The sequence below is a fragment of the Pinus tabuliformis genome, chromosome 8 (genome assembly GCF_031772625.1).
Source record: "Pinus tabuliformis cultivar Carrire ecotype Pingquan chromosome 8, CPIR1, whole genome shotgun sequence".
NCBI classification, from domain to species: domain Eukaryota; kingdom Viridiplantae; phylum Streptophyta; class Pinopsida; order Pinales; family Pinaceae; genus Pinus; species Pinus tabuliformis.
In genome coordinates, this window is record NC_142294.1 from 1,579,585,605 (window position 1) to 1,579,729,783 (window position 144,179).

The 144,179-nt window shown below is 39.3% G+C and overlaps 1 protein-coding gene across 1 annotated transcript; it reads left to right on the plus strand.

Moving 5' to 3' along the window:
• Nucleotides 1-35,540: 35,540 nt before the first annotated feature.
• LOC149242074 (Low temperature viability protein) lies at nucleotides 35,541-102,335 on the plus strand. Its single transcript, XM_089374163.1, has 4 exons — nucleotides 35,541-36,238; nucleotides 88,097-88,510; nucleotides 101,279-101,935; nucleotides 102,039-102,335. Exons 1-4 carry the CDS (start codon nucleotides 35,750-35,752, stop codon nucleotides 102,168-102,170), a joined length of 1,692 nt encoding a protein of 563 aa, XP_089230289.1. The 5' UTR covers nucleotides 35,541-35,749; the 3' UTR covers nucleotides 102,171-102,335.
• The last annotated feature ends 41,844 nt before the right edge of the window (nucleotides 102,336-144,179 follow it).

A 144,179-nucleotide genomic window follows, 5' to 3' on the forward strand; every position in this document is an offset into this window, starting at 1 on the left:
CCTTTTGGTTTGAAAAATGATCCATCAGAATTTCAGAAAAGGATGGAAGACATTTTCGGTGGAGAATAGTACATAATAGTCTACATAGATGATTTGCTTGTTTTTAGCAGAGATGTAAATAGTCACAAGGTCCATTTAGAAAAGTTTTATGAGCTGGTTTATAAGCATGGTCTCGTTCTTTCAGATTCAGAAGAAAAATTTCAGATTGGTAAAGTCAGGATAGATTATTTGGGACTGCATATAGAACAAGGACATGTAAATCTGCAACCTCATGTTCTAACCCATTTATTGAAATTTCCTGATGTTATTTCAGATATTAAAACATTGCAGAGATTTCTTGGTTGCCTAAATTATATAAGACAGTTTTATGAGAAATAAGCAGATGACACAAAAATTCTTCAGAAAGGATTGAAGAAGCAAGCAGCAGGATGGACAGAAGAAATGACCAATGCAGTTAGAAGCATAAAAAGAAAAATCACAGATTTGCCAAAGCTTAAGCTGCCAGATACTAATCTTCCATTTATTCTTGAGACAGATGCTTCGGATCATACTTGGGCTGCAGTATTGTTGCAGAAGCATGGGAGAAAAGAACTGGTGTGTGCCTATTCCTCAGGTACATTTGATGATACTGAAAGAAAGTATCCTTCTTCACATAAGGAGGTACTAGCTGTCAAGAGAGGAATAAAACGGTTTCATTTGTTCCTAAAATGTGTCAGAATAGATTTGAAGCATATGAAGAGCATTTTGGCAAACAAAAGACTGCTTGAACAAGGAAGTACCAGACTATTGAGATGGGCATTATGGCTTGATGGTTTTGATTTTGACATAGTCTATAAATCTGGTGCTAAAAATTATCTTGCTGATATGCTCACAAGAGAAGGTTCACAAGAAATTAAAGAAATCAAAATGTTCAGGACATTGCGACAGGATGAAGCATCAAGTTCAGTTCAGTCTAGAAGAGTCAGTCAAGTAATAGTCTATATTCAATGCCATTACCATTTCTGTTGGGATTGTTTTGTAAAAAAGTTTGAGTCATTCCCATTAAGTCTTAGGGAATTAGTTCTGCAAAAATGGTTTGAGTCTGAGGATAGCATGTGGTCATATGCTAGAGAGCTACCATATAGAGAGAGACCTTGGAGAGTTTATTATACTTTGTCCAGAGAAGTGGAGCCTTCTTATCTTGCATTCATCCAAAACACTGACTGGACTTGGCATGATTATTTTACCATTCATCAAAAATCCAATGGGTCTGTCAAAGTCATTTTCTTTGCAATAAATATAGATAGTGTTGTCAATTGGTGGAGTCCTTGGTTCAAAATCTTTCTGGTCAAGTATATGCCGAGAGTCAATTGGATGTTAGAACATGATACTAAGTGTACTCTTAGTACTCTAATGTGGGAATTGCATATAGCCGCTCAGAATGATCATGTCATAGAATTCACATTAGTTCATCAGGATTCCTTGGTAGTTGCAAATGAAGAGGACCAGTCTTTCAGTCTCCTTGTAAGTTTCCAGGGTAGGATTTCTGTCGATGAACAATACAGACCCCAAAATTTGTATTCATTCCCATTTTATTGTTGTTTCAGAGAATATGATCCCCCATGGCTACATATCCCTAATGAAGTTTTCGCTCCAGAGTTAAATGGCTTAGAAAATCATGCGGAAAGAGAAAACAGTGACTGATTGCAGAAGATCACTCTAATGAAATCTTTGCATGTCACTTCAATTGATATAGAATAATTGCTTTTGGTTTCCGTGGGATTTGGTCTAGTTAAAAAATCTCCACTGTGTAAATACTTTTGTCACTTCAATTGATATAAAATAATTGCTTTTGGTTTCCGTGGGATTTGGTCCAGTTAAAAAATCTCCACTGTGTAAATACTTTTGTGAAAGAGCCGATGTCCTAGATTCCGGCCAAATTTGTTTTCCGTATGTCAAGATTCGGTCCCCATATGGCTTAGCCTTTAAGGGATGAGATAACAAGTGGTTGTCCCCACTTGCCCGAATCTTTGCTTTTACTACATTTCTTTAGTTAGTACTTGTTTCATGTACACCTCATTATTGTACTCCTACATTCGGACTATGATATCTTACATGATAATCTAGCCGAAAGCAGATTCTTCTAGTTTCGAGTTTCCAGTAAAAGTTATGACCGGGTTACCGGTTCAAAGGCTATATATTACTGGGCCTTGCATTGTAAATTCCATTCGGAAATTTATGAAGGATTGTTCTGGCTAAGTGTTATCGTTATATGAGTTTCGTTGGTATCTGAGTTTCATTCTTGTTTTCTGGTTTTGGTATTAAGTTCTATAGCTCCCTGCTCTGCATCTGTGAGATTTATTCTTGATCTGCTTGCATCACGAAGTCAATGGCATGCCTACATCAACTAACCTTAATTTGCTTCCTTTGGGTGCTTATAACATGTTATTGGGTATGGACTAGTTGTTTATTCATGGGACCAAAGTAGATTGTTATGAGAAGGCCATCGAATGCCTAGATGATACTAGAGAAAAGAGATTCTTGCATGGAAAGCAAAAGCCTACATCAGTGAGGAGGATTACATGCATGCAAGATAAGCACATCTGCAGAAAAGAATGTTTATTGTACATATCTCTAGTGAAAAAGGGTTATATGATGAGGATGGTGAAGTCCTGAGGAGGTATCCTATCTTACAACAATTTTAGTATGTGTTTGTTGCGGAGATTCCATTGCTTCCCCCTCATAGGGAGGTGGATTTCTCAATTGAGTTGGCACCTGGAGCAACACCAACATCGAAGGCACCATAGAGTATGAACACTCATGAGTTGGTGGAATTGAAGTTGCAACTTAAAGAGATGCTTGACAAGGGATACATAAGGCCAAGTGTATATCTCTATGGCGCACCAGTGTTGTTTGTAAATAAGAAGGACAATAATCTCAGATTGTGCGTTGATTACAGGCAGCTGAACAAGGTGACCATCAAGAACAGATATCCATCACCTCAAATTGATGATTTGTTTGATCAATTGAAGGGAGATACAATATTTTCAAAGATTTATATGAGATCAGGATATCATCAGGTGCACATCAAAGAAGAAGACATTTATAAGATTACATTTCATACAAGGTATGGGCACTATGAGTTTGTGAGGGTTCTTTTTGGTCATATCAATTCTTCGACCACCTTCATGTGTATGATGAACAATGTGTTTCACCCTTACCTGGATAAGTTTGTGATAGTCTTTGTTGATGATATATTGGTATATTCAAAGAAAGAGGAAGAGCATGCAAAGCATCAAGTTGTATGCCAAGCTCAGCAAATGTAGATTTTTCAGTGTGAGATTCATTACTTGGGACATGTTGTTTCCAAGGAGGGGATAAAAGTGGATCCAAAAAAGATTAAGGCTATCATGGAATGGCCAACTCCAAAGAATGTGAATGAGGTCAAATCATTTATGGGACTAGTAGGTTATTACAGGAGGTTCATCAGGAACTTATCCAATATTGGCCATCATATCACATCTTTACAGGGGAAAGGAAAGAAATTTGAATGGACTGATGAGTGTGCAACCAACTTTGATCAGTTGAAGCAAATGCTTACCAATGCTCCAATTTTGAGTATTGCAGATCCTGACAAGGACTCTGTGGTTTGTATAAATGCTTGGAAGGAAGGACTTGGTGGAGTCTTGATGCAGGAAGGACAAGTGGTTTGCTATGAATCACGAAAATTGAATGCACATGAGAAGAATTATGTGACTCACTATCTTGAGTTGGAATCTATCATTCATGCAATGAAGATGTGGAGACATTATCTCCTTGGCAAGAAGTTCATTTTGATGAGTGATCACAATGGACTGAGGTACTTGTTTGACCTACCCAATTTGAATGTAAGGAAAGCTAGATGGTTGGCTAATCTCAGTGAGTTTAACTTTGCAATCCAGTACATCAAAGAAAAGGAGAATTGAGTTGCAGATGCACTCAATAGAAGAGTACAAGTGAATCATATTTAAGTTGTGAGCTCTTATGGGACAAATTTGAAAGAGAAGATATTACGTGCAAGGCAGCATGATGTGGGGTACCAACGGCTGAAGCAAATATTGCAGCAACAAGGTGACGGTGATAAGGATGAGGAGTATCACCTCGCAACATATGACTTGGTTAGATTCAAGAGTTGGATCTATGTGTCGGATAATAGTGAATTGAAGAAGCTCGTTTTGAAAGAGTTTCATGTAAAGCCATATCCAGGCCATCTAGGATACTGAAAGACTTTGATAGCCATTAAGAAGTTCTACTATTGGTCTAATTTGAAGAAAGAGGTGACCAAGTTTGTTGCTAAGTGATTGGAATGTTAATAGGTGAAAGCTGAATGCAAGCGTCCAATTGGTTTGTTGCAACCTATTTCGTTTCTAGAATGGAAATGGGAGGTTATTTCCATGGATTTCATTACAGGTTTTCCAAGGACATCAAGGCAGCATGATTCCACCATGATTGTGGTTGATAGGTTAAGCAAGGTAGCTCACTCCATTGCAGTAAAATATACTAATTTAGCTTCTGACATGGCTCAAATATTCATTAAGGAGATAGTGAGGTTGCACAGAGTTCCCAACAAGATATATAAGATAGAGATGCCAAGTTCAATTCCAAGTTTTGGAAGGAAATGTTTGTAGGCTTGGGGACAAAGCTAACCTTCAGTACAACTTATCACCTGCAAACAGATGGGAAAACAAAGAGAACCTGTGAAAATTTATGAATCGAACAAACTAGAAATCTTACTGTAGTAAACTAATTTGCATTACCTACTTGTGTTCTTCAGTTTAACAAGTTATTTTTCATAATGCTTCAGAAAATATTAATGTAAATACATTGCAACCTACGCCACTATACGGATCAAGTACTGAAAAATAAATGAGACAACCATACAAAGGACACACTTATTTTGTGATTAAACGTTCCTGGAAAAAGCTCAATGCGGGAAAATTGGTGCAACAGAGGTTTTATTATTAAGCATATTTCTGAATACAACTATGGTGCCAAATCCGTCTCACCTAACAGAGAATAAACCCGACAAAATTACCTCTATCCAGAGACAGATATTTTGGCGAATCCAACAACTTGATGAACAAACCCCACGAGGGACTATGTTGTCCTCTATGCTGGAACTGCATCACCTCCTCTAAGAGTTGTGTCACCCTCCCAGTGAGCCTTCCTGGCAAAGAATTTCAATATGATAAATTGTTGCTCTCTTTGCCTCACATAAACCCCAACGTTGCCTCTAAGTGACTGCGTCAGCTCCTCTAGCCTCTGCGTCACCCTTTCTAGAGTTGCAATGTCTCTCCTGGTGTTACTCTGCCTCTCTGTTATGTATTCTCGGCCTTGAACTAAAGTCCCTCTACTGAACTACCCCTCTCTACTAGAGATCTCCTCAATCGATTTCCCTCCTAAGAACTTCTCACCTCAGAAAATCGATTTCTTCAATCTCTTTGTGTGTCTCCTCCAACTGTCCCCAATCATCCATTTATACTTTTCTTGTTGAGAAATTAACGACCGAGATTAAGTCTCTAATCGACGACTAAGATTAAATTAGACTTGATCCTCATATCTTAGAACCTTCTTACCCATATTTTAATTAAATACCCATTAATATTTTAATTTTCCTAAGTTTAGACTTAGAAACCCCATTAAAAATATTAATTATTTTAATAAAATACAATCCTAGAGGAATATCTCCAAACGATTTCTAGGTCTTCGAGATCTCATGTGTTCTAGCCCCTCCACAAAATTTCGGAGCAAAAGCACATCTGATGCTACCCAAAAATCAACACTCCCTCTTAGTGAGGAATGTGCTCTAGCAATACCTCCCATTAGCAGTATCACAATGATCCATGACATCGATCCTCTGTGCTGCTGATGCTTAGCCTGTTGCCCCTCATCCACTGCGCCGCTGCAATCTGTACTACTGCCCATGACACTGCTACATCTGTACTGCAGCTCCCTCTCAATATGTTACATCATGCTGCCCATAGCACTGCCACTTCTAATTGTTGCACTGCAACTCAGTTGCTGAGAAATAAGCAACTAAAAAGCCACCCAAAATTTGACATGTTGGTAAGTCTGGATGCCCCTTGATGCTGAAGCTACCTTTGCTGCTACTCTGTGTTGACCCTCTGATGCTATTGCGCTATTGTTGTATCTGCGTTGTGCCTCCCGCACTGCTGCAACACTCCACTATGTTGCTTCAGACTTTGAACACTCTAGCCCTGCCACTGTTGCTCCATCATCCCTCACACCAACTGACTCCTGTCGTTCTTCTACTGTCATTTAGGGCTCCCGTAGTTGTATGTGATCCAAGAGTTTGGTAACCTCAATGATCCTGCCCCTTTATGTAGTCCTCTCAACTACAACTCAATATCACCCCACCTCTTCTCTAGAGGTGCATGAGCACTCATGGCACAATATTCATTGTCCTCTTTGTCAGCTTGCACTGGAGCAGAATTTGAGTCAAACTTCTCTTCTTTGCCCTTCTTTCGAGGGCACTGCTTGGTGAAATGATCCATTTCTCCACATCTGAAGCATCTAAATTTTGATATGTACTTCTTCTTTCTCTTCTATTGCCCTTATTGTCTCGCTGATGTGAGAGCCACATCCTCGTACTCCTCCTTCTTGACTCTGACTTTACTGGTGCTTCCTACCTTGGTCAACCATCTGATCTCTTCCTGTCGAAGACCTGCCCACATCTCCTCCCAACTGGGAATAGAAGCCCTGCCAAAGATGCTTTGGACAAAGGTTTCCCAGTCTTAAGTGACTACATTCAGGGCAGTCCTAACCATAAATTCAAGATCTGGTGTAGCCCCTACGGAAGTTACCTAGTCACAGATCGTTTGCAACCTTAGAAGGAAGGGATCGATTGCTTCTCCCTTCTGCATATGAAACTGTCTTAGCTGACTCTCAAGCAACATCTTCCGTTGAACGAAAGTTCCCTCGTAAAATGTGGTCAAGGCCTCCCAAATTTCCCTTGTTGTGTCCTTCTCAGCAATAGGTGGGATCACATGATCCTTGACCCCGTCTAAGATCATGCACTTTGCTTTTGCCTGAGCCTCCTCGTACTTCTTGAGAGGATCAACATTAACCAAAACAACAACTATCTTCAAGGCATAATCCTTGATGCGATTTTTATCCAAAATTGTCGGGATCTTTGCCTTTCAAATGACGAAGTTGGATGCTCCATCCAACCTATCCTGATCCCTCAGTCCATTAACAACCATATCTGTTCAAATGAATGTTGAATTGGTTCTCTTCTCCCTCTTTCGCTGCTGCCCCAACAAAATTCAGATATGGATTTCTTTGGCGCTAGAAATCCTATAAGAAACAAGCTCCCTCTAAATTTCGATTTCCTTCACGAAAATCCTTTTGCAAATCATGGTCAACGACCCCTCTATGATCTCTCTTTGTTGTTGCTCAGCTCTGGATCTAGATCCCTTGGCAAGAAATCTTCTAAGGAACTGATTCCCTCTACTTTGCTTATGCCCCGCTAGGTACTGTTTTACACCAACAAAATCAACACCCCACCAGCAACTCCATACAAAATTTGCGCTACACCTCTAGCCACGACAACTAGAAAAACGACGTTCAACAGTCTCTGCGCTGGCCCAGTAACCACTTTTTTTCCCTCTGCAGCAACAACATCACCCAAACAAGCTAACGGAGGCTTTGCATGAGCTTCCCCTGGTGATTATGTCACCCCTCCTCTGCTCTTTTAGCCATAAATTGTGTTATATCTCAGGATAGCCGCCTTCATACACAGATTCCTCTGTCCTTTTGCTAATGGCTTCAGTTCTCCTTGATCTGCAACTGCTCTGATACCATGTGAAAATTTTTGAATCGAATAAACCATAAATCTTACTGTAATAAACTGATTTGCATGACCTACTTGTGTTCTTCAGTTTAACAAGTTATTTTCAGAATGATTCAGAAAGTATCAATGTAAATATATTGTAGCCTACACCACTATACATAACAATACTAAAAATAAATGAGACAGCCATACAAAGGACACACTTATTTTTGGATTAAACATCCCCGGAAAAAACCCAATGCGAGAAAACTGGTGTAGCAGATATGAGGGTTTTATTATTAAGCAGATGTTTTAATACAACTAGGGCGCCAAATACGGCTCACCCAACAAAGAATAAACCTAGTAGAAGTACCTCTTTCGGGAGACAGATATTTTGGCGAATCCAGTATCTCAATGAACAAATCCCACAGGTGATTGTGTTGTCCCTAGTGATAGGCAGCGATGTGCTCCAAGATCTGCATTGGAACTGCATCACCTCCTCTAGGAGATGTGTCACCCTCCCAGTGAACCTTCCCAGCTCAGAAATTCGATATGTTGAATTGCTGCTCTCTGCCTCACAGAAACCCCACCGCTGCCTCTAAGTGACTGTGTCAACTCCTCTAGCCTTTGCGTCACCCTTTCTGGAGCTGCGCTATCTCCCCTGGTGTTGCTTTACCTCTCTGCTATGTATTCTCGACCTTGGATTGAAGTCCCTCTTCCGAACTTCCCCTTTCTTCTAGAGATCTCCTCAATCGATTTCCCTCCTGAGAACTTCTCACCTTATAAAATCGATTTCTTCAATCTCTCTGTTTGTCTCCTCCAACTGACCCTAAGCCTTAATTTATACTTTTCCCGTTGAGAAATTAATGGCTGAGATTAAGTCTCTAATCAACCACTAAGATTAAATTAGACTTGATCCTCGTCTCTTAGAAGCTTCTCACCCATATTTTCATTAATACCCATTAATATTTTAATTTTCCTAAGTTTAGACTTAGGAAACCCATTAAAAATATTAATTATTTTAATAAAATACAATCTAGGTGGAATTTCTCTAAATGATTTGTGGGTCTTGGAGATCTCGTGTGTTTTAGCCCCTCCACAAAATTTCGGAGCTAGAGCACATCTGATGCTACCAAAAAATCAATAGAACCAACATGATCCTTGAGGATATGTGGAGGGTGTATACCATGTAAAGTGGGAGGAGTATATTCCATTGGTGGAGTTCGCTTGTAATAATGGGTACTAGGAATCATCGAAGATGAGTCCATTTGAGGATCTCTATATTAGGAGGAGTTGTAATACTCCTATCAGCTGGAGTGATATAATGAGTAAGGTGTTGATTAGACCTGTTATGTTGAGAGAGATGGAGCTTATAAAAAATAATTTGAATGCAGCTCAGGATAGGCAGAAGAGTTATGCAGATCAACATAGAGTATTCAAGGAGTTTTAGGTTGGAGAGCATGTGTACTTGTGTCTCAAGCCCAAGAAGAGCTCCTTAAAGATTGGATAGTGTGCCAAGTTGGAACCTTGCTATTGTGGAAATCTTTGAAATCCTTAAAAGGATTGGACCAGTAGCATATAGGCTTGCTTTGCCTCCATTAGTGAAAATACATGATGTTTTTTCATGTTTCTCTGCTTAAAAGATATGTATGGGATGTTGATCATGTGATTGATTGGTCGGTATTGCAGGTGGAACTAGAGGGAGAGTTCTAGCCATATCCTCAATGCATCATGCAACAGAGGAAGATCATGCTCCAAAACTGAGCAATAGAGCAAGTTAAAGTGTAATGGAATCACTTTGGGCCCGAGGAAGCTACATGGGAGATGGCTAATTATGTAGGCATTATATCCTTTTTCATTTGTTGGTTGAAGCAAATGTGCATATATATATATATATATATATATATATAGATATATATATATATCGAGTCGTGTTTATAAAGCTCCAATAAGAAGTATGTTTGTCATGTTTTTAGTCTTGTCATAAGAGTCATAAAACACTAAGGATGGTGCTCCCTCAAAGGGGAGGGGTTTGTAACAACCCCAGGTTAAATTTCCATGTAATAAATAATGTATGGACATTATATAAGGGAAAAATCAAACCAAGGTCACGCAACACGTATTCCAAGTTGAATGAAGGAAAAAAACATTACATCAAGATCCACTTGTATTTAATTATTTATTAGCTATGAAATTGGCAAGGGAAACAGGCAAAAGGCAATAAATGACAATTAATTATTACAGGGAAGAAAGTACATGAGGCAAAAATGCCATAGAAATAAAGGAAAATGAAAGAAATTCCACTTCAGAAGGTGGGGAAGAGAAAGAGACCAAAAAAAGAGAAAAATAGTAAAAGAATATGCATGTAAGGGAAAATGAAGAAAACGAGAAAAGAAAAGAAAAGAAAATTGGAGAGAGAAAATTCTAGCATTCTTTTGGGAGATAGAGAGGAAAGAAGGAGAGAAGCTACAACACTTAGACACAAGTAAGATAAAAGCAAGGAAAACAAGGAGTGCAAGGGTAATTCATATGACAACCAAGAAGAAGGTTTCAATAATAGATAACAAGGGTAGAAAAGAACAGAGAAAAGAGCAGCCAACAGGAGGATTTTTGCAGGTAACGTTGATTGGGGTAGCATCGGATATGCTATAGCCTCAAATTTTGCAGGGATGCTTGAGCACATGCATTCCAAAGAACCCAAAAACAGTTTTGGAAAACTCCACCAAAAAATGATTATATTAAAATAATTAATGTTTTTAATGGGGTTCCTAAGTCTAAACTTAGGAAAATTAAAATATTAATATCTATTAATCTAGTTGTGGGTGAATCTTCTAGATAAAGACGAAGATCAAGTCAAAACAATTTTAGCCTTTGATTAGGATTTAATCTAGGCCATTGGTTGTCCAACAAGAAGATATAAGAAGGGGCTTGAGGGTCATATGGAAAATACACCAAGAGAGATCAAGAAATCGATTTTCTGAAGTGAGAAGTTCTCAGGAGGAAAAATTGATTGAGGATATATTTTGCAGTAGAGGGGTAGTGAGAATCCAGAAGAAGGAATTTTCGGAGAGTAAGAGGTAGAGGGAGGACAGAAAGATGTCCAGAGGGACACTAAAGCTAGCCCGCGTAGAGGCAGCGCAGTCCTTAAAGGGAAGTCGAGTTTCCTGCTAAGGGAAGTTGAGTTTCAGTTCCTGGGAGCCGGGGTGTGAGTCCAGGAGGCAAAATATCGATTTTCTCAGCTGACAGAGGATCCGAAAGAGGGGCAGCGTAATACCCAGTAGGGGTGACGCAAAAATTGTCGGGAGTGACGTAGTTCTGCGCAGAGGCCACGCAGAGGGTGACGCAGAGCCTCCAGTTCAGCAGGACCAGTCACTGATTCTCTCAGTGACAAGGTGAGATAATTCCACCAATATTTTGTCTAGTATTCTCTCTATATTGGATTTCTAGTTGAGCATCCTATAATTGTAGTCATATTTTCTCCTACGTAATAATAAAACCCTCAGACCTGTTGCACTGGTTTTCCTGCATTTAGTTTTTCCGGGGACATTTGTCCAAAAATAATGGTGTCCCATGTGTTTGTATTTCCTTCTCAGTTTCTATTTTTCATAAACATATTTAATTTGGCGTAGGTTGCTTTAGTAATTTACTTCAATCTTTCAAGAAGAAATCTGAAATAAGTTTGTAATGTAATTTACGATCTAGGTGAAGTAGATTTAGCTGGTTGCATTAGGATTCCAGAGATTGTTAGATCTAGGAATTTCACAGGTAACAATGTGCATGTTTGATTATCTTGTTGGGATTTGAATGCATGATTCATGCATTGGTTTACTGGTCATTTTTGTTTTCATTGGTATGGATTTTTACTTGGATTGAAAATCATGTACAACCTTGCCTTGTGCCATTACCTAGTTAACCATGATGTAGTGGGTTCCCTGTTTGGTTGAGCTTTGGATGCCAATAGATTTTGGGTCCTAGTTGAGGTGGTCTTAGGAAAATCCGAAGGGTTGAGGGTGTAGATGGTTTTCTCCCAGTAAGCTCTTGACAAGTGGGTGGAGAGACTAAAATTCCTCTAGGCGTGGTGAAGAAACTTTGAGGCATCCAAGCTTGTATTGGTTTTGGTGATTTTTGGACCTAGTGTTAGGTGAAATCACTGTGGCTTGAGGGTCGAGGTGGTTTTCCTCTGGATTCCTTATGTTGGGCCTAAGAATTATCCTTAAAATACATCCACTTTCACTCCATTCATACATTTTCTCACCTCTATTTCACCACCATGTCACCACATCAGCTTCACTTTCATCACTAAATGGGTTACCATTGTGTTTTCCAAAACATTATTAATTCTTAGTATTTTTAAGTGAATTTGTGGTTAAACTTTAGAAAATAATATCCATATACTTATACCTAACAATTAGAATGAGTTTGTTGACATGTGTAGGTACAAAGGAAGCTTCCAAGGCATCTTTATGTGGCACTCTATGTTCAAATTCGAATTTGAGGAGATCATGGACCTCATGGAGAAGATCATGGACCTCATGGAGGAGATCATGGAGGATAGGGTTATGTGTCACCATTGGTTGAGAAATATGTGGATCAAAGGAGGGAATAATGGATCTACATTTATGAGTTTGTTATCATAGCTTTTGTATAAATATGAGTGTTATATCCTTCATTTGTAATCTTAATATTTTTAGAATCTTAGAACCTAGTCCTTCATTGTAACCTAGTAATGTTAATCTAGATAGAATTTAGAATAGTTTTGGTTAGGATCATATGAGCTTTTAGCCATTGTACTTTGAAGATTATGATGAATAAAATGGAGCTTCTTTGATCCTCTACATTTGACTTCTCTTTTGGTGTGCTTGTGAATCCTTGGAAGGATACCCATTGCCTAACAAGTACACTTTCGTTTTGGTAAGCTTTTATTTTATGTTTGTGAATTTCATTAGATTAAATTATTAGGTTCATATGTTTGAAATATAATGAATGACCTTTCTTAAGAAAGTATTAGTGTTTCCTTCAATGAATCTGATTTGTTATTTAATGTTTGATTTCATTAGTTTAAGTTTCTGATTTATATGCTTGAGATATAAACAAATAGCCTCTTGTAAGAGAGCTTTAATATTTCATGCAATCAATCAGAATTATGTTTAAGAGCTTTAATTTCATTAGTTTAAATAGTCGATTAGAAATATTAATGAACAGTCTCCTGTAAGGGAGCTTTAATATTTCTTCACCTAAATTAGTTTAGTTTGTCTCTAATCCATATATATTGGATGATCCTCGGAGTTTTACTTACTTGGGTTGACAGTGAATGAAACTCTAATTTGCATTCGCATTTTAGACCCAACATTTTGGCGTCGTTGCCAGGGATGATGATTTGGAGATAGACTTAGGAAGTCATTTTTATTGCAATTTCTTTTTATGGACTAATTTGTGAAACCTTGTGACAACATGATCTTCACAAAGGAGTTCAAGTTTGAGCTTTTTGATTTGTTCGTACTTACTTAGTTTCAAATTCAATTTTTAAAAACCCCCCATTTCTTACTAATCCATCTACGGATGAGAAAATTGAACATGTTGAACAGGTACTTCTTGGAGAGCAAGGACAATATTAAGGACTGGTTTCAAAAGAACCTTGCGCCAGCTCCAAGAATGAGACAAGTTACTCACATGTTTGCAAATCATAAGGTAAAAATTTTAAATCTTGATGTGAGCATTTTTGAATTTTTAGTCTGTAGGTGGCTTCACTGGAAGCATTCTTTTACTTAGGAAAAAATAAAAATTCTTTCAAGTTAAAGGTAGAATATATTACATAAATAAATAAATAAAATGAGATCTCATAGAGTTTTCCTTTAGTTTTGTTTTCAAAAGCTAAAAATAAAAATAAAAAAATAAAAATAAAAATCATCCACATTTCTCATGAATAAATTTAGGTAAGAGTCACTTCATCCACGCTAACCTACAAAAAAAAAAAACAAATCAATAGGTTAGTATGCTCTCTTCCTGCGCTTCGAGCGATCAGGAAGATCAGAAAATCTCTTGATTTATTTTCAAAATCAAATAAAAATCTCTTGCTAGGAATTTGCACAAATCAACATTATAAGAAATTGAAATCATTTTTTTTAAAGAAATTCTTTATTTTCGATTTCAAATTTAAAAATTAAATTTGTAAACCAAGATTGGTGTTAGGGAGATCAATTAAAATCAAGACAAATGGATCTCTCACAATCGGATTATGATGAGAAGCTTGTGGGGTATTTGCTTGATTGGATCTGCTACCAAACTCAAACAGGCTCAAGACATATAACAGGAAGGAAGCTATTAGACAGACAGCACAAGCACTAAGAATTAAATAGAGAAGAGCAAAAAGGAAATACCCATCCAAAATTATGAGTTGTTGCGTGTTGATAAATGTTTCAGTCACTGGCATGTTTCTTCTAGTAATGAGGAACACTGATAACAGAAATTTTCATTGTAACAACTTTGCTTTGCTTTGCTTGGCCTGGCCAGCCTTGTCTTGGATTGAGAGAAGTCAAGAGAAGAATTTAAGTTTGAAAAAATATCAGACGTCCATGGCATCGAATCATATGGAGCATTGAATGGATCTGGATTCGAATCTGGTTGATGAAAAACTCATTTTAATTTAACGAGGATTTCAAGCCCCATTCGATGAACTCAACACCTTCGAGCTCGTAACCGTCCCAACTTGTTCCAGCTCGACTCTTTCACATCGTTCTTTCCTCGATGCACTCTCTCCATCGCGCCATCCCAGCTTGCACAATCACTCTTACATGAATCAATCTAACCTACAACACTCGATTTGAGCGATTTGAGCATGCAGATTTTGGGGCACAATTTGAGTGATTTGCATCGAACCAGTAGGACTAGGCTTTATCTTCTTGAAGCCTCAAAGGCCACGTGTTGCACTAGTACCTATCTGTAAGGGAAGGCATTAGAGCGAATGAAAGGTTGAGTGTAACTCATTGTGATATATTCTATGCCGAAAAGAAAAAATGTTTCGATTTCATAATTCAGAGAATGACCATCATGGGGCGCCATGTTCTGTAACTAGGCTATGTGTTTACGTTCAAGGACTGAGAGTTAAATGGACGACTATTACTGTCATGAAACTCCTTATTCAGTATTTATTCATCATTGCTTATTTTGATCAATGTTTATTGCTACAAGTACGAGATGGGATACAATTGGAAGCAGTTTGAGGACTTGTTTTCTACGTGAAAATTATTAACACGATTCGTCATTGTTATTGCTTGTGCTAAATTGCATTTTCTGTTGGCAAAAAACATGTGAAATCACTTATTCTGAATGAAGAGAAATAGAATGTTCCACGCTTGTGAGGAGAACAACACTTTAATAAGAGGGATTCTTTAAAAAAAAAGGATTTGGATAAAACCATATCACATAGGCTCCATAAGGAATCAGATAGATGACAAGGAGATAAAAATAGGTGTGATGACCTCTCAGCAAATAGAAAAATGATATTACTGGCAATAATGAATAATTTTAATTTTCTGACATTATTGGAAGTTTCGATAAGCACAACAAAACAACGTTCTTCTTTCAGTTAAGTCAGCATTTCAGTTTGACTGTGTCAACAGAAAGTGGTATTATCAGGTTTCTTCTAACATTTTTCTCTTCAAATGACACTGTCGTCGCCTCTCCCTGTTCCATTAATGAACCACTAACAGGCTTTACATAGACAGTAGAGTGCTTGGCAGAATCCACTACTTTGTCCACGGATTTGTCAAATCTGATGACATAGATCGATGAAGAGGTGTCATTGTCTTCCTGGCTGGTTTTTATTGCAGATTTTGGGGATTTTTGGAATTACATAGATAAGAAACGAAGTAAAATGATTATTTGAACTTGCATTATCTGTAATATTTCGAAACATTCCCAAAATCTATTATAAAAAAAAAAAAAAAACAAATAGCAATAAAAATGAGATGAAAAATAAAGAAACAAGTACTGCGAGTTGTTGAAACATTGCAGGAAGAAGAACACAGCTTCTATATGCTCAGTCTTGTCAACTCCTCATTCAACTGTCTCTTGTTTCAACAAGTCGGTTCATATTGGACAACACTCATTGCGGGAAAACTGGAACCAAAGACTCACAATCATAGGCACTGGTATGTCAGTTTTACTCTTAAGTGATGGATTTCATAATCATATAATTGCACCACCTATGCAAGGCTCAGAGAAAGCGAAGACCAACAATGAGCAACGAGTTTATATCTAAATCGAAATCAAGCATAAGGGTTGAAACATTTGCTATTGTTCCTTATTCCTATCCAACTGCTATTGGCTTCAAGGATAGAATAGTATTCCACATTTACACTAGGATTTAATTACTTGGCTGCTATATGTAACATACTAATCTGCAGGACACAAAAAAAATCTATAATGCCAAGCTTTTACATGCACATGAGTCATCGGACATAAACAGGGAGTTGATTTACATTTCATGGTTATTTTTATTAAAAATAGATTGTTATTAACATCATGAACTGAACTAAAATTACGCTTTTGATATTCCTTAATCTTTTTCATTTTGGCATACAATTTTTGTGTAAGAATCAAGAAGGGAATGGGCATCTCTTCTTGAACAAACTTATGTTCTTTATGTCAAGTTTTTTTTTAACAGGTTTGGGATGATCAACCGATCATTGAGGAGATTAAATTGTGACGACAATTGGTCTTCAAAAGACTATTTTCATGAGAAATTCTAAAGAACAAGACCATGATAATAAGAACGACATTCCAAAAAATTACAAGTTCTTGTAACTTCCTGTAAGGGTTTAATGGTTTGATATGTTGCATGACAGATTAGTAAATTCGAAGACTTGGGTGTTGTTCCTAAATGTACAAGGATGGTGAAATACCTATCCACACTTAAATTCGACGTCTACAAGTGGCTGGTCAATGCTGGTCAAACTCAACTATTTTAGTAGAAAGTCCAGAATTAAGGAGCAGATTTACTATTTTTGAGATTTTGCATGCCATAATTCACTTTTTCCCAGCAAGAGTCATTATCCACATACACTTCATTACATTTTCTTCAATCCTAATCCACCAATAAAAGCAACGAAGCTCATTTACAAGCTTTTTTTTTCCACTTTAAATATTCATTGTTAGTTTCCTTTTACCTACCCTTGCAAATAAAACCTTGCTTCCATACACCATTGAGTCCATAATCCTTGACTCTAAATATTTTTCTAAAAACGCCTTGAAGCTTGCATGCCTTAAGGGCAAGCTCTCATGCCGATAAACAAAGGGAATATATCAATGTCCCTGGTTCATTGGATCTTCTAAGTATTCGACAACAACAAATTCATTCATACTTAGAAATATGTGTTAGGGGCATCTTGACTCTCATCCACACCAAAGATGGGAGCTCTCGTGTTGACTAGTGGCATCCATTAATGGCCACTAAGTTAACAATTTCTTGTTATGTTCGACACCGAAACATTTATTCACATGACAAGAATTGTGCCAACGAGGGTTGAAGACTCGAAGATCCATCATTTTGTAGTATAGGAAGCTTTTTAGTTTTTGATGTAAATGAATTGAGGACAAGTCAATCAATAAGGCTGGGGGGAAGTGTAAATTATAAATTTTGTATACCTTCCAAGCCTTATACATTTTCAGCTGCATTCAGCAGCAGATTCCGAACATTCAACAGAAGATCCAGCAACAGATTTAGCAGCAGATGCAACAACAATAAAAGATTCACTTTTCGACTTCATCCACCATTTTCACAGCCAAGTGAAGAAGACTATGATCAAAATTTTGCAGCCACACATGCACAACTCTCATCCATTTTTGAAAGGGTAAGTTGAGGTATGATATTTTCTAACTTTTAACCATTTAATTCCTTGAAAGCTAGAATGATAATTTTTTGGAAAAACTTCCTTTCCTCATTTCATAAAATTGCCAAAACCATAACTTTGGGGGGGGGGCTACATTTACATTCATACTTTGTCACGTTCATATTTTTCCATATTCATATATCACATTCTAAAACCCACATACCTTCAAAATATATTCACCATTACATGAGCATATAAATGGCTTTGTAAAAAGTACTTAAAAGCTAATTGGATGCAACACAATCATGGTTGTTACACAAGAACCAATCATGATGCATTCCAACAAAAATACTTTGCAATAAAAATCAAAATATCATTATGCAAAGTTCATACATTAAAATTGAAGGCAACAAACAAAATATGGTTGAAACACAAGAATCAACCAAGTTGCAATTCATCAAAAACACTTTGCAAAAGTTAAGTAAATGATATCATGCGAAGTTTAAGCCAAAGCTCAAGTGTCAAAAAGTAATGTAATAGATTGCATGAAGACATGCAATACCTTCAGTTTGGGGTTTGTTGGGCCTAAGAATTATCCTTAAAATACATCCACTTTCACTCAATTCACACATTTTCTCACCTCTATTCCACCACCATGTCACCACATCAGTTTCACTTTCATCATTAAATGGGTTACCATCGTGTTTTCCAAAATATGATTAATTCTTAGTAATTTTAAGTGAATTTATGGTTAAACTTTAGAAAATAATGCCCATATACTTATACTTAACAATTAGAATGAGTTTGTTGACATGTGTAGGTACAAAGGAAGCTTCCAAGGCATATTTATGTGGCACTCTATGTTCAACTTCGAATTTGAGGAGATCATAGACCTCATGGAGGAGATCATGGAGGATAAGGTATGTGTCACCATTGGTTGAGAAATATGTCGATCAAAGGAGGGAATAGTGGATCTACATTTATGAGTTTGTTATCATAACTTTTGTATAAATATGAGTGTTATCTCCTTCATTTTTAATCTTAATCTTAATTTTTAGAATCTTAGAAACTAGTCCTTCATTTTAACCTAGTAATGTTATTCTAGATAGAATTTAGAATAGTTTTGGTTAGGATCATATGAGATTTTAGCCATTGTACTTCGAACATTATGATGAATAAAATGGAGCTTCTTTGATCCTCTACATTTGACTTCTCTTTTGGTGTGCTTGTGAATCCTTGGAAGGATCCCCATTGCCTAGCAAGTACACTTTTGTTTTGGTAAGCTTTTATTTTATGTTTGTGAATTTCATTAGATTAAATTATTAGGTTCATATGTTTGAAATATTAGTGAATGACCTTTCATAAGAAAGTATTAATGTTTCCTTCAATGAATCTGATTTGTTATTTAATGTTTGATTTCATTAGTTTAAGTTTTGGATTTATATGGTTGAGATATAAATGAATAGTCGCTTGTAAGAGATCTTTAATATTTCGTGCAATCAATCAGAATTATGTTTAAGAGCTTTAATTTCATTAGTTTAAATAGTTGACTAGAAATATTAATGAACAATCTCCCGTAAGGGAGCTTTAATATTTATTCACCTAGCTTAGTTTAGTTTGTCTCTGAGCCCATTTATATTGGATGATCCTCGAAGTTTTACTTACCTGGGTTGATAGTAAATGAAACTCTAATTTGCATTCGCATTTTAGACCCAACACCCTATTTGGTTATGTCCTAGTTTATCCCATGTAATCCCACATTCAGGCTTGGAATATGGCACGGGGGTGATTGGGCTGGAAGAAAGAATTGGTTTAGTCCGAATCTATGGTCGGGTGGAACGTGGAAGTCCCCGACTTAGTTGGTACTATGTATATGTTAACATGTGTTAATCTTTAATGAAGATCAACGAGCATAAGGTTTGATTTAATGTGTTGATTATGTGACTGGTTTGTCATGGCTCCATCTATGGTTAAATGTATGTCACATGCATTGTGTATTTCTTGTTATATGATGTGCTCTTATTATTGATTTGTTTCATGGTTTGACAGGTTCTTGGATAATTTATATGTATGCATGAGCTAATCTGTGTTTATTGCAGCTAGTATCAGAGGGCAACAAGCCTTCTTGATGAATATCTTATGAAGCTAATGAAGACAATGAACAAACTATGCATTATTGACCTATAAGTACCATAGTCACAAAGTGTTTATGTAAATGAATAATATATGTTGGGCAAGCATGAGCCACAAGTGAGCCTAAGAATGGAGCATGAAGTATTATACATATTGTTGACAATGTTCTAGAAAATTTTGGGCAATTGGCTTGAATGCTAGCCCTTAAATTCTAGAACGAAGTTCGTGGCCACATGCACAGATCCAGGAAATTTCGGCCACAACTGCACGAAGGATGGGCTATGCATGTGGCTGAAGGTCTCTGGACACACTGACAACCTTACATGCATGTGGTTGAAGGTCTCTGGACACACTGACAACCCTGCATGCATGTGGCTGGGAATTAACATAGGTCAAGAAGTGGTCTAATCTCAAGGAAAATGATCACTGGGAAAGATATTGTAATGACAGTGTGATCATGTTTCTCTAGGTGTTTGCAGTCATTTTTGGACAAGTGGACCCCATTTCCATAACGAAATCTTGGAAGTTGGGTCATGCATAGTAACTCTCAACTCATGTTTACTCTGGTAAGCATGTAAAATTGAGTAAGTATGGGGTGGGGTGTTACACCCTATAGGATGCAATGCTACCTTAGGAATATGAAAAATTTCAAATTGATAAAGTTTCTTTGTAGTAGCTCCAGGTGGTGCAACGGGAAGACTCTGAAGGTAGTGAGCATAAAATATCTTCTACAAACTTGGCTCAATTTTCCCTATCCGAACTACTTGATCTTAATCGAGTAGCTATTGATGAAAATTTGATCATAGTGTTGGGTAGCACATGCCTCGCGGAACGAGTATGGGGTGCGAAACCCGAAATTGTGGGTAATATTAGGGTAAAAGACTCCGCGGAAAGCACGAACTATAGTAGGTTGAGTCAAAGGGTAGTCCGCCCAAAAATAATGTAAATAAATAGTAATAGAGTCGACCCGCGGAGGGATTGCGGGCCAAGGGAAAGTATAAATAGAGCGGGGCTCTATGAGGGAAAGTAGTTATTGGAAAAGATGGAAGGTAGTGGATTCTGAAAGGCAATAGCTTGAAAACATCTGCAAGTCCGATTCAGGGGAGTACGGTAGAAGGTAGAGGCTTTACAGCTGTGTGCGCAGAGGCCTGGAAAGTCCGCAGCTGTGTGCGCGGACCCCTGCAGCTGAGTGCGCAGGGTGGATCTAGATGTATTGGTGAAAATTAATAATAAAGATGAGTTTCTTTTGAATTCTGTGATAATTACGTCTTCACTGTTTTATGATAAATGAACTATTGTGATTTCTGCATTTTCTATGATTAAATACATGTGAACTAGGTTAATCTTGATGCACGAAGTAATCAAAAGTAATAAATGTTTGCTTAAATACCGCTTTGACTAGATCAAACCAGTAATAAGTGACTCAATCTATTCTAAGTGCGATTAGGATGGTCTAATCTGCGCGGATCTGGCGTAGCGCGAGGCTGCAGAATAGCGCGCGAGCCCCAACCCATGTCCAAGACATCCCCAAGGTGCGGAAACCTGGTTCCAGCACCCTCCCCTGCTACCTCGGGTGAGACCTCAGTCCGCGCTTTGCGGGCTATTACCGAAAGAGCCGGTAGTTGTGGGATTTGTTCAACTAAATAATTCTTCTGAACCTGGGTCAAGCCCATATAAGCCAACAAATGGTTCTATTGCCGAGACCGAGATCTGCCTAAGGGGTGTCTGGTGTGAAAGGCGGGGATGCTAGAGAAAAGAGCGACGAAAGATCAGGACGATAGTAATGGCGAGCGCCATCCAGTTACCAATATTCAAAGGAGCAGGCAGTGAAGATCTGGAAAAGTTTTGGTTTGTATTGAATTCAAAATGGATGCAGCAGATCACAGATGATAATATCAAGAAAGTCGTCTTAGTCAGCACACTGTAGGACCAAGCGCTAACATGGTATATGAAGTATTCAGGCATCAACCCAACGGCAGGGATAGCGGACATCCACACAGAATTAAAAAAGGAGTTCAGCCGGCCAAAATCGGAATCGCAGTCGGTCGTGGGATTCAAAGAGATCACAATGATGCCTGGTGAGACCCCATGGGATCTGGATCAAAGGTTAAAAAGCACTATTTGCGAGGCTAACATGACCCTGAAGGATGCACAACATCGCACTTGGTTCATAGCATCACAAACGCCATATCTGAAATCAGCTTTTTCACAGCAGAAGATCTCAACCCAAGCAGAAGCTGGAGGCAGCAATGTGGCTGCATGAAACCTCGGTACAAGACCCAGGGTTGGGAGTTCAGCAAATCCAAGTGCAGGTCAAAAATTTGTGTTTGGAAATATAGAAGCTAAAACAAGACTAGGCACCGAAAGTTCGGGAAGAAGTCTGGTGCATCAAGTGTAGGGGCTAGGGACATGATAAAGACCATTGTCCAATCGCGGTGAATCTTGTGGTCACAGGGGGACCAACACCGTTGCGACCAGAGGCACAGGTAGGGCTGGGCGTGATCGCCCCGCTCTGGTGCACAATCTGTCAAGTAGGAGGAAAACACAACAGGATAATTGCCACCTGTTGCCGAAATATAATCAGACCCCCCAGCAGCTCTTTTGCAACTTTTGTAGATTGGTGGGTCACGAGGAAAGGGATTGCCAGATGTTGGTAGATCAGGCATCTACCTATCGAATGCAGACTGAGGGGCGAGGTCAAAACCCAAGTGCAACGTTTGCGCATGGTGGATTCCAAGGACGAGGTCGAGGATGGGGCGGAATGGGACCAGGAAGGGGTCGAGGATAGCTAATTTGTTACAATTGTGGAGGACTAGGACATTACGTGCAGGATTGCACAAATCCAACTCAAATATCATGTCCCTATTGCGAGCAATTCGACCATGAACTGCTAGATTGCCCTATGCTGCTAGCACAGATTCGTGAAAAAAGGACAGCACCTCCTACGACGACACAAAATGTGCAGATGATAAGGGCCGAACCGCGCGATGAAGAATCTAAAGTAAATATGGTACTAAGGGGTGATGCAACCTTAGAAGGGGATCAGTCTGAGCCGTACAAAGGTCCCTCGATGTTGACAACTTTTCTAGAAACCTGCATGAAGTTACTTCGCGATAATAGGGTAGTGAAAGGACTACAGGAGGTAATTAACAGATACACAGGGTGGGGAGAACCTCGCATAGTCCGACGAATGGGGAGCCATACGTTGCGGACCAGACAAGAAATGCGATTAACAGTGCAAATTGGCGACTATGAGATGGATCAGGTCATTCTAGACCTCGGCTCGGATGCAAACGTCTTGCCTAAGCAGACGTGGGAGCGTATCGGCAAGCCCCCACTCCAATGGTCTCCAATCCAATTATGGATGGAAAATCAGTAGAAGATCTTGCCCATGGGTAAGCTGCAAGGAGTCACCATAGACCTGGATGGTGCAAGCACTAGAACAGACTTTGAAGTTATTGAGATAGTGGACGAAAAAAGCCCGTACCCCGCATTGTTGGGAATAGACTGGGCCATCGACATGAATGGGATTATTAACCTCAAGCAGAGGAAGATAATATTTGAGAAAAAGTCGCACCGCGTAGTTGTTCCACTAGATCCAACCGAGGGACCCTGCTACACAGAACCTGTGTGTGACGACGAGCAGGACGAAGCATTGGATTGCATCTACCAAATTGCTGCACAAAGGCCAATAAAGGGTAAGGCAATGGAGGAACACACAATTTCACAGGGTTACGCGGAACCATACACCGATGAGTTGGAGGAAGAAGACGAGCAATGGTGAAACAGAATGCACGAGGCAACTACTTTAAATTGCAATATGCTGACAAAATCCGTGTACTGCATTAAAGCTCAGGACCGCGAGCTGCCGGTGTATGACGAGATCACAATAGTAAATGAATTCCTAGAGAAGTTTGAGAGCGCAGTACTAGAATACCAACGATTTGATGCGCTCAAATGGGCATTGCGCGCGACACCGGCGCGATGGTGGGGTACCCATGAAGGAACCTTTGCAGATTGGTGAAGCTGTAAGCGCATGATGCAGATATGATTTGGGAAGCCAGTGCTCCAACTAACAGAGAAATATGATGGACGAGAGAATCCACACATACACCTGAGCAAATGGACCAAAGCCTATGGCGAGGAACCGCAACCAGAATGGGTGCACCTATTTTATCATACCTTGGATGTCATCCCAAGGAATTGGTATACTGAAACAGAGCTCTGACATGGCACAGGGGAGTGGGATATCTTGCGCGAAGGGTTTCTATCAACATTTCTTTTTGAGGATCAATGGATGGATACAGTGGACGACGCATTAAAGCTAGTAAAGACCGCAATTTTCACAATGCCGCTAGAACCAGAAGAACTCGTGCAACCAGACTGGTCGTGACAGCTAAGCCGGGCCCTGGAATGTTACAATGTAAAAGCAGAAGGTGACGAAGATGATCCGCGCGACATCAATATACCAGAATCCGAAGGAAGTCGAGAAGTGCGCGGCCCCAAAATAGAAGATCCAGACGTCGCAGTGCCATTAAAAACGAAGCAAGTGAATATTGAAACAGAGGAAGAACCGAAGTATGCTACGCTTGGAGATTACTGGGATGACGCTACAGTGGAAAAGGTTGTCGAGCTGCTCCGGGAGTATCAAGACCTCTTCCCTACCAAGATTACGAAGCTGAAAGGGATTCGAGGTGAACTAGGAATGATGAAGATAACTTTGAAGCCTGACGCGAAACCAGTAAAGCAGCGACCTTACCGATTGAATCCAAAATATAAAGCAAAAGTACGAGAAGAACTAGACAAGATGTTGGCAGCCAGGATCATTGAACTAGTCGAGGAGTCTGATTGGGTAAGTCTGATGGTGGTACAAGAGAAGAAACAAAAGGGTGAGATCCGCATCTGCGTGGATCTACGGAAACTCAATGATGCTTGTGTTAACAATCCATTTCCCACACCTTTTACCGATGAAGTCTTAGAAAATGTGGGCGGGCAGGAAGCGTATTCCTTTACGGATGGGTTCTCTAGATACCATCAGATCAAGATCGCACCGAAGGATCGAAGCAAGACAACGTTTGCTATGGAATGGGGTTGCTTTTAGTATACGGTGATGCCATTTGGGCTAAAGAATGCGCCGGCAATATTTTCTCGCATTGTGGTAGCTGCATTCAAGGAATTTATACATAAATTCTTGGAAGTCTATCTTGACGATTGGACCGTCTTTGGCCTGGTTAAGAAACATACTGAGAGCTTACAATTAATGTTGGATACCTATCGTCGACACCAGATTGCGCTCAATCTAAATAAGTGTACGTTCCTTGTTCCTTTCGGGAACTTGCTGGGTTACGTAGTTTATAGGCAAGGCCTGATGGTGGATCCAGCAAAGATCGCTGTCATATTAGGTCTGCAAGCACCACGCAGTGTCAAACAGCTCCATGCTACACTGGGACACACGGGGTACTATCGGAAGTTCATAAAAGGTTACGCCTAGATCATGGCTCCAATGGAACAGTTGTTAAAAAAGGATGCCACGTATTGCTGGAACGAGGAATGTAACAAAAGCCTAGAATTGCTGAAGGAAAAAATGGCATCTGCCCCTATCTTGACCTTTCCAAAATGGGACGTGGAGTTCCATGTGCATGTTGATGCATCGTGTATCGCGTTAGGAGCAGTACTTACTCAGGAAGGAGTGGAGGGAGTTGACCACCCAATTGCGTTTGCAAGTCGAAGGTTGTCGAAAGCTGAGAAGAATTACTCTACTACTGAGCGAGAGGGATTAGCGATGGTGTACACACTCCAGAAGTATCGTCACTATTTGCTTGGAGGACATTTTAAGATGTATATTGATCACTCTGCGCTAAAATACCTAGTGAATAAGCCTGTGTTGGGGGGGCACATCTGTCGATGGTTGCTGTTGTTTCAGGAATATGATTTTGAGGTTGTTGTAAAGCCAGGACATCTGAATGCGGGTCTAGACCACTTATCCCGGATTGAGACAGGCGAGGAACCCACGAATCTAGAAGAAGGACTCTTGGATGCCCAGTTGTATGCAGTGCACATTGCGGATGGCCACTTTGAAGATATAATCTATTTTTTGACTACTGGCACTGCACCACAGGGGTATTCTGTGCAACAAAAAAAGGAATTGGTGACACAAGCAACAGATTTCACTGTGATTACCGACCATCTCTACAAGATGGGCCATGATGAGATATTATGCAGATATGTACTAGAGTTTGAGTGAGAACAGATCCTTGTCGAAGCACATGGAGGGGTTGCTGGCGGACATTATGCGGGCTGCGCCACAGCCCAAAAGGTTCTTCGCGCCGGATTATGGTGGCCCACCCTCCATCAAGATTCAAAAGCATACTATCGCGCCTGCGATGTATGCCAACGAACGAGCAAGCCGTCCCGAAGGGATGAAATGCCACTTCAGCCACGGGTAACGCTAAAACCATTTGAGAAATGGGTGATTGACTTTGTTAGGCCTATTGAACCGCGAGGGAAGATGGGCACACGCTATATTATCACTGCGACCGAATACTCGACCCGCTGGGCAGAAGCACAGCCAATTAAGGATTGTACAGCCATGACAACGACAAAGTTCTCGTTCAAGAATGCATTGACCAGGTTTGGGTGTCCTAAGATTCTCATGAGTGATCGAGGAACGCATTTTTTGAACGAAACCATCAGCGTGCTCACTGAGGAATTCCAAATATATCATCAATAGAGCATGCCATACCATCCGCAAGAAAATGGCACCGTTGAGGCATTTAACAAAATTTTGGAAACCGCACTGACTAAGATTTGCAATGCGCGATGGAATGATTGGGACTTGCGCATCCCTGTTGTGCTATGGGCATACCGAACCACGTGCAAAAAGTTGATAGGCATACACCGTTTCGACTAGTCTATGGTAAGGAGGCCATGATGCCCATGGAATATATAGTGCACAGTCTGCGGATTATAGCAGCTACATGAATGGCAAATCATGGGGCCTTGGAGGAAAGGCTTGCACAACTCGATGAACTGGACAAAGAACAATTTCTAGCGGGATTTCATCAGTAGGTACAAAAACAGTGCGAGAAATCATGGCATGATCGCCATATCAAGATGCGCACGTTCAAGAAGGATGATCTCGTATTGTTATATGACAGTAAGTTCGAGAAATTCCCAGGTAAGCTTCGCATGCATTGGTTGGGACCTTATGTTGTCAAAGAAGTAACTGATGGGGGCGCAGTTCAACTGGCTAAGCTCAATGGAGACCCCTTCACAGGAAGAATGAATGACAGTCGCCTGAAGCTGTATACGGGCAGGCTGACCGCCTGACTAACTGTTCCAAGGAGAGTCTCGCTGCTCCGCCTAGTTGAAAGAGAGCGAGGGACAATAAAGTAGTCTGGGGGACAGAGGCCTGAGTATCAAGGTGCGCATACATTTGGCCAACAATCAGGGGCGTGGTTTCGTATGCGGGTGCGCTATTCTAAGGAATGATGGCCGTTAATACCACTGTTCATGACAAGAAGGCTGCATTATGGCAAAAGGGAGCGGGCGACGAGCAATTAAGAGCAACAATACAACCCAAATATGAAATGGTTGGCCACAGATTTCACACGGGAAGGTTACGTGAGTTGGAATGAGCGGTTATCTCGGCAGTTGAAGTTTGCATGGCTTATAAATCACCATGGGGAATCCGCTGGGCAACCTACGCTTCGAAAATACAAATGGAGCTGTTTATCATCTCTGCATTAGGCATGTGCCCGAAGGTAGTAATCTGACCGAGGGAGGAGCAGGACTCTCTAAGGAGTCTGGTATTGACAGTTGCGGGTATCTCGCAGGCTGCAGCATCGCTAGCAGGGGATGTACCGGAAAAAAGGGAATGCGAAGTAGAATTGGTTCGGATGCCGTCGCCCCGCCTAGGGGCAGGATGGCGCACTACAATAGAACAACAGAAGGATGGACAGACGATGACCATGGGTGGAGATGCAGTCAATAAGTTGCCTCTGATGGTTCTCGACGATTGGGATCCTGCGGACAACACCCAGGGTCTTGCAAAATTGTAACACAGGTTGTAGCGGACAGTGCGAAGAGAAGATACGATGGTCGGAAAGGGCTACGGTGGTACCAGGAGGTCTCGTATGTGGCTCCCCCGCTCGCACTAAAATCCTCAGAGGGGGTGTTCTGTGTTAACCGAGCAGAGCAGAATGAGTATCATCGGTTGCGAGATGTGGTAGAAACACTGAAGCAGGAGACGGATGAAGCGTTGCAGGAGACAAACCAGGAGCAACCAGATGATGAACGCCACTCAACGGGAGGCGAACTGTGACGCCAAGGCAGAGCATCTAGCCATGCCAGCAAGTGACTCGAGATGAGTCACGATGATTGTGTTGGGGGACTGTTGGGTAGCGCAAGCCCCGTGGAATGAGTATGGGGTGCGAAGCCCGGAATTGTGGGTAATATTAGGGTAAAAGACTCCGCGGAAAGCGCGGAGCGCGAACTATAGTAGGTTGAGTCAAAGGGTAGTCTGCCCAAAAATAATGTAAAGAAATAGTAATAGAGTCGGCCCACGGAGGGATCGCGGGCCAAGGGAAAGTATAAATAGAGCGGGGCTCTATGAGGGAAAGTAGTTCTTGGAAAAGATGGAATGTAATGGATTCTGAAAGGAAATAGCTTGAAAACCTCTGTAAGTCCGAGTCAGGGGAGTAGGGTAGAAGGTAGAGGCTCTGCAGTTGTGTGCGCAGAGGCCTGGAAAGTCCGCAGCTGTGTGTGCGAACCCCTGCAGCTGAGTGCACAGGGTGGATCTAGATGTATTGGTGAAAATTGATAATAAAGACAAGTTTCTTCTGAATTCTGTGCTAATTGCGTCTTCATTGTTTTATGATAAATGAAATATTGTGATTTCTACATTTGCTATGATTAAATACATGTGAATTCGGTTAATCTTGATGCGCGAAGTAATCAAAAGTAATAAATGTTTGCTTAAAGACTGCTTTGACTAGATCAAACCAGTAATAAGTGACTCAATGTGTACTAAGCGTGATTAGGATGGTCTGATCTGCACGGATCTAGCGCAGCGCGAGGCTGCAGAATAGTGCGCAAGCCCCAACCCACGTCCAAGACATCCCCAGGGTGCGGAAACCTGGTTCCGACGCCCTCCCCTGCTACCTTGGGTGAGACCTCAGTCCGCGCTTCGTGGGCTATTGCCGAAATGGCCAGTAGCTGTGGGATTTGTTAGGCTAAATAATTCTTCCGAACCTGGATCAACCCCATATAAGCCAACACAACACCCTATTTGGTTATGTTCTGGTTTATCCCATGAATCCCACATTCAGGCTTGCAATATGGCACGGGGGTGATTGGGCTGGAAGAAAGAATTGGTTTAGTTTGAATCTATGGTCGGGTGGAACATGGAAGTCCCTGACTTAGTTGGTACTATGTATATGTTAACATGTGTTAATCTTTAACGAAGATCAACGAGCATACGGTTTGATTTAATGTGTTGATTATGTGATTGGTTCGTCATGGCTCCATCTATTGTTAAATGTATGTCACATGCATTGTGTATTTCTTGTTATATGATGTGCTCTTATTATTGATTTGTTTCATGGTTTCACAGGTTCTTGGATAATTTATATGTATGCATGAGCTATTATGTGTTTATTGCAGCTAGTATGAGAGGGCAACAAGCCTTCTTGATGAATATCTTATGAAGCTAATGAAGATAATGAACAAACTATGCATTACTGACTTATAAGTACCATAGTCACAAAGTGTTTATGTAAATGAATAATATATGTTGGGCAAGCATGAGCCACAAGTGAGCCTAAGAATAGAGCATGAAGTATTATACATATTGTTGACAATGTTCTCGAAAATTTTGGGCAGTTGGCTTGAATGCTAGCCCTTAAATTCTAGAACAAAGTTCGTGGCCGCATGCATAGATCCAGGAAATTTCGGCCACAACTGCACGAAGGATGGGTTATGCATGTGGCTGAAGGTCTCTGGACACACTGACAACCCTGCATGCATGTGGTTGGGAATTAACTTAGGTCAAGAAGTGGTCTAATCTCAATGAAAATGATCACTGGGGAAGATACTGTAATGACAGTGTGATCACGTTTCTCTAGGTGTTTGCAGCCATTTTTGGACAAGTGGACCCCATTTCCATAACGAAATCTTGGAAGTTGGGTCATGCATAGTAACTCTCAACTCATGTTTACTCTAGTAAGCATGTAAAAGTGGGTAAGTATGGGGTGGGGTGTTACACCCTATAGGGTGCAATGCTACCTTAGGAATATGACAAATTTCAAATTGATAAAGTTTCTTTGTAGTAGCTCCAGGTGGTACAACAGGAAGACTCTCAAGGTAGTGAGCATAAAATATCTTCTACAAACTTGGCTCAATTTTCCCTATCCGAACTACTTGATCTTAATCGAGTAGCTCTTGATGAAAATTTGATCATTATAGATGACTAGGAGTTAGTCATTGTTATATTTTGATGGCAGACAAATGTTATTGTGTTGATGGCCTTTTCTATACATTGTATTCAATTTTTTTTTGGAACTTAGTATTAGGATTAAGGGAAAACCAATTTGGCCATACTAGTGTAGTTTTAAAACCCTTTACACTATTTTCTCTCAGGAATTTATGGATGTAACTCATCTAGGCCTTGTCACATTTTTTTATAGTATACTCTACCCCGTTATTTGGTTTGTGGGCCCCAAGATGGTTAGTTGGTACATCGAATTCCCCAAGGTGCAACTTTTGCATACAATATCTTTTTTGGGTGTATGATGGCTTGTTGGAAATAACTGTAAGGGGACTACACCTTTTGATTGGGGCATTGCATATCAGGATACCGTCGGTATTTTCAATGATTGAGGTTCCCCCTCCCCTCAATCTCCAAAAAATATCATTCCTGGCCATAAAATGGCCCCACAAGTTTGGGACCAAAAAACAAAGAAAAACTGCCAAGAAGATGGAGAATCGTTGAGACAGTGGAAGAGGTGGGTGGCCACCAATATCCACTTGGATAATCCAAGTACCGACACAAGTCAAGTCTCTAAACTCTCCTTATTGCTACTCTTCCATGATACATGGGAACAAGGATGGAGCAATCTTTTTCCTTCACAAACGTTAAGTGCAATCATCATTAAACAAATCATTGAATGAAGAATGCAAAAATCCAACATTTAACATGGCCAACAATATGTTTGCAAGTAATACCAAACCTCTTATCCAAAATATTCAAAAGAGCCATATTCTACAACTCTGTATCTAATGGAACTAATTCTAGCATAGTAACAACATTCCCGTTGCAATGCAACTTGTAGTTTGAGCTCTACTTATCAAATATGTAACCCAACGCTTTTGCCTTTGCTTGAAATTGGTACAATACTGTGGACTTGGACTCATGGAACCAATTGTCTTCTTTATGACCAAAATAAATAACACAATTGGTGAAATTGATTTCTCCAAGAAATACGAGGGATGCATATATTTCACTCATTGGAAATGCTTAATAATCAAGAAACAAAACTAATCCTTCACATATAGGTTTCTCGTGTATACACTTAGCTTCAACTCACACTTTTTAATGTAATAAATACTTATAAATCTAATGCCTTTCCCTAATAATTGGAAGGACAGATACAAAGCTTTCACATACAAGTTTTAATTCTGAAACTTATTTAAGTCTTCAAACAAATTGGATTAAATATCAATAATACAACCTCCCAACAAAGAAAACATTGTTGGACTTCACATAATTGCAAAATTGTGGCAACCCAAAAATTAATTAGAAATGTTGAAGCGTGCATTTAATAATTCATTCACCATCCCATGACCACCTTGAACCAACAATCAAGATATCGTCAAGAAAGAGAGACGAGACACTTTCCCAAACAATGGATGCCCCACACAAATTGTACAACTCGGTCTGACTACAAGACATAAGGAACAATCGCTCATGAGTAGTGTACAATCTATACGACCTCAAAATTCCATGAAATGACATAAGGAACAATCACTCACAAGTGTACAATCTATACAACCTCAAAATTCCATGAAATGATTGCGTATGAATTGCTAAAGGTGCGTACAATCCATAAGAGAGGCGTATGTTCTTAATTTGTCCATCAACTGTTGTATATATGCTTATCTTGGATGTGAACGACCTATTAATGGATTATTTCTTGAATACAATGAGTAGAAATAGTAATCTGGTTGAAAAGCTGCAACAACTACATGATTGCATTAATTAATTTCATTTAATAATTCATTCACCATCCCACGACCATCTCCATCCAACAATCAAGATATCATCAAGAAAGAGAGACAATATCATTTCCCAAACAATGGATGCCCCTAACAAATTGTACAACTCAGTATGGCTACAAGACATAAGGAACAATCACCCATGAGTAGTGTACAATCTATATGACCTCAAAATTCCATGAAATGATTGCATATGAATTACTAAAGGTGCTTACAATCCATAAGAGAGGTGTATGGTCTCAATTTGTCCATCAACTGTTGTATATAGGCTTATCTTGGATGAGAACGACCTATTAATGGATCATTTATTGAATACAATGAGTAGAAATAGTAATTTGGTTGAAAATATGCAACAACTACATGATTGCAATAACTAATTTCATTTAATAATTCACTCACCATCCCATGACCATCTCCACCCAACAATCAAGATATCGTCAAGAAAGAGAAACAATTCCATTTCCCAAACAATGGATGCCCCACATAAATTGTACAACCTGGTATGGCTACAAGACATAAGGAACAATCACCCATGAGTAGTGTACAATCTACATGCCCTCAAAATTCCATGAAATGATTGCATATGAATTGCTAAAGGTTCGTAATCCATAGGAGAGGCGTATGGTCTCAATTTGTCCATCAACTATTGTATATAGGCTTATCTTGGATGCGAACGACCTATTAATGGATTATTTCTTGAATATAATGAGTAGAAATAGTAATCTGGTTGAAAGATGCAACAACTACATGATTGCAATAATTAATCTCATTCAATCAATTGAATTGAAGGTTTGGATTCTCTTGCTATTGGATTTCAACAATTGCCCATGGATAATGCCAAATTTTGACTGAACACAATAGAGGTATAATTGGGAATGGATTCTCACATAATTAAAACAACATGTCAAACAATTAGATGTATAAGATTGCTTTCAATAACTCACATACTAAATCCAATGCAAAGTTTAACATCAATTCCACACATATTTTCCCCTGACAATCCATGAAATTTGCTTTCAATAACTCACATACTAAATCCAATGCAAAGTTTAACATCAATTCCACACATATTTTCCCCTAACAATCCATGAAATGCAACTATAAATGAAAGTCCACCACATAATGATAAAATCACACACGTAATTGATACATAGATTTCACCATGGAAAATTGGATGGAAAAACCAACATTTGAATAGTTGTTTGATTGCGCCGAGCTAAGTACAGGGGAGATGTGTAGGTGTAATGTAAACAAGTATGTATGTATGTCAAGGGAGATGTGTAGGTGTAATGTAAACAAGTATGTATGTATGTCAACATTTTCAAATTTCGACTCAATATGTTGAATTTATATTTATGTACATGTTATTTCCATCCAATTTTTAGGTAGATTCTTGCTTAAATTACAATGGGAAGTAATTGATTGTAACATGAATATGGACTATCTTCAAGGAATTTATTTTTGGATTAGAAAATATTACACAAATTTCTAAAATTCGACATGAATATTGGAAACATATCCATAAATTATGGCATAAAATATGTGATGTAGTTATCCATATGGCATTATATTATGCAAAGTTTACAATAAGTCCTTCAAGTTATGGTTCAATCAAATGTTTGAAAAATATTTTTTTTTACTAGTATTGAAAAACATTTTTTTCTCTCAAGGTTAAACATAATAAGATAGTTGCACTGGTCAATGCTAAACTAATAATGATCAACTCACAAATCAAAGAGTCCTCCCTTAGGAGGAACTAATAATGATTTTGTAACCAATAACCATGGGCTGATATTATGGCTTAATAATACCACATACAAAAAAACCATAACTTATTTCACAATCAAAATAATTTATAAATGTTTTATTTTAATTTAACTTTATAACATTTTTCAATTAAATCTAAAAGAAAAATGTTATATTTTTTATGTGTATCTAAACCCTCTACCTTCACTAATAAAATGAAAAATGAGAATAATTTTATATATAGAGATGTGAAAACTATATAATACGAGCCTATATCCATCAAATCTTTTGAGATGAAAACCTTTTTTAGAGTGAAAAGAGATTTGACCCCTATGGACACTTGGTAGATAGAGAGTTAAGATAAAACTAGGTTGGTTTTATTTTAACAATCTTTGTTTTACAATGCAAGGTGTAAGCTCATGGACCATTCAACAATTTACATTTCCCATTTGCATCCTCATATCTTGGCCAACAAAGAGCGAAAGCTCTTTAAGAGTGAAAGTACAACAAGAAATAGGGAGAGCTATGGTAATGAGAAGGCCAATAAGCCTCACATTTCATTTCTAATTTCTAAGTGTTTTTCTCTTATTTTTCATTTTTTTTTCAAAATTATTCTTATTGGTCTATTTTCACTTGTTTCATTTTACACTTGTGTTGTCCTTAATATTTTATATAACATCATCAATTGCATGCACATATCGAGCCTTACAACCATTCGTTTGTTCATATCCATTTCAAAGAAAAAAACAACACAATACACATAGAAAACCCAAACATTAGTCCCCTTAAGATCCCATGTTCAAGCTTCACAGGGAGGGTAAGAGCTAATTGTGGGGATAAAAACTGTCTAAGGGGTGTTCAAGCTTGATTGAGTCTCACACATTCTTGGTGACAACATCCTAATGTTGGACATATTATTCTTTCATCTAATATATGAACTAGCTCCGACCTAGGCTCAATCTAACTATGAAAAAAATAGAAAAACTAAGCTAAAAATTTAAATAATAGCTTAGCTAATGAGTAAAGAAAAATAAATAAATTCAACCACAATTAAACACTAAAAAGTTAACAATTTGACTAATAAATAAATAAACCCAAAAATAATTAAACATCTAAATTCTCAAAATGTAATAAACTTTAGCAACGAATTCAAATTTATAATTCTTTCACAGTTTTATTTTATTCATAAATCCATCCTACTTAACTATCTCTAAATAAATTGACAACTTAAAAAAAAAAATCCTAAAATACACTAAATTAATGAAAATCAATTTTTTTTATTAAAAGTAAATTTCACATAAATTTATAAACCAGATGAAACTTTACATAAACATTATACATTTAAAAAAAACATTCTTCACTCTCTTATGAAGCTTTCCTTCGAATATTGTAGTGATTATGATGATATGGAGCTTTAATTCAATTTTTGACTACTTAAATTATTCAAATTAGCAAAACTCTAATGACAATATTCTAATGTAGTGAATCTTTTTTATTCTTTAGATGTTTGAAATTGAAATTTATTTTTCATTGTAATTTTTATTGTTTAGTTAAGGACTAATTTTCATCAACTCCATTATAAAATTAATAAAGTTTCGAAAAAACTAAAAATATCACAAAGAAAAATATTTTTTTTTGTTATTCAGGAAAAATGGAAACAGAATGTATCTTTGTGTAGCAGCTATTTACCATATGTGAACACAAGCAGAGAATCATGTTTCCTATCAGAAGAATATCTTAAAACAATATAATAGATATAGGGCTTAGAGAGAGAATCATGTTTCCTATCAGAGGAATATTTTAAAACAATGTAATAGATATAGGGCTTAGAGAGGGTTTATGTTCATGAGCAGCGTAGAGCAGAGACCCTATAGAGATATAGAGAGGGTTTATGTTCATGAGCAGCATAGAGAAGCAGAGAAAGAGAGAGCAGTAAGCAAGAGGCAACCATCCAGACATGGGAAAGAAGAAAAGTTTCGTGAACAAGAAGAACTCTGCAACATTCCGTTTGGTTTACAGAGATTCACCGTCGACTTTCTCTGATCCATTCGGGTTTTTAAACGACGGTGAGAGGGTTTTCACGCGGGTCGACGAAGGCACAAGCTACGTTCCGGGCTTCACAGACGATGACCCTCGCGCCAATTTAGAAGAGGGAGAAACTGACTCCATCTTTGCAGACGCCGACGAAGATTCAGGTGAGGAAGCCAACATCAGGCCCAAGAAAGATAAATATAAGAGCACTCATCCGATCCCCCATGGATCGAACAATGGGCAAGGGCAAGGCCCTCTGCCTGATCACATCAGAAAAGAAATCATAGAGCTCGGTTTTCCTGACGATGGCTACAATTATCTCATGCATATGAGGGAAATCAGGGCTTCTGGAGGGGGTTCTGCCTTTGTTCCCTGCAGGAAACCTAGGCTGGAATCCATACGACCAGATGTCAAGGTAACGCAGAAGGCCTTGTTTTGGTTGGGTAGCAAAATTTTATTTTAGTTTATTTTATTTTTTTCCTTTTTAGCTGGAACGTATGCTTGTGCACTACTCCATTAAATGGCCTCTGCCTCTTCGGAACAAAGATATACATAAATTTCAAAAGATCGAAGGTGTGGAGCACCCAATTAAAACCGATATGAAGCAAGTCTGATTCAGACCTATCACTGTTCCTAATTTCCTGTGTTTTTCTAGTAGAGTATTGACTGGCATATCACCCTATGAAGAACAAACAGAAAATGCGCATTTACTGATTGTTTAGTCAAAATATTTTCATACTTTGCTTCCTCCTGGGCTGTTTGTTTCTTTAGCTTCTTCGCCCGACCGGAAATCCTTGTTTCACGTTTCCTTCTGGACCAAGATTAGCATTGCCTGCAGGAGTTCTCTTGGCTAGACCATTTAACTTTTAGCGAGACGCTCTAAGAGTTGCTTTTGCCCTCCCACTTTATACCTTCACTGGATGTACTCTGTTAGTCGCTTGGAGCTACTTCTGTGGGCATTTGTTGGACATCAATTTTTTTTATCTTATTTAATCTTGTAGCTGGCTTGTCTAACAGTTTCTTTGGTTTGCTGCTAATACGAAGCCCATTGTGCATTTACCTGCTCAATCAGGTATCTGATGTGCCTCTGATGTTCTGCCACCACATATTTCCCTACCTCAAATCTTCTTTTAAATGTTACATACATGTCCTCACATGGCTGATTTTACTCCTGCAACTTTCAATTTATACCACGACCTCGCGGAATTATTTTGAGGGAATTCAGTGGCAGCTTTCAGAGTAGCCTTCCTATTTATCCCGACTTGTTTTTCTGCCTTTCGCTAATTTGGCAATGTGGCAAGAAGAAAAGGAGAGTGTTCTGAATTTGGGGATGCTTTCTTAGTCACAATCTTGGAGGGATGACCTCACAGACTTCCTCAAGCCCAGCGTTTTCCTTTATCTTTAATTCCTCTTACCTCCAGCTTCATTCCGTCATTAGCCCTTTGATCTGCCTTCCCATTAATTTTCTTGGCCACCCGAAAGAAGCTTCTCACCTCAAAGATGTGCAGGAGTTGTGGGATTTTGTTAATTATTTTCTCCGAGGGAATATTTGGGAGCTAATCTGACCTTTTAGCATTTTGACGGTCAGAGCAAAGTCTCTAACTCCAATTTTTCACTCAACGTGTGCTTCTTTAAAAGAGACATATCTTGGCGGACTGCCAATGGGTCAGCAGCATCATTCGATGTTGCCCCAGCTCCCAGGTTAATGGTGCAAGGGTAAATCTGCCAGCACCTGATGGCCCTGGGTTTCCTTTTGTTGCACCATTGAAAAAAATGAGTACCCTGCTTCGGGATCAATTGACCGGGTTTCTTTATCCTGTCAGATTGAGTTTCCAACTGTTTTGAAGGGTTTGATTCTGCAATAACTGTGGTGGGTTGGGAAGCATGCCCTCCCTTGCTTTGACTCTAGTCTCTTCCTAACCAGTTGAGCTCAACTGCCTGTATAACTGGTGATTGAAGTTAAGTTTTGCATTGGATCTGATGCTTTCCACTGACAGAGATACAACAGCCAATGCTATTTCCCTTGCCCCCGATTTCTGATTCTGTAAAACAGCTATGTTGCTGGCTGTCCAAAGTTTACCGATAATAAAGTGAGGGCTTGTCTGTCGTAACTTTGCCAGCAGGGTTTTTCTTTTATAAAGGGAGGAGACATGTGCCTTCCAATTTAGCAAAAGATCAGACCAACTATCACATTTAGGGAGGGAGTGGATTAGTCTATTGGAGACTTACCACCAATGAGAGAGTATAGGGAAGCCAGGGAGGTACCTGCACTGTTTGGGAGGGATATTCTGCAATGTTCAAAGCCAGTTCAGAGCCTGTGGCTAACCAAGTTTATGGAAAATCAATTGGGACAAGCCAAGTATTACAAAGGTAAATTTCATCAGCTAATTACTCTCTTGCAACAGATCTAACTGCAAAGAATTTGCAGAAAAACACATAATTGGCACATTTTTTTATGTTGGAGAGAAGAGAGTGCTCCTCTCATCTTTGCTGGGACTGCTCTGATAAGAAGCATCTGACCGGGAAAGTGGAGCCATTCCTCTCATTCTGATCGGCAGGGCTTTCCAGACCTCTTCAAGATTTCTTGAATGGGGATACAGAGGTGACAATGTTGCCAACTGCCTTCTGTGTTCCAACTAGATCTACCAGCAATCTGGCATCCCCTCCCTTCAAGCCAGTTGGGGGGTGTGTGCCAATTCCGGGAGGCTTTCCAAAAAGGGGTTCCAAAATCTTATCTTTCATCCTAATATCAAAGACATTTCCTAGAGGCCCTCATAAGGAATCTTTGGTCACCTATAGAGAATTTTTAACCCATTTCTCATGGGAGAGCCATGAATTCTTCGGAAAGCCATTTCCAGACACCTTCTGTCAGATGTCTGGAAGTATTTCTTCACCAGAATCTCCTTCCGCCATCTGTTTTTCCCCAATGCCTAATTCAAAATGATCCTGTTGCCCATGGCTAAGTTCAATTTTATGGGGTCCTTTATGTTAAAAATCAGAAAGGCAGAAAGATTTTCTTATATTTGTAATTACTTGTGATATTCTTTTAGTTTTATTATTATTATTATTATTTTACATCAAACAATCATCAAATCAAAACATGAATATCAATGACACCAGATGTAGGCTCTCAGCCAGGGCTAAAACCCCCCTCTAGGGGAAAACCCAGTGAAACTCTTCCACTAATCAAATTGAGATAGGCCAAGACCTTAGACCAAACCAAAAGACCTTCCTCCTCCACCAAGTCAGCCTTCCAAGATGATTCGACAAACTTCAGTAGTGTCCTTTTGTCCAACAACTTCAGTCCAGCAACAATCCTAGCTACTTCATAATTTCGATCCCCAACTACTTCAGAATTTCGGCCCAGCTACAGTACCGCAATTTAGGCCCTTCCAACAACCCATCAACTTAGCACGTGTGAGACAAGGAGAGAGAAAATTTGACTTCTTATGCTTGAAAAAGACTCCCTTTTTCCTTCATGTTCCTTGAATTTCGTACCCTTTTTCTTGTTCCAACAACTGCAGGTCGAACATGTTGTGGATGTGTTCCAAATGAGTCAAGTTGCTGCCCTTTTATAGTGGTTGTGTGAGCTCGAATTCCTTTGATGAGGCCGACTTGTCTTCTTTGAGGATGACTTGGTGGGGGGGGGGGGCTAAATGACCTATTTTACATAAAAATAATTTTTTTTTCTTGATTGATAAAGCCCAAGAAGAGTCTTTTATGATGACATTGACAAGGACACTTGACATAAACCCATGCTTTAATAAGTCAAATTTCTTTTGACAAATACATTACACCATGACTCAAATACAATTATGAAGACCGATACTAGTTACATTTTTAAACACTTTATCCCAAATCCCCCCAGAGACATTGGCTGAAGTACTCTTTCCCATTTTAATAGGTTCATTTTTCTTCTGCCATCTGTTCGCTCTCCCTTCCAAAGAAAAGATCTTATTAGCTTGCCAATCATCATTTGAAATATTGCTAGAGTAGTGAAATACAAGCAAAGAAATAATGGAAATGCATATAAAATTGATTTAAACAACACCATTCACTTATGTATTGAGCATTTGGGATCCCAAGCCGTGATTTTCCTTTTTCTCTTTTCAAGAATTGCCATCTAGGGATTTTTCTTATGAATAAATAGGGTCGTGGGGGTCCCTAAATACGTGAAGGATCTCTAGGGGAGGTCAATTGCAAATTCTAGCTCTCTTGTAAGTTTCCCAAGCTCAAATGCTTGGGCATACCATCCATGCAACATACACTTTTTCTTGTAAATTGCTCCACCCAAAGCATATAGATTTTAAATAGAGATCCATGATTACCTTGAATCTTTGGGCTATCATCAAGAAGGCTCTTCCAAGGAGGGGTGCATCAGTTGTGAATAGTGCATAATTTGAGGCTCTCAACCCTCAAACTATTTTGATTCCACGAAGGAAATCTTGGTGCCTGGCCTTTTCCGGGCTTAACCCTAAAGCCTCAACCATTATGGTAGCTAGGTATAATGGTAGAGAACAACCTTGCCTTAAGCCGGTAGAGGGCTACAGAAGCATGACCTAATCCACTGAATGAAGTTGAAGAAAAACCAAAATTTCCAACACAACAAATAAAGGCTATGTTAATTTCCGTTGAACCTAGCACCCAACAATTCATTATCCTGGTAGATTGCATATCTATCGTATGAAAAAACGACTAATTTCTTAACTTAATTAGAAAAAGCTAAATTCCACATAATCGGTCTCAATCACAATGACACATAGATTTTGCCCAATCAATAACTCTTCATTTAAATCTGAACTTACTTGGGCTCTCATCCTAGTATAATGGCCCAATTGAGAAATTTACATATACAGTATGCCTTGGATATGATCTAGCAGATTAGGCCCTAGATTAGTCTTCTATCTCTTTGGCTAATCTGGATCTCTAGTACTTTAGCCCACCTAGAACTTCCTTCCACCCGACACACTAGAGTATCACACTATTGACTTAAGAAAATACCTCTCTCAAAGGCTAGTGTTGTTGTATGGTGTGTGTTCTCCTCTCTAGCCTTGCGTTTATAACTTTACCTAAGCTAAATCCCTAACCTAATCTCCAAAGTGATTGATGATCAAGATTAGATATCACCTCACTTGAGATTAACAATTGAGATTAAACATTATCACTAAAGTAATTTACTTTAATTTTCCTATTATGTTCTTTTTTGAAGTTTAAAACTTAGGCAAAGTTACATTAGCAACTTGTTCACACTTGAGCAAGTGTCCTAAGGAGATTTGTGGGCGACTTCTTGCATGCCTGGACACTTATGCCTGTGGAGAAGTAATGCTCAAGCTATGAACATTAACACTCCCTTTCAGCTAGAGAGGTATTTTTGTGCCCTGGAACTGGCGTGGATCTTGGAGTTGCATTTGTTGCCATGGCTACTCTCGTTGAATTGGAAGCCTTTCTTGCCACCTGGTTCAGAAACATCCTCGAATTTCTGTTTCCCTTGGATTGGTTCCTAGAATACTTTTGCTCTTGAACATCTTGTAAGGTTATCTCATACCAAGGGACCTTCTTGTCAGGCTTGGAGGAATTTGCTAACTGCTCCTCCCCACCTGAACATGAAGGTCAATTCCCTCAGAGTTGCTCAACCTTTAGAGTTACTTGCTTCTTGTTCTCTGTTACTGCTTTTTTTTCTCCATTGCTTGAACAGGCTGACCCTTTAGCCTATACAAGTTGCTCTCACTAACTCTAATGATGTGGCCATTGTATGAATTAGATCCCATGGGTTTGATCAGTGCATGTCCATCTTGGAATGCCACACCAAACTCCTTCTCTATTATAGAGACTGAGAGCAAACTCCACCTAAGTTTTGGCGCCCATAACACGTCCTTCACTTCCAACTTGCCTCTTGACCCAAGCTGGAATATCATTGTTCCAACCCCCTTCACTGCATGTTTGGTATCAACACCAAATTGTACATTCTGTTTTGAGTCCCACTAGGTCGGGCTGTCAAAAAGCTCATTGCCCCTGTCATATGCTGTGTGGCTCCATTAACTAGCAACCATGCATCCATTGATAAGGTGCTTGAGGAAAGTTAGGAAACAAGTGTGAACTCAGTTTCAAGCTTTTTGGCAAACTCTTCTGGAGCTTTTGCTGATGCAGCTATAGTTGATTGCATGGTCTTTTCGCCCTTCTTCCTCTTTGGATATTGTGAAGGATAGTGTCACGTCTTATGACACATAAAACACTTGACCTTAGTCAAGTCCTTCTACTTATTTGGTTGTGAGGTTGACTCCTCACTTCCGCTGCTCGAACCTTTGTTCCTCATTGCCCGATTGGCAAGAGCAAGATTCTCATCATCCCCGCTCTTATGTTGTCCACTAGACAATGATTTCTCCCATATTTCCTTCTGAGTGAAGTCAACAACATTTGCAATTTTTAAGAATCGATCGATACTCAAATTTTATTTCACAAAAAGGACATTTAGTCCAAAACATTGACTTGTAATGGAATTCATCTTTCATTCAAAATCCCTTTTATAACTTAGATTATAACTCGGTTTTATAGCTTTTTAATTGAAACTTTAGAACTCCCTTTTTGTCTTTTTTAAGTCACTTCTCATAATATAATAAAATATCCTTATTATTATTATTTTTATATACTTTACAGAAAAATAATTTAATAAAGCTTTCATTGGGTACTTTTTAGATTTATAGCCTTTTTTGTTAAAAAATGATTGATAAGAGAATACTCTTATAATGACCCTCGTGATGGTTTACTTATCTCATTGTCTAGTCATGAGTGAAGCGGTATGTTCCTTTTGACTTTTCATTAATTTATTGTTTATTATTATATTATTATTGTTTTTTTTTATGTTTATAAAATTGCCCTTCCCTTAAAAATTGCTTTGCTCTCAAAGCAAGGGTAATGAGGGGCATTGTTTGTGAACATTTTCTATTTACCATGATGAGTCTTCTTTTAGGAGGTTTTTTCATGTGATAAAATATTCTTTGATGGTTATGGAATCTTGATTTTATTTAAGTCCTTCTTTCTTGTCTGTGAGGTTGCCTCCACTCTCTTACGCTTGCCCTTGTTGGTTCCTTTGCCTTTACCCTTATTTGCCTGACGAAATAAGGCTAGTTTCTCATCACCACCCTTCTTGTTAGCCTTTGACTCCATCCAAGTCTCCTCTTGTATACAATCATCCTAAAGCCTCTCAAAGTAGGAAGGTTTTCCCGACTGCAAATACCTTTGAAAAACGGTTTCCATGAAGCTGGGAAACCATTCAATGTCATGTTCACTAGCTCTGCATCTGCAACTCTATCCCTAACTGTTTCAAGTTGATCATGAATCTGTGTGGTCTTCATAAGGTAACTGGCAACTCTGTTTGATTTGGTCATCTCTATGGATCTAAATTTGTTCATATCTGTTTATGTTCTGACTCTGGAAAAAACTAACTAGTGCATCAAACATCTCCTTTGCTGTATTCATCTTGGATGCATGAGTGACCAGATGGTCCTTTATGGCATCCAATATCATCTGCTTGGCCTTCATTTCCTTTTTGTCGTGAGGTACTAAGTCCTGGGCATTTGTAGGCAGAGTCACAACATACTTGACAATATCCCAGAGGTCATGCTTTTTTAGTTGGAGTGTAAGTCTCACTTTCCATGCTATGAAGTTTGAAGCACCATCCAATCTCTTCTTAAACTGCAGGTATGCTACTGCCATCTTTGAGATTTGTTGCCAAAACTCACAATATTTATTTTTATTTTGAAATTCTCTTATTGCTGCTCCTTCCCTGCAGGCTGCAATAGATTTATTGAAGAAAATCCCTAAGAATCTCAATCAGAGATCAAACTCTAATGCCATGTTAGAATTTCAAGCCCCAGGTGACTAATGTCTTTATGATCCCAATCAAAGAAATAGATCATTGAATGTAATTAACGCTGGAATTAAATTTCATACCATGGCATCGATCACACAATATCTACAAATTAGATAGCGGAAGCATAAAACATAGATTCTCACATATGTAGGTAATGACTTCAAATCAGCTGTTCAAACTTCATTTCTTTAAAAAATACTTACAAGGAAGCCTCTGCACACTATTCAAAAAAATAGCATGCATGGATACCAAAAAATGCATTGAATTTGAGCTTCTACAAGCTCTTTGAAAGGCCCAGCTGCTGAAAGATATCAAGAACAATAATTCTATGCTGTACAGCATTGCTGTACGGGTTGCATGACTGCTGTACAACGTTGCTGCATACTGCCTGGGAATGACTCTTCCTTGGCTGCCTGCTCTCTCTCTCTCTCTCTTTCTTAACTGCTCAAGGGTGTAAGAAAGCTTTTCTACCTTGCCTCATCTTTATACCTTTCCTCATCTTTATACTTTTTGCGGTGAATATATTTTTAAGATTTCTCCTGCTCTAGGTACAATTCCAGACGACTGCTAAATATGCAGCTTTCACCTTTTTACTAAAGTGAATTACAAAATAGAACTACTTTTTGGATATATATATATTTTTAATTTTTTTTTTCGAAAATATCTTGAACTGCTTCTCACATGTGCACATTGAACATGTTCAGAAGTTCCTGTCTGAGCTATAATTCTCATCAACATCATACATAGTGCCCAAGGCATCTCACATCCCTTGACAGTCTTATTCTTGATGATACAAAGAATTAGGGGATCCTCCACAGAATCCAACAATACTCCCTTTGCATTCTCTTTTTTTAGTTTTTTTGGTTCAGCTAGACTATCCAAGGGGTTTGAACTTCACACTAGGAGTGCCGTAACAGTACAACAAATCATTGACTGTTCTAAGCCGTGTGGGCTGCTCCCTTTGCATTTTTGTTATACTTTGCCAAACCATTTAGATTTGTAGGCAGGCAGTCTGACCTTCATCTCCAAAAGGTACGATAAGTTTGTTGCTTCTAGGAGGTTTTGCGATCTGTGCCTCCACAGTACGAAGGTGGAAGAACCCTTTAGATGATCACACTCATGCATACTGGGATTGCTATTTCTGCAGCTCTGCAACAACCTTAGCAAACAAATTACTGAACACAAAAATCTTATCCGTGGCTTATAAGTGCAGATCACCCATCTCTTATCAAACTTGGTATTCCAATCATTGGAAGATCTTAGGCACCAACACCCTTTCAACCCTTCTCAAATCCACATGTGCCAATCACTGTCACATATTTGCTTCAATTTCTGAAGCTACTTGGGCTTCACACCCTAAAATCCTCTGATACTGTTCTACCCTAGACATAGAATCAACATACTGGAGTCTGGAAGATTTCAGATACACCACTCTGATAGTATGTTGAAATTCTCAGCAGATGGTAGCTGTCCTAGCAATCTGACCTAAACTACCTACTTACGATAAAAGAAATTGAAAGTACTATCTAAACTGCAATCTGATCTTTACGAGGAACTGAAACACATCATATTGAAAATTGCCACACCAAGTGCAACTGGGCCAAAACTCTAATCACATCACTGCTTTATTTCTCTGAAAACAGGGAATATTTGAAACTTCAAATCCTATCTCTAATCAGTTTTGCTCTCTACTGAACTGAATGAATAAGAATATAGACCTTGCCTTTTTAAATAGAGGTGGAGGCTAGGGTTGCACGATAAAATAACCTGATTCTGGGCACCTAGGTTAGAGTGCCCAGCCTGCCTGCATATATGCCATGTGTTGGCCACCTAGAGAACTGCCTCTAGATTGGAGTAGGCTACACATGCACCTCACCTTTATCCTCTCCTTGCGATCAACACCCTATCTCTCTAAAGACTGGGAGTCCACCAATCTAGTGCTCTTTTCCTTAAATCTGACTCACAAATAGGAAAGCAATTCAAAAATAGAATTGAAGCCAATTTGCTGAGTTCAGAATGACAACTAATATAATAAAGTAAGTGCTGTTCTAATTTCGTGATAGCTGTTACAACTGGAAGAAATTTGTGGATGGCACATGCATGTTAGAGCAAGGTTAATTGGGAGTGGGAACAGAAGCAGGGATCGGGAGCGTGGAGTGACATTTTCAAAAGGTCCTGGTTCGGGAGTGAATCAGGGGCGAATTTTTATACAATATATATTTTTTGTATATTTTGATGCATATTTTTCAACAAAAGCATGTAGCATGGATTAAACCATATAACATCAATCAATTAGAAGTTATAATCTTTATCAACCACATCCACAAGTTAGTAACATACAACATATCGAGTCTCATGATTCATCAATCTTAAATTTTCAAGCTTTCAAAATTCAATATATAAAATTTATCATCATTGATCACTAAGGCTGTAACTTGTAGCCTTGTAACCATTACCAATACCATTACCAAGTAACCAAACGATAACAAAGGATATCTAACATGAAATGAATTGTTTCAACTTTCAACTTTTACGAAGCATGAGATTCATAATTCATAACCAATGAGTTATAATTGCCAATTTCAAACTTAAATTGTCATATATTGTTTACAAAATATATCATAATAAATATGAAAGAGTCAAAAGTTATAAAAACTACTAGCAACTAGAAAAGACAAGTAAATCCATTATCTATTGCTAATGCTTGGGCCTCTTGCCACCACGAGAAATGTCTAATTTTTGAGAAGTTCGTGGTGGTCTACTGGGAGTCTCCTCTCGCATAGTTGGACGACTATAACCAGAAGGCACATGACCTCCAAGTGAGGATGTAGATGTAGATGGAGGTGGCGGCAACAAATGCAAAGATTGTGCACATAAACCAAACCTTCTGCCCTGTTTTCATTGAGTATGTTTCTTCTCACATTATGGATAAAGCTATAGGTGCTCCAACACCTCTCTGCAGAAGAAGTATTTACAACCTGTGAAAGGACTTTTTTTGCCAATTTTGGCAAAAGTCCCTATCCGCCATACGCGCCCCACCATGTGATAACATCAAATCTGTCCCTATCTTCCATTGCTTGTAAAGAACCGAACACTCCAGTGCTAATGAAGTATTTTCCTAATTCAAGACCCAATCTAGCACACTCCTCCCTGTCAGGGACCAACTTGTGTAATGCTGCCATATACCCATTTTGTACTTCTAGATTTGTATGGGTTTTGGCTCTATCCTCACTCCTAGGTGTAGGTTTGCCCAACCAAGATGGAGAGTATTATTTTGGCGTAAGGATATATGCCAAGGCATGTAGTGGAACATTAAGTTTATCCCACTGTGCACACACAAATTTGTGAATAATATCGTACAAGTTGGGATCTTTTTCTTGAACAATATCTTTTATTTTCCTTGACATGTTATCCATCTGCTCATACACCTCCCCAATCACTAATGCATATGTATTTGCAAAATGAATCATGTTATAAATGGCTTGGTGAATTGCAAAACTTCCCTCACACGTGCCCAAAACAGACCATCAAGAGCAGTGTTCTCCACCTCTTCAAAACCTTGCTTGTCAACTGCGGTTGGAGCCTTGTCCTTTAATACCTGCCAGTGTTGACTTGATACCATGCTAGCCAATGATTCTCTTACCTTCAAAAGGCGTCTGAAGGTGAGGTAATAGCTAGCAAATTTAGTCTTCGCAATCTTCAATAGCTCCAAACTTGAGTGACTGAGGAAAAGCCCATGGGTATTGCTATGCTTGGTAATAAATTTTATCATTCTTTTTCCTGTCTTGTACAAATCTCCATTCCGTTTGTATTGAGGGTGTTTGTTCTTAATAATATCATGCATCAAAAGGTTCATTGTGTGAACCAAACGCCCAAACCAAAATACGTTGGGGTATCTATCCTCAATAATTGCTCTCGTTGCCTTACAATTAGAAGCATTATCAGTGATGACTTGTATGACATTGTTTGGCCTAATTCTTTCAATTGTTTGAAGTAATGGTTTTTCAATGTTGATGGCGACCTTGAGCTTTTTTGAGTAATCATATGCTGAAAGGAAGACTGCACCACTAGTCAAGAACACTTACCAATGGCTTGCCTTTTACATTTGTCCAACCATCAGATACAATGGATACCCCATGCTCATTCCAAGAACTTGTCATTTTACCCAAAGCATGTGCTATTTTTGCTTTTTCATGATCAAGTCCCACGGTTCTAACCTTGTCATACCTAGGGATCTTGTATCCTTTGGGGGCATCATTAATGGCGGAAACCATTTCATGCCAATAAGGTGAGCGAAGAACATTGAATGGTATCCCACATGCATAGAGAAACCAATAAATTTTTGAATCCACATCATTCCTACACCCTTTGTCAAGGAAATCTGATATGGTTCTATGCCTTAAAGGGATGTTTGTTCCTATGCTTCCATATCCACTGCCATGGGAGGATGCTGATGGAGTTCTTAGTCTATGTGATTGTGGCCTAGTGGTGTCATGTTCAAAGTCAGCCTTTGATCTTTTAGATTTGTATCGGGTTTCCTCCTCGTCGCTTGTGTATTTGGCTTTTTGATGTTGCGATACACTTCCACAAGTTTTGATTCCTATTTGTTCATTTCCATCCCATGGAATTTTCCCACAAAGATGCTTTCTGGCATGGGTGTATGAACCTGTGTAAGTATTTTTGCAATGAGGCATGTAAAATTAGTGGTTTCACCCTCTTTCACTCCTTTAGGGCTAGAAACATATTTCCACAATTGGGTTTGGTCTGATTTGGTTTTTGTGCCCTCATCATCTCCACTCTCCTCCTCCACTTCCTCACCAAGGTACTTGTCCTCGCCAGGATTTTCAACTCCACCACTACCCACTTCTTCATCCTATTCATCAACCGTCCTCCTTCTACTCTCCAACACCATAATAACAAAAAAGGAACCAACATCAAGAGAATGCCAAGCCATATAGCCATGATGTTTGAAGTTTTGATTGTTTGAACTTTGGAGTTATAGTTTTTTGCCTGCAATAAAATGGAGGAATCAGAATGGGGAACTTGAAAGAGAGAAGACAACATTTTCATTTAACAATGAACATATACACAGATGTTAGATTAGAGTCTAGATCCTACCTCTTTGGCCTTCAATCCTAAGCTCCAATCTCTCTTGCAAGCTTCTCAAGCTCCCAAGCAACCCTCTCAATCTTCCTCCTCAACTCTTGCTCCAATTCCAAAAATCCTCTCCTTGCTCTCTCATATGCAAGGAGAGGATTGTGGGAGGGGAGGAGGGCCTTTTATTTCTTTTGCCCCTCCACTCCATCCAAAAACTCCCCTTCGTGACCACGTCTTTTTCGCCCACAGGGAGCAAATTTTTTATGCGAGAGCGCCCACGGATTCGCTCCGGGAGCGAATGCTCCTTGACCGCTCCCTTGTTCGCTCCCAAAAAACCAGAGAGTGCGGTCATGAAATTCGCTTGTGCTCCCGATGTCGCTTTCGAGCGAAGCATGCTTCGGGATTAGGTTCCAGGGGGGGTGGTGCTCCCTCGCAACCCTGTGTTAGAGGCATGCATGCACTTGCTATCTGCCTATAACTGTTGTGCTTGCTAAAGGCCAAATGCTTTTCATACTCAAGGCATCTCTTATTCTGCAAATAGGAACTAAGCTGAATGCTTTTCTTGTGCATTGCCATAGGTGGAGAGATTGTTGTAACCTACAATTGTACCTTCTTTATTTGTGCTAAGGTCTTTGACACCTTTAGAGGTACTTGCGGAACTGACAAGTGAGCCTAGGACAAGAATACTTACAGAGGTAAAAAAAATTATAACAAGGAGCACAAAACTCATCCATTTTCAACAGATACATCACATGGAAGTAGTCTGTTGTCCTGGCAATAATGAGCCAAAGAAGTATTAGGGAAAATTGAGGAATACATTTGGGAGTTTGAACTTTGAAGTACATGTAATTCGTGTCCTAGGTTTATCAGAGTGATGTTTGTAACAAAATTAGAACAAAATTAAATTAATGGACCTTATAGATGTGGAAGAAGAATGGGTCACGACAAGAATGAGTGTGAAATAATAGAGGAACAACAAATATTGTTCAAAGCGTTGGAAAGAAGACCGAAATACACACCTCCTCCAGTTTGTAACACTATGTATGAAAAAAAGGAATTGAGAGGAAAAAAATGCTTTGAATGAAAAGAGGATTGGGTTGAAGGACATTATTGTAAAACCAAATACTATACTATGTCGAAGGAGAAGCTAGTGTTGCAAACATCCCAATTTTATTGCGATAAAATCGTGAAATTGTGATTTTTTGGCCTAGCTGGCGTTTGGTGAATTTTACCGACATTTTCCCAATTTTTATGATATTTTGGTTTTCTAGACCCTTGCCGATTTTATCCCAATGTCGATGTTTGCAACATTGGGAGAAGGTACAACATATAACATCTTTGACAACTCCCTGAACCAATATGGATTCTGATCACGAGGAAGCAAAACCAAAAATTTCCTTAGTAGCAATAACTAGGATCTCTAACTAAAGACCCTTAAACTTAAGGGCTACATAAAAAATCAAAATGTTACCATATTAATAAATTCAAGAAGCACACATGGTTTTATTGATAAGTTGGATGATATGAAATGTGACCCTCCCAAATTTTCGAAACTGGGAAATGCGATATATATATATATATATATATATATATATATATAGGAGATTTAAGAAATGTGAAATCATAAAGCATACATGATACATTATAATTTATTATATTTAAAGTTTAAACATTATGATTAAATTGTCCAATGTCAATGTATAACCTATAAGTCTCTAAATTTACATCACATTTACTCATGAATGATCACATAATGAAAATAGCAATATCAAAATATCCAAAATCAACCTTCATTATATATCCAAATCTCAAAATGAACCTTTATTATATACATGAGGCTGCAAGTACAATAAATACTATGAGGCTGCAAGTAGTATAAAGACAAAAGACTAATCCTTATAAAAAATAGAAGCAGAAGGATGCTCAACAGTGGATGGTAGTGTTGAAGAAGATGATTGGCCAATTCCGCTTCTAGGCCCCTGGTCCTCAATATCCCGAGCAACAAGAGAGAGCTCCAAATAAGGACTTTCTGGATCCACATCCCATTCTTTAGAAGGACCACTGCTATATTCTGGACCCCTACGAGATGCAAGGCGAACGTTGGAGTGCACATAAACAAGATCCTGTGCATTCTGTGAGCCCAACCTGTTGCGCTTCATAGAATGAATAAAACCATAGGTGCTCCAATTCCTTTCTGGTGATGAAGAACTTGCCACTCGTGAAAGAGCACGAATGACAAGGTTTTGCAAATGTACACTCTTTGCTCCATGACAAATCTACCACCTAACTGGATTCATGGTGCTTCTCTCCTCCAACGCTGATATATCTGAATAATCATCTAATCCTGTAGCAAAACTAGCAAATTCTTCCTTCACATCCTTGTGTAGATGAGCTGGAGGCATTGTCATAGGGGTTTTTATCACCCCATTAGCCACCTCTCTATCCTTATGGTTTGCCTTCCTCTTCCCATTGCTTTGAGCAATAAGCTCCTCATCATCAAATTTGGGGTTCAAGGCATGTGCTAAAGTGTGGAATGGAGTGTTGAAATTGTTCCACCTATCAACAATTATTTTCTTGACTAAATCAACAAAATGATTATCAACAAACAAAAGCTGTGGAGACTCTTGTGAAATGATTTCCATAGTTTTCTCAACTATGGAATCCATGGCATCATATACCATGAAAGAAGCTCAAGAAAGGTTGGTCAGTGTCAGCATTCCGAAGAAGTTCAAATGTAGGGGTTTGTGAACTTTAGCAAGAAATCTATCTTGCTCCACTAGTCCTCATCAAGGCACAATCTACTCGCCTTATATCCTCACTCTGAATCTGCATGTCTTCACCAGCCCAAAGTTGACTCACCACCATAGAAATTGATGCTTGCTTAACCTCAACAAGGTGATGCAACATTAGGAAGTTTGAGGCATATCTTGTCTCAACAACTTTTAACAACTCTAATTTGGAGTACTCTCGAAATATTGCTTGAGATTGGTGGTGGTTGGTGATGAATTTAACCATCTCCCTGCTTCCCCTGTGATTTGCTTTATCCATGGAACTTTATTGTCGATCTCCTCTAAGATTAGATTCAGATTATGGACAATGCAGAGTGTCCAAAAGATGTGGTCATACCTCCCCTTAATAATTAAACCTGCAACTTTGAAAACTGGTGCATTATCTGTGATAACTTGCACCGCCTTGTTAGGTCCTATTTGTTCAATAGATTTTATAATAACGTCAACAATAAACTGTGCATCTTTTACCTCTCTTGAGCAGTCTCCCGCCTTTAAAAACATTGCTCCTTTTGGTGAAGTGGCAATGATATTTATCAATGGTCTGTGCCTTGTATCTGTCCATCCGTCTAAGACTATGGTTAACTCCAGAGCTACTCCAGGAAGAACGAATTGGCGATAAGATATCCTCCACAAGCTCCTCCTCATTTTTGAGAAGTTGAGTTCTGACTTTCTCATGGTTGGGCCTCTTGTACCCTTGAGGAGCTTTGTTAATTGCCTTTATTATATCTTGCCAGTAAGGAGAGCAAACGACATTGGATGGGATACCACATGCATAGATGCACCTAGCCACTCTAGAATCAGTTTCTTCTCCCGCTTGCACATTCACCGATTTAGAAATTCTGCTATTTTGAACTGAAGCGGATGCCCCTATGGTATTTTTGGATGGTGGTTGTTCATGTTGTTGAGCGACTCTGCTTTTCCTTGCTTCAACTACAATCCTTAGCTCAATGTTTGGTGGAGCTTGAGAAGTAGCTTGACTAAGCTCTTCATGCCTTCTTTTAATTCCGTCCACCTCTTGTTGCTCTCTTTGATATGCCCTCCTCACCAATGGGTCTGTTGTTTTTGTGCAATCTGCAATCCCCTGTCCTCCTCCATGCAAAAGATGTGCCTTCACTCTTGGGTAGGAGCCCTTGTACGAATTACAACAAAGATTACATCGCCATTCCCATGAGCCACCACCTCCACATTTTTGAAGCTTATGAACATGCCTCCAACGAGGATAATATTCAACCCTTGGGTTGGACTTGGGGCTTGAACTTGCACCTTGATGGAAGCCATTGTTGCAAAAAATATGTAAAAAACAAATTTGTAAAGAGAAAACGTTTTTCATATATTTGGAAGCATAAACCCTCGAAATATAGAAGAAATTGTCGGAAAAAACTTAAGAAAATGAATGCTTCTTAACCAAATTATTTTTTTGTAGTTGAAGCTACCCCCAAAATGCCACAAAAGACAAGAGAAATATGGTTGTAGCTGAGCCAAAAACCAAGAATGTCATAGCCAAAACTCCGCACTCCAAATTTGCTTGTGAAATCTCTCTCTTGTTGCTGAAATCTCCTTTGCTTACTATTGAAAACACCTAAGTTGAAACCATTACTCTTTTTCTCTTTTCTCCTTGCTAAAATCACCTGTCTCCAAGTGAAATGACTTGCTCAATTTGTGAGATGAGGCAATGAGGCAAGAGCCTTTTTATAACTTGCGAGAGCCATCTAGAAGCATCCAAAAGATATTTTATTTGCCCAATAAAATAATAAAAAAAAGCGGAAAAACACAACTTAAAGGTGGAAACTCGATTGTATGACTTGGAAATGCAGGGCCTCACTGGGCCACATTTCCGCCACGTGAAACGTAGCAATACAGCTTGAAACGCGTTTCCAGGCCGTACGAAACACATTTCCGCCTTATGTTGCAAGAAACATTGGTCCCAGGGGCGTTTCTGGGCCAAAACGAAACTAAAACATGGAAACACGTTTGGTATGGTCTGGAAACGTGTTTCAAGCCGTACTAGCACGTTTCACATGGGGGAAACGTGGCCCAGTGCTACTTGAAACGCGTTTCAAGGTCATACGACCACATTTCCACCTTTAAGTTGTGACTTTTCTGCTTTTTTTGTTTTTATTATTTTATTGGGCGAATAAAATGTCTTTGGATGCTTCTAGATGACTCTCACAAGTTATAAAATGACTCTCGCCTCATTGCCTCATCACATGAATTGAGCAAGTCATTTCACTTGGAGACAAGCGATTTTAGCAAGGAGAAAAGAGGAAGAGAGCAGTGGTTTCAGCTAGGGCGTTTTCAACAGTGAGCAAAGGAGATTTCAGTAGCAAGAGAAAGAGATTACACAAGCAGATTTAGAGTGTGGAGTTTTCGACTACGACATTCTTGGATTTTGGCTCAGCTACAACCATATTTTTCGTCTTTTTTGGCATTTTGGGGGAGCATTAGCTACAAAAAATTAATTTGGGTAAGAAGCATTCATTTGCTTAGTTTTTTCACACTATTTTTTCTATTTTTTTGATGGTTTATGCTTCCAAATATATGAAAAATGTTTTTTCTTTACAAATTTGTTTTTTTGTTTTGTTTTTTGTAGCAATGGCTTTCAACCAAGGTGCAAGTTCAAGCCCCAGGTCCAACCCAGGGGCTGAATATTATCCTCTTTGGAGGCATGTTCAAAAGCTTCAAAATTGTGGAGGTGGTGGCTCATGGGAATGGAGATGTAATCTTTGTAGAAATTCATACAAGGGCTCCTACCCAAGAGCGAAGGCACATCTTTTGCATGGAGGAGGACGAGATTGCATGTTGCACAAAAACAACAGACCCATTGGCGAGGAGGGCATATCAAAGAGAGCAAGATGGCGTGAATGGAATTAAAAGAAGGCATAAAGAGCTTAGTTAAGCTACTCAAGCTCCACCAAACATTGAGCCAAGGATTGTAGTTGAAGCAAGGAAGAGGAGAGTCACTCAACAACATGAACAACCACCATCCAAAAATACCAGAGGGGCATTTGCTTCAGTTCAAGATAGCATAATTGCTAAATTGGTGAATGTGCAAGTGAGAGAAGAAACTGATTTCAGAGTGGCTAGGTGCATCTATGCATGTGGTATGCCATTCAATGTTGTTCGCGCTCCTTACTGGTAAGATATGATAAAGGCAATTAACAAAGCTCCTCAAGGGTACAAGGGGCCCAACTATGAGAAAGTCAGAACTCAGCTTCTCAAAAATGAGGAGGAGCTTGTGGATGATATCTTATCGCCAATTCGTTCTCCCTAGAGTAGCTCTAGAGTTACCATAGTCTCAGATGGATGGACAAATATAAGGTGCAGATCATTGATAAATATTGCCACTTCCCCCAAAGGAGCAATGTTTTTAAAGGCAGAAGGCTACTCAGGAGAGGTAAAAGATGCACAGTGCATTGTTGATCTTATTATAAAATGTATTGAACAAATAGGACCTAATAGGGTGGTGCAAGTTATCACGGATAATGCACCAATTTTCAAAGCTGTAGGTTTAATTATTGAGGGGAGGCATGACCACATCTTTTGGATACCTTGCATTGTCCATAATTTGAATCTAATCAAGCAATATTTCGAGAGTACTCCAAATAAGAGTTGTTAAAAGTTGTCGAGACAAGATATGCCTCAAACTTCCTAATGTTGCGCCGCCTTGTTGAGGTTAAGCAAGCATCAATTTCTATGGTGGTGAGTCAACTTTGGGCTGAGTGGAGACAGGGAGATTCAGAGTGGGGATATATGGTGCGTAGATTGTGCCTTGATGAGGACTGGTGGAACGAGATAAATTTCTTGCTAAAGTTCACAGCCCCTGCATTTGAGCTTTGGAACATTGACACTGACCAACCTTTCTTAGGAGAGGTATATGATGGCATAGATTCCATGGTTGAGAAAACTATGAAAATCATTTCACAAGAGTCTCCACAACTTTTGTTTGTTGATGATCATTTTACTTATTTAGTCAAGAAAATCATTGTTGATAGGTGGAACAATTTCAACACTCCATTGCACACTTTAGCATATGCCTTGAACCCCAAATTTTATGATGAGGAGCTTATTGCTCAAAGCAATGGGAAGAGGAAGGCACCCCATAAGGATAGAGAGGCAGCTAATGGGGTGAAAAAAGCCCTTATGAGAATGTTTCTAGCTAATCTACACAGGGAGGTTAAGGAAGAATTTGCTAGTTTTGCTACAAGATTAGATGAATATTCGGATATATTAGCTTTGGAGGAGAGGAGCACCGTGAATCAAGTTAGGTGGTGGATTTGTCATGGAGCAAATGGTGTACATTTGCAAAACCTTGCCATTCGTGTTCTTTCACAAGTGGCAAGCTCTTCATCAACCAGAAAGGAATTGGAACACTTATTCATTCTGTGAAGCGCAACAGGTTGGGCTCACAAAAGGCACAGGATCTTGTTTATGTGCACTCCAACCTTCGCCTTCCATCTCGTAGGGGTCCAAAATAAAGCAGTTATCCTTCTAAAGAATGGGATGTGGATCCAGAAAGTCCTGATTTGGAGTTCTCTCTTGCTGCCCTGAATATTGAGGTCCAACCTGGAGGTGGAATTGTTCAATCATCTTCTTCAACACCACCGTCCACTGTTGAGCATGCTTCTGCTTCTATTTTTGATGAGGATTAATCTTTTGTCTTTATAGTACTTGCAGCCTCATAGTCTTTATTGCACTTGTAGCCTCATATATATAATAAAGGCTGATTTTGAGATTTGGATATATAATAAAGGTTGATTTTGGATATTCCGATATTGCTATTTTCATTATGTGATGATTCATGAGTAAATGTGATGTAAATTTAATCATAATGTTTAAACTTTAAATGTAATAAATTATAATGTATCATTTATGTTTTTTGATTGCACATAACATTTCTTAAATGTCCTAATATATATATATCGTTTCCAAAATTTGGGGGGTCACGTTTCATACCCGTGCCTGTTTCGGAAACTCGTACCCATTTCCCTGTATCGTCCAACTTAGGTTTGCGTGTTTCTGTACAGTTTCCACCCAGAAACGGCCTCAGGACCAGCGTTTGCTGCAATATAGTTTAATTGACATTCATATAGCTAGAAGAGGCTGAGGAGATTTGTCCACCTTTTTAAATGTCCAAGTATTATTACTGATGGCAAAATGATTGCAGGCTAGGGTATATTTCATACAATAAAATTGTCATTGCAAGACTTCCGTCTGGAAACAAGGCTATTATCTGCTACCCCTTTGTGGAGTTGACATAGTACTGAGAGTAGAATGGTTGATGTAACCAGGCACCTATGCCACTAACTAGAAGGAACATTTCATGAATAATGTGAAGGAAGGAAATGCAGATTATATGGATTTGATCCCCCATCCTTCCCCAGCCCCACTCAATGAAAAATAGTTCAAGCACCCTCAAATAAATTGATTTGCAAGGGAGTACCAACCTATTTAATCCATTGTTTCTCAATGGAGGCACTTCTGGCTGAACTTCTTGTTCAAAATGAAGACAACAAAGAAGCCATCGACAAGCATAAAGAAGTTTTCAGGACCCACCTATGAAGCTACCCACAGTTTGAGAGGTTGAACACACAGTTGAGTTAAAACTAAGTTTTCCATCAGCTAACATCAAACCCCATTTGTACCCTCATAATCATAAAACTGAGATACAATATTTAACTCAAGATTTGCTAAAATGTGGTGTCATAAAACAAGACTAGAAATCCATGCTCAGCCCCATTGATAGTAAGAAAGGACAGATTCTTTAGATGATGTATAGATTACGATGGTTTGAATAAAATAACCATAGAAAATAGCCCCCCAATTGTGTTTGCTGATGAACTGCTTGATGAATAACAGGGTTGCATATACTTTTCTAGGTATCTTGAAATTAGATTTTGTCTTGAAAATATGGCAAAAACTGCTTTCAAAACATGACAAATGCCCCCAACAACTTTTCAATGTCATGAACTCACTCTTTCAGCCATTCCTTGGGAAGTTTGTCCAAGTGTTCTCTGATGATATCCTTGTCTGCAATAAAACATGGAACGAATACTTGAAACATTTGGAACAAATAAAAGAGTTTTAGAAGAAAACTTATTCTATGCAAAATGTCCAAATGTTCATTTGGTGTGAGGAAGTCCAATTTCTGGGACACATTATTTCATCAGCTGTTTAAGGTACAGCCAAGTAAGATAAAGGCAGAGACTGATTGGCCTCACCGTAAAAGGGTATCAAAATTAAATTATTTAATTGGCATCAGAGAATCAATATTGAGCTGCTTTAAACTCTTTTTATGTTAGTAGCAGTCAATAAACTAGTATGCAAGAGATTATCAACAAGAGTGCATCAAATATACATGGAAACTCAATAATGCGAATGAATTGATAAAATCATATTGAATTACAAATACATGAAGAGATAACAATATCCAAAATTTATGAGCTCCCCTATGAATTAATTTCCTATGGAAGGACAAAATAGCCTATCCAAACCCGCAGGCTATAGTCTTGATAAAGGGGATAAAACCCAAATTTTTCAATGTTGGGGCAACATTTTGTAAATGCTGGTTGGCTGGGAAAAAATAACCCAAAATTGGGGGTTGTGTTCACAACCCCTCACATTTGGGAGCCCATGAAGGAATCTATAAATACTAAATAGAGGAGAGTTGGAACCAAATTAGCATCATATTGAATTGGAGCAAATACATCTGTTTTTCTTGAGCTGTGGCTCCGAGGGTTATACGACCCCTTTTTCCACTAAAATCTTTCTTTTATCTTCCGTTCTGGTCTGGAAACGTGAGATTCATCTATTTGGAATAAACAACAAAGCTTGGTGGCAACCCTGAGACAAAAAAAACTCGGTATCTTTCCTGAGGCTCTGCGGGTATGTTTTGAGGAAGAATCTGAAGGGTCTCTCGAGGCAGTTTGGATCTTCCTGAGGCAGAATTCGGCAATTTCTCTGAGGCAATTTTGGCCCTGTCCCCGCGGCCTAATCTTGACGTTTCAACCCTGTTCTGTGGCCTAATCCTGACGCAGAATTCGACAATTTATGTGAGGCAATTTTGGCCCTGTTCCCGTGGCCTAACCTTGAGGTTTCAATCCTTTTCTGTGGCCTAATCCTGACGCAAGAGAGCTCTGCTCCTGCGGCCTAATCCTGAGGTTTTGGCCCTGTTACTGTGGCCTAATCCTGAGGCAAGACAGCTCTACTCCTGCGGCCAAATCCTGAGGCAAGACAGTTCTACTCCTGCGGCCAAATCCTGAGGCCATTGGAAGAAGGGTTTTGGACCTCGGTCCATGAAGTTAAGTGATCCTACAGTTGAAATTAAGGTTCTACATTTGTGGTTGTCCACAAGAAGGAGTTTCAGACCCTGAAGCAAGTAACATTGCGGTTAAGGGGTAAAATGGTTTTGGGGTTTTCCTCAGAAGGAGGTGTGGTTTTTAAAGTAAGAGTGATTCACAGATTCTACATTTGCCCACAAAAAGGGAACTTGTCTCCCCGCGGCAGTAAGATTAGTGTAGGTTCAGTAGACAGTAAAACTAGTATAAGAACTTCTGGATTTGACATTGCATATTTACAGTTATCTCGTTTTACTGAACTGTGACACTACAACAATATTGGTTTGATTATTGGTTAAATGCAATCTTTGTTACATCAGGCAGTTAATCCTGGATCACTGTGATTTTATTATATTGCTGTTGGATTTTATACTCGTTTTCAAAAAAGGAATCTTACTGTTTATTAAGGCTTCTATTCATTTTTGTTGAATTTTGTAGCTATGGTCACTCTTCATAATTGGCCTAGCCCTATGAAATATGAAAGAAACAATAAATATAAATATGAATTTTAAGTTGGCTTCAAAAGAGGGAATTTCAATTTTGAAAATTACATTTTCCCCAAAAGTCAAGTTGGCCCTTCAAGTAGTACAAGTCGGCTCTGTGTGTAGACACACCTTTTCGACCTCATGAATTCACCATTTGAAGGCTACTCATTCTCCACTTCAAAGCACCAATTCAGATCATAAAAATACATTTGTTACTGTTTGTAGAAATTTTTCATTTCCCACCCCGGTTTTCAGTTTCACCTTATTTCTCCAAAATAGTTAAATGCCCTTTCCCATATCCATACATTCAACAACTGGAAAATAAATTTTGCTGAAAACACAAATTCTGGAAAAATTACAGAATGATGGAAAATGCAGAAATAAATATCAGCACATACAAACAGCCATTCAACACATTTAAGCATAGTGATTTTTGGTCAAGGTGACCTTGGAAAAACCCCCTACAACTCTTGGGGAAAACCAATTTGAAAGCTCCTTCTTATTTCTGGAAAATGTTTTGACAGTAAGAGAAATATTCAGCAAAAAATCAGCAAGCAAACTTTTACAACTTATCTCGTTTTTCGTGCCTCACAGCCAACTGGAAAAGCTTGCAAACAGCAAAACAGAACAACAATAAAATGCTGTACGGCCTCCTCGTTTTTTGTGCCAAATTTCAACGTTAAATGTTGCTATACGGCTTGCCTAGAAAAGCGTGCAAGCTGCCATAAATGCTGTGGTACGGTTTCCTCGATTTCTGTGCAGAAAAACAGCAGTACAGTGTACGGATTTCTACCTAGAAATGCGTGCCAAGTAAAGCCACTTGCTATACGACATCCCTTGAAAAACATGCCAGCAAATTTCAGACTTTTTGCTCCTCGATTTCTGTGCTAACTTGTTGTACGGCCTCCTTGGACCCTGAGCCAAAACTGCTGTACGACCTTTCTAGAAAATCGTGCCCAAAACCTGTCTTTCACTGTGTGCTAACTCAGTTGTACGGACTTGCTGGAATGTTGCCTTGGAATGTGTGCCAAGCTGCTGCCTCTTTCTCCTCACTGTCCAAAAATCTCCCTTGCTCTTTTGCTCTCCCTCTCTCAATCTACTCATGAAAGAATGAATGACCTCTTCCACTTTTTCCTCTTTAATCTAACCGTAAGTGACTTTTGGGGAATCCCTAAATCCAATGGCTGAAATAGATTGAGATCTAGGGCTGAGATTAAATGCTCATTTAAATCTCACTTTCTATTTTTTAATTCACCCCCACTTTAATAAAGACTCACTTAGTCATTTATTTCCAAAGTCACTTTTCTTTTCTAATTTTACATTGACTTTATTAAAGTCACTTTAAAATTAGACTTTAGTAACTTTATCACTTAAAGTCACTTTTAAATTAGATTTGACTTTATAAAAACTATAAAGTCACTTTAGGAGAAAAAATTAAATTCTTTTGGACACTTTTCCCTAGGCCAAAGATCAAAGCCTTAGGGAACCACCTGTCCTCCAGTACCAAATTTCAACACTCCCTCTTACCGAGGAAGGTGTTCCTCACCACACCCATTTTTTCTCTTAAGTAGACATGCTTGCCCCGTGGTAAGGCTTTGGTAAGAATATCTGCAACCTGCTCATCAGTGGGAATATACTCGAGCTTCACAGCTCCCTTCTGAACATAGTCTCTGTTGAAATGATATTTGATCCCGATATGCTTTTGACTTGTCATGAAACACTGGATTCTCTGTGAGTTTAATGCAACTTTGATTATCACAGTAAATCATTGAAGGTCTCAACGGCTGACCAAATAAGCCAAACAACATTTTGCGAAGCCAGATGGCCTCACAACTAGCTAGACTGGCTGCCATATACGCTACTTCCGCTGAACTCAATGCTACTGACTGCTGTTTCCGGCTGAACCATGACACTATTGCCGAACCCAACCCAAAACAACACCCTGAAGTGCTCTTCCTATTAGAAGCACAACCTGCCCAATCAGAATCAGTATAACCTGCCAATCTCACTCCATCCCCCTGCCTGTAGTCCAGACCATAATCCACTATCCCCTACAAGTACAATAAAATGTGTTTTGCAGCCACCCAGTGAACCTTCCTAGGCTCACCGATAAACTGACTCATCGTGTTGACTGCAAAACAAATATCTGGTCTAGTGTTGACCAAATACATCAAGGAACCAATCAGTTGCCTGTACAATGTGGGATCCACCAACTCGGAATCTGAAGCATGAAGCTTCTTCCAGTTGGTGATCATCAGTGTCGACATGGGTTTACAATCCTCTATGTCGAATCTGCCAAGGATGTCCACAATATACTTCCCCTGCCCCAGGAATAAATGCCCCTCCTCTTGCCACACCTCCGAACCCAAAAAGTAATGCATCAAGCCGATGTCCATCTCAAACTCCGCCGCAATATCTCTCTTGCAGTGCTCTATGAGTCTCTCTGCACCTGTAATGACCAAGTCATCCACATACAACACCAGAATGAGAGGCTCCTCACCTATCACAATATAGTAAAGGTTCGGATCTGCCTCACTCTTTGTGAAACCCATCCCCTGCAAATATGTATCTATCCTGGAGTACCAAGCTCTGGGAGCTTGCTTCAGGCCATAAAGGGCCTTCTTTAGTCTGCACACATGAGACTCCTTCCCATGCACCTCAAAGCCCTGTGGCTGCTCAATGCACACCTCCTCCTGTATGAAGCCATTGAGAAATGCAGTTTTCACATCCATCTGGTGGATCTTCCAACCCATCTCTGCTGCTATCGATATAATGGAGTGGATCGAAGTATATCGAGCCACGAGAGCGAAGGTCTCCTCATAATCAACTCCCTCTACCTGGGAGAACTCTTTAGCCACAAACCTCGCTTTGAATTTCTCAATGCTACCATCTGCAACATGCTTTACCTTGTAAAGCCATCTAGAAGTAACCACGGATTTGCCCTCAGGCCTCGGCACCACCTCCCAAACATCATTCTTCATGATAGAAGAATACTCCTCCTGCATGGCCTCTCTCCAGACCTGCTGGCTAGCTGCCTCCTCATAGCTAGAAGGCTCAGAGTCAAGGATGCTGGTAGTCATTGCCATATAGCTACAAAACCTCTCAGGTGGTCTACTCTCTCTGACCGACCTCTTAGGGTCAGCAACAGATGTGGCATCTCTCAAAGTGTCCTGAAGCCACTTGGGCTTCCTCTTCCCTGAGCGCACTTCTCCCATTGGAGAATGAAACTCCTCCTCCTCATCATCACCAGGAGCCTGAACTCCTGACTGTCTGACTGCTGTCCTCCTGCCTGCACCTGAACCTGTAGAAGCTGAGGTACCGTGTGAACTGTCCATCAGTGGACTCCCTAGTGAACTGCTCTGCATGCTGCCCGGAGCACCACCCCTCTAGCTCGGCGAGCCACTGCTCATTGACGGACCTGACACCCTCATAGATGTACCTCTGGATCCTCTTGATCCCTGTCCACTGGATCCCTGCGACTGACTCAACTACTGCTGAGGGTCTGGCTGATCCAGATACTCTAACTCCCGTGACCTCCTAAAGGCCCTGTCCTCCTCGAACTTCACATCCCGCCTGACAACAACTTTCCTCTGTGAAGGAATGTAAATCCGAAAGTCCTTTGAGGTCTCACTGTAGCCCACAAAGATACCCTTCTCTGCGGTGGGCTCTAGTTTGGTCCTCTTCTCCTTGGGTATGTAGGAGTATGTAATGCACCCAAAGATACGAAGATGACCAATATCAGGCTTCTTCCTAGAAAAAGCTTCCTCCGGAGTCATGTGCCCCAAGGCACGATGCAGACTCTTGTTCTGCAAATAAATAGCTGTGTTGCAGGCCTCTGCCCACAAGAACAATGGCAACCCCTGATCATGTAACATGGATTTGGCAGCGCCTCCGATGGATCTGTTCTTCCTCTCCGCAACCCCGTTCTGCTGGGGGTTGTAAGGAACAATGAACTCCCTCCTAATGCCTGCCTCCGCACAATAGTCAACAAACTCTCCAAGGGTGTACTCTCCCCCATTGTTCGACCTTAGGGACTTGATCTTCCGACCTGTCTGTGTCTCCACAAGAGCTCTAAACTCCTGAAACCGCTTGAAGACCTCACTCTTGGTCTTCAAGAAATAAATCCAGGTCCTCCTGGAGTGATCATCAATGAATAAAACATAGTACTCATATCCACTCAAGGAAACCTCACATCGGAATGAATCAAATCAAGTATCCCAGTGGCTCTGCTGTCACTGCTGGGAAAAGGGGATTTGGCAAACTTGCCCATCGCACATACTTTGCAAGTATCAAAGTGATCAGTACTGAAATCTGGCACACTTGTAGTGATCTCCCGCAAGGTCTTCAAGGCTCCATGATACATATGCCCCATCCTGCGGTGCCAAATCTCACACAGCTCAGAACTGCTAGCTCTGCTATCGGTACTATTGCTCAATGCCAAAAAGGACTGGAATGCAAACTTGTACACCTTTGCATGGCATACACCTATCACTCTAGCTGAATCAGCTGGAGTGCCCCTGGGATACATCAACGCCTGTCCTCCCCTGAACAGTACCTCATATCCTCTGTCCTCCAAAGCTGAGACGGATATGAGGTTCTTTCTCATCCCTGGCACATAAAGAACATCTGACACCTTCAAGGGAGGTTTGGACTCCCTCTAAAATGTCAGTGTCCCCACACCAACTGCTCTAACAACTCTGTCATCACCGAGTACTACCTCTATATCAATGCCACTCTCTGAAAGCTCTGAGAAGTACTCACGAACTCCTGTCATGTGACGTGAAGCCCCACTGTCCACATACCAGATACCCGAATATGCTCCGTTAATCGAGGGAAAAGCATGCTCCCTCTGAACCGGTGTGGCAAGTGATCCTGCACTAGAGGACTCACACGCAGTAAACGCAAACTCCCGGTCAAAACGATCTGCAAAGTCCTCAACCTCTGCTGAAGTTGCCAAGCTCTGGTTCTTCCCCTTCTTCTTCGTCTTCTCCGGACACACAACTACATAGTGTCCCATCTTTTGACAATTCCAACACTTCACCTCGGAATAGTCTTTCTGTGAGTTACCTTGTTTACTTTTACCTTTGCCTTTGCCCCCACCATTGCTTGTGGAAGTCCGCTTTTTCCCTTTCCTTTCTTGCCTCCTGCCAACAGTGCTACATCCTCATCCTGCTCAACTGGCTTGGCTGCCCCAAGCTGACCTTTCCTGATCTCTGTCTGAATGCAATCATCCCAAAACCACTCCCATGTGGTAAGGGTCTCACGTGCACAAACCCCATCAACAAATTTCATCCATGAACGGGGGAGGCCATTCACTGCAATCCGCACTAACTCTGTGGGTGGAATGACCTCTCCCACTGCTGCCAACTCATCTCTCACATTAGTAATCTTTGTGAGATATCCAGCTGCACTATCATTACCCATCTTAATGGTTTTCAGCTTCTCCTTCAGGACCATTTTCTGGTTTTCATTGGTACTCTGGTAGAGATTGGACAATGCTGTCCACATCTCATGGGCATTTCTCTTTCCTCTCACATGAGGAACACAATGGTCTTTGACTCCGTCTAGAATTAGTCTCTTACCCTTGTTGTTCTTTCTATTATAAGCAGCCAACTGAGTGGCATCAGTAGGCACAACAACAGGGTTCTGTGTGGTATGCACCATAATGTCCCAGACTTCTGCCTATTCAAAGATACTCTGCATTCTCTCCTTCCAAACGCTGTAATTGGTATGCCCATCCAACCTATCCTCCACCCTCAATCCCAATGACATCCTGTTGTCCTAAAACTGAAAAATAACACTGCTGTAGTAAAGATAAAACTGCTGTTTGTGAAAAATCAGTTCGCTGGAATTTTCTGAGTGAAAAAATCAGTAGGCTGTAATTTTCCTCCTTGCTGTCCCAAACTGCACTTCAACACTCAAGCTCTGATACCATGTAGAAATTTCTCATTTCCCACCCCGGTTTTCAGTTTCACCTTATTTCTCCAAAATAGTTAAATGCCCTTTCCCATATCCATACATTCAACAATTGGAAAATAAATTTTGCTGAAAACACAAATTCTGGAAAAATTACAGAACGCTGGAAAATGCAGAAATAAATATCAGCACATACAAACAGCCATTCAACACATTTAAGCACAGTGATTTTTGGTCAAGGTGACCCTGGATAAACCCCCTACAACTCTTGGGAAAACCAGTTTGAAAGCTCCTCCTTATTTCTGGAAAATGTTTTTACAGTAAGAGAAATATTCAACAAAAAATCAGCAAGCAAACTTTTACAACTTATCTCGTTTTCCGTGCCTCACAGCCAACTGGAAAAACTTGCAAACAACAAAACAGAACAACAATAAATGCTGTGCGGCCTCCTCGATTTTTGTGCTAAATTTCAGTGTTAAATGCTGTTGTACGACTTGCCTAGAAAAGTATGCAAGCTGCCATAAATGCTATTGTACGGTTTCCTCGATTTCTGTGCAGAAAAAACAGCAGTACAATGTACAGATTTTTGCCTAGAAATGCGTGCTAAGGTACAACCACTTGCTGTACGACCTCCATTGAAAAATGTGCCAACAAATTTCAGACTTTCTGCTCCTCGATTTCTGTGCTAACTTGTTGTACGGCCTCCTTGGAACCTGAGCCAAAACTGCTGTACGGCCTTTCTAGAAAATCGTGCCCAAAACCTGCCTTTCACTGTGTGCTAACTCAGCTGTACGGACTTGCTGGAACGCTGCATTGGAATGTGTGCCACGCTGCTGACTCCTTTTCCTCACTGTCCAGAAATCTCCCTTGCTCTTTTGCTCTCCCTCTCTCAATCTGTTCATGAAAGAATGAATGACCTTTTCCTCTTTTTCCTCCTTTAATCTAGCCCTAAGTGACTTTTGTGGAATCCCTAAATCCAATGGCTGAAATAGATTGAGATCTAGGGCTGAGATTAAATGCTCATTTAAATCTCACTTTCTATTTTTTAATTCACCCCATTTTAATAAAGACCCACTTAGTCATTTATTTCCAAAGTCACTTTTCCTTTCTAATTTTACATTGACTTTATTAAAGTCACTTTAAAATTAGACTTTAGTAACTTTATCACTTAAAGTCACTTTTAAATTAGATTTGACTTTATAAAAATTATAAAGTCACTTTAGGAGAAAAAATTAAATTCTTTTGGACACTTTTCCCTAGGCCAAAGATCAAAGCCTTAGGGAACCACTTGTCCTCCGGTACCAAATTTCAACATTGTTCACCCATACGAAGGAGAAGGAAGTGAAGAAGAACATAATCTGTTTAAGTCTGTTCCATCTCTGTTTGACTTTCGCTGATCTCACACATGTGGGCAGACTGAAATTCTGGGCAGCTGAACAAGTTTCTGGGTAGCAGACTGAAGTTTTGGGCAGGAGGCCCAAAGTTGAGGAAGTTGAAATTATCTCCATTTGTCCAAGTTTGACTGGGGTTTGTTGACTAGGAAGTTTGACTTTATTTGACTGGAAAAATCAAATTGCATCTCTTGTTGAATTGGACAATTTCTCTAATAAAAGGTTGCTGGATTTTTATCGAGGTTGGGTTTGCCTAGGGTAAAATTTAGTGTCTCTTATGTTTGGCTGTCTCTTTATGATTCTACTATTATTATTCTATTGTTGAGATCTGTGTAATTGTTCAATGATAAATGTGAAAACAAAAAGGATTAAATTAAGAAATCATTAGAAGTGATTATCAGACTAGAAGGTCTTGGTAAATCAATATGGTATCAGAGCGCAGGTGAAAGAGCAGCCTTGAAGAAGCCAACCTGTTTTCAAGTTATCCTCTAGGGCTTGTTCTGTCATTATCCCTAGAAGCCGTAGTGCAGTTCTGGTTGTAAGAAGGACAAATATATTCCAAAATGCAGCAAAGATCTGTCTTTTATTTGTGCCCTCGAAGATCTATGTTCTATACAGCCTATATGATCTATACTATACTCTAATCTGCCCTAAAAGAGATACAATTCTAGGCCAAAGCTGTGATAGGGTTGAAAGGTCTTAGTAAGAGGGTAACTTCAAGAGGGCTGAAAAGACCTCAGTTTGACAATAGCTTATTGCTCATTCTGAAGACCAAATTCATATTTAGTGAAGGCCGAATTTACCTCTATGGGAAAACCGAATTAAAATCATCGATTCAGAGGTTCGAATATATATTGCTTAACAGGCCGAGTAGTATCAGATTTTGAGGTTGAGTTTCTCCTTCCCTAAAGGCTGAGAACCTGTCCACCTGTCAGTCTGAAATGCATCGGTCAGTGGAAGCTCGAAGTGCCTTAGTCAGTCTGTTCCTCATCAATATATCATATAGGTAAGCTAATTCTATGCCCATTCATTTATGTTCGAAAGTGACATTTCAAAGGTGAATTTGTCATCACTGTTTGTGATAAATTAACAATGTGTATTGTGTCGCTCAAAGTTGAAAATCCATTCTGTCAATGTAAACAAAAAGACTTTGTTGCATAAGGTTTCCATGCAAACTGTTACACACTACAATGCTGGGATGTTTGGATGATAAGGATGAAGTTTGGGAATACAAACCTATGGTATATTAGACCTGTAAAGGGCCCAACAAAAGAAGTCTGCTAAAGTCCGTAAGAGGTGTTAAGGATCATGGTCCTTAAATTATGGAGTCTATAAGCCACACCCAGATTTATTCCAAATCTTGCAGAATGGCAATGACATTTCATGGTTGATAAGTGTGAAGGACGATTTCAGGTGTCACATGCTCATACCAATTGAAAATAGTTTGTTTGCCTTGGTTAATGAAGCGAGTTCTCTACGAAGATTTCTATGGTTGATATTCAAAAATCTTATGAAGCATTCCTTATTTACCTTGTTTTTGTTGACATGATTCTAGTCAACAAAGTGGCAAGACTACAAACCTTCTGAAGACTAGATTGGATCATTATCCATTTGCTTGAACTAGAAGGAGCATTCTTTGATAACACAATCTGGTTGACAACATCATCTCATATAACGAGGCATGGGACTCCATGGCTTGAATTGTACCATTTGTATTGACTACAACAAGAAAACTTTCCATGACAAAAGTTGATGATCTTACTTAGGGTTTGTAAACCCTAGAACACATAAAAGCATATAAGTAGTCTTGGTATTTCAAGAAGTCATGATATTGTCACAATTTGGAATTTGGATTATGGTTCAAATTTCGATAAGACCTAAAAGAAGATGCCTTGCCTTGTACTGTTGTGAATATATTGGCTGAGATATGTTGCTGGTATTAGGATGACATTGGTTGATTCTAGCTGTTGCTAGAACAAATTAGTATATGGCAGAGTTAGAGGGAGTTGAAGGGGTTTCCCACATAAAAGAATATAAGAGTCATAACACTTTAGCTAAAGGATGACCTCCCTTTTGAAAGAGTTGGTAGTTTAGAGTTTGTAAACCTTGGGTAAATCTTGAAGGATATAGAAAGCCCTAGGGTTTGCAGACAAAACCCTAGAGCTAGACCCAAAGCATTGAGAGTTGATGATTTTGTTGAATGAAGAAACCCTAAGGAAAGGAAAGCAACTTGCAGTAATCAGTTCAAAGATGATGAGCTTGCATATGGTTTTTGCAAAGAAAGCAATGATCAAGAGGGAGCTGTAAAATTCCCTTTTTCCTTAAAGATAATTACTTTATATCTCTCATTCTTGATTATTATTGTTTTACTATTAGTTAACCTCTTGTCTTTATTTCTTTTGTTGGGTTATAATCGTTTCTTCCATAACCTCCTAGTGAGGGTTACAAGCACATCGTAAAGGTTGCCAAGGCTTTGGCAACAAATGAAAGCATTGGGAAGAAAAAAACAAAGCCCATGACAAGAGGATTCTCCCAGAGTGATTTGTTGTCAAGAGGGAGGAATTGTACTAACATCTAGACTCGTGCCTGATGACCAGAAGAGCTTCTAGTTCAGAGTAAGCATGCATGCCAACAAATGCCATGATGAAGGAAATTATGCTCAAGAGAAATTAGTAGATCTAATATCAAGCATGCAACAACATGGAAAAGTACAAAGCAAGATTCAAGATGGTTTTCCCAGAAAGAGGGAAAGGATGATGAGGAAATGTTTGCTCCAATTGTCAGGTGCACTTCTGTTAGAACTGTTATTTCTATTGCTTCTATTATAGGTTGGAAATCACGTCAGGTGGATGCAGAGACCGCTTTCCTCAATGGAGTAATTGAGGAAGAAGAAGTGTACATAGAGCTACCTCAAGACGTTGAGGTATATGAGAAGGAGTATCATGTGCACAAACAAAAAAAAAAGCTTTGTACAAGACTTGGTATACTTGGATTGATGGATCAAGGTTAATCTTGTTATATACGACTTGTTTCTAATGGGAGTAGAAGGACTCATGTGACAGAGGGAGTAGTAATGGCAAGATGATTTGCTTCTGTGATAGAGGGAGCAATCAAGCTCTGCTTCAGTGTAAGAGGGAGTTGACATATGAGTTAGAGATGAAGGATCTTGGTTGGATACATTACTTCTTAGAACTAGAAGTGTGGTTGAATCCAAAGGGAGCAACTAGATTGCTATAACAAGATTTGCTTTAGTGTCAAGCAATTGTAGTAATTGTTCCAGTGAACGAAGCAACTATAGGGATATATAGATTCAGATTGGGTAGAGAGCGTTGAAGACAAGAAGAGCACTTTAGGATGATGATTTAGTTTGGATTTTGCTTGGGCTGGAAGCAAGCATTTGTTGCACTCAGGATTGCAGAAGCCGAGTATATTGCAACTAGTTTGGCTAGTTGTGAAGCAATGTGGCTTTGGAAGCTACTCACAAGATTGTTTGATCAAGTGTAGGAGACGATCATGATGACAGGTCGAAGCACGTCGAGATCATGGTACCACCACATCTGGGACATGGTACAGAATGGAGCAGTGAGTTTCCAATACATTTCTACAGACAGGCAGGATGTTGACATTCTCACAAAGCCTCTATCCTAGGGTGAAGTTTGTATACTTCTGGGACAAGCTTAGATTAGTTGAGAACACTTTCCTTAGTCAGAGGGAGTGTTGATGCTGTAGCATCAAGGGGAAGACGTTCTCCTTATGTTAGGAAATTTACGAGGGGCCATGTAATGTGGCTAGCCGCTAGGGAGAATGGCCCAGAGAGCATCAAGGCCCAGAGTGCTCCTGCGACATAAGGTTTTGACCATATTGCCAACAGGTGCTTTGCTAATGGGTTGAGTGAGTGCCTATAGCATCGGGCAGGTAGGTTAACATCTAATTGGCATGTAGGTAGCCCACGATTTCACCATAAATGGTAACAGGTGTTGACCAACTTCTAAGTGACGACTTGGATAAGTGGTGACTTTGCTCCAAGTGACGACTTGTTGAGCATGACGCTGATGCAAGATGATTTTCACATTGTTCTATAACAGAATGGTTCTATAAAAAAACATGAGCTGGATGGATTCATTAAGATAACAAGCTCTTACAACCTTTTCTTGGGATAGAGAAAATGCTCAACAAAGAGATACATCAAAAGAAGTTATTATGAATACCTCCCTACCTAAGAGGGAGTGTTGAATTTTGTAGCTATGGTCAGTCTTCATAATTTGTCTAGCCCTCCAAAATATGAAAGAAACAATAAATATAAATATGAATTTCAAGTTAGCTTCAAAAGAGGGAATTTCAATTTTGAAAATTAAATTATTTTTGCCTCCAAAAGTCAAGTCGACTCTCCAAGAAGTACAGGTTGGCTCTGTGTACAGACACATCTTTTCGGACTCATGAATTCACTCTTTAAAGGCTACTTGTTGTCCACTTCAAAGCACCATTTTAGATCATAAAAATACATCTTGTTTTTGTTCACCCATTCGAAGGAGAAGGAAGGAAAGAAGACCGAACTCTGTTCAAGCCTGTTCTAATTCTAGTTGACTTTTGTTGACCTCACGTGTGGGTAGACCGAAATTTTGGGCAGCATGATGAGTTTCTAGGCAGTAGACCAAAGTTCTGGGCAAGAGGCTGAAATTTCAAGTGTCCAAAATTTCAGGACGCAGAAATTTTAAGAAGCCAAAATAATCTCTGTTTGACTAGGTTTGACCCGGGTTTGTTAACTAGCTTGTTTGACCTTATTTGACTGGAAAAATCAGATTCTATCTCTTGTTGATTTGGACAATTTCTCTAAGAAAAGGTTGCTGGGTTTTTCCCGAGGTTGGGTTTTCCCAGGGTAAAATTTTGCGTCTCTTGTGTTTGGTTGTCTTTTAATGATCCTTCTGTCATTATTCTATTGTTTGGATCCTCTGTGTAATTGCTCAATGATAAATGTGAAAACAAAAAGGATTAAATTAAGAAATCATTAGAAGTAATTATCAGACTAGGTCTTGACAAATCAACGTTTTTGTCGAAAAGAAAACCCTAGCTAGAATAGAAAGCCTAAAGGCAAAATTACCCTAGGACATTACAGTGGTATCAGGGGTCGCTCACCCTGCTAGCCTGTGAGCACTCAACAATTGGGTTGATGTCATGGACTCAAGGTCGTTAAGTACGGCTCAATGGATAATGAACAATTTTGGGAAAAGATGTGGCAACAACACCAACAGGTGATGACTCAACTTCTTGCCCCACTTGGGGTTATTACAGGCAAAACCTCAACAATGATGTCGTTGAGAAAGCCATCAAACCTTGTACAATCAACTCCTTCACTGTTCAATTGCCTTCAATCATCAAATCTTGCCCAAAAATAGGGGTGCATTTTGTTTTGGTAATTTTGGTCAGGAACAAGCAACTGCTTCTGGTGGCATGTCAACTCCAGTTTTTGGGCAGGGCACCTTTGGGCAACCCACTCAATAAAATATAATGGCTACCACACTTGTGACTTACAAGATTGAACAAGCATCTGATTTGGAGGATGAAAGCACACAATAGAAACAATCATGATGAATTGGAATGATTTTTGGGCTAGCTGCAGGGAAGATAGATTAGGTGATATTGATGGTAAGCCTAAGGCAAAAAGTGAAGTACAAGAGAAGTTGAAGTAGGGGCAAAGGCACGCCCAAATGGTTGATCTATACCCTCCTAAAAAGAATAAAAGAGATCAATCTCTTGAATTTGGTGGTATGGACAAAAGTCTTCGCCTTATGATAACAATGAGGTTCAAAATAAGTCTAGGAATGATGAGAAGTCTGAGCAAGATTTCTTTAATGGATATAATCTAGCCTGTAATATTGCGTTTCTATGTTTAGTCGATTAGAGCTGTGAGTTTGAACCCCAAGGTATCTCAATGGAGGAGAAGAAAGAGGCTGAAAAAACAATAGGCAACCTAAGAAGAGTGGAGGCAACAACTCATTTGGAAATTAAAACGATGAGGGCAACTCAAGGACAAGGGGTGAGCCAAAGGAGGATGAAACGAGGGTCAACACTTCTCTATTAGAAAAAGACTAAGTGAGCAATGATAGCCTCGAAACAACTTCAGTAAATTTGCTATCCAAAAACAGTAGGGTTGAAACCAAAAAAATGAATCCTCAGTGTCTTGGAGATTCTGCAATTCCAAAGGAAGAAAAATTCAATAGCAACTCTAAAATGAAGGGAAAGGTCTCTTTACATTTTCATATTGGTGGTTATACTTCCAAGAAAGTTTCACAAGTTGACAACGAAAGATAAAAATTTAACATGAGACATTTGGTTGGAAAGAAGGTGGAAGCATCCATCAAGGAAAGTAAATTGGAAGACAATTATGGAGATGAAAAGAACAAAGAAGACAGGTATAGGAAGAGGAAATATAAAAAGGAAAGATACGAGGATGATAATAGAAAACCTGAGAAGTATACACTGGGATAGTCTTATCGAAATTGCAATATAAAGCACTATGATAGTAACATTTCAAAGATGAATCTAAGCATCCGGTTCGCTACAAGGAAAACAAGCATGCTGATTTTAATACTTCTATTGGTTTTCATATTGATATTGCTTTTAAAAATCAGCTAGTTTGTGACAAAGTGTTGGCTAACAATGATTCATTGGCAATGAGTGTTGCTACTACATTAGATGGCTCTAGCAACCCCAAGGATTAGCTCAATTTGTCGAGTTCTCGTTGTTAAATTAACTTGCTCATGGGAGGTCACGAGATCAATTCTCCTCAACACTCTTGGAGTTAGGCTTTGCTAATGAGTTGACGGGAAGTGATCCCTTCGGGTGGATCAACCCGGATAGTTTCCGTGGACATAGTGGTCATTGATCTTCGGTGTTTGTGAATGACACAAAAAAATTCAGATGGCTCTAGTAGCAAAAATAATATGAATCTATCTATTGCTCTATCACAAGGTATTTCTGAACAATCTTGTAACACTACAAATAAAAAATTCTGTAAGGTTGTTGCTCCTACCATTACAATTGACAAGAATGTATGCAAATTTGATTGTAATATGATAGGATTCCACAATATTGATGTGACTATGATTGTCAATAATTTTTGCAATAATGGTGAGCTCAGATCAAAGGATGGAAGCGTAGACATGGTTAAAAGACTTATGGCATTTGATAAGAATGTTCTTATAGGTATTGGAATTGTCAGATGATTGTAATATGATAGGATTCCACAATATTGATGCGACTATGATTGTCAATAATTTTTGCAATAATGGTGAGCTCAGATCAAAGGATGGAAGTGTAGACATGGTTAAAAGACTTATGGCATTTGATAAGAATGTTCCTATAGGTATTGGATTTGTTAGAGGAAGATTAAAAGAAATGAATGAAGGAAAAATGTTGCTATATGATATACAAGGGTCGCTTGGCTGAATTCAAAAACATGGAAATTTTTTGGATCAAGGATTGGATTTCTTTGAAGATACAAATCTTTTAAACAAAAGACAATATACATGCCATTAAGAAAAATTTGGGAGCCTTGAACATTGGTTTAAGGCAATTGCAGTATCAATGTCTTAGTGCAGATTCTATTAGATGAGAAGTATTAAAGACCCCAAAAAAGAAAACCCCAACTAGTTGGTGAAGAACGTGACAGTGACCTAGATTACCTTCTCAGGAAGTGCGAGGCATATTTCTAGGAGAGCAAGTTACTTTTAAGCATTAGCATGTCCTACACATGGGAACCCATACTTGGCAAAGAAGCTACATGTGTTGAGGGCACCAACCTAGGGGCTTGTTTGACAGTGCCAAAGATTTTTACAAACATTTGTGACCTTTTATGTTTCTGTGTTCCACACCATTCATATAAAATAAAGTACTATTTTCTAAATAATGATGTTATAGAGAAGGTACTCATCTCGATGTGCAAAAAGGAGAAATATCGTGTGGTGGCTGGCATTTGATTCTCACGCACCATAATATCTCGCAATAATGATTTCTTCATCATCATATAGTGAAGAATGGCGTTTTTGATCTAGTTTTTTTTCCAAGGAAAAAATCATAATCTTTCATTATGGGAGAAAAATTACGTGTAGTAGATGCCTGTGGCATATGCTGTATCTGTAAGATTAGTATAGATCTTTGTACAATAGTTTGTTGTAGCAAAATTTATGGCCTTGCCATATCCAGTATCAAAAAGAACACTTTGTCTCTTTTATCATCAGAAAATAAATATATACATATTGTTATGTCTGTGCAGATACTCAAAATAATTGACATCAAGAAGAGATACTAGTATAAATTATGGTCGATCCACCCTATAGTAATCCTGGTCTATATATGGTCTATGATGATATTGATAGACCTCTATGCCCTGTTGTTCATTGATTAACCACATGCCTCGGGGAAGTAGCGAGCCCTCCTTGGAAAGCTTGTCAACATCCTCATTGTATTCCCTGTGTATATGTTGACAAGAGACCATGTTAAACCTCGTTTTGAGATTATGAACATCATTTAGAATGTTTTGAAGAGATATAGCATGACATTGGTTTTTTGCATTGAACCAATTAATGATAATTTGTGAATCTCCAAAGATCTGTAGAGAAGTGCAATTATGTGCAAGTGTAAAATGCAGTAAGTGTCTGAGAGTGATAAGCTCAGCGAAATTATTTGTTCCTTCCCCCAGTCCTAATTTGACTTTGAAATGATGCTGGTCCGAGATGTATAAGCAGAACCCCCCCCCCAATAGCCTTGAGGTTGTGCAGCCCCGTCAAAAAAGCCCATGGCTGGGTTTTCTCGATATTACCAAGTCCCGATTTTATACGGGTGTGGGATGGCTCTTCATCAGGGATGTCATGATAGATAGTCACTGCCTTTGCAATGAGCAGGGGCCAGCTGACAGGCATTGTTCTTTTTTCCTCTGGTGCACCGTGTTCCAGTTATTCCAAGCTTGCAGAATAGAAGGGCCCTGCCACACATTTCTCATTGAGAGATGCTGTGTTATTGATTGCCATAATTGTATGACGGATGAGTAGGTCAAGAACAGATGCTCATTTGATTCAGATGCCTGTTTGCAAAGGACACACCAACTCGGCCCAAAGATGGATCTGTGCATAAGTGCCTCTCCCATGGGGGTTTTGTTGCTTAAAACACACGACATAAATAGGCGGGCTCGAGGGGGTGCATTTAGTCTCCATAGCTGCTGCCACCAATCATAAGTGTGGTTGGGCTTTTGGGTTTGTAGTAGATGCAAATATCCAAGTTTTGGGCTGTATTTCCCATGATCAGCAGGGGTCCAAACTAAGACATCAGGATCCTGGTTGAGGATTATATGCGCTTCAGATAGAGCCCCAATGTATGAATCCCAAGAGTGCTGCCACTGTGCAGGAATATTCAGTTCATGAGCTGTTCGCCAGTGCTGTCTGAGGATGGATCTGTGGTCTTGATCAGCAATTTGGGCGATCGTCTTGACCTCCCTGTGATTAAGATATTGTAGGAGGTCCGGTGGAAGAAGGTATCGGTTACCCCCACCTATCCAGGGATCGATACCAATTCTCACAGAGGAGCCATTGTTTATGCACCATGCCAATTCTGCTATGATGAAAGGCATTATCTGTAGTATAGATTTCCAAACAATGGATATTCCCCCATTTGGTCAGTCATGTTGACGAACCCAGTCTAGGATTTGTTGAGGCCAAATGTATCTATGATATGTCATTGTCGTCCAAAGGTTGTTAGCAGTGAGAAGAGACCAGCTCATCTTTGCTGCTAGTGCTTGGGCAAAATAAGACAGATCTTTTAACCCCCACCCCCCCATTTCTTTGGGAGGGCGATGTTCTTCCAGCTTACCCAGGCAAATATTTTACCTTCCTTATGTCCATTCCAAAGATATCGGCAACATATCTGTTGTATACGACTAAGGATTCCCCGTGGGATCCAGGCAAGGGACATCCAGTATACCGGGGTGGCTTCCAGAACAGATTTAATCAAGACAAGTCTCCTTGCTCTAGAGAGCATTCTATGATTCCAACTTTTCAACCTCTTCTCCAGCTTGATTACTAACCAGATCCAGTGAGCAATCCTATAGCTGTTGGGTTTTATCCGGAAGCCCAAATATTTAAGCCCATTCGAGAGGGTGTGGGGGGTGTAATGAAAGTACACGTGCTGCTCTGACTTCTTGTGGGGTAGAATGAGACAGGGTGATCGTAGATTTGGTTTGATTCGTGATCATTCCAGTGGCTTTTTCAAAGAGGATGAGAATCTCATGGAAGGTGGCCGAGTCCCTAACGCTGCCATCTAGGAATATCAGGACATCATCTACAAAGAGCAGGTGAGTGAGGTGGTAGAGATCATTCATTCTCAGGCCTTTTAGTCTGCCCTCACTCTTTGCCGTGGCAATGAGCCTACTGAGTCCTTCCATCACTAGAAGGAATAGAAGTGGAGACAGGGGACAACCCTGCCTCAGCCCTCATTCGACATGAAAGAACTGGGTTGTCGAGCCATTGATCAGGATGCTGTAGGAGACTGTATTTATGCAATAGATGATCCAATTTATGAATTCATTAGGAAAGCCTAGGTGAATGAGAATCATCTTGATGAAGAGCCAGCTTACATGATCAAAGGCCTTGGGGAGATCAATCTTGAGAATTATGCTTTTAAGAGACTTAGATTTTATAGAGTGAATGGTTTCTTGGGCTGTGCCAATGGCTTCATGAATCTGCCTATTATGGAGGAAAGCAAACTGCTCGTGGGAGATGTGCTAGGATAGAATGGGTCGAAGCCGATTTGCTATAATCTTAGCTATGATTTTGTAAATGGTGTTGCAGAGAGAGATTGGCCGAAAGTCATTGAAAGAGGTCGGGGAATCCGATTTCGGGATAAGAGCAATGAAATTTGTATTGATGGCCTCATACATTCTCCCAGATGTCCTGCACTCTTCAACTACATTGAGAAGATCATTCCCAAGGATTTCAAAGAAAGCTAGGTAAAATTCAATAGGCCAGCCATCCGGCCCAGGGCTTTTGTCTTTTTGGAACCATTTGTGAGTCCCTTCCAATTCTTCTTTGGTGATAGGTGCAGTGATCTCATCTGCAGTTTCCTGATTGACAAATCTAGGAAAATGCCCTGCTACACGGATGATCTCAGCCAGATTATAGCCAGGAGGTTCCTTGAAGAGTTGTTGGAAGTGTGATATGCCCAGCTGTGAGAGCTGGTGAAAAGTTTTAGCAGATCCTCTATCAGGAGTGGGCAGTTGCTAGATGGTATTGGAGGCTTTTCTTCCTTTGGCAAAGTTTTGGAAGTACCTAGTGTTCTCATCCCCTGCTTTGAGCTAGATAGCACGACTCTTTAGTCTCCAGGTTTCCTCCCGTTCCTTCAAAATCTTTGCTCTTTTGTTTTCCAGTTCAATTAGATAGGATTTGTCTTCAACACTCATAAATCCCCTATTGTTGTCATCGGTAAGGTCTGCTAGGGCAGCTTCCACAGATGAGAGTATATGGATATCCTTCTGATGTTTTTCTTTGGCCCACTTAATAGTGAGCTTCTTGAGCTGAAGAAGGTTTTGACAAAAGCCTTCAACCCATGAAGGGTGGGTTTTGTGCCTAATGATTAGTGACCAGCTCAATGTATGAGGGATCCTGTAGCCATACAAAGTTGAACTTGAAGGGTTCCCGAGGTTTATTTGCTAGACCAGATACTTCCAGGTAGATTGGTGAATGGTCAGATATGCCTCCTGACCCAACCCACTGCCTATAATGGGATAAGCGCTGCAACAATTGATTTTTGATGATAAACCGGTCAAGTCTCCTGGCGAGGGCGGCCTCCCCAACCCTTCTATTCCTCCAATTAGGCAGGGGCTTTATCATTGGTACATCAGTGAGCTTGGCCTGATCAAGAAGATTTTCCATAGTTTCTAAGAGTGGATCGATCTGAGCCGATGAGCCCCAAGACTCACTGAATCTGATAGAAAAGTTAAGATCCCCTCCCAATATGAAGTTGTCAGCAGAGGACAGGGATAGATTAAGGAGGTGGTTCCAGAAGGCGTCCCTTCCTTGACACGGCCCATAAACATTCATGAACCTGAATTCCATTCCCAATTCGACTGAGAAGAAATCAATGCCCATGTAACCCTTTCCTCCCCAAGTCGAAATGGGTTTAATGGAACGAGGATTGTATCCCATGGCCAGACCACCAGAGCGTCCCATGGCATCTAGGGCAGTGAAAATCCACCCAGGGCAAATAGCCTGTAGAATCTTAGAAACATGATGTGCTTCCCCTAGAGTTTCTTGAATGAGGATTAAGTTGACCGGTTCCGCAGTGAAGAGTCTGCGAAGGGCTAGTTTTTTGGGAGAACTAGCCAAGCCCCTACAGTTAAAGGAGAGGCATTTCATGGGGGAACCATGTCTAGGGTTTGCTTTGCTCTAAGAACCCGATCTAAAGAAGATTGTCTGCCCGAGATCACCTCTGCCCCTGCGCGGAGGATGGCATGAGTGAGGTATGATTTGCGCCCTCTAAGAGGTTTAGCAGAGGATGCAGGAAGAGTCAAACCAAGGTCAGTTTATGGTTGAGAGTCTCCAAAGGGAGTTCGCGAACGAAGGTTATAGGGATGGGAGGGTACCAAGTGGGATGGAGGGAGAGGGGGATTTCACAGGGAGGGTGATGGGGGGGGGTGGTAGAATCTACCACGGGGGGGGTGGTAGAATCTACCACGAGTTGAGTGAGGGGTGAATAGAGGGTGGATGCAGGGGAGATGTAACCATGTGTGATCAATGCATTATGCATATGCTGTGCATTAGATGCATTAACATAAGATAGAGAAGGGGATGAGGGAAGAGGAGTACTTGTTGATCGAGCCGCTTTTGCCGCTGCCCGATCTCGAGTCAGAGGAGGGGATGGAGGACCCGTGGACGTTCCAGCTTCGTGCTGCACCGGCTTGGACGGGGTCGCCTTCTGGGGAGGTTCAGGGCCAACCTCTGTATGCTTTCTACAGATGATAGGAGTACCTTTGTCGATGCCCGCTTCTTGCTCTGTTGCTGTCTCCTGGGCTTTCACCTCCAGGGGGCATTTTTTGAATAGATGCCAGACCTTGTGACATCTACAACATCTGTATGGCACTCCCTCATAGTCCAGGATTTGTACTCGAGTGAAATTCCTCCATTGTAGAGTAATCCTTTCTTCCAAGGCCTCTCGAGTTATACAAGCCCTTACAACTAATGGAAATTGTTATAACCTTATTAATTTGGCAGTGCTTGAGCTTATTGAGTACATTTGCAAGGAAAATTTCAAGTCTCTCATTTCATGTGGTTGAAAACTATTATGGTGAGTTGGAAAGGATTCACTATATTGATAGCTTCTAGCAACTGAATCTGAAATATGAGCAGTCTCTTAAAGGTTATCCTCCTCAAAATGCTACAGCTGGATGAGAATTTCATGGAAGGTGGCCGAGTCCCTAACGCTGCCATCTTGGAATATCAGGACATCATCTACAAAGAGCAGGTGAGTGAGGTGGTAGAGATCATTCATTCTCAGGCCTTTTAGTCTGCCCTCACTCTTTGCCGTGGCAATGAGCTTATTGAGTCCTTCCTTCACTAGAAGGAATAGAAGTGGAGACAGGGGACAACCCTGTCTCAGCCCTCGTTCGGCATGAAAGAATTGGGTTGCCGAGCCATTGATCAAGATGCTGTAGGAGACTGTATTTATGCAACAAATGATCCAGTTTAATAATTCATTAGGAAAGCCTAAGTGAATGAGAATCATCTTGATGAAGAGCCAACTTACACGATCAAAGGCCTTGGCGAGATCAATCTTGAGAATTATATTTTTCAGAGACTTAGATTTTATAGAGTGAATGGCTTCTTGGGCTGTGCCAATGGCTTCATGAATCTGCCTATTATGGAGGAAAGCAAACTGCTTGGGGGAGATGTGATGGGATAGAATGGGTCGAAGCCGATTTGCTATAATCTTAGCTATGATTTTGTAGATGGTGTTGCAGAGAGAGATTGGCCGAAAGTCATTGAAAGAGGTTGGGGAATCTGATTTCGGGATAAGAGAAATGAAAGTTGTATTGATGGCCTCATACATTCTCCCAGATGTCCTGCACTCTTCAACTACATTGAGAAGATCATTCCCAAGGATTTCAAAGAAAGCTAGGTAAAATTCAATAGGCCAGCCATCCGGTCCAGGGCTTTTATCTTTTTGGAACCATTTGTGAGTCCCTTCCAATTCTTCTTTGGTAGGTGCAGTGATATCATCTGCAGTTTCCTGATTGGCAAATATAGGAAAATGCCCTGCTACACGGATGATCTCAGCCAGATTATAGCCAGGAGGTTCCTTGAAGAGTTGTTGGAAGTGTGATATGCCTAGCTGTGAGAGCTGGTGAAATGTTTTAGCAGATCCTCCGACAGGAGTGGGCAGTTGCTAGATGTTATTGGAGGCTTTTCTTCCTTTGGCAAAGTTTTGGAAGTACCTAGTGTTCGCATCCCCTGCTTTGAGCCAGATAGCACGACTCTTTAGTCTCCAGGTTTCCTCCCGTTCCTTCAAAATCTTTGCTCTTTTGTTTTCCAGTTCAATCGAATAGGATTTGTCTTCAACACTCATAAATCCCCTATTGTTGTCATCGGTAAGGTCCGCTAGGACAGCTTCCACAAATGAGAGTATATTGATATCCTTCTGATGTTTTTCTTTGGCCCACTTAATAGTGAGCTTCTTGAGCTGAAAAGAAGGTTTTGACAAAAGCCTTCAACCCATGAAGGGTGGGTTTTATGCCCAATGATTAGTGACCAACTCAATGTATGAGGGATCCTGTAGCCATATAGAGTTGAACTTGAAGGGTGCCCGAGGTTTATTTGGTAAACCAGATACTTCGAGGTAGATTGGTGAATGGTCAGATTTGCCTCTTGACCCAACCCACTGCCTATAATGGGATAAGCGCTGCAACAACTGATTTTTGATGATAAACTGGTCAAGTCTCCTGGCAAGGGCGGCCTCCCCTACCCTTCTATTCCTAAAATTAGGCAGGGGCTTTATCATTGGTACATCAGTGAGCTGGACCTGATCAAGAAGATTTTCCATAGTTTCTAAGAGTGGATCGATCTGAGCCGATGAGCCCCAAGACTTACTAAATCCGATAGAAAAGTTAAGATCCCCTCCCAATATGAAGTTGTCAGCAGAGGACAAGGATAGATTAAGGAGGTGGTTCCAGAAGGCCTCCCTTCCTTGGCATGACCCATAAACATTCATGACCCTGAATTCCATTCCCAATTCGGCTGAGAAAAAATCAATGCCCATGTAACCCTTTCCTCCCCAAGTCGAAATGGGTTTAATGGAACGAGGATTGTATCCCATGGGCAGACCACAAGAGCGTCCCCATGGCATCCAGGGCAGTGAAAATCCACCCAGGGCAAATAGCCTGTAGAATCTTAGAAACATGATGTGCTTCCCCTAGAGTTTCTTGAATGAGGATTAAGTCGACCGGTTCCGCAGTGAAGAGTCTGCGAAGGGCTAGTTTTTTGGGAGATTTAGCCAAGCCCCTACAGTTAAAGGAGAGGCATTTCATGGGGGAACCATGTCTCGGGTTTGCTTTGCTCTAAGAACCCGATCTAAAGAAGATTATTTGCCTGAGATCACCTCTGCCCCTGCGCTGAGGATGGCATGAGTGAGGTATGATTTGCGCCCTAGAGGTTTAGCAGAGGATGTAGGAAGAGCAAACCAAGGTCAGTGTATGGTTTAGAGTCTCCAAAGGGAGTTCGCGAACGAAGGTTATAGGGATGGGAGGGTACCAAGTGGGATGGAGGGAGAGAGGGGGATTTCACAGGGAGGGTGATGGTGGGGGGGTGGTAGAATCTACCACAAGTTGAGTGAGGGGTGAATAGAGGGTGGATGCAGGGGAGATGTAACCATGTGTGATCAATGCATTATGCATATGCTGTGCATTAGATGCATTAACATAAGATAGAGAAGGGGATGAGGGAAGAGGAGTACTTGCTGATCGAGCCGCTTTTGCCTCTGCCCGAGCTCGAGTCAGAGGAGGGGATGGAGGACCCGTGGACGTTCCAGCTTCGTGTTGCACCGACTTGGACGGGGTCGCCTTCTGGGGAGGTTCAGGGCCAACCTCTGTATGCTTTCTACGGATGACAGGAGTACCTTTGTCGATGCCCGCTTCTTGCCCTGCTGTTGTCTCCTAGGCTTTCACCTCCAGAGGGCATTCTTTGAATAGATGCCCGACCTTGTGACATCTGCGACATCTATATGGCACTCCCTCATAGTCCAGGATTTGTACTCGAGTGAAATTCCTCCCTTGTAGAGTAATCCTTTCTTCCAAGCCTTGTTGAGTTATACAAGCCCTTACAATTAATGGAAATCGTTATAACCTTATTAATTTGGCAGTGCTTGAGCTTATTGAGTACATTTGCAAGGAGAATTTCAAGTCTCTCATTTCATGTGGTTGAAAACTATTCTGATGAGTTGGAAAGGATTCATTATGTTGATAGCTTCTAGCAACTGAAGCTGAAATATGAGCAGTCTCTTAAAGGTTATCCTCCTCAAAATGTTATAACTGGAGAAAAATATCATGGTGAACATCATCATAATGATTTCAGTGACATAACTGCCATTTTTGCGCCAATGAAGTAGAATGATGTTCTTGAGAAGGAAGAGGATAGCTTCACTAAAGACAAAGTTGATGAGAATAACTTGGTAGCCGCTCACGTCTTTTCTTCATGCAGTGAATCAGCAATCACAAATATTGGAAATGGAGTAGTCCATTGGATTAGTTGATTATGAACATGAAGAGCATGTACCGTCTGGTCATAATCTTCTCTAGAAACTCACAAGACAAGGATGTCTAATCAAGAGAGGTCCTCCTGGAAAATAGGAAGGTAAATTTTGCAGCCCCCAAACTTGCCATTGCTCAAGGACAAGCAATGTCGGGTAGGGGGGACCGTAATGCCCCCAAAGAATTAATTATCTATAGGGGATAAAACCCAAATTTTCCGATGTTGGTCAGTTGGGGCAAAAGAACTCAAAATTGGGGGTTGCATTCACAACCCCCCTCACATTTGGGAGCCCATGAAGGAATCTATAAATAGAGGAGAGTTGGAATCAATTTTGTTGGACACCTAATCCTCTATTGGTTGGTGTGGAATGTGAACAGCCACCGGAGTCCAAGTGACCACTTGGAATATGAATCCAAGGGTCACACCATGTACTATAAATGTATATCAAGTCAATAATATATGCAATCTCATGCTTATCATTTAAATTAGCTGTTTACATTCCATGTGAGTTTAACATGGTATTAGAGCGGGTGATCTCCTGCCCTGCTCAAGTATGAGCCATTTGTTTATGTGAGCTTGGTTTTTTGTGGCCTTTCTATACATGCCAGTTCTGTACCACTGTTCTAGACTGCCATCTCTGTAAAATATCTGTTGTTGAATGAGTTGGTCGAGAGTTGAACGTTGTACATTGAAGCCTTTGCTGAGGCCGCTAGTTCTGCATTGGCGTATTTAAAGAACGGTGTGGAGATTGTGAGTGCAGGTTTCTTTTCAAGGCTGTTGAAATGTCATGCATAATGAATATTGTTTTTGATACACAGTTTTTGAATTGGCCATGAGAATCGGTGGTTCCTACGAGGCTGGCCTCGCAGCACTGGGGATGACAAATGCCTATGCGTTGTATCCTTCTTCCGTTTCTTCCAGCGATGCCGGAAGCAACAACAATGGAGGCAGTTTTGGACACTTGTCCCCTCCTTAGTTTCCTTTTGATTGTCTACTGCTTATAATATTTCTCAGACCTAAATTGCATGTTTTGGGTATTTTATATTATTATTAGATGTTGGATATTGGCAATTCTTTGTTCAATTGTCATCGACCCTCCTGACTGTGGCTACGCTGCTCAGGTTAATACTGCATACCTCCCATAAGTAGTTGGCCCACTTGGCTTGGCCCTCCTGCACAATCGATTGCTCCATACGCTCCACTGTTATAACACACTTATGCCCTTTCATACTGCGCAGAAAACGATAATCTACTGCTTATACCCTTTCATAATACTGCTAGGCTCAGTGAATACACCTCCATTCTTATGCTACAGTCCATATTACGTTGTTTGTCGTGGATTCGCCAATACCGCCATACCCCCCACACCACTTCCATATAATGTTATACCCCGAATAACATTGAATAACGTTATACCATGCCTTGAATTCCATCAACCACCATACTCCTGTTAATTTTAGGTATGTTCTATGCTTTGATCAATTTATTTCAATTTTCACAGTTAGCTCAATATCTCTTCCAGATTAGCAATCACATCAACATTAAAGTAAACTACAGATAGAACATAAACATAATTCGCATAAGACAAGCCAAGACAAGAGGACACAGGATGTGGCGCTAGCCAAGGACAAACCCAATGTGGGGAAACCCTTGATCAATTCTTCTTATATGTTCTTCAATAGTTCAGCAGGGAGAGAGAGAGATAGTACACATACATCAGAAGTCAACACTTTGACTTGACAAGATAAGAACATAGATCTTCTCTAAGAAGATGTCTCATGAGGTAACTGATATGGACTCATGTGATTCCATCACCCTATCACAGTGCTGCACCATGCTGTACCATCATACCATGTCTCATCATAGAGCTGCACCATGGTGCATCACTGCTGAGTTGTACCTCATCATGCTGTACCCATCTTGCTTCTCTTCATCTTCATGCTGCACCATATCATCATGCTGCACCTCCTTGTGCTGCATCTTCAAACTGTACCTTACTGTGCCTATCATGCTGCATCCCCTTGTGCTGCATCTTGATACACTTGTGCTGCACCTTGATACACTTGTGCTGCACACCCTGATACACAGCCCATAACAACTCTTGCTATGGTGCTATGGCCTGTGGCCTAGCACATAGCAACAAACGTATCACAGATAGTGTCCAATCATTATTAACGCAGCAACATTTAGTCTATAGAAATGTCAACTCTTGAACATGTTGTAATGCTGCAATTCAGGGACTGATTAGGGTACTGACCACAGTCCCTAACAGCCCATCTAAGCTGGCCCAGAATTGCTCTTAATGACTGTGGTTGTCCTCCAATGAGTTGCTGCCCTCCACGCTGCATCATAACAGTCCTCCTTGATATAGTAGACCTCCCAAATCGTCCCACTAATGAACTGTTGTAACCTTCTCTTTTCCTGTGGCTAGGGCAGTCATGAGACTGCATATAAGGAACCATTCAGATCCCTTCTCACAGCAGTCTAAGGGCACATGAAACCCTCCACAAATGCGGCCTAGAATAGTGTTAAGGTGACTGCGTTTAGGCCTGCGTTCAGCGATGTATAGACTGCATCTAGGGCATGTTTAACCCTTCCTTAGATATGCAGCTAAGGCTCCTTTAAGGCTTCCTCATGTCTGCAGATTAGGGCTGCCTTGCTGCATGTAGAAGTTCCCCTAAACAGTGGGTAGATCTCCCTTCTTTGCTGTGGATTAGGGCCTCCACTTGGCTGTGTATAGGGCTCCTTAGATCTGCGGATTAGGGCCTCCACTTGGCTGCGTATAGGGCTCCTTCTTTGCTGCGTATTAGGGCCTCCTTTAGACAGCTGTTAGGGCTCCTTTTGGCTGCGTATTAGGGCCTCCTTTAGACAGTTGTTAGGGCTCCTTTTGGCTGCGTATTAGGGCCTCCTTTAGACAGCTGTTAGGGCTCCTTTTGGCTGCGTATTTGAGCTCCCTTTGACTGCAGCTAGGGCTGCGTTCTTCAACTGTGTCTAGGGCACATAGAACCCTTTCTTCACTGCGTCTAGGGCTTCTCCCTCTTGACCTCTCTAGCCACTAAACCCAAACGAGTGGAGAGAGATCTTAGGAGAAGTGAGTGTTTAAATGACTTGAAGACCTCCTCCTTTTACAGTAAAACGTGGAGCACAAGAGGGGGCAAATTAGTTGCTGGCCGACCTTGTTGAATTGTCCAATAACACAAATAAAATCATATCTCCATGAATACTTATTGGAATTGGATGATCTTTAGACCAATCCTACACCTCTCGATGAGAGGAGTCCAAGAGAAATATCAGCTGTCATTAATAAGATGACCCACATGGAGTTTGGCCCTAGTTGTCAATTTTAACACTCTTTCTCAACTAGGGAGAACTCCATCCGCTGATCCATCTGTCCGACTGTACTATCTCTGCCATCAGTGCCCTGCACTGCTCTGCTCTGCTGAACCCATGAAGAAGAAGAATTGATGGAGAATGTTTCATACCATTCTCTGCTGACCCGAAGTCAGTTTCATCGGAAGAGAGTGTGTCATGACTCATATCACTCTTACTGACCTGAAGTCAGTTTTATTGATCCCAGGTGGAAATTTGAATCCTAATGGAAATTTGAATAAGATGATTGGCTATTTGTAAGGTTACAACCTTGCAAACAACAATCGTTCACGGAGTACCTATTTCCACTTCATTTCCTTTTCTTGGGTTTAATCTGTTGTTATTTGTCAAATTACTTGTGTAGATTCTTGTTTCCGCTTTTCCTTTTCAAGAGATGCCCTAGGCACTCCCACATTGCCACTGACATGTATGTTTAAGTTTTAATCTTGTTTACCTATTTTGGTAATTTGTGGATGTTAATATAATTTATCTCTATAATACTGTTAAGGTGGCCATTTTCTTGCTGTATCTGGATCCCGGGTTCTAAGAAATCTGGCAGATCTGTATCTTTATATGGCTCCTGATCAGGATCTGGATCATGGCTTTTGAAAAATCTGGTGGATCCATATCCATATATGGCTCCATATCCCGGCTTATTAAAAATCTGGTCGATCTATATCTGTATCTGGCTCCAGATCCTGGCAATTTAGGTTATAAACCAGATAAAATGATCTAACAGAATTCAAGTTGCTGTACCTGCTGGTCATTGTCTTACCTTTTTTTTAATTGTTATAAAGAAAGGTAGAAAAACAGTCAAACATTATTCTTGTTGACTTGAGTTTGAACTTATTATTTGAATTTTGTATAATTATGCACAGATCTGCAATTAAATCCGTAAAAAAATCATTGCAGTTACGAGGAAGTGCTCCTGTAGCACATGTGAAATTTAAAATCTATTCCAATCTACATAAGTTTGCAGTTAACTGAATCTTTGACAGAATTACTCTCTGATCTGCATTCAAAACAGTAAATTTATTGCTGCACTTACCAGGAAGTGTTCCTGTAACTTCTGGAAATTTATTCCAATTTACTTGAGTTTGATTATATCTGAATCTTTGGTAGAATTCTGCGCAGATATACAATTAAATGGGTATAAAAATTGTTTCAACTACAGGGAATTGCTCCTGTAATGTGTGGATTCGGCTTTGCTGATACTATTATTATTATTGCTGGTTCAGGCATATGATGCATCTAATCTACAAGTTTCAACCTGTAATGAAGATGACTCAAATTCCAATGCTCTGTATGGTGTGAGTTCAAGCACACGTTGTATGCGCAATGTTCGGAAGGCTGTTGACCCTGAAGTACTTGCTCAACTTGATAAAAGTGATGATTCTGAGTTTGGTTCTGATGTTGAAAACTTGGAAGAAGACTTTGTTGTCCAAGCTAATATACTGGAGGAAGAGGGTGGGGAAACTTCTGTTAGATTAACAGAAATTAAGCAAGAATGTGATCATGCCAATCAATCAGTCTCTGTTCAAGACGAAATCAGTGCAGCTCCGGTTGATGATGCATTGCAATTTTCTACAGCTGGAGATGTGGTGGAAAGAATGCAGAGAACTCCCAGACTTCTAGATGAGCAGTTTGAACTGGTAAATCTCATGGTTAAATTACTTGCTTGAGTTATGATGTTTACCTAAACTTATTTATTCTTGGTCATTTCTTATCTGTTTTACACTATTGTGAAGCAGCACCAAATTCTACAAGTATAATAAGCATTAATATTATGACAGAATGAATTTATAGAATTTTTCATGAGCATTGGGTTTTCTTTTATGTCAGATATACTATATAGAACTTGCAGGATGGATATGGCTGGGAGTGTTGTTCACTGCTGCAAATGAACTTGTCTGTTCTAAATTTCAACAGATGCATTGTGGTTTGGTTATTGCTTTGCTTATCCTATAGAACCTGTATTAACATGCTATATAAATTTGGGCCAGCCTTAAATTGCAAAATGAGACGAGACTCTGCATTTCTTATGATAATTTGTTTCTGATGTGCACAGATATCCATGTGTGTCAAAACTCTACAATCCGATTCATATAGGAATTCAGATTTATGTAATGCACACATGGAACCACATTTTTTAATCCAAAAAAGAAGAAATTTTATTGTTAATACAAATCCTCTTGCAGGGAAATCATAGTAAAAAGAGATCGGCTGGAGGCCGATACTTTTCTGAGAAACAGAAGACCATTGTCTGGACTGATGACTGTTTTATAGCAGATACAACTAGACCATAATATAACCTTACAATTCCAAAACTGGATCACCATAAAATAAGATTTTACAATTCAAATTGCTAATTAGTTGAATTATCAAATAATAGATTGGTTTGGTTCTGAACAAAAGTTTCTCATAGAAACAAAAAAACTGTTCTGAAAACTTGTACTCATGTTGGAACCTGGAAGTTGAGTTTGTTATTTCTGATTATCTTTGAAGTTTAGCTTGAGGATGGTTGTCTGATCGGAGCTCCTGTTCAATAAGTAAAGGGGGGCAAGGCTCCATGTGCAGGGCATGGATTCTTCTTCTCAACCGGTCTTTGAAGTTGTGGTTGGAGTAAATATTTGGGATTACTACCATTACAAATGTCAGTATACTGGCTGAATTATTATAACCACAATGACATGCTGTGACAATCTCAACTTATGTTTACAGTGGTTTAATAATTCATGGCACAACAGATTGTGAAGATAACTTAAGTAGAAATGAGTTCATATATCGAATATTGATTGTTGCAATAATTTGGGTGGCAATCTCGATTTTGAGTAATGAAGTAAAGATGTATAGTGATATATAAACAGCATGAAGTTGGTTACAACAACACAGTGTTAACTAATCAACTAATCTGTTGTGACTTTTGGTCTTCCATGCATGACGATTTATTGGACTGTTCATATGTGGCTGCATGTTTGCAACTTTGCATTACTTGGCTTTGCGTCTTTGTGACAAAAGTGCACACACTAAGGTTGCATGGGAAAGTGTCAATGCAATTGAATTTTGACACTGCTGAATCAGGTAGTATCACTGAAACTTAGCAGCTAGAATACTAGTGCTTCTGTGACACAACATCAATATGCGACTGTGATCTGTGCTGAAGTTGATTATTGCAATGTGCATCTTGCGTTGGTTTTGGGTGAATCTGCACCTTGATACAATGACCAAATCTCTGCATTCTTACCAATGTCGCACGAGTCGTACTCATATAAGACTTGTTGGGGCATTGACTCGTCGACTCGTATAAGACTCACGAACGACTGTTACAAGATTCATCAAAATACAAAAAAAAAACTTAAAACAGGGTAAATTTTAAGCACAAAAAAGAACCTAATGACAATTCCAATCCTCATAAGTTATAAAAACCACAATATATGTAATAATTCATAACATCATCTCATATCTATAAAAGTACAACATAACATATTCGATTTTTGTAAGCAAAACATTTAGATACTGAATAAGAAAAGGACTCATGGTTCCATAATTAAAATAAAAAATGTCAGCGAGTTCAAAATTCAAATACATATCATAAATGATAAATGATTGTCTCATAACAATCTTGAGTCTCATCACTCATGGATGACCACACCTAAAATAAGCCCTCGTGGAGCTAGTGGTGTACACGCACAATTAAGGGTATTGTAGGGAAACTAGGAAAGATAGTCAGCGGCATGACAAAACTTTTGAAGAAAGAACAACATGATGTAATTGCACAATCATGCTCACTAGAGGTTCAAACATCAAAATTATCTATATCTCCAGATCTCCAAATAGTCTTGGACAATCATTCCAAGGTATTTGAGACTCCCAAAGGCCTCCCACCTATTCGTGACCATGATCATTCTATTCATTTGATTCCACGAAGTGTTCCTCCAAACATCAGGCCTTATAGATTTTCCTATGCCCAAAAGAGTGAAATTGAACGTATGGTTGTAGAAATGCTAGAGGCCGGTATAATTCAACCTAGCCAAAGTTCTTTCTCTGCTCTAGTAATATTGGTGCACTAGAAGGATGGATCATGGCGTATGTGTCCAGATTATAGGTTGCTCAACAAGCTCACTATTAAAGATAAATTTCTTTGTTGTCATTGATGAATTGTTTGATGAATTACGTGGTGCAATTTACTTCGCCAAGTTGGATCTTCATTCAAGATATCATCAAATTAGAATGAAGAGTGAAAACATTTCGAAAACAACATTCAAAACTCATGAGGGCCATTATGAATTTTGGGTCACGCCTTTTGGCCTTACTAATGCACCTTCCACATTCAAGGTTTGATGAATTCTATTTTCAAACCCACCCTTAGAAAAATTGTGTTAGTATTTTTTGATGATATACTAATTTACAACAAGTCTTGGAAGGATCATGTTCAACATGTTGACAAGGTGCTCAAACTATTGGAGGAGAAACAATTATATGCAAAAATCTCCAAATGTTTCTTTGGGGTACATGAGGTGGAATATTTGGGTCATATTATATCTCATGAGGGTGTTAAGGTAGATCCTAACAAAATCAAAGCCATTAAGAAATGGAAAATCCCCACAACCATAAAGCATCTTCGAGGATTTCTCAGGTTGATAGGGTATTATCGCAAGTTTGTTAAGAATTATGGGAGAATAGCAATACCTCTAACAAGATTATTGAAGAAAGATGCATTTTCTTGGATTCTAGAAGCAACTAAAGGGACCATTGAACATCTTTAAGAGGCAATGTGCCAAACACCAGTCTTAGCTACGCCAGACTTCTCGAAAACTTTTATTGTGGAATGTGATGCCTCATGAAATGGAATTGGTGTTGTTTTATTGCACGAAGGAAGACCCATTGCTTTTGGAAGCCGTCTAATCAAATGAAAGTATTTACATAAACCTATTTATGAGAAGGAAATGTTGGCAATACTACATGCACTAAAGAAATGATGACGTTTCCTAATAGGAAAACACTTCAAGGTAAAAATAGATCATGATAGTCTTAAATACTATTTGGAACAATTATTATTTTCAGAAGAGCAACAAAAATGGGTCACAAAGATGTTGGGTTATAACTTTGAAATCATTTACAAAAAAGGGAAGCAAAATGTTGTTGCAGATGCACTCTCAAGAAAGGATGAGGATTTGGAAGCATTGTCGTGCGCCATTTCTATTATCCAACTAGATTGGATAAACGAAGCAAGGGAGGAATGGAAGAATGATGAAGAAGTGTGGGCACTCATTCAAAAGTTGCAGCAAGATCCTAATACATCTGATACATTTAGCTGGAAAAATGATTCATTTTGGGACAAAAATCGCTTATATCTTTGTAAGAATTCCCAACTCAAACAAGATTCTTTTGGAATTGCACACCTCCCCCATAGGAGCACACTCAATATTTTAAAAAACTTACCACAGGGTCAAGAAGGAATTTTTATGGATGGCCTTAAATCTGATTTTCAAAAGTTTGTGGCAGAATGTTTGGTTTGCCAACAAAATAAAATTGAGACAATTAAGAATCCAGGTCTGTTACAACCTTTAGCCATTCCAAGTCAGCGTTGAGAGGAGGTATCAATGGATTTTGTCATAGGTTTACTCGAGTCTGAAGGAAGAGTGTCATCATGGTGGTAGTAGATAGATTTACCAAGTATGCACACTTTTGTGCATTATCTCATCCTTAAAGTCAGTATTGTTAACTTGTGGGGGCCCTGATGTTTTTGGTCAACTCTCGTCCTGATATATGCTTCGCTGTGAACACGTTGAGTCACTATATGGTCTAGCCTTATTACATTCATTGGATTGTTGCCAAGAATTTCTTGAGATATCTTCGAGGCACAATCCACTATGGACTGAGATACACTGTCAAAAATTCAAGGCTACATGGATATACAGATGCTGACTGGGCTGGCAATGTGGTGGATCATAAGAGCACATCTGGGTGTTGCTTCCATATCTTGGATGAGTAGGAAGCAAAAATCGGTTGCACTAAGCACTGCTGAGGCCGAATACATTACTGCGAGTGTAGCCTGTTGTGAGGCAGTCTGGTTGAGGGAGCTCTTCAGTGAGCTATTTAAGCACATGATAGATAACACCGTGATCATCTCTGCAACAACCAGAGTAGGATTCGCCTATTAGAGAATCATGTGTTCCACGACTGCTCCAAGCACATTGATATCCGGGATATGGTACAACTGGGAGCAATAAGGCTCCAACACATTAGGACGGATGAACAAGTCACAGACATTCTCACGAAGCCTTTGGGGAAGGTCAAGATCTTAACCTTCTGAGAGAGACCTGGAGCCGTTGAACGACCCTCCTATGAGGGTCCCATATGAGTTGGACATAGAGCTCTAAGAGCTCCGGGGGGCTTGGGATACTTCTTGGCTCTTTGAGCAACCATAGGATGAGTGTGTCACCTTCCCCTAGTGGTGTGCTGGATACAGGGTGAGTCTTTCACCTTCCCTTGTGATACCCCATTATGGTTGACATGTGTGTAGGGTGAGTGGTTCACCTTCCCCCGCCCAGACACATACATGTGGGGTGAGTGGTTCACCTTCCCCTATGATTGACATATGCATAGGATGAGTGGTTCACCTTCTCCTATGGCATATGAGTAGGATGAGTGGTTCACCTTCTCTTATGGCATATGAGTAGGATGAGTGGTTCGCGTTCTCCTATTGATGCCCCGACACATCCCTACCCATAGAGTCTGGGAATCATGGGAAGTTCCTTTCATCTGGCCAATGAGTTGGGAAAAAATGGTTAGGGACCATAGCACTACTGATGGACGTATCATGTATTGCCATACTCCCTATGACTAGGATGCATGGTGTTCAACAACTTGATTTGGGATCAAGGATTGACTTTTGTCAGTGGAGAGTGGTATGATTTTAAGAATCACTCTCGATCACTTCTTCATTATTACTTCATTGTTCAACAGAGCAGAGTAGTACAAGCCAGTGATGGCAGGGATGGTACAAGATGACAGGTTGGCATGATGATGGATTGACAGATGGAATTCTCCCTAGTTGATAGGGAGTGTTAAAATGGGCAACTAGTGCCAACTTACACCTTAGGACAACTCATATGATGGAGCTGATTATTGCATTGGATTCCTCATTTCGAGAGGTACAATTTTGATATAAAGAGCATCTCATTCTGACTAGCAGAAATGGAATTTTGAATTTATTCTTTCTCATGGACAAATTGTCAAGGTCGGCCTCAATGAAATGTAGGCTCAAGAAGCCCAATGGATGTCCCTCCTCACCCTCAATGAAGTGTACAAATAGAAGTGACCCTTCTCTCATTTGGACATCACTCTCTCATTTGGACATCACTCGTCTCATCACATCTATTTCTCTCTCCTCTCTTGATTGGTTCGTACAATTTGGAGGCTCTCAACTTCGCACATGTGGAATAAGGCAAATTTCTGGACTAGTTTTGGAGGTCGAAAATTTCAGAGATTAGGGCATGCATTTACCAACGTTGACTTGGAGTACCAATGTTGACTTTTGTTTTGTGGGTAGAATTTCGATCTCTGTAGGTTGCATTCTTTGGCATTGAATTAGAGGTGATTGGGGACTATTTGACCAAGTTGACTATTGTGTTGACTTTCTAGTATGACCACAAAATTACAATAGACTTTGACTGTGTTGACCGAGTTGGTTTTGGGTTGACTTTGACTCCCTTGGCAGGCCACATTCTTCTGCTGTTGACCGAATTGCTTGGAGGATGTTTTGGGGCAACTTTAACCACTGTTGACTTTGTGGTTAGGGATGCATTGACTGCTAATTTGGCATAACTGTTTTGGGTATGTATTTTTGATATTTGTACTCTCTATTTGCTGAACTATTGAAGAATAATAAGAAGATTTGATCAAAGGGTTTCCCCACATTGGGGTTTGCCCTTGGCATCCACCACATCTTGTGTTCTATTGTCCTGGCTTGTCTTCTGCATATGTTTTTATGTTCTATTTGCATTTACTATCAATATGTATAAGTTAATGTGATTGCTACTAAAGATAATTGGAAATTGTCATTGGGCTGAGAAGAAACATTCAAGTAAATTGTGCTAAAGCATAGAACATACCATTGTTATCTAAAATTAACACTACTGCATTTATGGAAACAATTGAAACGCTACATGGAAACCCAAAGATTATTGTAAGTGATAGAAATCCCATTTTCATTGGAAATTTTTGGACGAAATTATTTTCTTGTCTTGGTACTCAATTAACTCATAGCTCATCTTATCATCCTCAATTTGACGGGCAAATTGAGATAGTGAAAAAATGTTTGTAAGGATATCTTCATTGCTTTGTATTTGATAAACAAATACAATGGGTCAAGTGGTTACCTCTAGCTGAATGGTGTGGTATAACACTTCCTTCTATATTGCAACAAAAATGACCCCATTTATGGAACTTTATTGTTATCATCCACCATCCATCACATCATCTTTAAGAGAAAATTTTAAGGTTCAAGCAGTGGAAGATCAGATCGAGCATCAACAACAATTCTCACTCTCAAAGGATAACCTACCTCTGGCGCGAAATCGAATGAAACAATAGGCAAATCAACATCGTTGTGAAAGGAGTTTTGATGTAGACAATTGGGTATTTTTACGGGTACAACCATACAAACAAATGTCCCTCAATCAAGTTAAGAAGGATAATAAATTATCATCCAAGTATTATGGTCCTTACAAAGTGTTGCAAAAGATGCCATGCCATATAAATTGGAGTTGCCTGCATCTTCCTAAGTACACCCAATTTTCCATGTTTCATGCTTAAAGAAGGTTATCGGTCACAAGCTCCCAATTCAAATAGTGTTGCCAAAACTAGACGAAGAAGGAAAATCATAGTTGAGTCTGAAGCAGTCATGGAAACAAGAACCCGACATCTAAGGAATCCATTAATTTCAGAGTATCTCATTAAGTGGAAGAATTTACCTGCTGAAGATTCCACATGGGAGGAAGGAAATTTTCTACAGTGTCCGAAACTACTCAAGCGTTGAGGACAACACTTGTTTGAAGGAGAGGGCCATGTTAGGCCCCTATAATACTAGTGTATGCCCCTTATTGTTATTGTTAGTGTAACCCTCTATTGTTATTGTTGTGCCCCCATAGAAGCCCACTATTGTTATTGTTGCACCCTTACCTTTTATTGCACTCTTATCATTTGTATCATCCAAGAATTGTTCATTTATGTAATGTAAAGGAGGTTTCCCTCTCGAAGAAGATAATTTTTAAGTCATTGATCTATCTTTTCTTCTGTTTTGTGAGCTGGTTGCATAACATTTTGATTCTAGTTGGAATAACATTGTTTCAACCCCCTTCACTACAAGTATGGTTCTTACAACAAGTCTCACCTACATGTCTGAATCTGTCTCTGAAACACTAAGGAACACATCCCTCATTTTTGTCATATGGCAAGATGGTCCACTATCTACAAACCATGCATTGTTGGCCACAAACCGAGCACTTCTAACTCTAGTGCTAGAAAGACAAGCGATCACTAATAAGAACTCCTAAAATTTCGCTGCAAAATCTGTAATCGCTGATGCTACATCCTGTGCTTTCCCTTTGTCCTTTTTGTCTAGACATTGGCTCGTGCATTGTACTGTCTTGCGACATGCAAAGCACTTGAATTTGCTCATGTCCTTATTCTTTCCATCTTGAGAAGATCCTCCATCTCTTTTGTTCATCTTGGCAGCTCCCTTTCCCTTTCTTACATGACTAGAAAGAGCAAGGTTCTCCTCATCCCTTTCACCTATTATTTGGTTGCCATGAAGAGCCTCCTCACCGGTCTCCTCCTGGTTGAAGTCATCTCACAACCTATCCCAGGTTGGGAGCTTCTCTTGTGTCACGACTCTTTTAATGAAGGCACCCCACTACTTTGTGAGCCTATTTAGAGCTGTCCTTACTAGTTTTGAGCGAACACCTTCTCCCCTATTGCAACAAACACATTTTGTAGTTGCGATATTTTGGTGAGATAAGAAGAAATAATTTCATTCTTTGATTATGAGTTTCTCTCTCAACGCCATCTTTTGATTCTCATTGTCATTTTGGTATAACTTGGTGAACGCCTCCCACATTTCTCTAGCTGCTTTCTTCTCGAATATGTGAGGGATAATATCGTCCTTCACTTCGTCCAAGATAATCCTCCTCTCTTTCATGTCCTTCTTATAATGGGCTTCCAAAAGTACTGCATCGGTGGGAGGAATTTGAGTTTGTGCTACAAACTCCCAGATTGGGTTCTTCTCTAACAATAATGCAATCCTTTCCTTCCATATACTGTAGTTGGACAAACCATCTAGGTGATCTTAAAATCTGTGACCGGTCGCCATCTTGTCCAATTGATCAACCCTTGCCAAAAACAAATATTCCTAATGAAGAAGTTTCATGCACTTCTTTTGACATTGTCTACAATTGGTTAAACCCCACAATCTTTCCTCTTGCAGTATTACCTTCTTGGATCTTGACACCGCAATTTTGTGATTGCTTGTCAGTGGCCCCGACCTTGTGATATTGCACCTGCTCCCTTGGTCAATTATTGCCTGCACTTGACATCCACCCATCGCGTCAAACTTTATCTGTTGTCGGCTAGAGTGTCCTGTGCATTGGTTGTTCCACGCAATTTCCCTTATTGACAGTTATATGTTTCTTGCGCAACTATTGGCTATGGCTACAAATTGTTCTCTTTTCCCACTAGTGAGCTATCCCTTGTGGCACCCTTGTTTATTTTATTTTTTATTTTTTATTGGTTGTTTGACAGTTGTGTTTGTTGTGGCTTGCTCGACACTGTTTCCCTTGCTGCTCTCCGTCATCCTTTTGAGCCGCCTCCTCTGTCTAGCGTGGTGGATGCCCACTTGGTACTTTCCTTGAGCAATTCGCGGTGGCTGGCTTTATGCTCGGTCCCTGCTGCCAGTTTGTCGGCTTGTTCAATCTTGTCAGTGACTTCCTATCTTTCGACTTGGCACTGTCGGCTCTGCGCCTAGTCCTTCCTCTGCGCCAACTGGTCCTGTGGAGTTGGTCGTTGCTCTATACTGTCATCCAACACTTTTGCATCCAGCGTATGGTTGGCTCCTATGGTCCCTGGGCTTGGTGGCTGGGTGCGGTTGGCCTGTTCGCCAGTCAGCCGCCAACCCTGCACTTTGCTTTGCGACCGATCTAGTGGGCTAACAACTTTGTTGGCTGCCACCAATTTTTATTTTTTTGTTGTTGTTTTATATTGTTTTTAATTAATTAATTGATCAATTTATTTAAATATTAATCGACCTTCCACTTTGATTGTGATCTTTTTTATTTATTTTTTATTTTTATATAATGTTATGTATCTGACTTGACCCGATTTTTTTATTTTTTTTGAAGTCACTCAGTTTGTGGATTTACTCTGGCCTTTTAGAAAAAAAATTGGTTCCTACGATCGTAGCTGAACTTAGCTTTGGCAATCTGATACGAACCCAACACCTGCAATTCTAAGATCGTTTTAGAGTTTTAGCTCAGATGCCATGTTAGATTTTACAACAACCCAACACCCGACATCAAATTCCAAGCAATAAATTACTGAAGTACCCAACTAGATTCCTGACAAATAATATTCAGTGGAAGCAAATTACGACTGAATCACAAACAGATTTTTGCCCAGCAAATCAGTTCATCATTAATAAAACTCAGAACTTGGGCTCTCATGCTACGATGATGGCCCAACTAATAAAATACATAATACAATACTATGGATCTGATCCAACATGGCTGCTCTCTCTTGCAAATCTAGATCTCCAGCCCCTCTGCACTCTCTCGGACCGAACACACGCTCACTGAGATGTTGCTATCAATCTTGTGTTGCTGTTGTATCCTCAACCCTTAGGCTCAGTTTATAATTTTCTAGGCTATGATCAACTGCCAAAATTAACTCGTCATGTTAACTGAAGATAAGTTACTTAACTTTAGTTAACTTTCTTTACTTTAATTCAAGTACCAGTCATAAATTTAGCTTGCATTACAAGCATATCTCATGCATGTCACATGCAACTAGTCCACATGCATGCAACTCACTTGCAGACTCTGCATGTTGCATGCAACTCACGTTCATGTGTTGCATGTTGCATGCAAGCTCCTAAAGAGGCAAAACAAGGTCCTTCTAGTCAAGACACAAGGCTAGAAGTACCTGCCTGAGCTGCAAAATTTAACACAAACAAATAGGGCTTTGAGATTTTAGCCTATCTTGTTTCAATGGTTTGATCATACACGTTTCACACATGCAAGTAGAATGTCACTTGTATTTCGTGTCCGACATGTGGGATATGGACAATAGCCTATGTGGATGTGCTCCTTTTCTTAGGTTATGATATGTGCTTATTATTGAATTGGGTCCGTGTCACCCATATATAACTGCAAGTTACAAAAATGAAATATAAACATAAATATCCAATTATTTATAACATTTACAAAGTCTTGATACAACTAGTTACTACATTAGTGATTGTCAAACACAAGAAATTAGTATTTAATACACAAAAGAGTTCTGAAAATTAGAACCATAAACTGTAGTTATCTCTTTGAGTCATCTGATGTTATCAAAATTGAAATGTAATATATAGACACTAGATTTGTGATACAATAGTTGGGTATGCCAATGGCAAATAATAGGGTAGATACTAGATCTGTAGATGGAAGAATCTCATAGGTTGTTAGCTATACTCCTACATGTCAGAATCATCAAGATCACCACCATTATAATTGCTTTTTCTTCCATCCTCCTCAATATCCAATCAAAGATTTGCATATGTTGGAGTGGAGGATAACCTCTCAAGAGGATCACCATCATTAAAGTGACCCATTCAAGCACTGGTTCATTAAGATCTAGGTTGGCTAATGACAGCTCAGTGCTGTTGTTCAAATAGATATCATCAAGAAACACATTCCAGTTTTCCCTCATTCTGTAAATAAGACGGAGGTTGGAATGCACTTACATCATTGTCTTTTCTTTGGACTGTTCAAGCATGTTCTTATTCAAAGTGTGCAAATTCCTTATGGGCTTGATGATTTGGTGTCTGACACATTGGGACATTGCTAGGACATCTGTCAAACACATGTTTGGCATGTTTTAGATTAGGACACATGTCCTAGTGTATCACATGTCTGGCAAGTTTTATATGGACAAGCAGGTCCTTGGAGGGTGCGTCTTTTTTCCTACATAAAATTAATGATGCCCCTTCATTCCCAATATGCTGGACCAGGTTTGTTGTGAAGATATTTTGAACCATTCCTCTAAATAAGGTGACCATTCTACAATTGAAAATGCTGATGGTGAAAGTCCAGTGGTTGGAAATCTCCAAATTTCTATCCACATTCCCACACTTCGATATCTTCTATAATACCAACGTTCCTCTCTTAAATGCCATTCCAATTATCAGAGACCCCCCTTAATCTGGATCTATTAAATATCGATAGGGATAAAAGTAAGTACGTACAAATTTATCGGTGCTCAAAAGATCTGGGGTTAAGCTGGATCTATGTTTGATTTTTTACCTATATTAAAATTTAAACGATATAAGAAATACCAATTCAATCTCAAATTTTTTTGACATTAGACCTCTGGTATCTTCTTAATCACCCATGGACAAAGGTAGGCGTGAACATGATTTAACCCAAGGCTGTAAGTTTGTAAGTGCACCTTGCTTCTCTTGGTGCAAAAGTTAGATTTCAAAGCCACTGAATAAAAAGCATGGCATATAACAAACCTGTTTGATGCAAGATATGTAACCAGCTTCCTGCTGGATGAGAGTCAGCTGTGGGTGAAAGTTTCAGTCATTTGTCTGTTGTTTCAAATGCGCTAGTCACATTTCTTCTGATTCGATTGAGTGAAAAGGCTGTCAGTCTTTTGAAAGTATCATTGTGTTATTCTGCTATCAATCCTTTGCTGAATCATACAATAAACAGAAAATGACAGGGATTGCAAAGGTATAGAGGCAGTTGAGCTTTTGAATTTTGCTTGCCTTGCCTTTTAATTATGTTTTCTAATTTTTCTTCGTAGTATCTCTTATCAATTGTCAATTTCTTCTAGTATTTTTCTTTTCGTTTTCCTCTTTCCCTATTTCATTTGATCAATGAGAATGTGGTTGGAGTTGTTGTAATTTGGGGACTTGTCTTTCATATTTTTTTATAGGGTTGTTCATTTTAGGAGACAGTTGATTCTTGTGATTAGAGTATTATCCATCTATTTACCCCACTAATGTTCTACAGTCATAAAAGCCAACTACTATAGTGGCCTTTATTCCCTTGCCGGATTGCTGTCTGGACTTGCCAGTTCTAAGGTTTCATTGTTTAGTTTTGTTTTAATGTATTATTTTCAGATTATAATTTTGCTTTTTCTTTATGTATATGCAGCTTGCTCTTCGTGAATATAGTGATGGTGACAGTGATGCTTCTGACATCTGTGATCATGATGTGGTTGGTGCTGGCAATATTCATGCCCCTGAAATTGATATTGCAATGAAAGAATTCTTGACTAATAACTTGGACTTTCAAGATAGATATACAGTTCCTGCTGATATTCGCATTGATAATATTTCAAAAAACTCCAGCAAGAATCAAGATAGTGCAACAGTGCATGAAAATACACCTGTCAATGATGTGATTTCTAGATGCAAAGCATATGGTGAGATGTATGCAAATGAGTCTCAAGAAGAAAAGGAAATTGTGCTGGTTGAAGACAGCAGTGATAATGAAGATAAAGCGTGGGACTGTGAAACCATCGTTTCCACTTATTCCAACCTCGATAATCATCCTGCTAGAATAGGTGCTCCTCAAAAGCCTGGTAGGAAGGATATTTCTCAAAATTCTCATAGAGCTTCAGATTTGAAAGGTCCGATCATATCTCTTCGAGGAAAGCAGCAAATTCCAGTGGATTATCTTCCTCGGACTGGGTCTTCAAGAAAGGTGGGAAAGACAGAAAATACAAAAGCAGAAACCTCAAATTCAAACTCAAATGTTGGTGGGCATAGCAGGACTGGAGAAACATTGGAGCAAAAGAGAGATCGGAAGGTTTGTTTGCAATAACTTAACTATTATTGTTCAGTTCTTCGTAGCTCCTATCTAGTTAGCCCTAAACCTTGACTAATTGTATTGTTGATGTTTTATCTGGCAGTCTGCACTGAAAAAGGAGAAAAGGGAAGCAAGGATGGCCAAAAAAGAGCTTAAGACACTCTATAGAGATGTATCACAGCATGCTCAGTCTGCTGTTGCTGTTGCCGGGCCACGTGGCATTCATCTCATGTAAACGCGGGCTTCAATTTTAGGAAAGATTCTTTGTTTTGAATAGTGATTGTGGTTGTTACAACTATCTGTTCCAAAGGCAGACAGTGGTAGAGATGTATAATGAATTTTCTATATGATTATATTTATTTGAAGGAATTATTTATTTAAGAAATGAGATTTTCAGTTACATGTGTCAGTAAAAGCCATTAGGAAGTTCTCTATATCTACTATTTTTTTAAGCCAATACCTTCAAAAACGATAGTTTGCAAGAAAAAACTCTGATCTTCATTCGAATCAGAATAACAGGTTACAATCAATTTTTGATCGAAAACTAAAGGCTACATTGATAAAATCCCTCCTTGCCATTCCTATGACAGTTGTTGGGAGCCATTATGGTGATATCTCTGTGATTCCAATATTAGGTTCTGCAACAAGTGACACAAATTGTGTTGTGGTAGTGTGTGTATTATGTATTATCTATCAGCGTCATAGCTGTTATAAACTCAATAAGTTGTCTGCAGTTAATTGAATTTGGAGTGTGCATGAGAAAGATTTTGATGTACAATTTTTTTTTGGGACATTGAATCAATAAAATCCAATCATGCAGCTCATGTGATAAAATCTGATTATTATTTTTATGTTCAACAATCCATGGAAGAAGATAGTCTGCAGCAACGGGTACCGTGAGCCTTATATCATGAATGCTTCAAACAGCTGTAATGTATTATATGGTACTATATAACGAGTTAAATGGAAGAATTGAATTTGGACCGTGCATGAGAAATGCTTTGATTTACAAACTTCTTTTGGGACATTGAATCAGTAAAATCCAATTATGCAGCTCATGTGACAAAATCTGATAAATATTTTCATGTTCAACAATCCATGGAAGAAGATAGTCTGCACTGTGCAGCAGTGGGCACCATGAGCCTACTACCATGAATGCTTCAAACAGCTGTAATGTATTATACGGTACTATATAACCAGTTAAATGGAAATTACAGTTGACACCAATCTGCATTCATGGGAAAAATAAAAACATCTAAATGAAATTTATTGGAAAAGAAAGAGCGCTCTATAATTTTAGCTGGAAATCATCATGGTGCTAATTTTTATGATTTTCATACTTGCAAGTTCTAACTAATTCTTTTTGGTTTGGCAAATGAACACACAACACAGATGGTGACTAATTGGCTTTTGTTTGTCAAATGAACTTACACATTAAAATGGCTATTTAGGGGAGAGATGAGGGATATGTAAGGAGATTATGATATTGTGATTTCAGTGATTGCGCTTGGGATCCTCCTAGAGATATCCATACATACCAGTAATGGATTACTGGTATCTAACGTTCCTGCTTAATGGTTGTTGGTCCCCAACAGTTGTCCTGCATTACTTGTGGCCACGGTGTTTTAACCTTGATCTGATAAAAGTTGCAGGTTCACCATCTATCTGGCCATTCTTTGCATTGTTGCACTATTTTTTTCCAAGTCTGTACTAGCTTCAGCAAGAAGCTTTTCACGAATCAACATGAGATTCCTCATCATTATACTACATCACTGGCTCATTAAGCTTCAAGCAATCCACGTTGAACAGTAGATGAATGCACATACAGTGGGTAGATTCAATCTGAACACCACCTCTCTAACTTGCTAGATGATGATCTAAGGGCCACATCTGAGCGTTTTAAAATTTTTGTGCTCCTTGAAGCACTTATTCTGAATATAAACAGAAAATTCCCCCCCACCTGCATCAAAATTGAAGCTATGTGCTTTGCTAGACGATGATATAAGGGCCATTTCTGAACTCTTTAAAAAAAATTGTACTTCTTGAAGCACTTATTCTGAAGATAAACCGAGACTTTGCCCCCTGCATCAAAATTGAGGCTATGTGCAATGTTGATCACGCTGGACCCTGTGCTTCTATTGACTCTTTTGCAAAGCTTGTCGAACTTCATGATGCTTTGGATGTGTTCTGTGAACCTGATTACTTGCCCATGTTTAGTGACTTCCTTCACTGTTATTGTATTGTGTCTGGGACCAGGGTAGCTAATGTACAGTTCAACAAGAAGGCATGGCACACTTAAAAATGTGAAGTGCCTGTTGTACTCGTGGTTGTACTGTGCATTGCCTGATTGTAGTTGTGTTGCACATATGGGATGTTGACATTCCATGTCTTCAAATAGTGATGATTGAAAGACAACCACTAGACTAGGGTGTACTTCACTACCTTTGTCTGCCCGTTTGTGTATGGATGAATCTTACAGTACTCCACTCTAGGCTAGGATCTATTAATACACCAAGTGCTTTGCTAGTAATAACTAAATAATCTACTTTGACAGTTGGAGATGATTGATCTTGGAAGGCTAAAATGCAACCAACCTGAAGAATTATACGACCAACAGTAAAAGTCTTCCGTCAAGGTATTGTAATGAACGTTTGCTGTAGCAATCCACGACTACCATGAGCTGGTCATTGCGCCCACTAGTAGTCAGTGACCGTCCCAGGAAGTCTATTGTAACTAAGGGCCTATTAAACACTGGAAGTGGTATTTAACTAAGGGCCTATTAGGCACTGAAAGTGGGATGTATTCAACTATTCCTTCCCCTCACTGCAAGAAATCACTTTGAACTTCTCTCCAACAACTATTGCGCTTCTCTCTTCAAAAATTCGATCTCTAATATCCCACTTGATGTGTCTTCCAAATTCCCATCAAGCCTCTTCTTATAATCCTTCTGTTGAAAACCAATGGCCTAGATTAGATTCTAATCAATGGCTTAGATCATTTTGGCTCGATTCTCGTCTTTGTCTAGAAGTTTCACCCATAGTTAAATTAATACTCTTTAATTATTTTAATTTCTTAAGTTTAGACTTAGGCACCCATTAAAAATAATTAATTATTTTAATAAAATTGTCTCCAGGTGGAATTTCCCAAAATGATTTCTGGGTATTGTGGAATACATGTGTCAAAGTCCCCCTGCAATTTTTGAGGCTTAGAGCACATCCGATGTTACCAGAAATCAACGTGCTCAAACTTAAATACTATCATAACCAAATAAAAACTTGAAAACATTTGAACACTGTAGTGGAGTACAAATTTATTTCTCTATAATATTATAATATTTAATAATAGAATATCATCCATATAATTAAATAGTTGATAAACGTGGATAGGCATTAAAACATTTTCCTCATGATACATATCATATTGTTAAGATTTTAAAAATCATAAAAATTAATTAAATTATAAATTCATTTTTTTTGTAAGCTTGGTAGGACTACATTTTCATTATGTCCAACTTCTCACCCCAATCAGTGGAGGGGGGGGGGAGGGGAAGGGGATAGCGCAAGATTTGAATGCAAGACTTCCGGTTTGATGAGACTTCATTTCCATAGCCCTTGCCAATTGAGCTACCCCAAGTGGACAATTATAACTTCATTTTAAATTATTATTATTTAAAAAAAAATTAATATATGACCATGGAGATTCTCCTCCACTTTACTATAGAGATTATTAACCTATAAATAGAGTCTTTTAGGTCAATAAAGCAAGTTATTCTTCAATACAAATTATATGATTTATAGTTATAAAGCAAGTTCCTAGATGGGGTGTCCATCGACTCTCAAAAGCAATTAAGAGGGAGAGGTGTGGTCTACCACCCCCATGCATGAAGCGTGTGAAGGTTCATATTATTTGTTATGGCTAGCTGCATTCTAGATTATTCATTTTTTGTTTTTATTCAAAGAGGAAGGCTTTTATGTCTCGTTTATGGTTTTTTCCTTGGCGAGGGTGGTATTTTCCTCCCCCTCTTGATGTTTGAAATTTCTACAACGCTTCGATGGTCAATTTGTGATTTGGAATGTAGAGGGGGAGTTTCCTTATTTAAATTGGCATGCCGAAAGTCTTGCTGAGAATGTGAACCACTGTGGTATCAACTCCCTGGTTCTCTGCGTGGTTGGGGGAGGAGCAACTCAAAAGGAAGCAGGTGGTGGAAGCAAGCAAGAATATGGCTACAATGATGAGCTCTCAAACAACTAGTGGGGTTACATTGGGTAGAATTCAGGCTCTAGGTCTTTGATTGTCTCAACCTTGGAATTTCTTCACTGTGTTAAACTAGTAACATCTCTCTCTGGGCATTATGTATTATTTCCCTGAAGTCTGTTTGTTCTTGGTGTGGTGTGGGCTTTGGTAAAATATTTTTGATGGTGCATGTTGTTGTTCTTTTGCTTCTAAGTCCGGGGGCTTTGCTTCCTTTGGAGCTGGCTTATTATCAAGGATTTGTTTCTCCCTAGATTGGTGATTGGGTGCTCCCTTCTATTTATTTGTTTGGTGGGTGAGTTCTTCGCAATCCTTCGTACTATTGTTAGTCTTTGGGTTTGGGTGGACAACTTGGTTGCTTAGTTGGTCTTCGATCTGTGGCATCCATGAGGGAAGTAGTGTGTCCCATCTATTTCACCCTATTGTTCATTTTTGAGAGGTCGAACCCTGTTTGGAATTGTTGGCATTGGTAGAATTTTGATTTCTAGCTTTGTATTGTTTTAGTGTTTATTGGAATTCATGTCACGTAAATGGATGAGTGGTCATCACAGGGTTGGTGGCCATGGCTAGGAAAGAAAATCACATGTCCAATCGCAAACCCAAGGGGCTACAACTACTTATTACTCGATGACCTCTCCAAGTACTTTGGTAGATATTCAAAGGCTTGAGAATCATGTTTCTCATTAGCGTCTGGCATATTCAGATTCAAGTTTCTTGTTGGTTTCGCTGAACTTGGTCATACCAGGGGAAGAAGGAATGAGTACATACTCTATAACTTGCCACTAGAAGCTCAAGTCCCTGTTAGGAAGACTTACATGTTGAAGCTTGTGGTAGTTGTGGAAGGTCTTTTGTATAGGCTTGATGTCTTAGCATGTGGAAGATGAATTATTGCCTCTTTAGGTGCTTGCTTTGTGGAGTAAGTGACTTGTGTATTTTTTCCTAAGTCTAACTTAGGAAAGGTATAATGATTAAATTCAATTAATTATTGTGGAATATTAAGTCATTCTAAGGATAAATAATTTAATCATTTAAGTGACTTAGAAATAATCTCAACCATCGATCTCCAAGATATTTTAAAAGGGAGATTAGGGTTAGGGATTTGGGTTTAGTGAAAATTACAATAGAAGCCTAATGAAGAGGTGAAGACACAAGAACACAAGAGAGAGAGACAACTACAACAGTTTTGGAAAAACAATTTTCTCAAGAAGGAGAGAGAAAATTCTTTGGAGTGTGAGGCTTGGTTTGACTAAGAAGAAGGAAAAAGAATACAAGAATAATTTCAAGGTGTTTCCAACATGGCGATTTGTTGGGAATTAGGGAGGCCAAATTGTTGAAGTGAGGAGGCATAGTTTCTAGGGAGGACGATTTTCCAGCGCTAAGTTGTGAGTGTATAGAGTTCGAGGGAGATCTAGGCGTAGAGGTTGATTTTCAAGTGAGAAGTGGGTTCATTTTCTCTAGGTCGGATTTCTTCAAAGGTCAATTTTGTTGGGTATGTGTTATATTCTTCCACGACTAGTTCCAGACACTGTTACATTACGTTGGACATACTGAGGGGGGGCACCCCCCCGCTAAGGGGTTTGCATGGGGTCATAGCCCACTCTTCATGGGGTCCAGGCCAACACCTCGATTTTTTTACGTGGACCCAATAATAGTTGGGCGAACCCAAAGATGGGGGTAGACTTAAGGATGGTGGGTGGACCTACCCATGGTTTTGCGCATGGTTTTCATGCATTGTTTTAGGCAAGATGGTTTTTGCCCATGGTATTTTGTAGATTCGATCAAGGGAAATATAGTTATGTTCTAATCTAGGGTTAATGGATTGGGGTTTATGGATGCTTCGACATGTATATAATGTATTGTAACATGGAAAAAAATATAATAAAAAATCAATCCGGTTTTCCCTGCTTGGGTTCCAGGAGAAAATATTTGTGTATATTTTATGTTCTCGCCATTGTTTATTTTTCTGTTTTAAGAATTAGTTCACAAGTAATTTTTTTATAGGGTTAAAACCTATAGATTTCTAGTTCGCTGATTTTCCTTGGGCTAAATTATTCCAATGTGGTTGAGTTGCAAGTTCCAGTCATTGCATTTTTCTTTGTAAGTTCTTTGTGGGTTGCAATCCTGACTTTCCATTTTAATAAATGATAGAGAATTTTTGTGGTGAATTATTTGTATTGCAATATTTGATTGATCTCTCTGATTTATTTATGTTCCATATATTTCTAAATGTTAAAATACCAATGATTTTATTTTTCGGTAATTCAAGATTTATTTTGTTAATTAAATAAATTGTTGGGAATAAATAATTGCCATGAGAAAATAAATCTAGGCGGGTATTAGGAGATCTAACGTTGTATCAAAGCTTTTTGGATAACTCTGAGAGAGAGATTTGAAATCACTAAGGTTTGTAGCAACAAGTTTCTCTTTTTTATGCCAACAACATTATTTTGAAATTTTGCAGCTAGGTTTTGTGGCCGTGGTTGATCTGTGAGGATGGAATCATTGAGTAGTTTGCAATATGAAGATAGGTTGGATGGGGTTGCTAATTATAGTCCTTGGAAGAAGTGAATTACCATGATTATGAAAATTAATGGTTTATGGGATCTTGTGTACATGAATATTTAGGTTCCTTCAAATCAAAACTTGAGCATAATGTCAATATGAAAGCAATGTGTGTAATTTTGGATTGTGTGAGTGATCACATAATTTCTCACATAACAGGGAAGGACACCAAATGCCAGATATAGGTAAGCTATAACTGGACTTTATCAGAGCACAACATGATGATGAACATATTTGAAACCATAACATCTTATATCACAAGGATCCAACTTTCACAAGATGAGCTTGCAACTGATGGGGAAACTATGATTGATTCAGAGCTGGTGAAAGTTGCTATGAAGGGTTGCATTAAGCATTGGACCACCTTTGTGGATGGGATCCTTACTAGGAAACAACCTCCTGAATGGATCTAGTTGTGGGATGAATTCATTTAGAAGTATATTTTGGAGAACTCATGAACTAGAGGACAACAAAAGGGTATTGAGGATAAATATGAGCTTGCTCTTGCTAGAAAAGTGAAAAAGGGCAAAGGAAAGACCAAACAAAACTAGAGTAGAGGAGGACCTTCACCGAATAAAAAGGAGAACGACATAAAAAAAGTCAAGTGCTTTGCATATCACAAGTATGGGAATTTTTCCAATCAATTTCCAAACAAGAAAAAGGGAAAGGGAAAGACAAATATGCAACCACTACACAGATGGATGAGATGGTTGAAAAGTTTGAGAAAAACTTTGCCTTGGTGTCACACCTTTATGAATCATCGTGAGAGTTGTCTGGTTTTTGGACAGTGGAGCATCTCATCACATGATGGGATCTCAAGACTTCTTCACCAACATGACTAGGGAGCCTAGGGATATACATGTAGAGCTTGGTGATAATGCAAGGTATATAGTATAAGGCACTAGAAGTATTGAGTTTCAGATGGACACCGGTGGTATCATGGAGGTGAGCAAAGTATTGTATGTATTGGGTTTGGAGAATAATCTCTTTTTAGTTTCAGCCATAGAATACAGAGGATTAGAAGTCAACTTCACTGGAGGTGAAGTCGTTGTTGAGCTGAAATGCACTGATCCCAACAAAAAGTGAGTAATTGGGAGAAGGGAGAAGGATCTCTATCTATTGAGAGGACAACTGGTGAAGGATCTCATACATGAGAGTGCCAACCAAAGTTAGATATGGCATGGGAGGATGGGATACCTACACTACAAAGTTGTCCTTATGTTGCAGAGAATGGTTACAGGTTTTCCGGAGATCAGGGTAAAGCAATATGGAGCATGTAAAGGGTGTGCACTTGGAAAGCGTGCCAAGGCTATTTATCCTCATAGCAAGACTAGGTCTAAGTGAGTTCAATACTTGGTGCACTTAGACATTTGTGCTCCTATGTATGTGACTTCGATCACAAGGTCTTTGTACTTTGCAACATTCATAGAGACATCTTCTAGAAAAACTTGGATCTACATCATGAAGACCAACGATGAGGTCTTGGGTTAGTTTTAGGAGTTAAAATCTCTTGTGGAGAACCAAATCGCGAAGGATATTAAGGTGCTAAGATAAAATAATGGGGACGAGTATACCTCCAACAAGTTCTATGATTTTTGCAAGGCATAAGGGATTAAGAAGGAGCTCACAGTATCTTACAACCCTCAATAGAATGGGGTTGCCGAGAGGAAGAATATGACCATAATTGAGGCAACAAGGGCAATGATCTATGATTAGGGATTGCCTATGTTTTTGTGGGAAGATGCATTTAATACCACTATATATGTGCAAACATGTAATAATCACAGGATATTGGAGGACGCGACTCCTAAGGAGATGTTTACAAGAGTGAAATTAAGTGTGAGTCATTTGCACATCTTCGGTAGTCCAGTTTATGTCCACGTTCCCACGGAGAAGTGGACTAAGTTGGAGCCCTTGTAAAAAATGGGTGTGTTCGTGGGCTCTAGTGAGGTCTCATAGGCCTACCAAGTCTACATTCTAGGACATAGGAAAGTTATTTTAAGTTGGGATGTGAAATTTGATGAGGGTAGGACCCTTAAGAGGTCTCATGGGAAAGTGCTAGCAAGGGTAGAGGATCAGGAGTGAGAAGGTCCTAAAGTTGAATAGGGACCATTTGTACTAGTAGAATGAACAAACTTAGCAACTTAATGAGAACTTTAGCCCAAAAAACCCCTATTTTTACACAAAAAAACATGAAAAATACTCAAAAAATGTGAAGTGTTGATGTTGCATCAAAGTTTTTTTTTGGGTTAAAAAAAGAAGAAGAACTTAGCAGTGTCATTAAAAACCATTTTTTTTGTGCAATAAACATGAAAAAACATTGTAAAAATGAAAAGTGTTGATGCTACATCAACATATTTTCCTTCGAGTTTGTTGTTTGTTTATTTTTTTTTTAAACAATGGTATTAAAAACTAAAATTTTTATGCAATAAACATGAAACAACGCCCCAAAATAAAAAAGTGTTCATGTTGCATCTAACTTTTTTTTTGTTAAAATTCCAACATTTTTTAGCAATGCCATTAAAAAAATAGCATGACTCTGAAAAACCTTAAAATTCTAATAATTTTCGGCAATAGCATTAAATATAAAATATCACTAATCCAAAAAAACATAAAAATTTAAACAATTTTCAACCATGACATTAAAGATAAATATCATGACTTTGAAAAACCTTAAATTTTGACATTTTTCAACCATGGTGTTAAAGATAAAATATCACGACTCTGAAAAATCTTAAAATTTGAACATTTTTCACACATTGAATTAAAAATAAATATCATGTCTAAGAAAAAACCTTTAAAAAAATACCTAAATCAAAGAGTCATTATACCAAGAGCAATATTCTTTTAAAATGCTAAATGTACAGCTCTTTTAAATTCTTAGCCTAAGACAACTTGACACGTTGCAATGCAAATTTTAAAAATCAACCATCAAATCGATGTGCAGTGGGGGCGAACCTGACCCATTGCATGAAAACTTAAAAATCAACCATGAAATTAACACAGCGGGGGCAGAGTTGTTCCATTGTAATGAAAACTTTAGAACCAACTAACAAATTAACACACAATGAGATCGGGTTGCTAGTTGAACATTGACATAGACCTAGCAACAAGAAAAATAGATTAAAAAAAGTAAAAAAAAGAGTTAAAACAAAATTTAACATAAAAAAAAATCAATCATAAAAAAGTTATTAAAAAAAATGAAAATTTTAAACATAAAAAAGATAAAATAAAAGAAAGAAAACATAATTAAAATAAAAATAAAAATTTAAAACAAATTAAATAATAAATTAAAAGGAAAAAAATATTTAAAAAAAATTAAACAAAAGATATTACAAAATATATATATATATATATATATATATATATACATATATTTAAAAAAACAATCTAAGGGAGTCGAGGGGATTGACGCCACGTCCCACCTCGATACCAAAGGGTTGTGGGAAGGGTAATTGGAGCGGCTCACTGCTCCTGTCGTGTTGCTCACTGCCCTTTGGTGTTGGGGTGGGGACTGGCATGTCGGTTCTCAAAATTGATGCCCACCCAAACACGGGCCACTGCAGTCACCCTTGCCTACGTCCCTTTGGTGTTGGGGTGGGATTGGCACGTTGATTCCCAGAATCAACGACTGCCCAAACAATAGTATTTGGGTAGTCGTTGATTATGATAATCAACATGCTAGCACTGCCCTGGTGCCAGAGTTCCGTGTGTAGGGCGACTCGAGCGTGGGCCCAAATATCGTGTTTCGGCAGTGGTCAATTATGGGAATTGACATGCCAACACCATCCTGGTGCCAAAAGGTCATGAGCAAGGGAAACTAGAGCCAGGGCAAGGGCGGGGCGTCGATCCCCAATTCCTCGACCCAAAATATTTGTTTATTAATTTTTTTTTAATGTTTTTTTTTTTTTTTTAATTGGTTTAAAAACATGTAATATTTTTTATTGTTTGATATATATATATATATATAATATTAACAAATTGTAATAATTTTTATTTATTTTCCTTCTAAATAATTTTTTTTGGTTACTTGTTTTTTTTTTTCATTTTTTATAATTGATTTTATTTTTGTTTTTTAAATTTTGAAATATTTTTTCCCTAGTTTTCGTTTTAAATGTTTGTTTTTCCCTTAAATTTTTCTTTTAAAATATTTATTTGGTTTATTTTCAATTTTATTTATTTATTTTTAAATAATTGATTTTTATTTTGTTAGGTTTTTTTAAGTTGTTTTTAATTTTTTTTAACATTTGTTTTTGGTTTTTTTTTTTTTTTTTTACTTAAAATTTGATGTGAATCATTATTTTTAGGAAATTAAAAATAACGAAAAAAAAACTTCAAATGTTATTATGTTTGGACAAAAAATTCAAAAAAAAAAGTTTTTTTTTTTTAAACCTTTTTTTCAATTTTTTCAATAAAAAATAATTTATTTGACATGTCATTTCAGCAAAAGGGTCCCGAAATGAGTAATTTTCTAATTATATCTACATGCAAAATGTGTATTTTTTGTAAGTGTTTAAAATTATTATTTTTTAGTGACAATTTTTTTATTTGTATTGAAGTATTAATTAATGATACATAAATATAAAGAAATCCTATATTCAAAATATTATTTTTATTCTAGGGAGGTAGGAGTGTAAGGGGTTATTTTTCACCTCGAAGAAGAAATGGAGATTCAGTATGCTTGGGGATTGGGGATTTCAAGCAATATTCAAGATGATTTTTTAGCTTTGTGGCAAGGATTAGACTTAACAATCTCAAGGAAAATTCAACATTTACAGGTCTTTGGAGATTCAATCATTGTAATCCAACAGGCGTGCAAGCTCAAAGAAAATTCCATGTAAAACCAAGCTCCCATGTTGCATAGAACAAGTCTCCAAATTGCAAAATTTGAAAGTCTTGACTTTTATCATGTTAAAAGGCATCTTAATTAGGTGGCATACTCTCTAGCAAATAAGGGCGCCTCGTTAGAACAAGGAGTGATGATTATGGATGATGAAAGTCCAACCTATAAAGCATTAGCATAAAATTTCTTTCCGCAACTTAGAAGTTGGGGGCACCAAATGGAATTAAAGTTAGATTAAAAGGATAGAATGTCCAAAGTCCTACTATCCCATGACATTATAATCTCCTTTCATTCACTTTCTTATAGCAACTTCTGTTTAATATAAAAGATTGCAGTCGTTTATACATCTCGCTAGTTCATGTTTTTCAAGGTTTATCAGTGGACAACGAGAGGACGACTCCCTTCGTAATTTAATTAGGAAGGACACACATAATTGACATCTCCTCATTTATGGCACAACAAACACGTATGAAATATCAGGTATTAATGGAGCAAGTTTCAACTTGTAGAGCTATTTCGAAGGTGATGGATTTCTTCATCCGAAGAAAGCATGGGAATCAATGCTGCAATGAAAGTAATGTTAATATCGACAATATGGGGAAGGAATATTTGCACAATTATAAGAAGCGGATGGGTCGTTTCACCAATACAGGGATGCAAGCCTGGTTCTCAGTCCTTCTTGCAATAGATAAGGCTCGTAGAGTGAATTTCTCAATGGAGAGTCAACCTAGCAATGAGAATGAGGAAGTCTCTTGTCAATTAGCCTAGTTGACGGTCTTTGTGGAATTTATCATGAATTTTATTTCTAGGAAAGGCGAAATGATGTTGGTTGAGTCTCACATCTATTTCAATTTGCTAAATTAAAAACTTAGTTTGATGGAGACCAAGCTAGAAAGGTTGTAGGTGGTAGCTGGTATGCTGAATTTTAGGATGGGGAATTTGGAAATTTCGATAGAGGTTGGGGAAATTGCGGTGAAAAATGAAGAGGCTGAAGAACTTGTGTTGCAACAGGATGCCGCTCCATATCTATAGGTGGCAGAAACTGATGTGGTGAATGGAGGCTTAGTTTCTTCTCCTTCTTAGTCAAGGTCTAAAATTCATGGAAATGAAGTTAATTCTAATTCTAGGGCGAATGTTGTAGGCTAACCTTAATTTCTAATTTAAATTTTGTTACGCAAATATGTAGCAATCTTAGGATTATTTTAAAGGATATATAATAAAAGCCAACTTAGAGTTGTTGCATGTAGACATAGGGATATAAGACTCAGTATTTTTTGGAATCTTATCAATGTGTCAGGTCAGGTTTGTAACTCTGAATGAATTGATGATTTTCATTAAGAGAATACATAAATATATACAAGGAGAGGGATACTATTGGGATTCGTCTTCCATTGTCTCTTCATCTTGTTTATTTTGTTATTTACAATATTTAAACTAATTTCCCAATCCCTTGGGATTAGGTGTCAACATTCCCTCCCTTAATCCGAAGGGATGTTGGTGAGTCCAAGCATCATTCTGAACCTTTCAAACTTTTCTCTTCCAAGTGCTTTGGTGAAGATCTATGAAATCTACTTATTTGTGGAACAATGGCAAAGGTGAATAATATTGACCTCAACATGATGTCAAATCATCTGATACTTTGTACTGATGTGCTTGGTTTGATCATGGAACTTTGGGTTCTTGGCCAATTTCATTACAGAAGTGTTGTCAATCAAAAGAGGAATTGAATGCACTTGTTTCTCCTACAAATATTCTATAATTTTCCTGAGCCACACAAATTCCTTCGTTGCTTCAGTTGTTGCCACATATTCTGCCTTAGTTGTGGAATCCGTTGGAACTGATTGTTTGCATGAACTCCAGGAGACAACTCCTAATCGAAGACTAATAACATAATCTGAAGTAGATACTCTAATTACTTTATTTCCATCAAAATCTGAATCAAAGTATCCAATCAAGTCGAAGTCATCCACCTATGTATACTTGTGTCCAAAGTCTTGAGTTCTCTTCAAGTACTTTAGATCTCTTTTTGCAGCAGAGCAATGACCCTCACAAGGCTTTTTCATAAACTTGGAGAGGATTCCAACATCAAATGAAATGTCTGGTATGGTAGTAGTTAGGTAGCTGAGACTTCCTACAAGATGTTTGTACTTTGTTGCATCCTCAAATTCATTTCATTTAATGAATGTGAGCTTTAAATTTTGTTCCATTGAAGTGGTCAAAGGATTGCACTTAGACATGCCAAACTTGTTCAATAGATCTTCGATGTACTTCTTCTGAGAGAGGAATATAAACTTCGGATGTTGAGTTACTTCAATACCATGATAGTAGTGAACATATCCCAATTCTCTCATTTCAAAACCTTTTCTCTGTTCTTTATTTATGGATGTAATGTAATTCTCATTGTTCCCTCTCATCAAAAGATCATCTACATGCACTACAAGATATACAATTATTGAATTTAGGCTTCTGTGATCCATATCAAATTTTTGAGACATGTTTTCGGCGATAATCACTTCAAAATCATTTGTCGACGCGTTTCGAACCAACCAATGTGGTTCAACTTTCTTGACAAATAAAGTTGCATCATCAAGATGACATTGTTTGAAATTGATTTTCAGAAGATGCTCGATCAATTTCTTGTACCAGGCTTGCAATGCTTGTTTGAGGCCATACAAGGATTTAACAAGCTTACATAGTTTGTGTCCCTGACCCTTCATAACAAATCCTTTTCGTTGGGACATGTTGACGGTGCTGGATCTGCCAACATTCAGGGGATCACCCTGGTATGAAGTCCCAACTAGACCTCACACCGTTTGGTGTGGGAGTCCCATCTAATATGATGTCCCGGTCGCCATTGTCTTAAGGATTTTCCTCAACTCTTGCTTGTCAGCACAGGAGAGTGGTTCGCTTTGTGTTCGAGAAGTCAGGTTCACGTGCCTGGTGAGTGTAAGTGTACTTGTGTCAATGGTTCTTTCACAGTGAGGGGAAAAGGGTGAAGGTGAGTTCCAGGTTGAAAGGGATCGGTCCCAACTCAGCTAGGAACACACAACACAAAGGACATACACAGCGTCCGGCAAAGCAGTCCACTCGGATGCAGCAGTAACAACATACAAGGTAATATAACACATACAACACTCACAGATTAGTCTGAGACGAGTGCAACGGTTGTTACAACAAGGTTCGTGTGAAAGGTCCGTCTGATGTCCGACAGAGTAGTCGACACAGACGGGACAACATTAACAGCATATAAAACACATTTCCATTAATAGATTATGCATTACAACAAATGAATCAGTCTAGATGTAGAACACATGGTTAAAGAAACATGCATTACAAGTGTTAAAGATCAGTCTTACAAAAAATATAATACATGTGTGAAAACGTGTTGGCCTGTTGATAGGATTTTGAATTAAGCGAAATTTCCAAGACACATCGTTACACAATACATCACTAACCCCGTCAATGGGGCATTGGAGCCACTAATTACTCCTCAAAGAAAAGATTACAGATTCTCTTGGCTATGTGGGAGGAGCTGAGGTGAAAAGTCCTTTCATGTATAAATGAGGGGGGTATTTATAGCTAAGGGAGAAACTGACCCTTGTGGTTGTTCGACTACCCTCATGACCGTTCGACTTCCATGAATTTCTGACTTACATGACTTTATGTTCAACAAGTGGGTCTCTTGGACTTCCATGTTACATCACATTGATTGACAACAAGTCCATAGTGGAGGTGTGGGCAACAAGACTCATGACTTGACTCGACATGACTTGACCAGACAATGCTGGTACATTCGTGCTGCTGCTGGAGTACATGTCGAGCTACAATGTTGCTAAGTGATGGATGTCTTCATGGTTTATCATAGCTTCACCTTCGCATGGTGAAGTGCACGGAGTCTTCGATGATCCTTTGTTCGATTGATGAAGCTCTAGCATGTTGTTCCTTGCTTTCATGTTGGAAGGCTTGACAAGCTCACTTTTTCACGAAGGTGCATGTTCGTCACGTTCGTCCGCTTCGCATGTTTCATTCATTCATTCATTCGCTTTGCATGCTTTGTTCATTCGTCCGCTTCGCATGCTTTATTCGTTCATCCACTTCACGTGCTTCGTTTGTTCGTCTATTGATGAACCTGTCCATCTGCATGTGCTCCATTCGTTCATCCCATTCATCGTCTTGACATGTTTGTGGGTGTACCTATACCTGCAGTCACTCATGACGAGACGACATCAAATCCAAAACCTCCTAGTCTACCATGACACATGATTATTCGGATACGGGTGACCAGGAGAGGCAGCAAGGCTGTGATGTGGGATGATGGCTCCGTGAAACTGTTGATGAAAACTGCGCAAGAGTCACTGAGAGATGGAGACAGGCGATCTGAGTCGATAGTGATTGACTGCAAGGTCTAGCTCGGCTGGGAGGAAAAATTGCACAAATTTTGGGAGGAATAGTCTGGGTTGCTGGAGGCAAGGTAGGCATGCTCTGTGCATTTTCTAGAATGAACAGTTAGTAGGGGCTAGAGAGCCAAATTTGCGTAATTTTCCAGAGGAACGGTTCGGGCTGCGTTGGGGGCCAGTAGGCAGGGATTGCACAATTTTTCTAGGGAACTGCCTGGGAGACTGGCAGCCAGATTTGCGCAATTCAAAGAGGGAACCGCCAGTTGGCTGCTGGGGTCATTAGCAGCCAGATCTGCACAATTCCCAAAGGGAACTTCTAGTTGGCTGCTGGGATCACTAGCAGCCAGACTTGTGCAATTTCCAGAGGGAACTGCCAGTTGGTTGTTGGGGTCACTGGCAGGCAGACTTGCGCAATTCCCAGAGGGAGCTGCCAGTTGGCTGCAGGGGTCACTGGATGCCAGACTTGCGCAATTCCCGGAGGGAGCTGCCAGTTGGATGCTCAGTCACTGGCAGCAGAAACTGCGCAATTCCTAGAGGGAACAAGTAGTCTACTGCTGGGAGCTGCTGGCTGGGAAAATTGCATTAAGTCCGGGAGGCCGACTTGCTGATCATCTATGCACAATTTTTGAGCTGAGTTAACTGATGGGCAGAGGGAGGCCTGTTCATGATCACTACAAAATTTCTTAGATGAACAGCCGGTCTACTGTTCGGGTGGCCAGCATGAGTGCTGATTAAAATACTTGCGAGCATCATAGATTGAAAAAACTAGCTTGGTGCTTCTGCATTGTTCTGGTTGACAGTTGATCGAGTCGAAAGTAGGGTGATGGTCTTGTGAATAGTCAAAAGATGCATAGGTGATCATATGGACACACACTCACACGACTTGACGATGAAACGACCAAACCATCCAAATACATATGTTAAACATGACTGACCGACGATGCAAGCGACAAGCGCGACACTCGTGATTGATCGTTCATGATCGAGATGAATCTTGCGTGAAAGTGAATGTGACTTCGTGTGTGAGTTCGATAGATGCTTTCATGGTGAACACATCAAACACATACGAAACAAAGACTTTGAGCATAACCAGAAAATAGTCGCAAGCATGACTTAGACATTAACATGCAGATACTTGAGTGCGATAAACAAGCAAGGTGAATGTAAAGACTCACACAAGCTCACGGAGTGAACCCGAGTGTGTGTAGTCATCAAGTGAAACTCTCCAAGGGAGGCTCCGAAATTGGTGTAGGCCAAAATTTTGGAGGGTGGTTGTAGCTGCTACAACACTTGGCAACACACTGGTAGAACTCTAACTTCTCTGTTTCGGTTCATTGCTAGAACATGGCCTTGGTCTTTTAGGAAGTATTGAATCGTTGTGCAGGTTACTTCAGTTTCCCCACTTACCCCATGGACATACATGGTTCACCCTTTGTCAAATCAGTCAAACACAATCAAAAGTTCAACTTAGATCCTAGTGTTTCGCATTTGGGAAGGGCAGTTTAGTTCGCGAGTTGAAGATTTTCAGAGTATAAGTTTTCATCCCTAGTGTTGCTCCGCTACCAACAGGCTCGGACAACACCCCGATGGAGTCATGCAAGAACACACACATTTCTCCACTGCCAGCAAGCCTGGTTAGTACCTTGGTGGAGTTGCATGCTTTACCTCTTTGCGTAGGAAGCCTTTCTCTTCTTTCACCTTTGTATTTTTTAAGAGAACTGTGCATAGGAACTTATTTATTTTTGGGTCAGAAGAGGGATCCCGACTTATTGAGAGCAGAAGAGGTTGTTTCTTCAGAGAAGCATGTAAGAACTTTGACATAGGTTTGCTCGTTTAGATTTTTCCCCTTCTCCATTTCTACTAATTGGATTAGCTTCAACACACAGAGCAAAAGGCTGACTACAGGCATGGGGCTTCCCACTGTGGACACAGGTTCACGGTTGGACCAAATATTCCCTTATAGATGGTTCATATTTTTCGTCAGGACTTCATCGGCCGAAGGTTGTAACCAAGCACAGAGAAAATGGACACAAGACTAGCCAAGTGCTACAGTGTCACAAGTCTCTTCGAATTTCAACCACATACTCTATTCAAAAGCCATAACATAGTAGTTGGCAACATTTATTTCCGGAAACAAAAATAGTAATATATCAAACAAACGAATTGCATATGAACAAAAATAATAGTTAGAATAAAACAAAGCAAAATCAAAGATAATAAGCAAAACAAACCAAATGAAACAACAAGCAGCAAGCAGACTATGCACAAGGCACGAGAACGACCCAACCTACTGAACTAATGTTTGAGGACTTGGCCATTTGACAGGAAGATTATCAATCATCCCATTGAGTGATTGCAAATGATAGGTGTGTGAGCCAAGTTTCTCATGGACTAGTGCTGGTCCACCAGGCTGTACTACCGGAACTTGGTGGCATTCCAGAAAACCTTAAAGTGAAGACAATACTATTGTCTTAGGTATTGTGTGCAACATGGGCTCCGATGATGGGATGGGGTAATTGTTTTTACTCCAGGAAGGGTTCAAGTTTTTGAAGTCAATGCGTAAGTGGATCTTCCCAGATTTCTTATGTGGAGGAATTAAATAAGAAAACCAAGTGTGATGATGAATTTTGCAAGTAATATGAACACTTAAAATGTTAATCAATCTATTCGGTGAAAGGAATACAAACAACATGCATGTGTTACCTGTTCTTTGCTGTAATGGCTTGTCTTCTCCTTTACCTGGAATCTCATGTTGGATTGTTCGCATGTAGTGGGTACTCAGGTCATCATCTACTCGTGCAGGCCCATCTTGGTACTATTCGATCAAGCGGTCAACGATTGGTCGTTGTTGCAATGTGTAACTTGTACCGAGATTAGCCATCTTCGGATCATGGTGGATCCCCAAGTTGCTATGTTTGTTCATAGTGTTGGTCTTTCGTGTGTTCAACATGAGTGCTTCAGCATCATTGTTTGTGACTCCGAACTTCAAACAACTTGAAATCGTGCATAGTTCATTGTTTTGGATGACTGAGATGCACTCGGTCCTTGAGTCATCATGCGTTCTTGATTTATCAAGACTCATGGTCCACAACTTGTCTGTACATGGACCATTTGGCATGCTGGTACTACTGCTACTACCATTGTTGCTACTATTGCTACTAATAGAAAAACAAGCTATACAAGTTTCATTATCATCAGTTGGGTGAGGAAGGAGTCCCAACTGCTTGTCTGATGAGGTTGGGGTTGGCCATGTGAGATAACACTCCAATGTATTTTCTAGGAAGCAGTTGCCAAACATAATTTTTGCGAAGGCCAATGGTTCATTCTCGCTGTCAAGGGGAGTGAAATTGTGTTTCATATACCTCTCGGATAACACCTGGATTTGGTTTCATTTTCCCTTGTACGTAAGCCACATGTGAGACTAGTCTGTAGCAAAGTATCCATCTAGCTTACTAGACCAGTCTCTGCTTAATAGCAGACCATATGCTTCTGGTATGTCCACAACAATTATGTTGATGAACTGGTGGACTCGACTGTCATGGGATAGTCAGATGATCACGTCTTGTAGTTCACCAATGGCTAGTACTAATTTTCTATCAAGTTGGATGATTCTCGCGGATGTTTCGCTCCATCGTGCATTGATCTTCTTAGCAAAGGAGAGCGGCATGATATTGGTTGCCGCGCCAGAATCAACCAAACAATTGTGGACATTGTAGTTGAAAACTTTGAATGAAAGCATGAATGGGGGGCAACTTGAGTTTGCTTCTTCCATCCAAAGTGTATTGATCACAATGGATAGTGATCTGGGAGGTGTGCATGCTCCCTTGCTGGTAGAGGCTGTGCTATCTGTTTCCGTTTGTCCCAATGCACGCAGCAGGATATCTCGCTAGCTCTGTACTTTGGCTAACTCAAACAAATTGATGTTCGCTCGAGTTTTCTTCATGTCATCGACTATGTTGTAATCTAGAGGTGGTAGAATCACCGAGGTGTCTGGGGTGGAACGGATGCTTGTGTTGTTTGGCGGACTGCTCTGCAACTTGCTACTCATGGATGTGTTCTTATTCGCTGCTGTCTTCCCAGACTTGATTTGTGTTTGTTTCTTTGAGGCAACTGATGGACCGAACTTCTTTATCAACGATCTCACTTTCTCTTGCATCTCCTTGAGTGTCGGGGGAGCCCCTTTACTTCTAAGATTGTATTAATCATTTTTCTTTTGGGGCTGCTTCTCGGTGTTCGTCTTCGAGACTACTTGCGAGCACTGATATGCATTCACCACATGCCCAGAACTTGGTGCTTCATTTGGTGCAACCTCTTCGTTATCATCAATGTCTTCTGGTTGCTCCTGTATGTCGCCATCCACATCGAGTGTATGGGTATAGATAGAGGTAACAACTCACTTCGAATCTGAATAAGATTTCTTGGGATGAAATTCTTCATGGAAGCAACAATACTTAGGATCAGTGCATTGATCGAGTAGGAACACAGGATTCTACGCATATTTGGAACCGAATTGATTGTTGCTTGATGAGTCAGTTGATGAACTGCTTGCCTATCTCTGTCTGGGAGGATGACTGTTCGCAAATGTGTCCATGTTCCGTTGCTTGAGTTTGGACATTTCGGTGGTCAAGTTCTTGACAAGGTGAGTGAGGGTTTCAATGTCAGTTGCTTCCCCGACTCTGCCTTTGCTCGTCGTTGCTTGCAGATTTCTGCTCGCATCCTTGGAGTCTTTCATTGATTGGTCATCCTTAATAAATCCAATGGCGTGCAAGTCTTTCTCAACAGAAATAGCCTCTTCGCAGCTTTCTAACAATGTTGGCTTCACAGCTCATTTGACGAACTGTGCAATGGTGGTTGGCAATGTAGATGTGTAATAGTCGACAGTGATGGAGTCATGAGGTTTGGTGTCTGCTGTAAACTTGTTCAAGATACACGTAAACCTTTGATTGAAATCTTCTACTATCTATTTTCCCTCCATCTTGAGGCTTCCCAATCCTTTGAGTAGCATGACTGGAGTCTTGTCATCATAAAACTTTTCAAGGAACATATGTTTGAAAGAACCCCAGTTTTGTATAGAGTTGGGTGGAAGGTTTAGATACCAAGCGATTACCCGACCGTCCAAGGTACATGCAAACAATCTACAAGCTACGTCGTCATAACGTACCTCAAGGGTCTGCAGCTGTAGGTAGAAGTTGTCTAATTGGTCTTCTGCCTTCATCGCATTGTCAGGGTTAAACTTGTTTTTCATTCTCTCCGCTTGCTTCGACATCTTGTGCAGAATATCTAGGAGAGCCAATGGTCCCTGAGTCATCCATTCAAGATTTGGGTCAGCCATCTCTTCGTCCTCTTCGTCTTCTTCCTCTCCTTTGGAATATGATGGTTCTGGATCTGAGTTTGTCGGTTCGTCTCCGCCTCCACTTCCTTCACTACCTTCCCCTCTACCTCCTATACTGGAGTTTGATCCCAAGATTACAAGTGTGCCTTGTTCATCTTCAAAGAAGATTGGAGGTTCCTCTTCATCTTCAATAGCTTCTTTCAAACCTTCAAGTGTAGTAAGGACTGATTCTTCCACTAATGATACAACAACCCATGTGGGATTGGCTTTTGGCTTCTTAAATGCGTGTGGAAGGTACTGTATGCCTAGGATCAGTCCGACTGCTTTCGCGAACTGGTGAGTGATGGGACAGATGGAGTGAAGGTGTTGATATGAAATCTCATGTTCAATTTTGGGAGGTGAGGAGTAACCAACTGCTGAGTCGTGAGAGAGGGAGTGCGAGTTACTACCTTGACCAGATGGTTGATGAGTGAGTGTGAGGGGAATTTCAGCCATGTACAACTGGTTGCCCTCCTTCTAGCGCCAGAAATGTTGACGGTGCTAGACTGGTCAACATTCAAGGGATCACCCTGGTATGAAGTCCCAACTAGACCTCACACCGTTTAGTGTGGGAGTACCATCCAGTATGATGGCTCGGTCGCCATTGTCTTAAGGATTTCCCTCAACTCTTGCTTGTCAGCATAGGAGAGTGGTTCACTTTGTCATCGAGAAGTGAGGTTCGCATGCCTAGTGAGTGTAAGTGTACTTGTGTCAATGGTTCTTTCAGTGTGAGGGGAAAAGGGTGAAGGTGAGTTCCAGGTTGAAAGGGATCAGTCCCAACTCAGCTAGGAAAACACAACACAAAGGACATACACAGCTTTCGGTAGAGTAGTCCACTCGGATGTAACACTCACAACATACAAGGTAATATAACACGTACAACACCCACGAATCAGTCTGAGACGAGTGCAATGGTTGTTACAACAAGGTTCATGTTAAAGGTCTATTTGATGTCTGGAAAAGTAGTTGACATGGACGGGACAACATTAACATCATATGTAACACATTTCCGTTAACATATTATGCATTACAACAAATGAATCAGTTCATATGTAGAACACATGGTTAAAGCAACATGCATTACAAGTGTTAAAGATCAGTCTTACAACAAATATAATACATGTGTGAAACCGTGCTGGCCTGTTGACAGGCTTCTGAATTAAGTGAAAGTTATAACACACATCGTTACACCATACATCACTAACCCCGTCAGCGGGGCGTTGGAGCCACTACTTACTCTTCAAAGAAAAGATTACAGACTCTCTTGGCTATATGGGAGGATCTGAGGTGAAAAGTCCTTTCATGTACAAATGAGGGGGGTATTTATAGCCAAGGGTGAAATTGACCCTTGTGGTTGTTTGACTACCCTAATGACTGTTCGACTTCCATGAATTTCCGACTTACATGACTCTATGTTCAACAAGTGGGTCTCTTAGACTTCCACGTTACATCACATTGATTGACAACAAGCCCATAGTGGAGATGTGGCCAACATGACTCATGACTTGAATCGACATGACTTGACAAGACAATGCTGGTACATTCGTGCTGTTGCTGGAGTGCATGTTGAGCTACAGTGCTGCTAAGTGATGGATGTCTTCATGGTGTATCATAGCTTCACCTCCGCATGGCGAAGTGTGCGGAGTCTTCGATGGTCCTTGGTTCGCTTGATGAAGCTCTAACATGTTGTTCCTTGCTTTCATGTTGGAAGGCTTGACAGGCTCACTTGTTTGCGAAGGTGCATGTTCGTCGCATTCGTCTGCTTCACATGTTTCATTTGTTCGTCCACTTCACATGCTTCGTTCATTCGTTTGCTTCGCATGCTTCATTCGTTTGTCCGTTGGTGAACCTTTCCATCTGCATGTGCTCCCTTCGTTCATCCCGTTTGTCGTCTTGACATGTTTGTGGGTGTACCTGTACGTGCAGTCACTCATGACGAGATGACATCAAATCCAAAACCTCCTAGTCTACCATGACACATGATCATTCAGATGCGGGTGACCGGGAGAGGCAGTAGGGCTGTGATGTGGGATGATGGCTTTAGGCAACTGCTGATAAAAGCTGCGCAAGAGTCACTAAGAGATGGAGATAGGCGATTTGAGTTGACAGTGACTGAATGCAAGGTCTAGCTCAGTTGGGAGGCAAAATTGTGCAAATTTTGGGAGGAACAATCTGGGCTGTTAGAAGGCAAGGCAGGCACGCTCTGCGCATTTTCCAGAAAAAACAGTTAGCAGGGGCTAGACAGTCAAATTTGCACAATTTTCCAGAGGAACGTGCCGAGCTGCATGAGGGGTCAACAGTTAGGGATTGCACAATTTTTTTGGGGAACTGCCCGGGAGACTGGCAACCAGATCTGCGAAATTCCCAGAGGGAACTTTCAGTTGGCTACTGGGGTCACTGGCAGCCAGATCTGCACAATTCCCAGAGGGAACTTCTAGTTTGCTGTTGGGGTCACTAGCAGCCAGACTTGTGCAATTCCTAGAGGGAACTTCCAGTTGGGTTCAAGGGTCACTGACAACCAGACTTGCGTACTTTCCAGAAGGAGCTGCCAGTTGGTTGCTGGGGTCACTAGCATCCAGACTTGCACAATTTCCAGAGGGAGCACAATTCCCAGAGGGAGTTGCCAGTTGGCTGCTCAATCACTGGCAGCAGAAACTGCGCAATTCCTGGAGGGAACATACAGTCTACTACTGGGAGCTGCTGGCTAGGAAAACTGCATTAAGTCTAGGGGGCTGGCCTACTGGTCATCTCTGCGCAATTTATGAGATGAGATGACTGATGGGCAGTGGGAGACCTCCTCATTATCACTGTGAAATTTATGAGATGAATAGCCGATCGACTGTTCGGGTGGCCAGCATGAGTGCTAATTAAAATTCTTGCGGACATCACAACTTGAAAGAACTAGCTTGGTGCTTTTGCGCTGTTTTGGTTGACAATCGATCAAGTCGAAAGCAGGGTGATGGTCTGGCTGTCAATGAAGAGTTTGGTTGTGAGGACTTCAACACAAATGATTAAGTGTGAATAGTTGAAAGATGCATAGGTGATCATATGGACACACACTCGCACGAATTGACGACGAAACGACCAAACCATCCGGATACATATGTTAAACAGGACTGATCGATGGTGCAAGAAATAAGCATGACACTCATGATTGATCTTTCATGATCGAGATGAAACTTGCACGATAGTGAATGTGACTCTGTGTATGAGTGCGACAGATGCTTTCATGGCAAACACATCAAACACATACGAAGCAAAGACTTTGAGCATAACTAGAAGACGGTCGCAAGCATGAATTAGACATCGACATGCAGATACTTGAGTGTAATAAAAAAGCAAGGAAAATATAAAGACTCACACGAGCTCACAGAGTGAACCTGAGTGTGTGCAGTCATCAAGTGAAACTCTCTAAGGGAGGCTTCAAAATTGGTGCAGGCCAAAATTTTGGAGGGTGGTTGTAGCCGCTACAACATGACATAAAAACATTCTCTTTCAGATCTCCATTCAAGAAGGCAGTTTTTTCATCCATTTGATGGACTTTCCAACCGTTCTAAGTTGCCAAGGCAAAGAGAGTCTAGATGGTAGCCCATTTTGTTGTGGGGGAAAAAGTATCCTTATAATCAACCCCTTCCTTCAGTGCAAAATCCTTTTCCACGAGCCTAGATTTATGCTTGTCAAGTGAGCCATCTACTTTATACTTTTTCTTGAAGACCCACTTGCAGGCAATCGATTTAGTTCCCAATGGAGGATCAACCATCTTCCAGGTGTCATTCTTTATCAAAGCATAATATTCTTTTTGCATCGCTTATTTCCATTCATCATGAGAATTAGATTCTTTGAAGGAAGTTGGATTGAATTCTGTAGACAAATTTAGGTCACAATCATAAGAAACATCCATATCAACAAGTGAATCAAAATCATCTACATCATCTCCATTCTGTCTAGCAGAGCTTCTTGTTCTTGTCTTTCCAACCTCATTAAGGCAAACACTTTCAAGTGTATTTATGAGCCATTTTGGAGGACCTTTTTGAGGTGGCTCAAGCTTCTTAGTTGACTGAGATGAGGCTGAATCAAGATTTAGCCTCCTAATTCTCTCAATCATATCACTCAAAGTGTCTTCTTGATTAGTGGTTGGAGCTTCATGAGGGGGAGAGAGTGCTTCAAAAGGAGATTCCACATATGATGTAGTATAGGGATCCCCCCTTCTAGATGTGGAATCTCATTATCAAACTCTTGAAAATAATTTGCATGCCCGAATATGTCCAAGCGATCAAATTGCTGCTCAAAAACATTGTTAGTCTTGGAATATTCAAGAAAGATCATATCTCTAGATATTATAAAATTCTTATTTACTTCACCATAGAGATGGTATGCTTTGGAGGTATCTAAGTACCCAGGAAGATACATTTTTGACTGCTTGCACCGAGTTTTCTTCTTTGTTCCTTAGGTATCAAGGCATAATAGGTGGAACCAAAATCCCTGAGATGCCTCACCGAAGGAATGTGGCCATACCACATTTCATAGGGAGTATTTTTTCTGAGAGCGTGAGACGGACAACTATTCTTAATATACACAACACATAGCACTGCGTCAACCCAAAACATCAATTTTACATTTTTTTAAAACATCATTGAACGTACCATATTTGGGATTGTGTTGTTCATTCTTTCAGCTACACCGTTTTGTTGGGGATTATAAGGAATAGTTGTTTGATGTTTGATCCCATGATGGCGAAGATAGTTTTAAAATTCATTTGAAGTATATTATTTTCCATTTATCAATATGAATAGAGCCAATATGAGATTGTATATCATTTTCAATTCATACATGAAAGTTCTTGAAAGTTTCAAAAGCTTAAAATTTGTTCTTCAATAAATATACCTAACACATTCTGGTGTAGTCATCAGTAAATGCATCATGTATTTATTACCATTTACAAAAGGAACGTGCATAGGGCCACACAAATGTGCTCTGAAATGAGAATCATGAAAATATTTTGTTGTGCTTTCCTAAGATACAAGCATCACATTTCTTAAGTTTCCTAGGAATGGTGGGTAAACCAGTAACACATTTTTTTTTAATAAACACAAATTGTCATAGTTTAGATGTTGAAATATAGCATGCCATAAGAGACTGGATGGTAGTGTACCTTCATCAAATTGAGAACTGTATGCAAAATTATGTGCACGAGAAAAGGTTCCTTGCAGCTTCAAAAGTCTTTCTTCTTCTATCCTAGTCATGACAAGTGAGTTGTCTGATGCTTTTCTAACCTCAAATTTGCCATCAAATATGTGAATGGAGTGTCCTTGTTGGCATATGTGAACCAAGGAAAACATGTTTCTCCTAAACTCTAGGAGGTAGAGAACATCATGTATAAGAAAGTCCGGGAGACCAAGTAGTTTGAGTCTAATGGTGCCAAGTCCTGATGGCTTGAGTTTTGACTTGTCTGCAAAATATACTACATCAAAATTGTCAGTGAATTATTCAAAGAAATCTATTCTAAAATTCATGTGGCAAGTTTCTCTTGAATCAAGCAACCAAGCATCTTTCCATGAAGCAATGGAAGCATTAAATAAGTCTTCAGTTGCTCCAATATTGCAATGTGCCACAACATAATGCGCAGAGTCAAGTGCTTTTCCTTTCCCTTTATCTCATGATTTTCCTTTCATCTTGTCCATTTATATTACATTATACGCAATGAAGATCAGGTCTTTCTCCTTGGAAATGTCTGCCCCCCTACCTCTATTATTCTTCATTTCTTCATCCTCTTAGGCCACCTCTTCCTCTAGAATAATCTTGTTCCAAATTATTCTGTTTTTGTGCAAGGCACACAACTTCTTTAGGAGACTGAGCAACTGTCCTATTCTTCCCAAAATCCTTCTCTCTTTCAAAAAAATTCTCCACAAGAGAGTCAAAGGAAATATCCTTAAGTTTTCCACTAGCTTGTAATGACTCAAGATAAAGGGAATAAGTGGGATACAATGCCTTGAAAAAAGTCGTGAGAGGAATATTCATTTTAACACCAGTGGCTTTTGTATCATGCATAATGGCTCTTATTTTAGAGGCTAAAGCAAGGGGATCATAATATTTTAATTCTAAATTGAACAACTTGATCATCAATTGTACTAATTCAAGCTCATAGTGTGAGTCATATAAATGCTTCAACTTTTTTAAGTCTTCAAAAGAACTTTTGAATGGAATAATATAATGACTCACCTCTTCATTGACTGGCGCTGAAATCAAGGCATATGCCTTGTTGTTCTTGTTTTCCCCATATGGCGAGTTCTTTTTCTAAAGTGGGCTTCTCAAGAGGATTTCCTCCTTCTCCTTCACTAACTCCTTTCCACAATTCATTAAAAATCAATGTATGATTTATCTTCCTGGTCCACTCATGGTAGTTCTCTTTGCCAAAGAGAGTTAATCAAACTATGGAGATGAGTGAATGCATCATCACAAAATAATTTTTACCTTTGATTTCAAAAATAATCATAGCCTTGCTCTCTGCTTCTTCTTTTTTTCTTGATATCCTTCTATTTAGGTAAGAAACCGATTTAATGTGTAAATGGAAAAACTTCACTCTTCACTACACTATGTCAAAAATTTTAATATGGGAATATATTCTAAGCACATACGTTATCACATAATATATATATACCACCACTCATATATCATATGAGTATATCATGGCTCCAAATTATATAAGGATTTCAATATTATGCCCATCTCACATATATGTTATGGCTCCATTCATTTATGCACTTTCACATACTAACACCTTTATGGATATACGACTCAACATAATATATGCCATTACATATAATATAACCATCAAAAACTTCAATGAATTGTAAATACACCAGCATGGTATTCAAGAAAGGAATTCAAAGCATATTCATACCATACACCATAGCTCCAACACATATAAATGACCCAAGGCATATAAAATTCAACACACGACCCTCATGTACAACATTGATTTTAAATTAATGCAAGATAGAATAATTCCAACGCAACATACATACCAGTCAACACATGGATTTGACATATAAATTCGACGCTCTTAATTTCAACATATCATAACCAACACATCGTTTTGAAGGACTGCTACACAATGGAACACCCACAGAGAAGGTTCAACGCACCACAAGCTCACCATACACCATTACACAGTATCCATGCACCGAACGTAGCATACCATACGACTCCAATTCAATGCAGAGGAGTAATGCAACCAAATTTTGTGGGCTTCGACTTCACCATTCTGCTTTCACAACGAACATATTCCACATTCAATGCAACACACAATTCAATTACATGGTCTCAGCATATACATCAACAGACAAAGGACAAATCTAGGTTTGTAACTCCGAATGAATTGATGATTTTTATTAAGAGAATATGTAAATATATGCAAGGAGAGGGAGACTATTGGGATTCACATTCCAATGTCTCTTCATCTTCTTTATTTTGTTATTTACAATATTTACACTAATTTCCCAATCCCTTAGGATTAGGTGTCAATAGAATGTAGTGGAAAAAGTATTTTCCAAAGGTGTAAAAGGTTCTGGCCTCAAACTAGATTGATTGGATACAAAATCCATAATTGTTTATATATATATATATATATATATATATATATATATAGAGAGAGAGAGAGAGAGAGAGAGAGAGAGAGAGAGAACGACTTGAAAAATGGTAGGGATTCACATTCCAATGTCTCTTCATCTTCTTTATTTTGTTATTTACAATATTTACACTAATTTCCCAATCCCTTAGGATTATATGTCAATATAATGTAGTGGAAAAAGTATTTTCCAAAGGTGTAAAAGGTTCTGGCCTCAAACTATATTGATTGGATACAAAATCCATAATTGTTTATATATATATATATATATATATATATATATAGAGAGAGAGAGAGAGAGAGAGAGAGAGAGAGAGAACGACTTGAAAAATGGTAGGGATTCACATTCCAATGTCTCTTCATCTTCTTTATTTTGTTATTTACAATATTTACACTAATTTCCCAATCCCTTAGGATTAGGTGTCAATATAATGTAGTGGAAAAAGTATTTTCCAAAGGTGTAAAAGGTTTTGGCCTCAAACTAGATTGATTGGATACAAAATCCATAATTGTTTATATATATATATATATATATATATATATATATAGAGAGAGAGAGAGAGAGAGAGAGAGAGAGAGCGACTTGAAAAATGGTAGGGATTCACATTCCAATGTCTCTTCATCTTCTTTATTTTGTTATTTACAATATTTACACTAATTTCCCAATCCCTTAGGATTAGGTGTCAATAAAATGTAGTGGAAAAAGTATTTTCCAAAGGTGTAAAAGGTTCTGGCCTCAAACTAGATTGATTGGATACAAAATCCATAATTGTTTATATATATATATATATATATATATATATATATATATATATAGAGGGAGAGAGAGAGAGAGAGAGAGAGAGAGAGAGAGAGAACGACTTAAAAAGTGGTTGCGTTTTAACCCGCAATGTCACTTGGCTCGAGCACAAAGGATCTGGCTCATGTGAAATCATCAAACAGTTGAGTTGGTTATCATGTTCTAGCTATCTCCTAGTGTTCTCTTTTTGGTTTTATGGTATATTTGGATAAGTTTTGTCCCTTGTCTCTAGTAGATACTTTACCTCATGATACATCTCATATTGTCAAGGTTAAAAAAATCATAAAACTTAACTAAATTACAACAACTTCATTATTATTATTATTATTATTTTGAAGTTATTCCATTTGCATTATGCTAATAGTTTGCCCAAAGGGAAACTAGACTAGTAACATAAGTTCAGAGTCTGTAGGTTGCTAAGACCTCGTCTAAGTAGAGCATCTTGTAAATAGAAACTTATAGAAATAGGTTCGTTATGCCATACCTTGACACTCATGGACATGAAAAGACAAAAAAGACTAATAGTGTTGCAAGCAAAAAATCAGTGAGTCATAAAAACTATTGGGCAAAATCTCCAAGCCTCTATGTTGGTTGGTCACTACACTCATCCGGGGATAAGGAGATGTTGACTAATCTCATGGCTAGAGTGGTCAACTTGCAGTCGGTATCATCATTTTTTCTTCTTCTAGCTATGCCAATCTAATTAAATTATTCTTTCGATTCCCCATAAACCCCCTATGCCACCTATAATATTCATATGACATTTAACCTTCTGTCGGCTTCGTGCCATGATCAATGAAGTGATGGAAGCGCATGAAATGCACAAGTATAATCGGAGCCACAACCCCTCTTTCATGTGAGTTGGGGTCATATCAAGGCCGAGGGGGAACAACTACTCCTGACCACCCTCATGGGGGGAGACTTTATTATTATTATTACTATTTATTATAAATATTTTAAAATAAATACATTTTTTAAAACATGTAACAATATTCATAACCATGGAGATTACCCCCATTTTAGCATGCAAGTTTTAAAACTTTGAATAGGTTTTGTTACAATACCATGGCCTACTAAAACCATTATTGAAGTCTGAAATTGTTTCCTTTTTTACTACCTTTTTCCATCTCCTTCACCTTTTTGTCACCATTTTTGTAGCAATCTCAGCATACTCAAGGTCAATTCAACTTATAGAAAGGTATTTATCATACATGCTTAGAATATATGTTTCTTTATGAATTATAACGAAAACATTCCTATAATAAAAAAATTGTGAACATTTCGCAACCAATGTTGAATTCCACAGCCATATCCATGATTAGACAGGTTGTCATGCATCAATAAAGGAATGAAGGGTATCCGAATATGAAAAATGTTCACTACATGGATGACCACCTATTGGCATGACTTGGCATGATACAAAGATCAAGAGATATAAGAGTCAAACTAAAATTCAACTCTGAGTATAACGATGCAACGGTCAAGCGAATGCAACAGGAGATCAAAATGACATCAAGCGAGCATGAAGGATACTTGTTCAATCATGAGGATATGATCTGAGAATAATCCCTCATGATTTTCTCTTTCAGTAGAAAATCATGAGGAGATAAAGTTTTAGTTTAAATCTATTTCATAGATGGAAGAATAGTTTCATTTCATATCGGCATTAAAAACTTGAAGTTTTTTAATGAAAACTTGTATAAAATCCATAAGGTGAGACCCAAAAGACAATTCGATTATTAAGTTTATTGTGGTTCATTTCCAGAATTTGTGATACTCTGTTTCGAGTTAATACAATCCTCTGTTTTAAATGTGTGACTAAGAAATCATCTGATCAATAATAGACTTAAGCTCATGGGAGGCCCCCCTGGCGAGTTGTAAGAATACTTAGTTGTGTTTCCATCTGCTCATAGTGTGGTAAACTTCTGAAGTTTATTTTCTCCTTGAGTAGTTTCATTACAGTTATGATTTGATTGTTTTTTATTTCAATCTCAGAGCGCTCATAAAAGAAAAATACCAAAAAGGTTTGATTTTTACATACATTTTATTTCTAACAAATAAGTTTTATTAATTAGTTCATTTCATAGATGCCAAAAGAAATGTCTTTTAGAGTTAATCGCGCACATCAGTAATTATTTAGATGACTACTTAGTTGATCCTCAAAAATTGAAATTATTTCTAGCTACTCTTAAAGATAGAGCACTTAAATGGTTCATGGGATTAGGAACACATACTATTAGAACCCGGGAAGAAATGAAAAACGTATTCTTAGAAAAATATAAGGATTATTGCATGCCCCATAACCTTAAGGATGAAGTCTTTAAGATGATGAAAAAAAAGGATGAAATCCTTGAAGACCTAGTTAAAAGATTTGCTTAAAACATTAAAAGGGCTAAGATTCATAATCTCGATGATGAAACATTAAAATATCTTTTGTTAAAATCCATCAGAGATGAATGGATTGATCTTCTCAATTTAATGGGAAAGGGATATTTTTCACAACTTTCATTTAGAGAAATATGTGATTTATGTAAGCATATTTCAAGGGGTAAGGTTAGAACTGGAAAAAATCCAAGAGATCTTGTGATTTCCATAATTAATAAATTTTCAATTGGAACAGTAAGTAGAGCTGAAATAGACAATTTTCTTGACAATTTTAAAACATAGGGAGTCTTAGTCAACAACTAGATACCCTTAAGATACAAAACAAGCAAAAAGGTGAGAATGTTTCATTGTCTACTTTTTTTCCTAGATGTAGGAAGAAACATGCCTTGAGAGAATGTCCCCTTGATAGGATAGAAATTTGTATCATATGTGCTAAAAATCACAATACAAAGGAATGTCATTCGATACCTGGTCTTAAAGATGTTTTTCAAGATGAAGCTAGAACAAGGAAAGCTAAATATTTTTGTTTTATTGCTAAAATACCATGGAAAAATCAACAATAAAATATGACTCAAGGTTTAACTACTCAATTATATGCACAACCATAGAACAATTGGATTGCACCCATGCCTTGGAAACCTTAGCCCCACAATCTCAAAATCCATATTGGGCACAAGGTTGAAAAAATATTTATGGAAAATATCCTCAATTCCAACAACATTATCCTTCTTTTCCACCACAATATTATCCTCCTCAACCAACCCAACCTCCTCAATTTCAAAATCCAAATCAACAACTTTCATTACCATTTCCTAAAAAACTCAATCATCTACCTGGTCAACCGCTTCCGAATACAAACAATAAGAATCAACAAGCTATTTATAATGTTGAAGGAAAAAAATTTCAAGCTTGTATGATTACCCCATTAGGTCTAAAAAATGTTCAACTTAGATCTGGTATGGTTTTACAAAAGAATTCACCAACAATCGCCATCCAAAAATCTAAAGAGGATGAAGTTCATGAAAGAGATGCAAATCTTGATTACGAAAATATTCCTCTAATTTTGGAAGATGTTGCTATACAATAAAAGGATGAGCAAATAAAGAAATCTCCTATAGTTCCTCTAGTAGAACAACCTTCTATTTCTTTGTAGGATCCTCCTTTTCTTGAAAGGCTCAAAATTGATAAAGGAATAGAAAGGCGAATTGTTTTACGAGACTATGATATGTTAGATGACCTTAATAATATTTGCATGAAAATTCATTTACTCCAAGCTATAAAGAAAATACCAATATTTTCAAAAACTATTAAGGAGCTAGATATTAAAAAACCAAGAAGCAAGAGAAAAGATGTCAAAAAAATCCAATTGTTAGGAAAAATTGTTGATATCATGATGGGGAACCTATTGTTCAAAAATATCTAGATCCTGGTAGTCCCATTGTGAAAATTCATATCAATGGTATTGAAATTACAAACACTTTAATTGATCTAGGAGCAACCATCAATATTATGAGTAAACAGACAATGGAGCAACTTAAGCTTCCTAATCTTCAATATACCCCTACATTATTACAATTAGTAGATAGATATGTTATCAAACCAGATGGAGTATTAGAATATGTGTCTATTTCTCTAGATTTTTGGGAATATCCTATAGATTTAATGATTTTAACTCCCAAGAATAATTTAGGAGGCCATCCATTGATCCTTGGTAGACCTTGGTTAGCTACAGTTGATGCATTCATAAGTTGTAGATCTAGTGATATGTATATCTCTGATGGGAATTCCACTAAGAAATTTACATTGTATCCTCCTGCAAAGACAATAACTGGAGTACAAAGTGAAATTTGGAAAGATGATGATAATGAAGACTTTGATGATATGCAATCGGTTTATACTCTTTCATAATTAGATGAAGAAGATCAATTGATAAATTTAATGAATAATAATTATTCTTCTTCATAATGTGTGCAAGATCGAAGTTTTCAAGAACAATGCAATATTGAATATCTATCATCACACCAAATGGATTTACATTCTATGGAAAAGTTTGACAAATCTCAAGTAGAAATTTTTCCAGATAAAACATTAAATATTAATAATAATTTGGAAGAATTTCAAAAGAGGAAATTGATACAGATGTTACAGAAACACTCTTCTGCTTATGCATGGGAGTACACTGATATGAAAGGGATTGATCCTAAAACTTGTATGCATCATATTTATATTCAGGAAAATTCCAAACCAGTTAGACAACCTCAAAGAAGGATGAATCCTAATCTAAGAGAAATTGTTGAGGAATTACAAAAGTTACTTAATGTGAATTTCATCTATCCAATATCAAATAGTCAATGGGTGTCACCTTTAGTGATTGTTCCAAAGAAAAATGGAAAATGGAGAGTGTGTATTGACTATAGGGAATTAAACAAGGCTACTTTGAAAGATCATTTTCCACTACCCTTTATAGATCAAGTATTAGATACCTTGGCAGGAAAGAAGTATTTTTCATTTTTAGATGGTTTTAGTGGATATAACCAAATCCAACTAGCACCGGAATATAAAGATAAAACTAATTTTATATGTCCATGGGGAACATATGCCTATAGGGTACTTCCCTTTGGATTATGTAATGCACCTGCCACATTTCAGAGAGCAGTTTTAGGTATCTTTTCTAATCTAATTCATGATTGTGTGGAAGTATACATGGATGATTTCACTGTGTATGGTGATACTTTTGAGGAAGCTATTGAAAATTTGGAAAAAGTTCTTATTAGATGTAAAGAGGCAAACCTTTCATTAAGCCATGAGAAATGTTTTATGATGTTCAATGAAGGGATTGTTTTAGGCCACCATATTTCAAGTGATGGAATTAAAGTGGATACATCTAAAGTAGAAATAATTTCTAAAATTTCAATTCCTATTTGTCAAAGAGATGTTAGAAGTTTTCTTGGATTTACTGGATATTATAGAATATTCATAGAAAATTTCACAAAAATAGCCTCTCCACTTTTCAAACTCCTTACAAAAGATTGTGAATTTGTTTGGAATTCTGACTGTCAAAAAGCATTTGAGACATTGAAACAAAATATTACTGAAGCACCAATTTTAAGGGGACCTAATTTGTTTCTTCCTTTTCACATTTCTACTGATGCTTCAGATACAACTCTAGGATTTTTTTCCCCAAGGAAAAATTGTAACTTTCATTAATATACAAAATTACATGTTGTAGATGCTTCAACATGAATCATATATCAAAATTTGGTGGCCTTTCCACATACATAATAAATAGGTTTTTTACATGACTGTAACCTAATATACTCTGAGAAATATACATAAGATAGACAAAAATTATTGTTCAGTAAAATATGCATGATATTGGATCATATCCAAAACAAAATATCTCCAAAAAATAAGGGTATAGCTGCCCTTGGATCCGCAAAATTCCTGTGAAACTACTGGTAGAAGGTGTGCCAGGCCTAATCTTCAATTATCCAGTGATCACGTGGAAGGATCACTGCCTCCTTGGAAATATGATCAGAAAGTTGGTTTCTTTCCCTATAAATATGGTGACAAGAAACATAATCAAATTGTGATTTTAATAGTAGAATTTTGTCCAAGAGATTCTACAGTGTGTGCACGTGACAAGTAGATTGCTAGTTGAACCAATTTATGATGATTTTGGAGTCACCAAATATCTGTAAGTGTCTGCATCCCTTTTCTATAGAGAAAAACAGAAGGTGTCTGAGGCTGCTAAGTTCAACAAAATTGTTTGTGCCACAGCCAAGACCAATTTTAATTTTGTAATGCAGGTCATTATTTAGAAAAAGAACTACTCCACCCCAAAAACCATCAAGTTGTGCAGATCCATCAAAGTAAGCCCATGATAGGGATGTGTCAATGATCTCATCTGAGATAATCTTGTTAGATTGTTGGGGATCGTCCTCAGGAATAAGATGATAGAGTGATCATATATGAGCAACGGTCATTGTCCAATTAGGAGATCTATTGTGGAAAATGATTGAGTTCTTGTTGATCCAAATACCCCAACAAACAAGTATAGGGAGATTTCGAAGTGTTGCGGAAGCTACTTAATTCCATAATGAATGCCAGTTTGTAGGAAATTTCTGTCCAATCCAGTGGATGCTGACGTTGTGTGAGTGTAATATATTCTGCCAAAAATCACTAGAAAGTGGGCAGTGTAAAAATAAATGATCGACACTTTCATCGACATTTATACATTGTGCACACCAAGAGGGACCATAGAAAGATCTCTTCTGTAGATTATCACCCATGGGGATTTTGTTGCACAGAATACACCACATAAAGAGTTTTCCTTTTGGGGGGATTTTAAGTTTCCATAGGGGACACCACCACCATCTCATCATCTATGGTTTATGTTCAACATATATAAAACGGTATCCATCCTTGGGAGTATCTCTGTGATGTTGGGAAAAAATCCATAGAAGCTCGTCATCTCTGTACAATATTATAATATGAGATTCCTTGAGGGAAATGATGTAGTCAGTCCATTCTTGTTCCTATTCTGCGGTTATGTCAAGTTGAAGTGCTAATTTCCAGGTTTGTGAGAAGATAGTAGTCTGGTTCGGATCAACAATTTCATCAAGAGTTGTGATGTCATCTTGTTCTAAGAAGTGAGTGAGTCTAAGTGAGAGGGTGTGTGCATTATCGTTGTTGGACCAAGGATCCTTTCAAATACACACCCATTTTTCATATCCAATCCTCCAAGCAAGTCCATTACGGATGAATTCAACAGAGTGAAGGATGGCACGCCAGATCGTGGAGTTGTGAGGTCTGTTCTGTGGGGGATTCCGGATCCATTCAATTGGACTGAGAGGATTGATTTATTTCATTTTCATGACCATGGTCCATAAGTTACCATATGTTAGGATATGCCACCCTAGCTTCGCAGCAAGTGCCCTAGAAAAACACAGAAGGTTATTCAAACCCCAACCTCCCCACTTTTTAGGCAAGGCAAGGAAATGAGGTCCCATTTAGTCCAAGTGAAAGTGTGTCCTTCCTTGGATCCTTTCCAAAGGACCTGCAACAGATATGTTGGATTTTGGAGAGGATGCCTTTAGGGAAACAGGCTAAATACATCCAGTATACCGGAGTTACTTCAAGAACTGATTTTATGAGAACTAACCGACCAACGCGTGAGAGCCATCTGTGTTGCTAGATATTCAGTCTTTTTTCAATCTTGGATAACAACCAGGCCCAATCAACAATTCTGTAATTGTTTGGTTTAAGATGGAAGCCTAAGTATTTGATTCCATCCTCAAAATTCAGTGAGGTGAAAGGGAATCTCTGTAAAGAAAAAAAAATCTCATGCTGGGAGCATCCATGTGATGATAATGTAGACTTTAAATTATTACACATCATACATGTTGCTTTACATAATATCTTAAGAGTCGAGTTGAGGACCGAGGTATCACTGATAGATCCATTCAGAAAGATGAGTACGTCATCCATGAATAAGAGGTGTGTAATGATGCAATTATTAGTGATCTTGATGCCTTTTAGTCACCCAGAATTTCGTTCATCGTTTATAAGTCTGCTCAAACCCACCATTACCAAAAGAAAGAGCAGGGGAGATAAGGGACATCCTTGTCTGAGTCCTCGTTCAACATGGAAGAAATTTGAGGCAACTCCATTAATGAGGACACTGAATGATGTCGATGATATGCAACACATGATCCAGTTGATGATGGAGATAGGGAAGCCCAGATGAGTCAGCAACATCCGTATGTATAACCAACTGGTTCTATCAAAGGCCTTTGCAAGATCAATCTTGAGAATCATGCCCTTGATATTTTTAGTATGCATGGAGTGTAATCCTTCTTAAGAAATGCCAATAGCCTCATGGATCTAACGGTTGTCCAAGAAAGCAAATTTTTTTGAGATATATGTTTAGAGAGGATGGGATTGATTCGGTTGGCTATGATTTTTGCAATGATTTTGTAAATTCAGTTGCATAAAGAGATAGGTCTGAAGTCAGAGAAGGTACAAGGAAAATTCGATTTAGGAATGAGGGCGATGAAGGTAGAGTTGAAAGCGTGATACATATGACATGTGGTCCTGGATTCTTCACACCTATAGGAGTTTGTGACCCAGCAAGTCGAGAAAGTTTAGAAATAATTCAATGGTCCAGCCATCCGATCCAGGGCTCTTGTCTTTCTTAAACCATTTCAGGACTTCTTCCAATTCCCCCATTGATACAGGTTGATTCAGGTCCTCCTCTGCGTCATCATCAACAAATCTAGGGAAGAGGCTAGCAACTTTAATGATTTCTGCCAAAGTGGCTTCCTGAGGAGGTTTATAGAGATGTCTAAAATGGGAGGTGGCCAAGGAGGCAAGTTGACTGAAGGAAGAGTAGGAGCATCCATCCTCATCTTCTAGGGACCATATGGTATTGATAGCCTTTCTACTATTAGCAAAATGGTGAAAGAACTTGGTATTATCATCTCCCGCTTTGAGCCAAATAACCCTGCTTTTGAGCCTCCAGGTTTCCTCCCTTTCCTTGAGAATTCTAATGCGATCTGATTCCAATTTAATAATGTGATCTTTTTCTTCAGTGGATGAGAATCCTCCTCTTCTAGGGTCTTCAGCTTCAATGTTAATGATTAGTTGATCATCATGTCTATGCTTTTCCCTTTCCCAATCAATCGTTTTCTTCTTGAGGCAAAGGAGTTTATAGGAAAATCTTGCAAGGGTAGATTGATCAAGGGGAGGGGGTCACCTGTCCAAGTCTCTTTGAAAAGCTAGAGATTTTTCTCGTCCATAAGCCATGTTGAATTGAATATGAAATGTGTTTTAGGTTTGGGCAAGGGACTAGATATATCAATATAGATCGGAGAGTGGTCCGATATGCTTCCCGAGCCCACCATTCTTTGTAGAGAGTGAGCTTATCAAGGAGGGATTCCTTAATCAGAAATCGATCCAGCCTCTGGGCAAGCAAAGCCTCTCCAGTTATCCTATTCCTCCAATTCGGTTGAAGCCTAGCCATTAGGATATTGATCCAATGGTGGTGTTCCTGTAATGGGCCGATTTGGTCCGTCAGAGGATTCGAATGAGCATGTGAGCCCCAGGATTCAACAATGCCAATAGAGAAATTCAGGTCCCCCCTTAGGATGATATTATCGGATTAAAGGAGAGAAAGGTTTAGTATAGATTCCCAAATGACATTCGATTGTGACATGGGCCATAGATATTGACCAATTGAATTTCCATATCCAACTGTTCCGAGAAAATGTCCGCACCCAAAACACCCTCCCTGCCCCATACATTAATAATTCTCAAAGTTTTGGGATTGATTCTGATGGAAATGCCTCGAGATCGTCCCCGAGCATCAAGGGCATGGAGGTTCTAGTTAAGGAGGAGTGGGCCCAGGGCCTGTATGGTATGCTCACAATCACTGAGGGTCTCCTGAATCAAAATCACATCCACCTTTTCTACTTCAAATAATATTTTGAGGGCTAGATGTTTAGTAGGGCTATCCAACCTGCAATAGTTGAAGGAGAGCCACTTCATGAGGGACCCAGGGGTTTATTCCTTGCTCTAAGAACCCCATCAATGAAGGTTTGTCTACTTCTGGCTACGTCAAGATCGACTTGATGAATGGCTTTTGACATGTTCGAGTGTCTACCTCTAGAGGCTTTAGGGATCTTCGAAATTTTCAAGGGGGAGGATGCACCTAAAACACCTCCATAAGAAGGTATCAACTTATCGAGAGATCGCAGGGGATATCAGTGGCTAGAGATAGATTCAGATGAATAATTTAAAGAGGATGAGTGGAAGGAATGGACAACAGAGGTTGCAGGAGGAGGAATAGAAAAAATATCAAGGGAGTCTGGAGGGGGGCAAGTAATCGGGGAAAGATTGCATCTAGAGAGATTTACATCAAAGGGAGGATCATGTGGAGATGCAGATGATGCAATAGATGCAGAAGGAGAAGAGGGAATGTGAAAGTAAACAGTACCCAGAGGACACGAAGCAGCTACAAAGCATGCCTTGGTGATCCGAGGGGAAGGCGGTGGTAGAGGAGCAACAAGTTTCCATTGATGTGCCATAGATGACCTTGATTTTGATGCCCCTTCCCTCAGCACATGTTTATCCCTTTGTGTGGGCTTCCCAACCTTTCCAGTGAACTCAAATGCTTCTTGAGAAAGGATTCTTTTTTTCAGTAGAAGGCACTCTTTGAAAATATGTCCCACCTTGTGACAGTGGTGGCAACAAAAAGGAACACCTTCATAATCCAGAATTTGAACCTTGGTAGTGTTCCTCCAATGAATCTGTATATCCTTCTCCAGGCCTTCTCTAGTATCCAAATACACCAAGATGCGGGCAAATGCCATTTTCCCAGTCTCAATTAAAGACTTATCATGATCAATGTAAGTCCCTAGGGTGTTCCCAATGCACTTAAAAATATCCTTCGATGATAGATGCAGGGGCAGTCTGGGCAGCCTAACCCAAATTGGTCTAGCTCCTAATTGTTCACGGTTTGAATCGAAGAGGGGAATCAATATTTTGAGAACAACAAGAGCCATTTCTATATGCCAATATTTGGTGACGACCCAGTTTGCATGTTCTGAACTGTGGAATTGGAGCACAAACCATCCTTTTGACAAAGTAACCACTACAGGTAATGTGTCCATAATTTGACCCTGGATCTTTGAAATTCATGTACGAGGCGATATTTTGAGTACTTCCTGCCTCGAATCCTTCCAACCAGAACCCTACTTGCAGTACTAATGACATCGGCCATGATGATCCCTTCATCGAGAGTAAGTTGGCTACCCTTGTTTCTTTCCTTAATGTACTTAGATTTTTTGATCTCGCTCTTGTGATGGTCAACTTCCGGGGGTAGTGCTTTGGTAGTTGGCGACTCGGATGAAGTACTGTTCCTGGAAAGATTATGGGGACTATCATGTTGCGGGATGGGGGTGCCTTTAAAACAGCTAGAGGAGAGGGGAGTGGATATAGAAGGGGAAGAATAGGAAGAGATGACGGATGGGAAAAAGCAGGTGAAGTAGAGGTGTAAACCCTATAGGGTCGCAGATCGCCAGAGGAGGGCGTAGATGGGTAAATGTCAAGTCAAGATTCCAAAAAATGAATCGAGGAAGGAGAAGGAGTGGGAAAATCAAGGATGTTATAAAGTAGAGGGTCATCAGGATAGCAATGAAACAACGAGGCCCCGAAAACATGACCGACAGAAGGAAAAGTCATCAGAACAGTAGGGTTAGGGTTAACAAGAGAATATGTTGGAGAAACCTTAGATTCGTCTGCCAGGGAGACTGGAACATCGCGTGCCATTGGTGGTTCCACAGATAATGACCGGTGAAGAGGCTCAGTCCAAATGGATGTAGACGCATATTGTCCTCCAAGAAATCTACGAGCTCAAACTCCATCACTAACTTAGAAAATATATGCAGCTATCTGGTGCTGTGACACGAGACCGACCGTTAACGAAACACTAGGAAGACAGAGCTTAGGTCCCCATGTTGTAAAAACGAACGCGGGCCTTGACGGGGGGAGTAAGGAAAAACTGGTCGCATAGGTGCTACAGTCAGATGGTGTAGCTTAACCGTGATACTGCGAAGGTTGCAGGGTCGAGTCCGATCGCACGATCAGAGCTCGAGCCATTTTTTCTCCCTCATAAATTAACTATATTATACAACTATAAGAGTTGTGTTGGGACAAAAATATTTAACTCCTTATGCTATTTGTTATACAAGAAAAAAATTGATTCGAGCAGAGTTGAATTACACTATAATAGAAAATGAGTTTTTAGTTGTTGTGCATACCATTAATAAGTTTCATCATTATATCACTGGTTATGAAACTTTCATTCATACAGATCATTATGCCATTAGATATTTAATGAACAAACCAATTATTAATGGTAGAATTACAAGATCGTTGCTATTGTTACAAGAATTCAACATTCATATTCTTGATAGACCAGGAAAAGAAAATACAGTTGTTGATTTTC

Excerpts from the sequence above, each read along its gene's own strand:
- LOC149242074 (XM_089374163.1), top strand. The coding sequence starts at position 35,750 with ATGGGAAAGAAGAAAAGTTTCGTGAACAAGAAGAACTCTGCAACATTC. Across the intron at positions 88,511-101,278 it reads TAGATGAGCAGTTTGAACTG|CTTGCTCTTCGTGAATATAG; the intron begins GTAAATCTCATG and ends ATGTATATGCAG. Across the intron at positions 101,936-102,038 it reads AGCAAAAGAGAGATCGGAAG|TCTGCACTGAAAAAGGAGAA; the intron begins GTTTGTTTGCAA and ends TTTATCTGGCAG.